The 130,611-nt window shown below is 51.2% G+C and overlaps 3 protein-coding genes and 2 long non-coding RNA genes across 7 annotated transcripts in view; 1 reads left to right on the top strand and 4 right to left on the bottom strand.

Annotated features, from left to right (window-relative positions):
• LOC136622054 (vitamin D3 hydroxylase-associated protein-like) overlaps window positions 1–4,824 on the bottom strand; it is a 102,811-nt gene extending 97,987 nt beyond the window's left edge. Inside the window, exon 1 of one of the 2 annotated variants that reach the window (XM_066598056.1) lies at window positions 4,614–4,824. Coding sequence is in view for 1 of the 2 variants with exons in the window: in XM_066598048.1 (XP_066454145.1) it covers window positions 2,336–2,542 (207 nt within the window). In the remaining variant the exon portion in view is untranslated. Of the gene's footprint in view, window positions 1–2,335; window positions 2,588–4,613 lie in introns of those variants that run through there. The other variant, XM_066598048.1, reaches the window with a different exon arrangement.
• Window positions 4,825–27,300: 22,476 nt separating this feature from the next.
• On the bottom strand, window positions 27,301–83,677 carry FAAH (fatty acid amide hydrolase). Of its 2 annotated transcripts, XM_066598046.1 has the most exons (15): window positions 83,430–83,677; window positions 78,072–78,185; window positions 77,801–77,944; window positions 77,435–77,568; window positions 40,367–40,573; window positions 39,896–39,936; window positions 33,615–33,739; window positions 33,266–33,391; window positions 33,101–33,198; window positions 32,927–33,026; window positions 32,814–32,857; window positions 32,447–32,486; window positions 30,535–30,643; window positions 28,416–28,561; window positions 27,301–28,339 (listed from the first exon to the last, which is right to left on the bottom strand). In XM_066598046.1, exons 1-15 carry the CDS (start codon window positions 83,625–83,627, stop codon window positions 28,172–28,174), a joined length of 1,794 nt encoding a protein of 597 aa, XP_066454143.1. In that variant the 5' UTR covers window positions 83,628–83,677; the 3' UTR covers window positions 27,301–28,171. The 2 variants fall into 2 exon arrangements, with proteins under 2 accessions (XP_066454143.1, XP_066454144.1); XM_066598047.1 differs by lacking the exons at window positions 32,927–33,026; window positions 33,101–33,198.
• Window positions 83,678–89,670: 5,993 nt separating this feature from the next.
• On the bottom strand, window positions 89,671–94,436 carry NSUN4 (NOP2/Sun RNA methyltransferase 4). The gene is made up of 6 exons (XM_066598045.1): window positions 94,232–94,436; window positions 91,876–92,174; window positions 91,654–91,805; window positions 91,426–91,580; window positions 91,228–91,352; window positions 89,671–90,024 (listed from the first exon to the last, which is right to left on the bottom strand). Exons 1-6 carry the CDS (start codon window positions 94,361–94,363, stop codon window positions 89,748–89,750), a joined length of 1,140 nt encoding a protein of 379 aa, XP_066454142.1. The 5' UTR covers window positions 94,364–94,436; the 3' UTR covers window positions 89,671–89,747.
• Window positions 94,437–94,440: 4 nt separating this feature from the next.
• LOC136622052 (uncharacterized) lies at window positions 94,441–99,200 on the top strand. The gene is made up of 4 exons (XR_010791288.1): window positions 94,441–94,732; window positions 97,435–97,578; window positions 98,765–98,863; window positions 98,964–99,200. It is a non-coding gene; the product is annotated as an uncharacterized lncRNA (long non-coding RNA).
• Window positions 99,201–102,860: 3,660 nt separating this feature from the next.
• On the bottom strand, window positions 102,861–105,233 carry LOC136620068 (uncharacterized). Its single transcript, XR_010791129.1, has 3 exons — window positions 104,938–105,233; window positions 103,375–103,518; window positions 102,861–103,142 (listed from the first exon to the last, which is right to left on the bottom strand). It is a non-coding gene; the product is annotated as an uncharacterized lncRNA (long non-coding RNA).
• Between the last annotated feature and the right edge of the window lie 25,378 nt (window positions 105,234–130,611).

Below are 130,611 nucleotides of genomic sequence, written 5' to 3'. Positions count from 1 at the left end.
ACACACACACACACCTCTCCTCTATCCGACTGTGCGCCCCTACACACACACACACACACCTCTCCTCTATCCAACTGTGCGCCCCTACACAAACCTCTCCTCTATCCACGTTTGCCCCCCTACACAAACCTCTCCTCTATCCACCTGTGTGCCCCTACACACAGCTCTCCTCTATCCACCAGAGTGCCCCTCCACACCTCTCCTCTAACCAACTGTGCGCCCCTACACACACCTCTCCTCTATCCACCTGTGTGCCCCTACACACAGCTCTCCTCTATCCACCTGTGCGCCCCTACACACACACACACAACCTCTCCTCTATCCACCTGTGCGCCCCTACACACACACACCTCTCCTCTATCCACCTGTGCGCCCCTACACACACACACCTCTCCTCTATCCACCTGTGTGCCCCTACACACACACACACACACACACCTCTCCTCTATCCACCTGTGCGCCCCTACACACACACACACACACACCTCTCCTCTATCCACCTGTGCGCCCCTACACACACACACCTCTCCTCTATCCACCTGTGCACCCCTACACACACACACACACACACACACACACACCTCTCCTCTATCCACCTGTGCGCCCCCACACACACACACACACACACACACACACACACACACCTCTCCTCTATCCACCTGTGTGCCCACACACGCCTCTCCTCTATCCAACTGTGCGCCCCTACACAAACCTCTCCTCTATCCAACTGTGCGCCCCTACACACACACACACACACACACCTCTCCTCTATCCAACTGTGCGCCCCTACACACACACACACACACACACACACACACACACACCTCTCCTCTATCCAACTGTGCGCCCCTACACAAACCTCTCCTCTATCCACCTGTGTGCCCCTACACACAGCTCTCCTCTATCCACCTGTGCACCCCCACACACACACACACACACACACACACACACACACACCTCTCCTCTATCCACCTGTGCGCCCCTACACACACACACACACACACACACACACACACACACACACACACACACACACCTCTCCTCTATCCACCTGTGTGCCCACACACGCCTCTCCTCTATCCAACTGTGCGCCCCTACACACACCTCTCCTCTATCCAACTGTGCGCCCCTACACACACACACACACACACCTCTCCTCTATCCGACTGTGCGCCCCTACACACACACACACACACACCTCTCCTCTATCCAACTGTGCGCCCCTACACAAACCTCTCCTCTATCCACGTTTGCCCCCCTACACAAACCTCTCCTCTATCCACCTGTGTGCCCCTACACACAGCTCTCCTCTATCCACCAGAGTGCCCCTCCACACCTCTCCTCTATCCAACTGTGCGCCCCTACACACACCTCTCCTCTATCCACCTGTGTGCCCCTACACACAGCTCTCCTCTATCCACCAGAGTGCCCCTACACACAGCTCTCCTCTATCCACCAGAGTGCCCCTTCACACCTCTCCTCTATCCACCAGAGTGCCCCTCCACACCTCTCCTCTATCCACCTGTGCGCCCCTACACACAGCTCTCCTCTATCCACCTGTGTGCCCCTACACACACACACACACACCTCTCCTCTATCCACCAGAGTGCCCCTCCACACCTCTCCTCTATCCACCAGAGTGCCCCTCCACACCTCTCCTCTATCCACCAGAGTGCCCCTCCACACCTCTCCTCTATCCACCTGTGCGCCCCTACACACAGCTCTCCTCTATCCACCTGTGTGCCCCTACACACAGCTCTCCTCTATCCACCAGAGTGCCCCTCCACACCTCTCCTCTATCCACCAGAGTGCCCCTACACACAGCTCTCCTCTATCCACCAGAGTGCCCCTCCACACCTCTCCTCTATCCACCAGAGTGCCCCTCCACACCTCTCCTCTATCCACCTGTGTGCCCCTACACACAGCTCTCCTCTATCCACCAGAGTGCCCCTACACACAGCTCTCCTCTATCCACCAGAGTGCCCCTCCACACCTCTCCTCTATCCACCAGAGTGCCCCTCCACACCTCTCCTCTATCCAACTGTGCGCCCCTACACACACCTCTCCTCTATCCACCTGTGCGCCCCTACACACACCTCTCCTTTATCCACCTGTGCGCCCCTACACACAGCGCTCCTTTATCCACCTGTGCGCCCCTACACACAGCTCTCCTTTATCCACCTGTGCGCCCCTACACACAGCTCTCCTTTATCCACCAGAGTGCCCCTCCACACCTCTCTTCTATCCTTTTGTCTACCTTGGCCAGAACAAGGAGCATTGAGAGATATCAGACAGATCTGCCACCCCCTAACTCTCGACGACTTCCTCCCCGTACCCGGGATTTATAGCGCAGCGTCCTTTTCTCCATCAGTTGCAGGGCGCAGTCCCTCTGTGTTTGCGCTTGTTCGATCTTCATCTTGGTGCTTTGCTCGCTTATCCATCGTACAACCAGAAAAAAGCCGACCAGACCGAGGAGCAGAAGTACGAAGGTCAGATCAACGAGGAACTCTGGCAGCAGCAAAGTGAGGAGCCGCAGGAGCATTTTGGAAGCAGCCGCTCTGGGTGCACGGCACTCCTCCAAGTGTCACCAAAAAGCAGACGAGACAAGTTTAGGACACACTTGGAGATAAGCCCAGAACACACAGGAGGTGCTGCCCCTCACACATGGTCAGGACTACAACCCCCAACATTCTGCAACCCCCATCCCCCAGGGAAAACTGGAGCATTACACCCAGCAGATATAAGGGAAGCAACACTGCCCAGTATGATGTTATATATATATATATATATATATATATATATATACACACTACCGTTCAAAAGTTTGGGGTCACCCAAACAATTTTGTGTTTTCCATGAAAAGTCCCACTTATTCACCACCATGCGTTGTGAAATGAATAGACAATAGAGCCAAGACATTGACAAGGTTAGAAATAATGATTTGTATCTGAAATAACATTGTTTTTACATCAAACTTTGCTTTCGTCAAAGAATCCTCCTTTTGCAGCAATTCCAGCATTGCACACCTTTGACATTCTAGCTGTTAATTTGTTGAGGTAAGCTTGTGAAATTGCACCCCCCGCTTCTAGAAGCATCTCCCACAAGTTGGATTGGTTGGATGGGCACTTCTGGCGTACCATACGGCCAAGCTGCTCCCACAACAGCTCAATGGGGTTCAGATCTGGTGACTGCGCTGGCCACTCCATTACCGATAGAATACCAGCTGCCTGCTTCTGCTGTAAATAGTTCTTGCACAATTTGGAGGTGTGTTTAGGGTCATTGTCCTGTTGTAGGATGAAATTGGTTCCAATCAAGCGCTGTCCACTGGGTATGGCATGGCGTTGCAAAATGGAGTGATAGCCTTCCTTATTCAGAATCCCTTTTACCCTGTACAAATCTCCCACCTTACCAGCACCAAAGCAACCCCAGACCATCACATTACCTCCACCATGCTTAACAGATGGCGTCAGGCATTCTTCCAGCATCTCTTCATTTGTTCTGCGTCTCACAAACGTTCTTCTTTGTGATCCAAACACCTCAAACTTGGATTCATCCGTCCACAACACTTTTTTCCAGTCTTCCTCTGTCCAATGTCTGTGTTCTTTTGCCCATCTTAATCTTTTTCTTTTATTGGCCAGTCTCAGATATGGCTTTTTCTTTGCCACTCTGCCCTGAAGCCCAAAATCCCGCAGCCGCCTCTTCACTGTAGATGTTGACACTGGTGTTTTGCGGGTACTATTTAATGAAGATGCCAGTTGGGTACCTGTGAGGCGTCTGTTTCTCAAACTAGAGACTCTAATGTGCCAACCGTGCTTAGTTGTGCAACGCGGCCTCCCACTTCTTTTTCTACTCTGGTTAGAGCCTGTTTGTGCTGTCCTCTGAAGGGAGTAGTACACACCGTTGTAGGAAATCTTCAATTTCTTAGCAATTTCTCGCATGGAATAGCCTTCATTTCTAAGAACAAGAATAGACTGTCGAGTTTCAGATGAAAGTTCTCTTTTTCTGGCCATTTTGAGTGTTTAATTGACCCCACAAATGTGATGCTCCAGAAACTCAATCTGCTCACAGGAAGGTCAGTTTTGTAGCTTCTGTAACGAGCTAGACTGTTTTCAGATGTGTGAACATGATTGCACAAGGGTTTTCTAATCATCAATTAGCCTTCTGAGCCAATGAGCAAACACATTGTACCATTAGAACACTGGAGTGATAGTTGCTGGAAATGGGCCTCTATTCACCTTTGTAGATATTGCACAAAAGCCAGGCATTTGCAGCTAGAATAGTCATTTACCACATTAGCAATGTATAGAGTGCATTTGTTTAAAGTTAGGACTAGTTTAAAGTTATCTTCATTGAAAAGTACAGTGCTTTTCCTTCAAAAATAAGGACATTTCAATGTGACCCCAAACTTTTGAACGGTAGTGTATATAGTGAGGGATTAGCGTTTAGGGGCAGTAGCAGCGTGGGCATCCGCGACCAGAGACAGTGACACCGGACAACAACGTTCTTTAGTCCAGGCTTTGTCTGGGTTTATTGCAGCAGAAACAACCAAAACGTAAATAAACCCCTGCTCGTCTGAGCGCTCACTATACATATGCTTGTTCCTGACTACTCACTGTCAGAATACTTCTTGCTTGCTGCACACAGCCAGTCCGGTCCTCAGACCTGTGGAGGTCTCACCATACCCTCCTGGGTGTTGAGGTTAGGGGCGTCACCCTGTCAACCTCGCCTTTGGCTCTCTCAGCCCACACACTGGGCTAGCCGGCTCCTTGCTCCACAGAGCCCTCTCTCTGGCTCTCAGCCAGATGCTTTCTCCCTGGCTCTCAGCCAGACACTCTCTCTCTGACCTGCAGGCCCAGGCTTTATAAGGCCTGGTACCAGCCTCACCTGGTACGTGGGAGTGGCCATCCCACCCTTCACTTTGACCACTCCCAGAAAGCCAGCCCAGACTATACGGCTTGGAGCCACTTACAAACTACAACGTGTCAGTAACATAGCGTTACTGACACAGAAATGCTGGCTTCCTGCACCGAGCCCAGGCCGCTCGGTGGCACGTATCCACCCTTCAGCACTTTGTCCGTCACTGTCTCACATACCCTCCCCCTCTGTTCGAGCCTGTAGGTTCGGACACTTAGCTGTCCTGAAATGCGTCCTCGACAAGGCCTGGGTGTTGGGCCTTGGTCCCACGCTCAAAGTCTTTTCTTCTTGGCCCTCCAGGGTCAAAGCTCCAGGCTCGGGGGTCTCTTTCTAGTGCAGGAACCTTGTCTCTGTGTTCTTCCAGTTCCTTTACCTCTGACTGACTTTTTCTTGGTAGTATTCAGTTCGCTGATGAGCTGGTCCTTGGAGCCCGCATCCCTGTGATAGGCTTCTACCACTTGGACAAACTGTTCCTTCACTTTTGGGGTTTGCTTTTGTACGTCACTATTCTTTTGCTGCAGTTCTTTCAGGACTTCTGCGTCCCCTTGTGAGACCTTCTGAGCCTCAGTAGTCTCCTTTTGTAAACATAAGTTGGCATTCTTTACTACTTGTAACTTTTTCAGATTCTTTAACAAAATCCCCTTTTTTCTTTTCTGTCTGAACTGGGTTTTAGACATCTCAGGTCTCTGAGCCCTTCTTTCAGCCGCTTGGCTGTCTGATTTACAGCATTTTATCTTCATGCACACCTTCTCTGAGAACTGCTGAAGCTCTGCTCTTTTTTCTGACACTACTTTTAGGGGGCGCTTCAGGGTTAGCGCTTCCACTTCTAGGATTTCACCGTCTTGCTCTTCAACCATGCCCCAGCATGCAGGGTCCTCATACAGTTTCTTTTCCTTCTCTGACATCATTTTCAGGGTGGGTGTCAAAGTTAACACTTCGGTCTCTTTCATACAGACCCTTTCTTCAGCACGCCCACATTCAGTGACATATCTTGCCGACCTGATTTTCTCCTCTGTCAGCTGCTGTTCACATAGTTGCTGTGTCTTTCTTAGTTTGGACACAAGGTCCCTTTGGAGACCAAGCTTCACAGAAGCACCTTCTATCTCTTGCTGAAGATGTACTTTAACCTTCTCGAGCTTGTCACAAGCAGCTGTCTTCTCTTCACACTGCTGCCTTGTAGTTTCTAATTCTCCTTGTATTTCTCTTTTCTGTTCTTCCACAGAATCCAGACACAAAGTACTCTTCTCCAGTCTAACTTCCAGATCCACCACCTCAGCCTGAAGTGTTGCAATCTGCTCTGATAGGTTTCTCTTAGCTTTTGCATCCTCCCCTACTTGCTTGAGGAGCACATTTTTCTCATCTTGTATAGCCTTCAGGTGTGCACTGAGACCAAGCTTCTGCTGCTTCTGTTCTTGCAGTAACTTCTGAGACTCTTCAGTCTGAGCTTCCAGCTTCTCCTGCAGCCTGCTCACCTGCTCAGACAATGCTGTCTGCACACTGTCACCTTTCGTTATCTTTATTTGTAGCTCTTGACACGCATGTGGCAGTGTACGCATGTGGTCCCTGTGCTGAAGTGTGCCCGTGATCAAGTGTGACTTCCATGCAGTTTAACATGGCAGTTCAACAGGGCGAGAGACAGGTACGCCGCAAACCCTGCTTCAATTCCTTTCGCTTCAAAGCTATCGCTAATTCTTTCACCTCTCTCTTAATCCTTGCTCTCAGTCTCAGAACTTCTTTCAAGTGCCCACCTCCAGGGCACACTATTCACATCAGCCCCTCTCTCCTGTCCTCCCCTATGCACAGCTCACATGCACTCTGTACTTTCTTACTAAGCCTCACACCCCCTAACACCACTAACAAACATTACTGCCACCCCCACAAATCTCCTAACCATCTGCTCACGCTTGCTATTTTGCTGCTACTAGCAGCTGGGGATATCTCTCCCAATCCTGGCCCACCCTCCACTGCTCCTAACTATTACCCCCTACCTGACTCACTAGGACACCCCTCAAGCCCAACTGCTATCCCACGCATACGCTCCCCCGACTCCTTTCATTGTGCCCTCTGGAACTGCCAGTCAGCGTGTAACAAACTCCCCACCATCCACGACTTTTTTACTGCCCATTCTTTAAGTCTGCTCGCTCTCACAGAAACGTGGATCCAGCAGTCTGACACGGCCTCCCCTGCTGCACTGTCTTACAATGGCCTGCAATTCTCCCATACCCCGAGACCAGATGACAGGCGTGGCGGAGGAGTAGGTGCTCTTCTTTCCCCGAAATGCACCTACCAGGTCATCCCCCCTGTACCCTCACTCACTTTTCCATCATTTGAAGTACACATGCTACGGCTTTTCCGTCCGCTGTCCATGCGAGTAGCAGTTATCTACCGCCCCCCAGGTGCTCCTCCCCTGTTTTTGGATCACTTTGCTGCCTGGCTCCCCCACTTCCTATCCTGCGAAATCCCGACCCTCATCTTAGGCGACTTTAACATCCCCACTAACGACCCCAACTCCCCATCTGCCTCTCAGCTACTTTCGCTCACCTCCTCCATCTGGTCTCTCTCAACTCACAGCCTCTCCCACTCACAGGGATGGCAATACTCTGGATCTGGTCTTCCTCCGTCTCTGCTCTGCTTCCAACTTCACTAACTCCCCTCTCCCGCTCTCGGATCATAACCTCCTCTCTTTCTCTGTCACGCTCCCTAACATCTCTCCACACCCACCTACCTACCGTACCTACAGGAGCTTTGAGGCCATTCACACACAAGACTTTGCTGAATGCCTACAGTCCTCTCTGTCCCCCATCTCTCTCCTCGCCTGCCCCAACCTGGCTGCCGATCACTACAACACCGCTCTCAAACATGCCCTGGATGAAGCGGCTCCCCCCAGGATCCAAGCCATCCGATGTATAACGCGCCAACCCTGGCTCACGCCTCAAACGCGCTTTATCCGGCGGTGCTCTAGAAGTGCTGAACGGCTGTGGAGGAAATCGCAAACGTCCGCAGACTTCCTCCACTACAAATTCATGCTCCAAACTTCACCTCTCTCATCTCCTCATTATCGCACAACCCTAAACGACTCTTCGATACTTTTCACACTCTTCTCAGCCCTAAACCGCAGCCCCCGGTGACGGATCTCAGTGCTGTAGAGCTGGCTGCCTATTTCAAAAAGAAAATTGATGACATCCGTCAAGAAATAACTTCCAAATCCCAGACTAGCCCTGACCTTAGTCTTGTCAGCACTGCAGCTAGCTCCTGCTCACTGTCTGTACTCAGACCAGCAACAGAGGAAGAAGTCTCCAAACTGCTCTTCTCTGCTCGCCCCACCACCTGCGCTAGCGACCCTCTCCCCTCACATCTCCTCCGATCCCTCTCCCCAGTGGTCATCTCCCATCTCACCACTATATTCAACCTCTCTCTGGCCTCTGGCATCTTTCCCTCTTCTTTCAAACACGCCATCATATCCCCACTGACGTTGCCAATTACCGACCCATCTCAAACCTCCCCTTCATCTCCAAACTACTAGAACGGCTGGTTTACTCCCGCCTTGTAAGCTATCTATCAGAGAACTTTCTCCTCGACCCCCTACAGTCTGGCTTCCGACCCCAACACTCTACAGAAACTGCCCTTACAAGGGTATCAAACGACCTACTATCAGCCAAATCGAGGGGTGACTACTCCCTACTGATCCTCCTCGACCTCTCCGCAGCATTTGACACTGTTGACCACAAACTCCTCATCAGTATGCTTCACTCCATCGGCCTAAAGGACACAGCTCTCTCCTGGTTCTCCTCCTACCTATCTGACCGCTCTTTCAGTGTCTCCTTTGCTGGCTCTACCTCTCCTTCTCTTCCCCTTGCTGTTGGGGTCCCCCAAGGCTCGGTCCTTGGCCCCCTCCTTTTCTCTATCTACACAGCCCCTGTTGGACAAACCATCAGGAGCTTTGGCCTCCATTACCACCTCTATGCTGATGACACCCAGCTATACACCTCTTCCCGTGACATCTCTGCACCTTTCCTCCAAAACATCACCAACTGTCTGTCTGCTGTCTCTAACACGATGTCCTCTCTCTACCTAAAACTAAATCTCTCTAAAACTGACTTACTGGTGTTTCCTCCTTCCACCAACCGACCTCATCCTGACATCTCCATCTCAGTGTGTGGCGCCACCATAACTCCCAAACAACATGCCCGCTGCCTTGGGGTCATATTCGACTCAGATCTCTCATTTACCCCCTACATCCAATCAGTGGCCCGAACCTGTCAGCTGCACCTCAAGAACATCTCTAGAATCCGCTCTTTTCTCACCATAAACACGCTGAAAACGCTTATTGTTGCCCTCATCCACTCCCGGCTCGACTATTGCAACTCGTTGCTGATCGGCCTCCCCTGCTCCAGACTCTACCCTCTACAATCCATCCTGAATGCGGCAGCCAGGCTCATCTTCCTGTCCAGCCGCTACTCGGACGCCTCTGCCCTGTGCCGGTCACTGCACTGGCTGCCCGTTACATACAGAATACAATTCAAACTTATTACCTTAATCCACAAAGCCCTCCACAGTGCAGCGCCCCCCTATATTGCTTCCCTCATCTCCATCCATCACCCAGCCCGGGCTTTCCGCTCGGCAAACGAAACTAGACTGCACACCCCTCTAATTCGAACTTCTCACTCCCGCCTCCAAGACTTCTCCAGAGCAGCACTGGTCCTCTGGAACGCACTACCAAAGAACATCCGGGCAATCCAGGACTCGAAAAACTTCAGGCGTGCTCTAAAAATGCACCTCTTCAGGGAGGCATACCGCATTCCCTAAACAAACCCCTCTGTACTACCCGGATAACATGCTCCCTGACCTACTGACTGCAATCCCTGCTAGCCATCATAAACCGCTCCTGTAGTCATATTGATCCTGCCGTCGCATAGCTAAATGTCTGACTGTTGTCTGTATATAGCATCCCTCACTCTCCACCCCGCCATACCGTGCACATCTCCCCCCCCCCCCCGCCATACTGTGCACATCTCCAGCCATTTTACCTTCTGTATCCCCCCATTACTTGTAGTATGTAAGCTCGTTGGAGCAGGACCCTCACCCCTATTGTTTCCACCAACTGATTACTATATGTAACCGTGGTTCTATAATTTTTTGTACTTTTGTCTTTCTGTATTCCCCCCTATCTATGTAAGCGCTGCGGGATATGTTGGCGCTATACAAATAAAGATTATTATTATTATTATTATTGAAGCTGCATCTCTACTGTGTCTTTCTTGCATTCATATGCACACTTGTCTTCCAACAACCCCTTCACCTTTTGGGACAGCTCAAGACACTCACTTTCCAATGTTTCTTTCACTTTTTCAAGTTGCTTCAACAGCTTGGACAGTTTCCCCACAGCTACAGCATGACTCCGTTCCAGCTCCTGGATTTGGGTTCCATGTACTTCAGCTTCCTCATCCAAGCTCATCTGTAGCTGGGACACCAGTCTCTCAAGCAGCACTTCCTGGTTTTCCTTGTGACCCAGTAAGTCTTCCAAGAACTCTGCTTGCTTTTTGGTCTTACTGCACGCAGCTTTCTGTATTTCCAGCTCTTCCTTGGGCTGACTTACTTGGCGCTCCCAGTCACCATTTTTCTTTGCTAGCTGCATTTTCAACTCTTGGGTCTTCATTTGCAGTTTCTTACAGTCCTGTTCATACTGCGCAGCTTGTGCCTCCAGACATACTCTGCGGTCAGCCTCATCTCTGGCTACATCTCTGAGGTCTTGTATCTCTTCATGGGCTGATGAAAGATATCCCTTTAACTTTTCTTTCTTACTTCTCATCTCTTTTAAGCGCTGTTCATACTGAACATTCGTCTGTTGCAGCAACACTCGGTGATCAGCTTCCTCCTTAGCCAACCTCTCAAAATGCTCCTTCTCCTTTAAGCGAGCTGCACTTTTTGTTTTCAGCTGCTCCACCTCTTGAAGACTAGTTTCTTTCTCAAACTGTGTTTTCAACTTTTCACACTTAGGGGCTTGTTCTCCCAACACAGCCGTGTGATCCGTTTCAGTTTGTCGTATAAGGGGCTCATTCCCTGTAGTCTTGAGTGACTCTGTCAGTGCAGCCAGCTGCTTTATTAGGCTTTGCCTTTTCTCCTGCTGCAGCCGCATAGCCTCTCCATGGGCTTTCAGCTGCTGAGCCATGGCCTCCTCTTGTGCTTTCCGCTGCTGAGCCATGGTCTCCTGTTGCTGCACCACGTTCTCCTGTTGCAGCACTATCTCTTGCATCCATTGCTTCAGCCATTCCTCCATACTGGCTGTATCTGATTGCTGCGCCGTTGCAGCTTCCACCCGGGACATGGGGTTACGGCACGCTCAGACAATCTCTCCTTGGGCGGTTGCCCTTAGCAACGGTTCTCCAGTTGCTGCAGCCGAATGTCCATTAACTGGTGTATGTCTCTTTAAGACCGCTGCCCGCATCCAAACACCATATGTGGGGGATTAGCATTTAGGGGCAGTAGCAGCGTGGGCATCCGCGGCCAGAGACAGTGACACCGGACAACAACGTTCTTTAGTCCAGGCTTTGTCTGGGTTTATTGCAGCAGAAACAAAACCAAAACGTAAATAAACCCCTGCTCGTCTGAGCGCTCACTATACATCTGCTTGTTCCTGACTACTCACTGTCAGAATACTTCTTGCTTGCTGTACACAGCCAGTCCGGTCCTCAGACCTGTGGAGGTCTCACCACACCCTCCTGGGTGTTGAGGTTAGGGGCGTCACCCTGTCAACCTCGCCTTTTGGCTCTCTCAGCCCACACGCTGGGCTAGCCGGCTCCTTGCTCCACAGAGCCCTCTCTCTGGCTCTCAGCCAGAGCTCTCTCTATCTCTGACCTGCAGGCCCAGGCTTTATAAGGCCTGGTACCAGCCTCACCTGGTACGTGGGAGTGGCCATCCCACCCTTCACTTTGACCACTCCCGGAAAGCCGGCCCGGACTATGCGGCTTGGAGCCACCTACCAACTACACCGTGTCAGTAACATAGCGTTACTGACACAGAAATGCTGGCTTCCTGCACCGAGCCCAGGCCGCTCGGTGGCACGTATCCACCCTCCAGCACTTTGTCCGTCACTGTCTCACAATATCTATCTATCTATCTATCTATATATATATGACAAAAGCCTTCACCGACTCACTCACCGACTCACTGACGTGCCACTAATCCACTAACTTCCAGATGTCGTACAAACATGTATTTTGGCAGGAGCATTTTTTGGTGCATAAAAGAAAAAGTTAGGCCGCTTGCAGACGGGCGGGTTGGATCCGGCGGCGAGGATTCTCGCCGCAGGAGCCGACCCCGAGCACCTACAGGGACCAGTGCATACTCACTCACCCACACCCGCCGGCTCCGGCTGTTTGATGTGCTGGCATGCCAGGCAGCCGGCGAATGCGCAGACCGGAGGCGGCGGCGGGTGAGTGACATTTCTGTGCGGAGCTCTGCGTACCCCGGACAGAAATGGAGCATGCCACGCTTTGTTTGCCACGCGATATTTCGCGCGGCCGTCTGCATAGATTTGTGTTTGTTAACACATTCCTATGCAGACTACTAGCGGCGGAAATTCCACAGGAAATCCTGCCGAGGAATATCCGCTCGTGTGCAGGGGGCCTAAAGGGGTCATAACTTCAATATTTAATTCCAAGCGTGTAAAGCTGCGACAATCTGTAATACATGACAGGGCTTTTTTGGAAACCATAACGCCTAGGGAAATGATACTCAGGAATATCCACCGCACCTCTATGTGTATATACTGAGGAGAATCTACCTCCCCTCTATGTGTATATACTGAGGGGATTCTACCTCCCCTCTATGTGTATACTGAGGAGAATCTACCTCACCCCTATGTGTATATATACTGAGGAGAATCTACCTGCACTCTAGGTGTATATACTGAGGAGAATCTACCTCCCCTCTATGTGTACACTGAGGAGAATCTACCTCCCCTCTATGTGTATATACTGAGGAGAATCTACCTCACCTCTGTGTGTATATACTGAGGAGAATCTACCGCACCTCTGTGTGTATATACTGAGGAGAATCTACCTCCCCTCTAGGTGTATATACTGAGGAGAATCTACCTCCCCTCTAGGTGTATATACTGAGGAGAATCTACCTGCACTCTAGGTGTATATACTGAGGAGAATCTACCTGCACTCTAGGTGTATATACTGAGGAGAATCTACCTGCACTCTAGGTGTAAATACTGAGGAGAATCTACCTGCACTCTAGGTGTATATACTGAGAAGAATCTACCTGCACTCTAGGTGTATATACTGAGGAGCATCTACCTCACCTCTATGTGTATATACTGAGGAGAATCTACCTCCCCTCTATGTGTATATACTGAGGAGAATCTACCTCCCCTCTATGTGTATATACTGAGGAGAATCTACCTGCACTCTAGGTGTATATACTGAGGAGCATCTACCTCACCTCTATGTGTATATACTGAGGAGCATCTACCTCCCCTCTATGTGTATATACTGAGGAGAATCTACCTCACCTCTGTGTGTATATACTGAGGAGAATCTACCTCACCTCTGTGTGTATATACTGAGGAGAATCTACCTCCCCTCTATGTGTATATACTGAGGAGAATCTACCTCCCCTCTAGGTGTATATACTGAGGAGAATCTACCTGCACTCTATGTGTATATACTGAGGAGAATCTACCTCCCCTCTATGTGTATATACTGAGGAGAATCTACCTGCACTCTAGGTGTATATACTGAGGAGCATCTACCTCACCTCTATGTGTATATACTGAGGAGCATCTACCTCCCCTCTATGTGTATATACTGAGGAGAATCTACCTCCCCTCTATGTGTATATACTGAGGAGAATCTACCTCCCCTCTATGTGTATATACTGAGGAGAATCTACCTCCCCTCTATGTGTATATACTGAGGAGAATCTACCTCCCCTCTATGTGTATATACTGAGGAGAATCTACCTCCCCTCTATGTGTATATACTGAGGAGAATCTACCTCCCCTCTATGTGTATATACTGAGGAGAATCTACCTCCCCTCTATGTGTATATACTGAGGAGAATCTACCTCCCCTCTGTGTTTATACTGAGGAGAATCTACCTCCCCTCTATGTGTATATACTGAGGAGAATCTACCTCCCCTCTATGTGTATATACTGAGGAGAATCTACCTCCCCTCTATGTGTATATACTGAGGAGAATCTACCTCCCCTCTATGTGTATATACTGAGGAGAATCTACCTCCCCTCTATGTGTATATACTGAGGAGAATCTACCTCCCCTCTATGTGTATATACTGAGGAGAATCTACCTCCCCTCTATGTGTATATACTGAGGAGAATCTACCTCCCCTCTATGTGTATATACTGAGGAGAATCTACCTCCCCTCTGTGTCTATATACTGAGGAGAATCTACCTCCCCTCTGTGTGTATATACTGAGGAGAATCTACCTCACCTCTGTGTGTATATACTGAGGAGAATCTACCTCACCTCTGTGTGTATATACTGAGGAGACTCTACCTCCCCTCTGTGTGTATATACGGAGGAGAATCTACCTCCCCTCTGTGTGTATATACGGAGGAGAATCTACCTCCCCTCTGTGTGTATATACGGAGGAGAATCTACCTCCCCTCTGTGTGTATATACTGAGGAGAATCTACCTCCCCTCTATGTGTATATACTGAGGAGAATCTACCTCCCCTCTATGTGTATATACTGAGGAGAATCTACCTCCCCTCTATGTGTATATACTGAGGAGAATCTACCTCACCTCTATGTGTATATACTGAGGAGAATCTACCTCACCTCTATGTGTATATACTGAGGAGAATCTACCTCACCTCTAAGGGTATATACTGAGGAGAATCTACCTCACCTCTGTGTGTATATACTGAGGAGACTCTACCTCACCTCTGTGTGTATATACGGAGGAGAATCTACCTCCCCTCTATGTGTATATACTGAGGAGAATCTACCTCCCCTCTGTGTGTATATACTGAGGAGAATCTACCTCCCCTCTGTGTGTATATACTGAGGAGAATCTACCTCACCTCTGTGTGTATATACTGAGGAGAATCTACCTCACCTCTGTGTGTATATACTGAGGAGAATCTACCTCACCTCTGTGTGTATATACTGAGGAGAATCTACCTCACCTCTATGTGTATATACTGGGGAGAATGTATCTCACCTCTCTGTGTATACACTGAGGAGAATCTGCCTCCCCTCTCTGTGTATACACTGAGGAGAATCTGCCTCCCCTCTCTGTGTATACACTGAGGAGAATCTGCCTCCCCTCTCTGTGTATACACTGAGGAGAATCTGCCTCCCCTCTCTGTGTATACACTGAGGAGAATCTGCCTCCCCTCTCTGTGTATACACTGAGGAGAATCTGCCTCCCCTCTCTGTGTATACACTGAGGAGAATCTGCCTCCCCTCTCTGTGTATACACTGAGGAGAATCTACCTCACCTCTGTGTATACACTGAGGAGAATCTACCTCACCTCTGTGTGTATATACTGAAGAGAATCTACCTCACCTCTGTGTGTATATACTGAGGAGAATCTACCTCACCTCTGTGAGTATACACTGAGGAGAATCTACCTCACCTCTGTGAGTATACACTGAGGAGAATCTACCTCACCTCTCTGTGTTTATATACTGAGGAGAATCTACCTCAGCTCTGTGTGTATATACTGAGGGGAATCTACCTCCCCTCTATGTGTATATACTGAGGAGAATCTTCCTCACCTCTCTGTGTATATACTGAGGAGAATCTACCGCACCACTATGTGTATATACTGAGGAGAATCTACCTCATCTTTATGTGTATATACTGAGGAGAATCTACCTCAGCTCTGTGTGTATATACTGAGGAGAATCTACCTCACCTCTATGTGTATATACTGAGAGGAATCTACCTCACCACTATGTGTTTATACTGAGGAGAATCTACCTCACCACTATGTGTATATACTGAGGAGAATCTACCTCCCTTCTATGTGTATATGCTGAGGAGAATCTACCTCCCCTCTATGTGTATATACTGAGGAGAATCTACCTCCCCTCTATGTGTATATACTGAGGAGAATCTACCTCCCCTCTATGTGTATATACTGAGGAGAATCTACCTCCCCTCTATGGGTATATACTGAGGAGAATCTACCGCACCTCTATGGGTATATACTGAGGAGAATCTACCGCACCTCTATTTGTATATACTGAGGAGAATCTACCTCGCCTCTATGTGTATATACTGAGGGGTATCTACCTCGCCTCTATGTGTATATACTGAGGAGAATCTACCTCGCCTCTCCGTGTATATACTGAGGAGAATCTACCTCGCCTCTCCGTGTATATACTGAGGAGAATCTACCTCGCCTCTCCGTGTATATACTGAGGAGAATCTACCTCCCCTCTCCGTGTATATACTGAGGAGAATCTACCTCCCCTCTCCGTGTATATACTGAGGAGAATCTACCTCCCCTCTCCGTGTATATACTGAGGAGAATCTACCTCCCCTCTCCGTGTATATACTGAGGAGAATCTACCTCCCCTCTCCGTGTATATACTGAGGAGAATCTACCTCCCCTCTCCGTGTATATACTGAGGAGAATCTACCTCCCCTCTCCGTGTATATACTGAGGAGAATCTACCTCCCCTCTCCGTGTATATACTGAGGAGAATCTACCTCCCCTCTCCGTGTATATACTGAGGAGAATCTACCTCCCCTCTCCGTGTATATACTGAGGAGAATCTACCTCCCCTCTCCGTGTATATACTGAGGAGAATCTACCTCCCCTCTCCGTGTATATACTGAGGAGAATCTACCTCCCCTCTCCGTGTATATACTGAGGAGAATCTACCTCCCCTCTCCGTGTATATACTGAGGAGAATCTACCTCCCCTCTCCGTGTATATACTGAGGAGAATCTACCTCCCCTCTCCGTGTATATACTGAGGAGAATCTACCTCCCCTCTCCGTGTATATACTGAGGAGAATCTACCTCCCCTCTCCGTGTATATACTGAGGAGAATCTACCTCCCCTCTCCGTGTATATACTGAGGAGAATCTACCTCCCCTCTCCGTGTATATACTGAGGAGAATCTACATTGAATCCGCTTTCCGTTTGCTTCCGGTTCACCATGAATGCTTCCACCTGCTGGGATGCCTGGTGGACAACCAGTATTTCTTCGACATGTGTTTGCCGATGGGTTGCTCTAGCTCTTGCTATTACTTTGAAGTTTTCAGCTCCTTTCTCGAATGGATGGTAAGATTTGAGACGGGCATCCCATCGGTAATACACCACCTCGATGATTTTATTTTCGTGGGCGCGGAAACATCTGGAGATTGCGAATTTTTGTTATCCTCCTTTCGTAAGTTGATGCGGAGAGCGGGGGTCCCGTTGTCGGAGGAAAAGACCATGGGCCCGGTAACAAACTTAGTCTTCTTGGGCATCGAGATAGACACAGTGGAAATGGTTTTCCGCTTACCGGCGGAAAAGGTGTCTCGATTGCGCCAATCGGTGGTAACGATATCGGGCTCGAAAAAAGCGACGCTGCATCAACTACAGGTCTTGATCGGTTTGTTAAACTTCGCTTGCAGAGTCATCCCTATAGGACGCACTTTCGCAAGGAGGTTGTCGTTGGCCACGGTGGGGGTAAAAGAGCCCCACCATTTCATTCGGATAACGCGAGGTATAAGAGCGGACCTTCACATTTGGAGGAGATTTCTTTTGGAGTTTAACGGTCAAGTTATTTGTCAGGATTAGGAAAGGTCGAGCAAGGAGATCAGCCTTTTCTCAGATGCAGCCGGGTCAAGCGGTTTTGGCGTTATCTTTCGGAATCACTGGTTCAGGGAGTCCTGGCCAGTAGGTTGGTTGGAAAGGAACTGGACGAAAGACATAACTTTGTTGGAGTTTTTCCCGTTGGTGGTAGCGGTTGAGGTGTGGGGATCACTGTTAATGGATCAAACTATATGCTTTTGGTCGGATAACGCAGCAGTGGTCCAGATCATCAACAAGCAGTCCGCGTCATCAGCGACGGTTCTGGCCTTTTTGAGATATTTTATATTACGATGCTTGCAGCTGAACATCTGTTTTAAAGCGAGACACGTTCCGGGTTGCGAGAACGGGCGAGCTGACGCTCTCTCTCATTCGCAGATGAAGACGTTCAGGGAACGATACTCGTCGGCGGACAAGGAAGGGGTACGTTGCCCTCCGCACTTGTGGAAGTTGGCAGACGAGAACTGATGAAATTGGTTCGGGCGTCGGTAGCCGAAACGACTTGGAGGTCTTATGAGTCGGTTTGGGCCACAAGGTTGAGTTTCATTGATAGCGGAACGGTCGATGAGCAGCAGGCAAGGACAGCAACATTCGACATGTTAGCGTCTCTTCGGGCTAGAAGAGTTACAGTGGGCGTGGCTAAGAAACACCTGGCAGGTGGATCATCGGGCACTCCTACATGCACTGGGCTGAGAAGAGGGCCATGATGCGCCCATTTGGAAAGAATCAGGGATTACAAGGAACAATGGTGCATTGGCACAGGATTCGTGGACTGTTATGGCCAAGGCTCCTGAAAGAGGTGATGCAGATCGGCAGGTGGCCCCCCCGAAGAGTGATACTGGTAATACATGCCGGGGGGAATGACCTTGGAAAAATAAAAATGGGAGAGCTATTGGTCCTTATTAGAGATGAGCGAACGTGCTCGGCCCCGCCCCTTTTTCGCACGAATACCGCGATTTTCGAGTACTTCACTACTCGGGTGAAAAGTACTCGGGTGCGTCGGGGGGCGGGGAGAGGCGTGGCGGCGTGGGGGGTAGCAGCGGGGAACAGGGGGGAGCCCTCTCTCTCTCCCCCTCTCCCCCTCTCCCCCCCACTCCCCGCTGCAACCCCCCGTGCCGCCACGGCGACCCCCGAATTTTTTCGCCCGACTACGGAAGTACTCGAAAATCGCGGTTTTCGGGCGAAAAAGGGGCGGGGCCGAGCACGTTCGCTCATCTGTAGTCTTTATGAAGCAGGACATGCTCCGCTTTAGAGAATGTTTCAACGAGTCAATTCTTGTGTGGTTGGACATCGTAGCCAGGCGCTACTGGAGAGAGGCCAGGAACCCGGAGGCGATCGAACGTGTGAGGAAACTAATAAACCTAAAGATGTCGCAGTTTGTTCAGTCGCTGGGCGGGATTGCTGTTAGGCATTGGGAGTTCGAGCACAGGGAGAGGGGAGCCCTTAGGCGGGACGGGATTCACCTAAATGACGTCGGTTTAGATACGCTCCTATCAGGGATTCAGGATGGAGTGGAGGCAGTGCTAGCTAGGGTCTATAGGGTGGGGCGGCCTGTGGCATAGGTTTATGCCACATTCCTAATGGCGTAAAGCTTCCATGCCTGAGGTGTCTTCCGAGGTGGTTAGCAGGCACGTAAAGAATACGGGGCTTCCAAACACCTCAGGATGGACTTGTGACTATTAAAGGAATTTTGGTCAAGCATGGAAGAGTCAATAGTGACATTAAAGATAAAGTTTGGAGTTACAAAACGTTAATAGATTTAATAAAGCTGTGGCCTACCCCACAAATCATCAGCAACAAGGAGTAAGAGAGCGAGGTCTATGGTCGAGGATTAGTGGGTGCACACAGTCCTACCTCACCTCTATATCTATATACCGAGGAGAATCTACCTCACCTCTATGTGTATATACCAAGGAGAATCTACCTCCCTTCTATGTGTATATACCGAAGAGAATCTACCTCACCTCTATGTGTATATACCGAGGAGAATCTACCTCACCTCTATGTGTATATACCGAAGAGAATCTACCTCACCTCTATGTGTATATACCGAGGAGCATCTACCTCACCTCTTTGTGTATATACTGAGGAGAATCTACCTCACCTCTATGTGTATATACCGAGGAGAATCTACCTCACCTCTATGTGTATATACCGAGGAGAATCTACCTCACCTCTATGTGTATATACCGAGGAGAATCTACCTCCCCTCTCTGTGTATATACCGAAGAGACTCTACCTCACCTCTATGTGTATATACTGAGGAGAATCTACCTCACCTCTTTGTGTATATACTGAGGAGAATCTACCTCACCTCTTTGTGTATATACTGAGGAGAATCTACCTCACCTCTATGTGTATATACTGAGGAGAATCTACCTCCCCTCTCTGTGTATATATACTGAGGAGAATCTACCTCCCCTCTTTGTGTATACACTGAGGAGAATCTACCTCACCTCTCTGTGTATATACTGAGGAGAATCTACCTCCCCTCTACGTGTATATACTGAGGAGAATCTACCTCCCCTCTGTGTATATACTGAGGAGAATCTACCTCACCTCTATGTGTATATACTGAGGAGAATCTACCTCACCTCTGTGTGTGTATATACTGAGGAGAATCTACCTCCCCTCTACGTGTATATACTGAGGAGAATCTACCTCCCCTCTACGTGTATATACTGAGGAGAATCTACCTCACCTCTTTGTGTATATACTGAGGAGAATCTACCTCCCCTCTTTGTGCATATACTGAGGAGAATCTACCTCCCCTCTATGTATATACTGAGGGGAATCTACCTCCCCTCTATGTGTATATACAGAGGAGAATCTACCTCACCTCTATGTATATATACTGAGGAGAATCTACCTCACCTCTATGTGTATATACTGAGGAGAATCTACCTCCCCTCTTTGTGTATATACGGAGGAGAATCTACCTCCCCTCTCTGTGTATACACTGAGGAGAATCTACCTCACCTCTGTGTGTATATACTGAAGAGAATCTACCTCCCCTCTATGTGTATATACTGAAGAGAATCTACCTCCCCTCTATGTGTATATACTGAAGAGAATCTACCTCCCCTCTGTGAGTATATACTGAAGAGAATCTACCTCCCCTCTGTGTGTATATACTGAAGAGAATCTACCTCCCCTCTATGTGTATATACTGAAGAGAATCTACCTCCCCTCTATGTGTATATACTGAGGAGAATCTACCTCCCCTCTATGTGTATATACTGAGGAGAATCTACCTCCCCTCTATGTGTATATACTGAGGAGAATCTACCTCCCCTCTATGTGTATATACTGAGGAGAATCTACCTCACCTCTATGTGTATATACTGAAGAGAATCTACCTCCCCTCTATGTGTATATACTGAAGAGAATCTACCTCCCCTCTGTGAGTATATACTGAAGAGAATCTACCTCCCCTCTGTGTGTATATACTGAAGAGAATCTACCTCCCCTCTATGTGTATATACTGAAGAGAATCTACCTCCCCTCTATGTGTATATACTGAGGAGACTCTGCCTCACCTTTGTGTGTAAAAACTGAGGAGAATCTACCTCCCCTCTCTGTGTATATAAGGAGGAGAATCTACCTCCCCTCTCTGTGTATATACTGAGGAGAATCTACCTCCCCTCTCTGTGTATATACTGAAGAGAATCTACCTCCCCTCTATGTGTATATACTGAGGAGAATCTACCTCCCCTCTATGTGTATATACTGAAGAGAATCTACCTCCCCTCTATGTGTATATACTGAGGAGAATCTACCTCCCCTCTATGTGTATATACTGAGGAGAATCTACCTCCCCTCTATGTGTATATACTGAGGAGAATCTACCTCCCCTCTCCGTGTATATACTGAGGAGAATCTACCTCCCCTCTATGTGTATATACTGAGGAGAATCTACCTCCCCTCTATGGGTATATACTGAGGAGAATCTACCTCCCCTCTATGGGTATATACTGAGGAGAATCTACCTCCCCTCTGTGTGTATATACTGAGGAGAATCTACCTCCCCTCTGTGTGTATATACTGAGGAGAATCTACCTCCCCTCTGTGTGTATATACTGAGGAGAATCTACCTCCCCTCTGTGTGTATATACTGAGGAGAATCTACCTCCCCTCTGTGTGTATATACTGAGGAGAATCTACCTCCCCTCTGTGTGTATATACTGAGGAGAATCTACCTCCCCTCTGTGTGTATATACTGAGGAGAATCTACCTCCCCTCTGTGTGTATATACTGAGGAGAATCTACCTCCCCTCTGTGTGTATATACTGAGGAGAATCTACCTCCCCTCTGTGTGTATATACTGAGGAGAATCTACCTCACCTCTGTGTGCATATACTGAGAATCTACCTCCCCCTGTGTGTATATACTGAGGAGAATCTACCTCCCCTTTGTGTGTATATACTAAGGATAATCTACCTCCCCACTGTGTGTATATACTGAGGAGAATCTACCTCACCTCTGTGTGCATATACTGAGAATCTACCTCCCCCCTATGTGTATATACTGAGAAAAATCTACCTCCCCTCTCTCTGTATATACTGAGGAGAACCTACCTCACCTCTGTGTGTATATATTGAGGAGGATCTACCTCCCCTTTGTGTGTATATACTAAGGATAATCTACCTCCCCTCTGTGTGTATATACTGAGAAGAATCTACCTCCCCTCTCTCTGTATATACTGAGGAGGATCTACCTCCCCTCTGTGTGTATATACTGAGGAGAATCTACCTCCCCTCTCTCTGTATATACTGAGGAGAATCTACCTCCCCTCCCTCTGTATATACTGAGGAGAATCTACCTCCCCTCCCTCTGTATATACTGAGGAGAATCTACCTCACCTCTTTGTGTATATACTGAGGAAAATCTACCTCCCCTCTTTGTGTATACACTGAGGAGAATCTACCTCCCCTCTTTGTGTATATACTGAGGAGAATCTACCTCCCCTCTTTGTGTATATACTGAGGAGAATCTACCTCCCCTCTTTGTGTATATACTGAGGAGAATCTACCTCACCTCTATGTGTATATACTGAAGAGAATCTACCTCCCCTCTTTGTGTATATACTGAGGAGAATCTACCTCCCCTCTATATATACTGATGAGAATATACCTCCCCTCTATGTGTATATACTGAGGAGACTCTGCCTTACCTCTATGTGTATATACTTGTACATAGGGGTCAGTATTATAGTAGTTATATTCTTGTACATAGGGGGCAGTATTATAGTAGTTATATTCTTGTACATAGGGGGCAGTATTATAGTAGTTATATTCTTGTACATAGGGGCAGTATTATAGTAGTTATATTCTTGTACATAAGGGGCAGTATTATAGTAGTTATATTCTTGTACATAAGGGGCAGTATTATAGTAGTTATATTCTTGTACATAGGAGGCAGTATTATAGTAGTTATATTCTTGTACATAGGGGGCAGTATTATAGTAGTTATATTCTTGCACATAGGGGGCAGTATTATAGTAGTTATATTCTTGTACATAGGAGGCAGTATTATAGTAGTTATATTCTTGTACATAGAGGGCAGTATTATAGTAGTTATATTCTTGTACATAGGGGCAGTATTATAGTAGTTATATTCTTGTACATAGGAGGCAGTATTATAGTAGTTATATTCTTGTACATAGGGGGCAGTATTATAGTAGTTATATTCTTGCACATAGGGGGCAGTATTATAGTAGTTATATTCTTGTACATAGGAGGCAGTATTATAGTAGTTATATTCTTGTACATAGGGGGCAGTATTATAGTAGTTATATTCCTGTACATAGGGGGCAGTATTATAGTAGTTATATTCTTGTACACAGGAGACAGTATTATAGTAGTTATATTCTTGTACATAGGAGCAGTATTATAGTAGTTATATTCTTGTACATAGGGGGCAGTATTATAGTAGTTATATTCTTGTACATAAGGGGCAGTATTATAGTAGTTATATTCTTGTACATAGGGGGCAGTATTATAGTAGTTATATTCTTGTACATAGGAGCAGTATTATAGTAGTTATATTCTTGTACATAGGGGCAGTATTATAGTAGTTATATTCTTGTACATAGGAGGCAGTATTATAGTAGTTATATTCTTGTACATAGGGGTAGTATTATAGTAGTTATATTCTTGTACATAGGGGGCAGTATTATAGTAGTTATATTCTTGTACATAGGGGGCAGTATTATAGTAGTTATATTCTTGTACATAGGGGGCAGTATTATAGTAGTTATATTCTTGTACATAGGGGGCAGTATTATAGTAGTTATATTCTTGTACATAGGGGGACAGTATTATAGTAGTTATATTCTTGTACATAGGGGGCAGTATTATAGTAGTTATATTCTTGTACATAGGGGGCAGTATTATAGTAGTTATAGTCTTATACATAGGGGGCAGTATTATAGTAGTTATATTCTTGTACATAGGAGGCAGTATTATAGTAGTTATATTCTTGTACATAGGGGGCAGTATTATAGTAGTTATATTCTTGTACATAGGAGCAGTATTACAGTAGTTATATTCTTGTACATAGGGGGCAGTATTACAGTAGTTATATTCTTGTACATAGGGGGCAGTATTACAGTAGCTATATTCTTGTACATAGGAGCAGTATTATAGTAGTTATATTCTTGTACATAGGGGGCAGTATTACAGTAGTTATATTCTTGTACATAGGGGGCAGTATTATAGTAGTTATATTCTTGTACATAGGGGGCAGTATTATAGTAGTTATATTCTTGTACATAGGGAGCAGTATTATAGTAGTTATATTCTTGTACATAGGGGGCAGTATTATAGTAGTTATATTCTTGTACATAGGGGGCAGTATTATAGTAGTTATATTCTTGTACATAGGGGGCAGTATTATAGTAGTTATATTCTTGCACATAGGGGGCAGTATTATAGTAGTTATATTCTTGTACATAGGGGGCAGTATTATAGTAGTTATATTCTTGTACATAGGGGGCAGTATTATAGTAGTTATATTCTTGTACATTGGGGGCAGTATTATAGTAGTTATATTCTTGTACATAGGGGGCAGTATTACAGTAGCTATATTCTTGTACATAGGAGCAGTGTTATAGTAGTTATATTCTTGTACATAGGGGGCAGTATTATAGTAGTTATATTCTTGTACATAGGGAGCAGTATTATAGTAGTTATATTCTTGTACATAGGAGGCAGTATTATAGTAGTTATATTCTTGTACATAGGGGGCAGTATTATAGTAGTTATATTCTTGTACATAGGGGTCAGTATTATAGTAGTTATATTCTTGTACATAGGGGTCAGTATTATAGTAGTTATATTCTTGTACATAGAGTGCAGTATTATAGTAGTTATATTCTTGTACATAGGGGTCAGTATTATAGTAGTTATATTCTTGTACATAGGGGGCAGTATTATAGTAGTTATATTCTTGTACATAGAGTGCAGTATTATAGTAGTTATATTCTTGTACATAGAGTGCAGTATTATAGTAGTTATATTCCTGTACACAAGGGGCAGTATTATAGTAGTTATATTCTTGTACATAGGGGTCAGTATTATAGTAGTTATATTCTTGTACATAGGGGGCAGTATTATAGTAGTTATATGCTTGTACATAGGAGGCAGTATTATAGTAGTTATATTTCTGTACATAGGAGGAGTATTATAGTAGTTATATTCTTCTACATAGGAGGCAGTATTATAGTAGTTATATTCTTCTACATAGGGGGCAGTATTATAGTAGTTATATTCTTGTACATAGGGGGCAGTATTATAGTAGTTATATTCTTCTACATAGGGGGCAGTATTATAGTAGTTATATTCTTGTACATAGGGGGCAGTATTATAGTAGTTATATTCTTGTACATAGGGGGCAGTATTATAGTAGTTATATTCTTGTACATAGGGGTAGTATTATAGTAGTTATATTCTTGTACATAGGGAGGCAGTATTATAGTAGTTATATTCTTGTACATAGGGGGCAGTATTATAATAGTTATATTCTTGTACATAGGAGCAGTATTATAGTAGTTATATTCTTGTACATAGGGAGCAGTATTATAGTAGTTATATTCTTGTACATAGGGGGCAGTATTATAGTAGTTATATTCTTGTACATAGGGAGCAGTATTATAGTAGTTATATTCTTGTACATAGGGGGCAGTATTATAGTAGTTATATTCTTGTACACAGGAGGCAGTATTATAGTAGTTATATTCTTGTACATAGGGGGCAGTATTATAGTAGTTATATTCTTGTACATAGGGGGGCAGTATTATAGTAGTTATATTCTTGTACATAGGGGGCAGTATTATAGTAGTTATATTCTTGTACATAGGGGGCAGTATTATAGTAGTTATATTCTTGTACATAGGGGGCAGTATTGTAGTAGTTATATTCTTGTACATAGGAGCAGTATTATAGTAGTTATATTCTTGTACATAGGGGGCAGTATTATAGTAGTTATATTCTTGTACATAGGGGGCAGTATTATAGTAGTTATATTCTTGTACATAGGGGGCAGTATTATAGTAGTTATATTCTTGCACATAGGGGGCAGTATTATAGTAGTTATATTCTTGTACATAGGGGGCAGTATTATAGTAGTTATATTCTTGTACATAGGGGGCAGTATTATAGTAGTTATATTCTTGTACACAGGAGGCAGTATTATAGTAGTTATATTCTTGTACATAGGGGGCAGTATTATAGTAGTTATATTCTTGTACACAGGGAGCAGTATTATAGTAGTTATATTCTTGTACAAAGAGGGCAGTATTATAGTAGTTATATTTTTGTACATAGGGGGGCAGTATTATAGTAGTTATATTCTTGTACATAGGGGGCAGTATTATAGTAGTTATATTCTTCTACATAGGAGGCAGTATTATAGTAGTTATATTCTTGTACATAGGGGGCAGTATTATAGTAGTTATATTCTTGTACATAGGGGGCAGTATTATAGTAGTTATATTCTTGTACATACGGGGGCAGTATTATATTATGAAACCAATGATTTTCAATGTTATCTTGCATCGCAAAAGAGAATGGGTGTTATCGCCCCTTGTTTTCAATGGGGCCAGTGGCCGCAACACTAGCCTCATTGAAGACAAAGAGAGAACATTGCACTCCCCCGACACAGCTATGACAGCTATGGCAGGGGATTCGCTGTGTGTTATCAGCGATGATTTTCGTAGATTGGCTTGAAATATAAGCCCTTCCCTGAAAATCATAGCAAGCTGTAAAAAAAGATTTACTCACCTAGAAGAGCCGTCCAACTTTTCTCTCCGGCCCCGGCAGTCTTCTTCTCTTTTCTGGAGGACTGGGATTGAAAAATCCCCACCTTCCGAAGCCGCTGCCTCTGATTGGCTGAGTGCTGTGGCGAATCAGAGGCAGTACTCAGCTCTAATTGAATGACAGCTGAGTGCTGCCTCTGATTTGCTCTTTAACTGCTGCTCAGCTAATCACAGACATTGCGATTCAGAGCTCTAGAGAGCGGCGGGAGGGGTCTGGTCCAAACCTGCTAGGCAAGTACAATAAGACACCTGGCATCCCTCGAAAATAAGACCTAGTGCCTCTTTTAAAACAAAATTTAATATAAGACACATTCTTATTTTAGGGGAAAACATGGTGTAAGATTTGTTGAAAACATGAGCTGTTGGGGGCCCGGAGGACTGGAGTGGGTAAGCAGTCCTGCAGGCGGTTATTATTGGTCTTGACTTGATCTGCTCGTTGTAGAAGATACTTTCGGAAAACGTCAGCAAAATCTATGTTTTTTTCCTTTTTTTTAGCTTTTTTGCGGTGATTGCAGAAAACCATATTAAAAAGTGTCTGTGTGGCAGCCGGGAGTGACTGAGCTCGGTCAGCATCTCCCAATGACGTGGATGTGCAGCCGCTCGTGTCCTTCATTGCCCTTGTGGAGGCTGCCTCCATCTTGATTATTTGCTCCTCCCCCTTATCCAAAACAGTCTTTAACTAGTATGCAGTCAAGCTGGGAGCAGGCGGGTCACACAGGTTAGTCATAACCTTGCGTTAAGAGCTTCACATTTAGGGTGTCTTCACACTGGCGATCGCCATTTTGTTGCGGTTTTTTTTAACCCAAGTGTCACTAGGACTTTCTACTGTTAAAGACGCATCGCACAAAAATCGCAAGTGTGAAGAGGCCCTTATGCGTGCGGGGAGGCCCTTATGCGTGCGGGGAGGCCCTTATGCGTGCGGGGAGGCCCTTATGCGTGCGGGGAGGCCCTTATGCGTGCGGGGAGGCCCTTATGCGTGCGGGGAGGCCCTTATGCGTGCGGGGAGGCCCTTATGCGTGCGGGGAGGCCCTTATACGTGTAGTAAACCTGGCAGCATTGCAAGAAAATAGGACATGTTTAACGTGCCTGCAGCGAGCCCGGCGCCTGCCGGATGCCGCTGCGTTTCATGTCCGTTTGCTTCTGGAGCGTCTCATCGCGAGGTCGCACTGACATCATCGGCGCTCATATTTTCTATCGCTTGTCTCTCCATTCTGGTTACATTCTCCACTTCTTTCATCAGACGCAGACACAGCTCCTCCTGCCAGGGCAGCGCCACACACTGGACGGCCACGGGAAGCCCCACGCCGCCCGCCACCGCCTGCGGAGCACATGAAAATATGCGCGTTAGCTGCTGGGTTGGGTGAGAGCTGACGGCACGCTCACGAGGGACGCACCTTCTTCAGAAGCTTGTCCCAGGGGTCCTTGTGGTGTCCCTCGTACCTCTTCAGAGCGTCTTCATCCTCCCTGGTCACCACACTAACCGGTAGAACGCCGGCTGGGAAATCCACCAGATTGTAGAGCATCGTGTAGGACACGGCACCTGCGGGCAGCACATTACGGGGCTCAGATGTGACATCAGCGCATCACGCAAAGATGGCCACCGACACGTACAATACCACAGTTGTGGTCCCAGGGCAACTATCCAACCTGATACAAGACCACAGCCGGCCGGCACCCACCACAGCCGACTTACCTCCCTCTTCCAAAGTAAAAACATGGAAATGGCGAGAAACTCTATGGGACAAATTAAGCCATCACTAGTGCGACGCTGCTCCAATGCTGACCAAGAAACAACGTGATCAGCAAAACCTGACCGCGACCCTCCGCCACCGCAAAACCGAAAGACAATCCTGAGCCGCCACGACGCCCAACCGCGACCCTCCGCCACCGCAAAACCGAAAGACAATCCTGAGCCGCCACAACGCCCAACCGCAACCCTCAGCCGCCGCAAAACCGAAAGACAATCCTGAGCCGCCACAACGCCCAACCGCAACCCTCAGCCACCGCAAAACCGAAAGACAATCCTCAGCCGCCACGACGCCCAACCGCAACCCGCAGCCGCCACGACGCCCAACCCTCAGCCGCCATGACGCCCAACCCTCAGCCGCCACGACGCCCAACCCTCAGCCACCGCAAAACCGAAAGACAATCCTCAGCCGCCACGACGCCCAACCGCAACCCTCAGTCGCAACCCTCAGCCGCCGCAAAACCGAAAGACAATCCTGAGCCGCCACGACGCCCAACCGCAACCCTCAGCCGCCGCAAAACCGAAAGACAATCCTGAGCCGCCACAACGCCCAACCGCAACCCTCAGCCACCGCAAAACCGAAAGACAATCCTCAGCCGCCACGACGCCCAACCGCAACCCGCAGCCGCCACGACGCCCAACCCTCAGCCGCCACGACGCCCAACCCTCAGCCGCCACGACGCCCAACCCTCAGCCGCCACGACGCCCAACCCTCAGCCACCGCAAAACCGAAAGACAATCCTCAGCCGCCACGACGCCCAACCGCAACCCTCAGCCGCAACCCTCAGCCACCGCAAAACCGAAAGACAATCCTGAGCCACCACGACACCCAACCGCAACCCTCAGCCACCGCAAAACCGAAAGACAATCCTCAGCCGCCACGACGCCCAACTGCAACCCTCAGCCGCCACGACGCCCAACCGCAACCCTCAGCCGCGACCCTCAGCCACCGCAAAACCGAAAGACAATCCTGAGCCACCACGACGCCCAACCGCAACCCTCAGCCGCAACCCTCAGCCACCGCAAAACCGAAAGACAATCCTGAGCCACCACGACGCCCAACCGCAACCCTCAGCCACCGCAAAACCGAAAGACAATCCTCAGCCGCCACGACGCCCAACTGCAACCCTCAGCCGCCACGACGCCCAACCGCAACCCTCAGCCGCGACCCTCAGCCACCGCAAAACCGAAAGACAATCCTGAGCCACCACGACGCCCAACCGCAACCCTCAGCCACCGCAAAACCGAAAGACAACCCTCAGCCGCCACGACGCCCAACCGCAACCCTCAGCCGCCACGACGCCCAACCCTCAGCAGCAACCCTCAGCCACCGCAAAACCGAAAGACAATTCTCAGCCGCCACGACGCCCAACCGACCCGCAGCCGCCACGGCGCCCAACCCGCAGCCGCCACGACGCCCAACCCGCAGCCGCCACGACGCCCAGCCGCGACCCTCAGCCGCCGCGACCCTCAGCCACCGCGACGCCCAGCCACCGCGACGCCCAGCCGCGACGCCCAGCCGCCGCGACGCCCAGCCGCGACCCTCAGTCGCGATCTCCAACCGCAACCCTCAGCTGCCACGAGATACCAAGTGCTTCTGTAGCAGTTTGGCACTCCCAGCCGGATGCCTTATTTGCAGGACTGTTCCTTTCCATTCCACTATGAGGCCGGAGGTCACACAGGGCCACACGTGGCGCCTCCCAGGACACTGACCGCTAAAGCGCTGGACGCGGCTCATACTGTACCAGCAGCTGAAGGTCACATACTTGACAGCTTTCCAGGGTATCCGATGGTCAGGGCCGGACCCAAAATAGGGCAGATCAGGGTGTCCAAACCACGTGCCCTCCAGCGGGCGATGAGCTCATGCCGATACACCTGCCAACATACAGGAAGAGGGATCAATGCTGCGTCCTGCCATCAGGGGCCCCCAGTATATCGGCGCAGCGTCCTGCCATCAGGGGCCCCCAGTATATCGGCGCAGCGTCCTGCCATCAGGGGCCCCCAGGGCATCGGCGCAGCGTCCTGCCATCAGGGGCCCCCAGGGCATCGGCGCAGCGTCCTGCCATCAGGGGCCCCCAGGGCATCGGCGCAGCGTCCTGCCATCAGGGGCCCCCAGGGCATCGGCGCAGCGTCCTGCCATCAGGGGCCCCCAGGGCATCGGCGCAGCGTCCTGCCATCAGGGGCCCCCAGGGCATCGGCGCAGCGTCCTGCCATCAGGGGCCCCCAGGGCATCGGCGCAGCGTCCTGCCATCAGGGGCCCCCAGGGCATCGGCGCAGCGTCCTGCCATCAGGGGCCCCCAGGGCATCGGCGCAGCGTCCTGCCATCAGGGGCCCCCAGGGCATCGGCGCAGCGTCCTGCCATCAGGGGCCCCCAGGGCATCGGCGCAGCGTCCTGCCATCAGGGGCCCCCAGGGCATCGGCGCAGCGTCCTGCCATCAGGGGCCCCCAGGGCATCGGCGCAGCGTCCTGCCATCAGGGGCCCCCAGGGCATCGGCGCAGCGTCCTGCCATCAGGGGCCCCCAGGGCATCGGCGCAGCGTCCTGCCATCAGGGGCCCCCAGGGCATCGGCGCAGCGTCCTGCCATCAGGGGCCCCCAGGGCATCGGCGCAGCGTCCTGCCATCAGGGGCCCCCAGGGCATCGGCGCAGCGTCCTGCCATCAGGGGCCCCCAGGGCATCGGCGCAGCGTCCTGCCATCAGGGGCCCCCAGGGCATCGGCGCAGCGTCCTGCCATCAGGGGCCCCCAGGGCATCGGCGCAGCGTCCTGCCATCAGGGGCCCCCAGGGCATCGGCGCAGCGTCCTGCCATCAGGGGCCCCCAGGGCATCGGCGCAGCGTCCTGCCATCAGGGGCCCCCAGGGCATCGGCGCAGCGTCCTGCCATCAGGGGCCCCCAGGGCATCGGCGCAGCGTCCTGCCATCAGGGGCCCCCAGGGCATCGGCGCAGCGTCCTGCCATCAGGGGCCCCCAGGGCAGCGCAGTGTCCTGACATCAGGGGCCCCCTGTATATCGGCGCAGTGTCCTGACATCAGGGGCCCCCAGTATATCGGCGCAGTGTCCTGACATCAGGGGCCCCCAGTATATCGGCGCAGTGTCCTGACATCAGGGGCCCCCTGTATATCGGCGCAGTGTCCTGACATCAGGGGCCCCCTGTATATCGGCACAGTGTCCTGACATCAGGGGCCCCCTGTATATCGGCGCAGTGTCCTGACATCAGGGGCCCCCTGTATATCGGCGCAGTGTCCTGACATCAGGGGCCCCCTGTATATCGGCGCAGTGTCCTGACATCAGGGGCCCCCAGTGCGGCGCAGTGTCCTGACATCAGGGGCCCCCAGTGCGGCGCAGTGTCCTGACATCAGGGGCCCCCTGTATATCGGCGCAGTGTCCTGACATCAGGGGCCCCCTGTATATCGGCGCAGTGTCCTGACATCAGGGGCCCCCTGTATATCGGCGCAGTGTCCTGACATCAGGGGCCCCCAGTGCGGCGCAGTGTCCTGACATCAGGGGCCCCCAGTGCGGCGCAGTGTCCTGACATCAGGGGCCCCCTGTATATCGGCGCAGTGTCCTGACATCAGGGGCCCCCTGTATATCGGCGCAGCGTCCTGACATCAGGGGCCCCCTGTATATCGGCGCAGCGTCCTGACATCAGGGGCCCCCAGTTGCTCGTATTCGCGCTCATTACCTCCACCGCTGTATGATGTCTCCAGAGCTCCTTCACCGACCTGCAGGAGCAGAGATTACGGGGTTAAGGAGGATCTCACTCACTGCCATTGTCTTAGTTTCCTCCCCATCTGCAGGATCTCTGCTTGCTGTCAGTGATCAGCCTGGGTGCGGCGCGGCTCCGTATTCTCCAGCAGGTAACTATGACGCTGCTGGTCACTGACAGCAAGCAGAGATCTAGAAGTTCGGGGGGAGGGAATGTATTTCATGCCAGTACCAACCAATCGCAACAAAGAAACTGACTGTACGAGAAAGTGCGCAGAAAACGGAAGCGAATCGCAAATACATGCGCCAAAGTCTGTGACCCCCCCCCCCCGCGGACGTCTCACCTCATCGCCTGCGTGTTCTGAAGAACCAGCGAGAGTCGTGGAAACTGCGGAGACAAAGGATATATTATAGAGCTCCGCCCACCCGCCACCGCGGCCCCCGTACCGCCACTCACCAGCGGCCTGACCAGGACAGACAGTAAGCTCTTCAGCCCAGACGGAAGGCGGAAGGTGGTCACCAGGGTCTGCAGGTTGGCGTCCACGCCATCGCCTTCACTAAGAATAAAGCAGCCATGCTGGTGACTCCGCCCCCCGCGACACACCATCCCCTCCGCAGCCGAACTACCTACAAGTTATCCAGGAAGGTGGAGCCTCCGTCAGCCGACAGCCCCCTCATCGCCAGCTCAAACAGCGCCGATTCCACGGACGGCGGTGTGAACGGCACCAGCTGCAGGATGAAGAGGCGTCAGAGGAGGAGGGGCCAGCGAGAAGCCGATGGTCACATGACTACAAACCTCGTGTCCCGCTCTCTCCAGGAGGTCCTTCGTCTGCAGAACGGCGCGTCTCATGGAGGGAGTGGCCATGGTGGCGCCGTCCGTCTCGTAGTATCCGATGCGCAGAGGCCGAGTGCTGCAGTAAACCTGAGGAAGGAACATCCACTGGCGGTCACCGACTAGAAGCGAGAATCACTGTGGGGTCACATGATCGCCATCAGCCAGTCCGCAAAGGGACTAGTGCAGGAGAGGAGTCATGTGACCCACCAGATGAGCCTTTCTAGTATTCAGAGGGCGGAGCTCCGATGGCAGATAATACTGGCCACTGTAGTTCTGGCGGCAGCCAATCCCTGAAGCCAAGGGGCGGTACCTTGTCATTGAAGGGGATCGGTGGGACGGTGGGGTCCAGGTGAAACATGTCGTCACACAGCAGGGCTCTCATGGCCGTCACAAGAGTGTCAACATCCCGCGCTATTGGTCCAGTCATTGCTGTAACTGAAAGTGCAAGAGACACAACGGCAAACTACATCCCCTGCACTAGAAGGCCTGCAGATATATACAGCCACCACTAGGGGGAGCTCACTATATACAGATATATACTGCCACCACTAGGGGGAGCTCACCACATACAGATATATACAGCCACCACTAGGGGGAGCTCACTACACACAGATATATACAGCCATCACTAGGGGGAGCTCACTATATACAGATATATACTGCCACCACTAGGGGAGCTCACTACATACAGATATATACAGCCATTACTAGGGGGAGCTCACTGCATACAGATATATACAGCCACCACTAGGGGGAGCTCACTACATGCAGATATATACTGCCACCACTAGGGGAGCTCACTACATACAGATATATACAGCCATTACTAGGGGGAGCTCACTACATACAGATATATACAGCCATTACTAGGGGGAGCTCACTACATACAGATATATACAGCCACCACTAGGGGGAGCTCACTATATACAGATATATACAGCCACCACTAGGGGAAGCTCACTATATACAGATATATACAGCCACCACTAGGGGGAGCTCACTATATACAGATATATACTGCCACCACTAGGGGGAGCTCACTATATACAGATATATACAGCCACCACTAAGGGGAGCTCACTACATACAGATATATACAGCCACCACTAGGGGGAGCTCACTACATACAGATATATACAGCCACCACTAGGGGGAGCTTACTATATACAGATATATACAGCCACCACTAGGGGAAGCTCACTATATACAGATATATACTGCCACCACTAGGGGGAGCTCACTATATACAGATATATACAGCCACCACTAGGGGGAGCTCACTATATACAGATATATACAGCCACCACTAGGGGGAGCTCACTATATACAGATATATACAGCCACCACTACGGGGAGCTCACTACATACAGATATATACCGCCACCACTAGGGGGAGCTCACTGCACACAGATATATACCGCCACCACTAGGGGGAGCTCACTGCACACAGATATATACAGCCACTACTAGGAGGAGCTCACTACATGCAGATATATACAGCCAGCACCAGGGGGAGCTCACTACATACAGATATATACAGCCACCACTAGGGGGAGCTCCCTACATACAGATATATACAGCCACCACTAGGGGGAGTTCACTATATACAGATATATACTGCCACCACTAGGGGGAGCTCACTACATACAGATATATACAGCCACCACTAGGGGGAGCTCACTGCATACAGATATATACAGCCACCACTAGGGGGAGCTCACTATATACAGATATATACTGCCACCACTAGGGGAGCTCACTACATACAGATATATACAGCCATTACTAGGGGGAGCTCACTGCATACAGATATATACAGCCACCACTAGGGGGAGCTCACTACATGCAGATATATACAGCCACCACTAGGGGGAGCTCACTATATACAGATATATACAGCCACCACTAGGGGGAGCTCACTATATACAGATATATACTGCCACCACTAGGAGGAGCTCACTACATACAGATATATACAGCCACCACTAGGGGGAGCTCACTACATACAGATATATACAGCCAGCACTAGGGGGAGCTCACTATATACAGATATATACTGCCACCACTAGGGGGAGCTCACTACATACAGATATATACAGCTATTACTAGGGGGAGCTCACTGCATACAGATATATACAGCCACCACTAGGGGGAGCTCACTACATACAGATATATACAGCCACCACTAGGGGGAGCTCACTACATACAGATATATACAGCCAGCACTAGGGGGAGCTCACTATATACAGATATATACTGCCACCACTAGGGGGAGCTCACTACATACAGATATATACAGCCATTACTAGGGGGAGCTCACTGCATACAGATATATACAGCCACCACTAGGGGAGCTCACTACATACAGATATATACAGCCATTACTAGGGGGAGCTCACTGCATACAGATATATACAGCCACCACTAGTGGGAGGTCACTACATACAGATATATACAGCCACCACTAGGGGGAGCTCACTACATACAGATATATACAGCCACCACTAGGGGGAGCTCACTATATACAGATATATACAGTCACCACTAGGGGGAGCTCACTGCACACAGATATATACAGTCACCACTAGGGGGAGCTCACTGCATACAGATATATACAGCCACCACTACGGGGAGCACACTATATACATATATATACAGCCACCACTACGGGGAGCTCACTACAAACAGATATATACAGCCACTACTAGGAGGAGCTCACTACATACAGATATATACAGCCAGCACTAGGGGGAGCTCACTACATACAGATATATACAGCCACCACTAGGGGGAGCTCACTACATACAGATATATACAGCCACCACTACGGGGAGCACACTATATACATATATATACAGCCACCACTACGGGGAGCTCACTACAAACAGATATATACAGCCACTACTAGGAGGAGCTCACTACATACAGATATATACTGCCAGCACTAGGGGGAGCTCACTATATACATATATATACAGCCACCACTACGGGGAGCTCACTACATACAGATATATACAGCCAGCACTAGGGGGAGCTCACTACATACAGATATATACAGCCACTACTAGAGGGAGCTCACTACATACAGATATATAGAGCCACCACTAGGGGGAGCTCACTATATACAGATTTATAGAGCCACCACTAGGGGGAGCTCACTACATACAGTTCTATACAGCCACCACTAGGGGGAGCTCACTATATACAGATATATACAGCCACCACTAGGGGGAGCACACTACATACAGATATATACAGCCACCACTACGGGGAGCTCACTGCATACAGATCTATACAGCCACCACTAGGAGCTCACTACAAACAGATATATACAGCCACCACTAGGGGGAGCTCACTACATACAGATATATACAGCCACCACTAGGAGGAGCTCACTACATACAGATATATAGAGCCACCACTAGGGGGAGCTCACTATATACAGATTTATAGAGCCACCACTAGGGGGAGCTCACTACATACAGTTCTATACAGCCACCACTAGGGGGAGCTCACTATATACAGATATATACAGCCACCACTAGGGGGAGCTCACTATATACAGATATATACAGTCACCACTAGGGAGAGCTCACTATATACATATATATACAGCCACCACTACGGGGAGCTCACTACATACAGTTCTATACAGCCACCACTACAGGGAGCTCACTACATACAGATCTATACAGCCACCACTAGGAGGAGCTCACTACATACAGATATATACAGCCACCACTAGGGGGAGCACACTACATACAGATATATACAGCCACCACTACGGGGAGCTCACTGCATACAGATCTATACAGCCACCACTAGGAGCTCACTACAAACAGATATATACAGCCACCACTAGGGGGAGCTCACTACATACAGATATATACAGCCACCACTAGGAGGAGCTCACTACATACAGATATATATAGCCACCACTAGGAGGAGCTCAGTACATACAGATATATACAGCCACCAGTAGGGGGAGCTCACTACATACAGATATATACAGCCACCACTAGGGGGAGCTCACTACATACAGATAAATACAGCCACCACTAGGGGGAGCACACTATATACAGATATATACAGCCAGCACTAGGGGGAGCTCACTACATACAGATATATACAGCCACCACTACGGGGAGCACACTATATACAGATATATACAGCCACCACTAGGGAGAGCTCACTACATACAGATGTATACAGCCACCACTAGGGGGAGCTCACTACATACATTAATATACAGCCGCCACTAGGGGGAGCTCACTACATACAGATATATACAGCCACCACTAGGGAGAGCTCACTACAAACACATATATACAGCCACCACTAGGGAGAGCTCACTACATACATGTATATACAGCCACCACTAGGCAGAGCTCACTACATACAGATATATACAGCCACCAGTAGGGGGAACTCACTACATACAAATATATACAGCTACCACTAGAGGGAGCTCACTACATACAGATATATACAGCCAGCACTAGGGGGAGCTCACTACATACAGATATATACAGCCACCACTAGGGGGAGCTCACTACATACAGATATATACAGCCAGCACTAAAGGGAGCTCACTACATACAGATATATACAGCCACCACTAAAGGGAGCTCACTACATACAGATATATACAGCCACCACTAGAGGGAGCTCACTACATATAAATGTATACATCCACCAATAGGGGGAGCTCACTACATACAAATATATATATCCACCACTAGGGGGAGCTCACTACATACAGATATATATACCCACCACTAAGGGAAGCTCAGTACATACAGATATATACAGCCACCACTAGGGGGAGCTCAGTAATATAGATATATACAGCCACCACTAGGGGGAGCTCACTACATACAGATATATACAGCCAGCACTAGGAGGAGCTCACTGCATATAGATATATACAGCCACCACGAGGGGGAGCTCACTACATACAGATATATACAGCCACCACTAGGTGGAGCTCATTACATACAGATATATACAGCCACCACTAGGTGGAGCTCATTACATACAGATATATACAGCCACCACTAGGTGGAGCTCATTACATACAGATATATACAGCCACCACTATGGGGAGCTCACTACACACAGCTATATACAGCCACCACTAGGTGGAGCTCACTACATACAAATATATACAGCCACCACTAGGGGGAGCTCACTACATACAGATATATACATCCACTACTAGGGGGAGCTCACTACATACAGATATATACAGTCACCACTAGGGGGGGGGGGGAGCTCACTATATACAGATATATACAGCCATCACTACATGGAGCTCACTATATACACCACCACTAGGGGAGCTCTCTACTTAGAAATATATATAGCCACAACTGGGGAAGCTCACTACATACAGAGATATATAGCCACCACTAGGGGGAGCTCAGTACATACAGATATATACAGCCACCACTAGGGGGAGCTCTCTACATACAGATATATACATCCACCACTAGGGGGAGCACACTACATACAGATATATACAGCCACCACTAGGGGGAGCACACTACATACAGATATATACAGCCACCACTAGGGGAAGCTCACTACAAACAGATATATACAGCCACCACTAGGGGGAGTTCACTACATACAGATATATACAGCCACCACTAGGGGGAGCTCACTACATACAGATATATACACTCACCACTAGGGGGAGCTCACTACATACAGATATATACAGCCACCACTAGGGGGAGCTCACTACATAGATATATACAGCCACCACTAGGGGGAGCTCACTACATACAGATATATACAGCCACCACTAGGGGGAGCTCACTACATACAGATATATATATCCACCACTAGGGGGAGCTCACTACATACAGATATATACAGCCGCCACTAGGGGGAGCTCACTACAAACAGATATATACAGCCACCACTAGGGGGAGCTCACTACATACAGATATATACAGCCACCACTAGGTGGAGCTCATTACATACAGATATATACAGCCACCACTATGGGGAGCTCACTACACACAGCTATATACAGCCACCACTAGGTGGAGCTCATTACATACAGATATATACAGCCACCACTAGGGGGAGCTCACTACATACAGATATATATACAGCCACCACTAGGAGGAGCTCACTACATACAGATATATACAGCCACCACTAGGGGGAGCTCACTACATACAGATATATACAGCCGCCACTAGGGGGAGCTCACTACAAACAGATATATACAGCCACCACTAGGGGGAGCTCACTACATACAGATATATACAGCCACTACTAGGGGGAGCTCACTACATACAGATATATATATCCACCACTAGGGGGAGCTCACTACATACAGATCTATACAGCCACCACTAGAAGTTCACGGATTATGTACACAATCTTTTAAATCTGTGCACAGGTAGCTCCCCCTAGTGGTGGCGGCAGGCAGGCCAAACTAGGTGATCTAATTAGATGTATTATACTCTAGTCACATCCAAGACAGTTGTTGTATACATGAAGGTGTAGCGGGTGATGGTGCTGCGCCCCCTGCAGGTGCGGGCGGTCCGCCATACTGTCGCTCGCACGCCTCACCTGATTTCTGTCCCGGGCAGCTTGGTTTGATACCGATTTTACTACAACATAAAGAAATCAGAAGTTACCGTCCCGAGATGTCTGGTCATGTGACGGCGAATGAGCTGGAAGCACGCGGGCTCAGAACAGACTGTCAGCTCTTGGGTCTATTGCTCCCAATGACAGAACGAACAGCCCAAAAAGCTCTCCTCCCCCTCCCAACCGAGTAATGAGCCCTGTCAGGAGATCAGGAGTTGTTCCCAGCATGCACTGCAGTATATAACGGAGTCCCGTGAAGAACGCTCCTTATAAACAGCAGAGGAACAGATTTAGGGCCCAGGGACAACTAGAAGGTCAGCTCTGCAGCACCACCTGCTGATAAAATAGCGGTATTGCATGACACTCAGCAGTTGCGGGACTACAAACACCAGCAATCACCTCCTGTCTGCACTAAGTGCCCCCCACCTGGGAGCGGCTCCGCACAGGACGCACCTGAGTCGGTTTCCGGTCGGTTTGAAGCCGCAGAGGCCACAGAAGGAGCTCGGGAAGCGGATACTTCCACCAATGTCTGAGCCAAAACCCAGAATGGAGCCTCCGGCTGAGATGAGGGCGCCCTCCCCCCCAGAGGAGCCTCCTGGGGTCTTCGTGTGGTTGAGAGGGTTCAGGGTCTGTCCATAGATGGGGTTACTGCAGTCATAGCTGTAGGGGAGAGAACAGGAAATCAGGTCAACCTTACAGAGAGCGCCGACTAGTCGACGACCGATTATATGAACCTCGTCCCGGTCACACAGTAGATGCTCCATTATAATGTGGAAGCAGAAGGGACATGACAGCCTAACATCCCCCTCCTCTGGTGTGTATAGAGGGGTCCCAGCACAAGTAATATTAGGGGGTGAGGGTCCTACGGAATCTACGCGGTCACCACTATGAGCCAATCTATGTAGGGATGGCAGCAAGTCAGAAGAATCAGTCATCGTACAGTAACCGCGCAAGCCAATCAGATGACAGCAGAGAGATGGAAGCAGAGTGTTCAATATATACCGTCCTGCCTGCAGACACTCCTACATACAGCACTTCTATACTGACCCCCCTGCAGGCACTCCTACATACAGCACTTCTATACTGACCCCCCTGCAGGCACTACTACATACAGCCCTTCTATACTGACCCTCCTGCAGACACTACTACATACAGCACTTCTATACTGACCCCCCTGCAGACGTTACTACATACAGCACTTCTATACTGACCCCCCTGCAGGCACTCCTACATACAGCACTTCTATACTGACCCCCCTGCAGGCACTACTACATACAGCCCTTCTATACTGACCCTCCTGCAGACACTACTACATACAGCACTTCTATACTGACCCCCTGCAGACACTACTACATACAGCACTTCTATACTGACCCCCTGCAGACACTACTACATACAGCACTTCTATACTGACCCTCCTGCAGACACTACTACATACAGCACTTCTATACTGACCCTCCTGCAGACACTACTACATACAGCACTTCTATACTGACCCCCTGCAGACACTACTACATACAGCACTTCTATACTGACCCCCCTGCAGACACTCCTACATACAGCACTTCTATACTGACCCCCCTGCAGACGTTACTACATACAGCACTTCTATACTGACCCCCCTGCAGACACTACTACATACAGCACTTCTATATTAACCCCCCTGCAGACACTACTACATACAGCACTTCTATACTGACCCCCCTGCAGACACTACTACATACAGCACTTCTATACTGACCCCCTGCAGACACTACTACATACAGCACTTCTATACTGACACCCCTGCAGACACTACTACATACAGCACTTCTATACTGACCCCACCCTGCAGACACCACTACATACAGCACTTCTATACTGACCCCCCTGCAGACAATACTACATACAGCACTTCTATATGGACCCCCCTGCAGACACTACTACATACAGCACTTCTATACTGACCCCCCTGCAGACACTACTACATACAGCACTTCTATATGGACCCCCCTGCAGACACTACTACATACAGCACTTCTATATGGACCCCCCTGCAGACACTACTACATACAGCACTTCTATACTGACCCCCCTGCAGGCGCTACTACATACAGCACTTCTATACTGACCCCCCTGCAGACGCTACTACATACAGCACTTCTATACTGACCCCCCTGCAGACACTACTACATACAGCACTTCTATATGGACCCCCCTGCAGACGTTACTACATACAGCACTTCTATACTGACCCCCCTGCAGACACTACTACATACAGCACTTCTATATAGACCCCCCTGCAGACACTACTACATACAGCACTTCTATACAGACCCCCCTGCAGACACTACTACATACAGCACTTCTATACTGACCCCCCTGCAGACACTACTACATACAGCACTTCTATACTGACCCCCCTGCAGACACTACTACATACAGCACTTCTATACTGACCCCCCTGCAGACACTACTACATACAGCACTTCTATACTGACCCCCCTGCAGACACTACTACATTAAGCACTTCTATACTGATCCCCCTGCAGGCACTACTACATACAGCACTTCTATACTGACCCCCCTGCAGACACTACTACATACAGCACTTCTATATGGACCCCCCTGCAGACACTACTACATACAGCACTTCTATATGGACCCCCCTGCAGACACTACTACATACAGCACTTCTATATGGACCCCCCTGCAGACGCTACTACATACAGCACTTCTATACTGACCCCCCTGCAGACACTACTACATACAGCACTTCTATACTGACACCCCTGCAGACGCTACTACATACAGCACTTCTATACTGATCCCCCTGCAGACACTACTACATACAGCACTTCTATACTGACCCCCCTGCAGACACTACTACATACAGCACTTCTATATGGACCCCCCTGCAGACACTACTACATACAGCACTTCTATATGGACCCCCCTGCAGACGCTACTACATACAGCACTTCTATACTGACCCCCCTGCAGGCACTACTACATACAGCACTTCTATACTGATCCCCCTGCAGGCACTACTACATACAGCACTTCTATACTAACCCCTCTTCAGACACTACTACATACAGCACTTCTATACTGACCCCCTGCAGGCACTACTACATACAGCACTTCTATACTGACCCCCCTGCAGACACTACTACATACAGCACTTCTATATGGACCTCCCTGCAGACACTACAACATACAGCACTTCTATATGGACCCCCCTGCAGACACTACTACATACAGCACTTCTATACGGACCCCCCTGCAGACACTACTACATACAGCACTTCTATACTGACCCCCCCTGCAGGCGCTACTACATACAGCACTTCTATACTGACCCCCCTGCAGACACTACTACATACAGCACTTCTATATGGACCCCCCTGCAGACGTTACTACATGCAGCACTTCTATACTGACCCCCCTGCAGACACTACTACATACAGCACTTCTATACTGACCCCCCTGCAGACACTACTACATACAGCACTTCTATACTGACCCCCCTGCAGACACTACTACATACAGCACTTCTATATGGACCCCCCTGCAGACACTACTACATACAGCACTTCTATATGGACCCCCCTGCAGACACTACTACATACAGCACTTCTATACGGACCCCCCTGCAGACGCTACTACATACAGCACTTCTATACTGACCCCCCTGCAGACACTACTACATACAGCACTTCTATACTGACCCCCCTGCAGACACTACTACATACAACACTTCTATACTGACCCCCTGCAGGCACTACTACATACAGCACTTCTATACTGACCCCCTGCAGACACTACTACATACAGCACTTCTATACTGACCCCCCTGCAGACGCTACTACATACAGCACTTCTATACTGACCCCCTCTGCAGGCGCTACTACATACAGCACTTCTATACAGACCCCCCTGCAGACACTACTACATACAGCACTTCTATACTGACCCCCCCTGCAGGCGCTACTACATACAGCACTTCTATACTGACCCCGCTGCAGACACTACTACATACAGCACTTCTATATGGACCCCCCTGCAGACACTACTACATACAGCACTTCTATACTGACCCCCCTGCAGGCGCTACTACATACAGCACTTCTATACTGACCCCCTGCAGACACTACTACATACAGCACTTCTATACTGACCCCCCTGCAGGCGCTACTACATACAGCACTTCTATACTGACCCCCCTGCAGACACTACTACATACAGCACTTCTATACTGACCCCCCCTGCAGGCGCTACTACATACAGCACTTCTATACTGACCCCCCCTGCAGGCGCTACTACATACAGCACTTCTATACTGACCCCCCTGCAGGCGCTACTACATACAGCACTTCTATACAGACCCCCCTGCAGACACTACTACATACAGCACTTCTATACTGACCCCCCCTGCAGGCGCTACTACATACAGCACTTCTATACTGACCCCCCTGCAGACACTACTACATACAGCACTTCTATACTGACCCCCCCTGCAGGCGCTACTACATACAGCACTTCTATACTGACCCCCCTGCAGACGCTACTACATACAGCACTTCTATACTGACCCCCTGCAGACACTACTACATACAGCACTTCTATACTGATCCCCCTGCAGGCGCTACTACATACAGCACTTCTATATAGACCCCCCCCCTGCAGACACTACTACACACAGCACTTCTATACTGACCCCCTCTGCAGGCGCTACTACATACAGCACTTCCATACAGACCCCCCTGCAGACACTACTACATACAGCACTTCTATACTGATCCCCCTGCAGGCGCTACTACATACAGCACTTCTATACTGACCCCCCCTGCAGGCGCTACTACATACAGCACTTCTATACTGACCCCCCTACAGGCGCTACTACATACAGCACTTCTATACTGACCCCCTCTGCAGGCGCTACTACATACAGCACTTCTATACTGACCTGCCTGCAGACACTACTACATACAGCACTTCTATACTGACCCCCTCTGCAGGCGCTACTACATACAGCACTTCTATACTGACCTGCCTGCAGACACTACTACATACATCACTTCTATACTGACCCCCCTGCAGACACTACAACATACAGCACTTCAATATAGACCCCCCTGCAGACACTACTACATACAGCACTTCTATACTGACCCCCCTGCAGACACTACTACATACAGCACTTCTTTACTCACCCCCCTGCAGACACTACTACATACATCACTTCTATACTGACCCCCCTGCAGACACTACAACATACAGCACTTCTATACTGACCCCCCTGCAGACGTTACTACATACAGCACTTCTATACTGACCCCCCTGCAGACACTACTACATACAGCACTTCTATACTAACCCCCCTGCAGACACTACTACATACAGCACTTCTATACTGACCCCCCTGCAGGCACTACTACATACAGCACTTCTATACTGACCCCCCTGCAGGCACTACTACATACAGCACTTCTATACTGACCCCCTCTGCAGGCGCTACTACATACAGCACTTCTATACTGACCCCCTCTGCAGGCGCTACTACATACAGCACTTCTATACTGACCTGCCTGCAGACACTACTACATACATCACTTCTATACTGACCCCCCTGCAGACACTACAACATACAGCACTTCTATACAGACCCCCCTGCAGGCGCTACTACATACAGCAATTCTATACTGACCCCCCTGCAGACACTACTACATACAGCACTTCTATATAGACCCCCCCTGCAGACACTACTACATACAGCACTTCTATACAGACCCCCCTGCAGACACTACTACATACAGCACTTCTATACTGACCCCCTGCAGACACTACTACATACAGCACTTCTATACTGACACCCCTGCAGACACTACTACATACAGCACTTCTATACTGACCCCTCTTCAGACACTACTACATACAGCACTTCTATACAGACCCCCCTGCAGACACTACTACATACAGCACTTCTATACTGACCCCCCTGCAGACACTACTACATACAGCACTTCTATACTGACCCCCCTGCAGACACTCCTTCATACAGCACTTCTATACTGACCCCCCTGCAGACACTACTACATACAGCACTTCTATACTGACCCCCCTGCAGACACTCCTTCATACAGCACTTCTATACTGAACCCCCTGCAGACACTACTACATACAGCACTTCTATACTGACCCCGCCTGCAGACACTACTACATACAGCACTTCTATACTGAACCCCCTGCAGACACTCCTTCATACAGCACTTCTATACTGACCCCCCTGCAGACACTACTACATACAGCACTTCTATACTGACCCCCCTGCAGACACTACTACATACAGCACTTCTATATTGACCCCCCTGCAGACACTACTACATACAGCACTTCTATACTGACCCCCCTGCAGGCACTACTACATACAGCACTTCTATACTGACCCCCCTGCAGGCACTACTACATACAGCACTTCTATACTGACCCCCCTGCAGACACTACTACATACAGCACTTCTATACTGACCCCCCTGCAGACACTACAACATACAGCACTTCTATACGGACCCCCCTGCAGACACTACTACATACAGCACTTCTATACTGACCCCCTGCAGACACTACTACATACAGCACTTCTATACTGACCCCCCTGCAGACACTACTACATACAGCACTTCTATACTGACCCCGCCTGCAGACACTACTACATACAGCACTTCTATACTGAACCCCCTGCAGACACTCCTTCATACAGCACTTCTATACTGACCCCCCTGCAGACACTACTACATACAGCACTTCTATACTGACCCCCCTGCAGACACTACTACATACAGCACTTCTATATTGACCCCCCTGCAGACACTACTACATACAGCACTTCTATACTGACCCCCCTGCAGGCACTACTACATACAGCACTTCTATACTGACCCCCCCGCAGACACTACTACATACAGCACTTCTATATGGACCCCCCTGCAGACACTACTACATACATCACTTCTACACTAACCCGCCTGCAGACACTACTACATACAGCACTTCTATACTGACCCCCCTGCAGACACTACTACATACAGCACTTCTATACTGACCTGCCTGCAGACACTACTACATACAGCACTTCTATACTGACGCCCCCTGCAGACACTACTACATACAGCACTTCTATACTGACCCCCCCTGCAGGCGCTACTACATACAGCACTTCTATACTGACCCCCCTGCAGACACTACTACATACAGCACTTCTATACTGACCCCCCTGCAGACACTACTACATACAGCACTTCTATACTGACCCCCCTGCAGGCACTCCTACATACAGCACTTCTATATTGACCCCACTGCAGACGCCACTACATACAGCACTTCTATACTGACCCCCCTGCAGACACCACTACATACAGCACTTCTATACTGACCCCCCTGCAGACACAACTACATACAGCACTTCTATACTGACCCCCCTGCAGACACAACTACATACAGCACTTCTATACTGACCCCCCTGCAGACACTACTACATACAGCACTTCTATACTGACCCCCCTGCAGACACTACTACATACAGCACTTCTATACTGACCCCCCTGCAGGCGCTACTACATACAGCACTTCTATACTGACCCCCCTGCAGACGCTACTACATACAGCACTTCTATACTGACCCCCTCTGCAGGCGCTACTACATACAGCACTTCTATACTGACCTGCCTGCAGACACTACTACATACAGCACTTCTATACTGACCCCCCTGCAGGCGCTACTACATACAGCACTTCTATACTGACCCCCCCTGCAGACACTGCTACATACAGCACTTCTATACAGACCCCCCTGCAGACACTACATACAGCACTTCTATACTGACCCCCCTGCAGGCGATACTACATACAGCACTTCCATACTGACCCCCTGCAGACACTCCTACATACAGCACTTCTATACTGACCCCCCTGCAGACACTACTACATACAGCACTTCTATACTGACCCCCCTGCAGACACTACTACATACAGCACTTCTATACTGACCCCCCTGCAGACACTACTACATATAGCACTTCTATACTGACCCCCCTGCAGACACTACTACATATAGCACTTCTGTACTGACCCCCCTGCAGACACTACTACATACAGCACTTCTATACTAACTCCTCTTCAGACACTGCTACATACAGCACTTCTATACTGACCCCCCTGCAGACACTACTACATACAGCACTTCTATACTGACCCCCCTGCAGACACTCCTACATACAGCACTTCTATACTGACCCCCCTGCAGACACTCCTACATACAGCACTTCTATACTGACCCCCTGCAGACACTACTACATACAGCACTTCTATACTGACCCCCCTGCAGACACTACTACATACAGCACTTCTATACTGACCCCCCTACAGACACTACTACATACAGCACTTCTATACTGACCTGCCTGCAGACACTACTACATACAGCACTTCTATACTGACCTGCCTGCAGACACTACTACATACAGCACTTCTATACTAACCCCCCTGCAGACACTACTACATACAGCACTTCTATACTGACCCCCCTGCAGACACTACTACATACAGCACTTCTATACTGACCCGCCTGCAGACACTACTACATACAGCACTTCTATACTGACCCCCCTGCAGACACTACTACATACAGCACTTCTATATAGACCCCCCCCCCCTGCAGACACTACTACACACAGCACTTCTATACTGACCCCCCCTGCAGGCACTACTACATACAGCACTTCTATACTGACCTGCCTGCAGACACTACTACATACATCACTTCTATACTGACCCCCCTACAGACACTACTACATACAGCACTTCTATACTGACCCCCCTGCAGACACTCCTTCATACAGCACTTCTATACTGACCCCCCTGCAGACACTACTACATACAGCACTTCTATACTGACCCCCCTGCAGACACTCCTTCATACAGCACTTCTATACTGACCTCCCTGCAGACACTCCTTCATACAGCACTTCTATACTGACCCCCCTGCAGACACTACTACATACAGCACTTCTATACTAACCCCCCTGCAGACACTACTACATACAGCACTTCTATACTGACCCCCCTGCAGACACTACTACATACAGCACTTCTATACTGACCCCCCTGCAGACACTACTACATACAGCACTTCTATACTGACCCCCCTGCAGACACTACTACATACAGCACTTCTATACTGACCCCCTGCAGACACTTCTACATACAGCACTTCTATACTGACCCCCCTGCAGACACTACTACATACAGCACTTCTATACTGACCCCCCTGCAGACACTACTACATACAGCACTTCTATACTGACCCCCCTGCAGACACTACTACATACAGCACTTCTATACTGACCCCCCTGCAGACACTACTACATACAGCACTTCTATACTGACCCCCCTGCAGACACTACTACATACAGCACTTCTATACTGACCCCCCTGCAGACACTACTACATACAGCACTTCTATACTGACCCCCCTGCAGACACTACTACATACAGCACTTCTATACTGACCCCCCTGCAGACACTACTACATACAGCACTTCTATACTAACCCCCCTGCAGACACTACTACATACAGCACTTCTATACTAACCCCCCTGCAGACACTACTACATACAGCACTTCTATACTGACCCCCCTGCAGACACTACTACATACAGCACTTCTATATGGACCCCCCTGCAGACACTACTACATACAGCACTTCTATATGGACCCCCCTGCAGACGCTACTACATACAGCACTTCTATACTGACCCCCCTGCAGACACTACTACATACAGCACTTCTATACGGACCCCCCTGCAGAAACTACTACATACAGCACTTCTATACTGACCCCCCTGCAGACACTACTACATACAGCACTTCTATACTGACCCCCCTGCAGACACTACTACATACAGCACTTCTATATGGACCCCCCTGCAGACACTACTACATACAGCACTTCTATACTGACCCCCTGCAGACACTACTACATACAGCACTTCTATACTAACCCCCCTGCAGACACTACTACATACAGCACTTCTATACTGACCCCCCTGCAGACACTACTACATACAGCACTTCTATACTGACCCCCCTGCAGACACTACTACATACAGCACTTCTATACTGACCCCCCTGCAGACACTACTACATACAGCACTTCTATACTGACCCCCTGCAGACACTTCTACATACAGCACTTCTATACTGACCCCCCTGCAGACACTACTACATACAGCACTTCTATACTGACCCCCCTGCAGACACTACTACATACAGCACTTCTATACTGACCCCCCTGCAGACACTACTACATACAGCACTTCTATACTGACCCCCCTGCAGACACTACTACATACAGCACTTCTATACAAACCCCCCTGCAGACACTACTACATACAGCACTTCTATACTGACCCCCCTGCAGACACTACTACATACAGCACTTCTATACTGACCCCCCTGCAGACACTACTACATACAGCACTTCTATACTGACCCCCCTGCAGACACTACTACATACAGCACTTCTATACTAACCCCCCTGCAGACACTACTACATACAGCACTTCTATACTAACCCCCCTGCAGACACTACTACATACAGCACTTCTATACTGACCCCCCTGCAGACACTACTACATACAGCACTTCTATATGGACCCCCCTGCAGACACTACTACATACAGCACTTCTATATGGACCCCCCTGCAGACGCTACTACATACAGCACTTCTATACTGACCCCCCTGCAGACACTACTACATACAGCACTTCTATACGGACCCCCCTGCAGAAACTACTACATACAGCACTTCTATACTGACCCCCCTGCAGACACTACTACATACAGCACTTCTATACTGACCCCCCTGCAGACACTACTACATACAGCACTTCTATACTGACCCCCCTGCAGACACTACTACATACAGCACTTCTATACTGACCCGCCTGCAGACACTACTACATACAGCACTTCTATACTGACCCCCCTGCAGACGCTACTACATACAGCACTTCTATACTGACCCCCCTGCAGACACTACTACATACAGCACTTCTATACTGACCTGCCTGCAGACACTACTACATACAGCACTTCTATACAGACCCCCTGCAGACACTACTACATACAGCACTTCTATACTGACCCCCTGCAGACACTACTACATACAGCACTTCTATACTGACCCCCTGCAGACACTACTACATACAGCACTTCTATACAGACCCCCCTGCAGACACTACTACATACAGCACTTCTATACTGACCCTCCTGCAGACACTACTACATACAGCACTTCTATACTGACCCCCCTGCAGACACAACTACATACAGCACTTCTATATTGACCCCCCTGCAGACGCTACTACATACAGCACTTCTATACTGACCCCCTGCAGACACTCCTACATACAGCACTTCTATACTGACCCCCCTGCAGACACTACTACATACAGCACTTCTATATGGACCCCCCTGCAGACACTACTACATACAGCACTTCTATACTGACCCCCCTGCAGACACTACTACATACAGCACTTCTATACAGACCCCCCTGCAGACACTACTACATACAGCACTTCTATATGGACCCCCCTGCAGACACTACTGCATACAGCACTTCTATACTGACCCCCCTGCAGACACTACTACATACAGCACTTCTATACAGACCCTCCTGCAGACACTACTACATACAGCACTTCTATACTGACCTGCCTGCAGACACTGCTACATACAGCACTTCTATACAGACCCCCCTGCAGACACTACTACATACAGCACTTCTATACGGACCCCCCTGCAGACACTACATACAGCACTTCTATACTGACCCCCCTGCAGGCGATACTACATACAGCACTTCTATACTGACCCCCCTGCAGACACTCCTACATACAGCACTTCTATACTGACCCCCTGCAGACACTACTACATACAGCACTTCTATACAGACCCTCCTGCAGACACTCCTACATACAGCACTTCTATACTGACCCCCTGCAGACACTACTACATACAGCACTTCTATACTGACCCCCCTGCAGACACTACTACATACAGCACTTCTATACTGACCTGCCTGCAGACACTACTACATACAGCACTTCTATACTGACCCCCCTGCAGACACTACTACATACAGCACTTCTATACTGACCCCCCTGCAGACGCTACTACATACAGCACTTCTATACAGACCCTACTGCAGACACTACTACATACAGCACTTCTATACAGACCCCCCTGTAGACACTACTACATACAGCACTTCTATACTGACCCCCCTGCAGACACTACTACATACAGCACTTCTATATGGACCCCCCTGCAGACACTACTACATACAGCACTTCTATATGGACCCCCCTGCAGACACTACTACATACAGCACTTCTATACTGACCCCCCTGCAGACACTACTACATACAGCACTTCTATACTGACCCCCCTGCAGACACTACTACATACAGCACTTCTATACTGTCCCCCTGCAGACACTACTACATACAGCACTTCTATACTGACCCCCCTGCAGACACTACTACATACAGCACTTCTATATGGACCCCCCTGCAGACACTACTACATACAGCACTTCTATACTGACCCCCCTGCAGACACTACTACATACAGCACTTCTATACTGACCCCCTGCAGACACTTCTACATACAGCACTACTATACTGACCCCCCTGCAGGCACTACTACATTCAGCACTTCTATACTGACCCCCCTGCAGACACTACTACATACAGCACTTCTATACTGACCCCCCTGCAGACACTACTACATACAGCACTTCTATACAGACCCTCCTGCAGACACTACTACATACAGCACTTCTATACAGACCCCCCTGCAGACACTACTACATACAGCACTTCTATACTGACCCCCCTGCAGACACTACTACATACAGCACTTCTATACTGACCCCCCTGCAGACACTACTACATACAGCACTTCTATACTGACCCCCCTGCAGACACTACTACATACAGCACTTCTATACTGACCCCCCTGCAGACATTCCTACATAGAGCACTTCTATACTGACCCCCCTGCAGACATTCCTACATAGAGCACTTCTATACTGACCCCCCTGCAGGCACTAGAACATACAGCACTTCTATACTCACCCCCCTGCAGGCACTGCTACATACAGCACTTCTATACTGACCCCCCTGCAGACGTTACTACATACAGCACTTCTATATTGACCCCCCTGCAGACACTACTACATACAGCACTTCTATACTGACCTGCCTGCAGACACTACTACATACAGCACTTCTATACTGACCCCCCTGCAGACACTACTACATACAGCACTTCTATACAGACCCCCCTGCAGACACTACTACATACAGCACTTCTATACTGACCTGCCTGCAGACACTACTACATACAGCACTTCTATATGGACCCCCCTGCAGACACTACTACATACAGCACTTCTATACTGACCCCCCCTGCAGGCACTACTACATACAGCACTTCTATACTAACCCCCCTGCAGACACTACTACATACAGCACTTCTATACTGACCCCCCTGCAGACACTACTACATACAGCACTTCTATACTGACCCCCCTGCAGACACTCCTTCATACAGCACTTCTATACTGACCCCCCTGCAGACACTACTACATACAGCACTTCTATATTGACCCCCCTGCAGACACTACTACATACAGCACTTCTATACTGACCCCCCTGCAGACACTCCTTCATACAGCACTTCTATACTGACCCCCTGCAGACACTACTACATACAGCACTTCTATATTGACCCCCCTGCAGACACTACTACATACAGCACTTCTATACAGACCCCCCTGCAGACACTACTACTTACAGCACTTCTATACAGACCCCCCCTGCAGACACTACTACATACAGCACTTCTATACAGACCCCCCTGCAGACACTACTACATACAGCACTTCTATACTGACCCCCCTGCAGGCACTACTACATACAGCACTTCTATACTGACCCCCCTGCAGGCACTACTACATACAGCACTTCTATACTGACCTGCCTGCAGACACTACTACATACAGCACTTCTATACTGATCCCCCTGCAGACACTACTACATACAGCACTTCTATACTGACCCCCCTGCAGACACTACTACATACAGCACTTCTATATGGACCCCCCTGCAGACACTACTACATACAGCACTTCTATATGGACCCCCCTGCAGACGCTTCTACATACAGCACTTCTATACTGACCCCCCTGCAGGCACTACTACATACAGCACTTCTATACTGATCCCCCTGCAGGCACTACTACATACAGCACTTCTATACTAACCCCCCTGCAGACACTACTACATACAGCACTTCTATACTAACCCCCCTGCAGACACTACTACATACAGCACTTCTATACTGACCCCCCTGCAGACACTACTACATACAGCACTTCTATATGGACCCCCCTGCAGACACTACTACATACAGCACTTCTATATGGACCCCCCTGCAGACGCTACTACATACAGCACTTCTATACTGACCCCCCTGCAGACACTACTACATACAGCACTTCTATACGGACCCCCCTGCAGAAACTACTACATACAGCACTTCTATACTGACCCCCCTGCAGACACTACTACATACAGCACTTCTATACTGACCCCCCTGCAGACACTACTACATACAGCACTTCTATACTGACCCCCCTGCAGACACTACTACATACAGCACTTCTATACTGACCCGCCTGCAGACACTACTACATACAGCACTTCTATACTGACCCCCCTGCAGACGCTACTACATACAGCACTTCTATACTGACCCCCCTGCAGACACTACTACATACAGCACTTCTATACTGACCTGCCTGCAGACACTACTACATACAGCACTTCTATACAGACCCCCTGCAGACACTACTACATACAGCACTTCTATACTGACCCCCTGCAGACACTACTACATACAGCACTTCTATACTGACCCCCTGCAGACACTACTACATACAGCACTTCTATACAGACCCCCCTGCAGACACTACTACATACAGCACTTCTATACTGACCCTCCTGCAGACACTACTACATACAGCACTTCTATACTGACCCCCCTGCAGACACAACTACATACAGCACTTCTATATTGACCCCCCTGCAGACGCTACTACATACAGCACTTCTATACTGACCCCCTGCAGACACTCCTACATACAGCACTTCTATACTGACCCCCCTGCAGACACTACTACATACAGCACTTCTATATGGACCCCCCTGCAGACACTACTACATACAGCACTTCAATATAGACCCCCCTGCAGACACTACTACATACAGCACTTCTATACAGACCCCCCTGCAGACACTACTACATACAGCACTTCTATATGGACCCCCCTGCAGACACTACTGCATACAGCACTTCTATACTGACCCCCCTGCAGACACTACTACATACAGCACTTCTATACAGACCCTCCTGCAGACACTACTACATACAGCACTTCTATACTGACCTGCCTGCAGACACTGCTACATACAGCACTTCTATACAGACCCCCCTGCAGACACTACTACATACAGCACTTCTATACGGACCCCCCTGCAGACACTACATACAGCACTTCTATACTGACCCCCCTGCAGGCGATACTACATACAGCACTTCTATACTGACCCCCCTGCAGACACTCCTACATACAGCACTTCTATACTGACCCCCTGCAGACACTACTACATACAGCACTTCTATACAGACCCTCCTGCAGACACTCCTACATACAGCACTTCTATACTGACCCCCTGCAGACACTACTACATACAGCACTTCTATACTGACCCCCCTGCAGACACTACTACATACAGCACTTCTATACTGACCTGCCTGCAGACACTACTACATACAGCACTTCTATACTGACCCCCCTGCAGACACTACTACATACAGCACTTCTATACTGACCCCCCTGCAGACGCTACTACATACAGCACTTCTATACAGACCCTACTGCAGACACTACTACATACAGCACTTCTATACAGACCCCCCTGTAGACACTACTACATACAGCACTTCTATACTGACCCCCCTGCAGACACTACTACATACAGCACTTCTATATGGACCCCCCTGCAGACACTACTACATACAGCACTTCTATATGGACCCCCCTGCAGACACTACTACATACAGCACTTCTATACTGACCCCCCTGCAGACACTACTACATACAGCACTTCTATACTGACCCCCCTGCAGACACTACTACATACAGCACTTCTATACTGTCCCCCTGCAGACACTACTACATACAGCACTTCTATACTGACCCCCCTGCAGACACTACTACATACAGCACTTCTATATGGACCCCCCTGCAGACACTACTACATACAGCACTTCTATACTGACCCCCCTGCAGACACTACTACATACAGCACTTCTATACTGACCCCCTGCAGACACTTCTACATACAGCACTACTATACTGACCCCCCTGCAGGCACTACTACATTCAGCACTTCTATACTGACCCCCCTGCAGACACTACTACATACAGCACTTCTATACTGACCCCCCTGCAGACACTACTACATACAGCACTTCTATACAGACCCTCCTGCAGACACTACTACATACAGCACTTCTATACAGACCCCCCTGCAGACACTACTACATACAGCACTTCTATACTGACCCCCCTGCAGACACTACTACATACAGCACTTCTATACTGACCCCCCTGCAGACACTACTACATACAGCACTTCTATACTGACCCCCCTGCAGACACTACTACATACAGCACTTCTATACTGACCCCCCTGCAGACATTCCTACATAGAGCACTTCTATACTGACCCCCCTGCAGACATTCCTACATAGAGCACTTCTATACTGACCCCCCTGCAGGCACTAGAACATACAGCACTTCTATACTCACCCCCCTGCAGGCACTGCTACATACAGCACTTCTATACTGACCCCCCTGCAGACGTTACTACATACAGCACTTCTATATTGACCCCCCTGCAGACACTACTACATACAGCACTTCTATACTGACCTGCCTGCAGACACTACTACATACAGCACTTCTATACTGACCCCCCTGCAGACACTACTACATACAGCACTTCTATACAGACCCCCCTGCAGACACTACTACATACAGCACTTCTATACTGACCTGCCTGCAGACACTACTACATACAGCACTTCTATATGGACCCCCCTGCAGACACTACTACATACAGCACTTCTATACTGACCCCCCCCTGCAGGCACTACTACATACAGCACTTCTATACTAACCCCCCTGCAGACACTACTACATACAGCACTTCTATACTGACCCCCCTGCAGACACTACTACATACAGCACTTCTATACTGACCCCCCTGCAGACACTCCTTCATACAGCACTTCTATACTGACCCCCCTGCAGACACTACTACATACAGCACTTCTATATTGACCCCCCTGCAGACACTACTACATACAGCACTTCTATACTGACCCCCCTGCAGACACTCCTTCATACAGCACTTCTATACTGACCCCCTGCAGACACTACTACATACAGCACTTCTATATTGACCCCCCTGCAGACACTACTACATACAGCACTTCTATACAGACCCCCCTGCAGACACTACTACTTACAGCACTTCTATACAGACCCCCCCTGCAGACACTACTACATACAGCACTTCTATACAGACCCCCCTGCAGACACTACTACATACAGCACTTCTATACTGACCCCCCTGCAGGCACTACTACATACAGCACTTCTATACTGACCCCCCTGCAGGCACTACTACATACAGCACTTCTATACTGACCTGCCTGCAGACACTACTACATACAGCACTTCTATACTGATCCCCCTGCAGACACTACTACATACAGCACTTCTATACTGACCCCCCTGCAGACACTACTACATACAGCACTTCTATATGGACCCCCCTGCAGACACTACTACATACAGCACTTCTATATGGACCCCCCTGCAGACGCTTCTACATACAGCACTTCTATACTGACCCCCCTGCAGGCACTACTACATACAGCACTTCTATACTGATCCCCCTGCAGGCACTACTACATACAGCACTTCTATACTAACCCCTCTTCAGACACTACTACATACAGCACTTCTATACTGACCCCCTGCAGGCACTACTACATACAGCACTTCTATACTGACCCCCCTGCAGACACTACTACATACAGCACTTCTATATGGACCTCCCTGCAGACACTACAACATACAGCACTTCTATACTGACCCCCCTGCAGACACTACTACATACAGCACTTCTATACTGACCTGCCTGCAGACACTACTACATACAGCACTTCTATACAGACCCCCCTGCAGACACTACTACATACAGCACTTCTATACTGACCTGCCTGCAGACACTACTACATACAGCACTTCTATACTGACCTGCCTGCAGACACTACTACATACAGCACTTCTATACTGACCCGCCTGCAGACACTACTACATACAGCACTTCTATACTGACCCCCCTGCAGACACTACTACATACAGCACTTCTATATAGACCCCCCCCCTGCAGACACTACTACACACAGCACTTCTATACTGACCCCCCCTGCAGGCACTACTACATACAGCACTTCTATACTGACCTGCCTGCAGACACTACTACATACATCACTTCTATACTGACCCCCCCTGCAGACACTACTACATACAGCACTTCTATACTGACCCCCCTGCAGACACTCCTTCATACAGCACTTCTATACTGACCCCCCTGCAGACACTACTACATACAGCACTTCTATACTGACCCCCCTGCAGACACTCCTTCATACAGCACTTCTATACTGACCTCCCTGCAGACACTCCTTCATACAGCACTTCTATACTGACCCCCCTGCAGACACTACTACATACAGCACTTCTATATGGACCCCCCTGCAGACACTACTGCATACAGCACTTCTATATGGACCCCCCTGCAGACACTACTACATACAGCACTTCTATACTGACCGCCCTGCAGACACTACTACATACAGCACTTCTATACTAACCCCCCTGCAGACACTACTACATACAGCACTTCTATACTAACCCCCCTGCAGACACTACTACATACAGCACTTCTATACTGACCCCCCTGCAGACACTACTACATACAGCACTTCTATACTGACCCCCCTGCAGACACTACTACATACAGCACTTCTATACTGACCCCCCTGCAGACACTACTACATACAGCACTTCTATACTGACCCCCTTGCAGACACTACTACATACAGCATTTCTATACTGACCCCCCTGCAGACACTACTACATACAGCACTTCTATACTGACCCCCTGCAGACACTTCTACATACAGCACTTCTATACTGACCCCCCTGCAGACACTACTACATACAGCACTTCTATACTGACCCCCCTGCAGACACTACTACATACAGCACTTCTATACTGACCCCCCTGCAGACACTACTACATACAGCACTTCTATACTGACCCCCCTGCAGACACTACTACATACAGCACTTCTATACAGACCCCCCTGCAGACACTACTACATACAGCACTTCTATACAGACCCCCCTGCAGACACTACTACATACAGCACTTCTATACTGACCCCCCTGCAGACACTACTACATACAGCACTTCTATACTGACCCCCCTGCAGACACTACTACATACAGCACTTCTATACTGACCCCCCTGCAGACACTACTACATACAGCACTTCTATGCTAACCCCCCTGCAGACACTACTACATACAGCACTTCTATACTAACCCCCCTGCAGACACTACTACATACAGCACTTCTATATGGACCCCCCTGCAGACACTACTACATACAGCACTTCTATATGGACCCCCCTGCAGACGCTACTACATACAGCACTTCTATACTGACCCCCCTGCAGACACTACTACATACAGCACTTCTATACGGACCCCCCTGCAGAAACTACTACATACAGCACTTCTATATGGACCCCCCTGCAGACACTACTACATACAGCACTTCTATACTGACCCGCCTGCAGACACTACTACTTACAGCACTTCTATACTGACCCCCCTGCAGACGCTACTACATACAGCACTTCTATACTGACCCCCCTGCAGACACTACTACATACAGCACTTCTATACTGACCTGCCTGCAGACACTACTACATACAGCACTTCTATACAGACCCCCTGCAGACACTACTACATACAGCACTTCTATACTGACCCCCTGCAGACACTACTACATACAGCACTTCTATACTGACCCCCTGCAGACACTACTACATACAGCACTTCTATACAGACCCCCCTGCAGACACTACTACATACAGCACTTCTATACTGACCCTCCTGCAGACACTACTACATACAGCACTTCTATACTAACCCCCCTGCAGACACAACTACATACAGCACTTCTATATTGACCCCCCTGCAGACGCTACTACATACAGCACTTCTATACTGACCCCCTGCAGACACTCCTACATACAGCACTTCTATACTGACCCCCCTGCAGACACTACTACATACAGCACTTCTATATGGACCCCCCTGCAGACACTACTACATACAGCACTTCAATATAGACCCCCCTGCAGACACTACTACATACAGCACTTCTATACTGACCCCCCTGCAGTCACTACTACATACAGCACTTCTATATGGACCCCCCTGCAGACACTACTGCATACAGCACTTCTATACTGACCTGCCTGCAGACACTGCTACATACAGCACTTCTATACAGACCCCCCTGCAGACACTACTACATACAGCACTTCTATACGGACCCCCCTGCAGACACTACATACAGCACTTCTATACTGACCCCCCTGCAGGCGATACTACATACAGCACTTCTATACTGACCCCCCTGCAGACACTCCTACATACAGCACTTCTATACTGACCCCCTGCAGACACTACTACATACAGCACTTCTATACAGACCCTCCTGCAGACACTCCTACATACAGCACTTCTATACTGACCCCCTGCAGACACTACTACATACAGCACTTCTATACTGACCCCCCTGCAGACACTACTACATACAGCACTTCTATACTGACCTGCCTGCAGACACTACTACATACAGCACTTCTATACTGACCCCCCTGCAGACACTACTACATACAGCACTTCTATACTGACCCCCCTGCAGACGCTACTACATACAGCACTTCTATACAGACCCTACTGCAGACACTACTACATACAGCACTTCTATACAGACCCCCCTGTAGACACTACTACATACAGCACTTCTATACTGACCCCCCTGCAGACACTACTACATACAGCACTTCTATATGGACCCCCCTGCAGACACTACTACATACAGCACTTCTATATGGACCCCCCTGCAGACACTACTACATACAGCACTTCTATACTGACCCCCCTGCAGACACTACTACATACAGCACTTCTATACTGTCCCCCTGCAGACACTACTACATACAGCACTTCTATACAGACCCCCCTGCAGACACTACTACATACAGCACTTCTATACTGACCCCCCTGCAGACACTACTACATACAGCACTTCTATACTGACCCCCCTGCAGACACTACTACATACAGCACTTCTATACTGACCCCCCTGCAGACATTCCTACATAGAGCACTTCTATACTGACCCCCCTGCAGACATTCCTACATAGAGCACTTCTATACTGACCCCCCTGCAGGCACTGCTACATACAGCACTTCTATACTGACCCCCCCTGCAGACGTTACTACATACAGCACTTCTATATTGACCCCCCTGCAGACACTACTACATACAGCACTTCTATACTGACCTGCCTGCAGACACTACTACATACAGCACTTCTATACTGACCCCCCTGCAGACACTACTACATACAGCACTTCTATACAGACCCCCCTGCAGACACAACTACATACAGCACTTCTATACTGACCTGCCTGCAGACACTACTACATACAGCACTTCTATATGGACCCCCCTGCAGACACTACTACATACAGCACTTCTATACTGACCCCCCCCTGCAGGCACTACTACATACAGCACTTCTATACTAACCCCCCTGCAGACACTACTACATACAGCACTTCTATACTGACCCCCCTGCAGACACTACTACATACAGCACTTCTATACTGACCCCCCTGCAGACACTCCTTCATACAGCACTTCTATACTGACCCCCCTGCAGACACTACTACATACAGCACTTCTATATTGACCCCCCTGCAGACACTACTACATACAGCACTTCTATACTGACCCCCCTGCAGACACTCCTTCATACAGCACTTCTATACTGACCCCCTGCAGACACTACTACATACAGCACTTCTATACTGACCCCCCTGCAGACACTACTACATACAGCACTTCTATATTGACCCCCCTGCAGACACTACTACATACAGCACTTCTATACAGACCCCCCTGCAGACACTACTACTTACAGCACTTCTATACAGACCCCCCTGCAGACACTACTACATACAGCACTTCTATACAGACCCCCCTGCAGACACTACTACATACAGCACTTCTATACTGACCCCCCTGCAGGCACTACTACATACAGCACTTCTATACTGACCCCCCTGCAGGCACTACTACATACAGCACTTCTATACTGACCTGCCTGCAGACACTACTACATACAGCACTTCTATACTGATCCCCCTGCAGACACTACTACATACAGCACTTCTATACTGACCCCCCTGCAGACACTACTACATACAGCACTTCTATATGGACCCCCCTGCAGACACTACTACATACAGCACTTCTATATGGACCCCCCTGCAGACACTTCTACATACAGCACTTCTATACTGACCCCCCTGCAGGCACTACTACATACAGCACTTCTATACTAACCCCTCTTCAGACACTACTACATACAGCACTTCTATACTGACCCCCTGCAGGCACTACTACATACAGCACTTCTATACTGACCCCCCTGCAGACACTACTACATACAGCACTTCTATATGGACCTCCCTGCAGACACTACAACATACAGCACTTCTATACGGACCCCCCTGCAGACACTACTACATACAGCGCTTCTATACTGACCCCCCCTGCAGGCGCTACTACATACAGCACTTCTATACTGACCCCCCTGCAGACACTACTACATACAGCACTTCTATACTGACCCCCCTGCAGACACTACTACATACAGCACTTCTATACTGACCCCCCTGCAGACACTACTACATACAGCACTTCTATACTGACCCCCCTGCAGACACTACTACATACAGCACTTCTATATGGACCCCCCTGCAGACACTACTACATACAGCACTTCTATACGGACCCCCCTGCAGACACTACTACATACAGCACTTCTATACTGACCCCCCCTGCAGGCGCTACTACATACAGCACTTCTATACTGACCCCCCTGCAGACACTACTACATACAGCACTTCTATACTGACCCCCCTGCAGACACTACTACATACAGCACTTCTATACTGACCCCCCTGCAGACACTACTACATACAGCACTTCTATATGGACCCCCCTGCAGACGTTACTACATGCAACACTTCTATACTGACCCCCCTGCAGACACTACTACATACAGCACTTCTATACTGACCCCCCTGCAGACACTACTACATACAGCACTTCTATACTGACCCCCCTGCAGACACTACTACATACAGCACTTCTATATGGACCCCCCTGCAGACACTACTACATACAGCACTTCTATATGGACCCCCCTGCAGACACTACTACATACAGCACTTCTATACGGACCCCCCTGCAGACGCTACTACATACAGCACTTCTATACTGACCCCCCTGCAGACACTACTACATACAGCACTTCTATACTGACCCCCCTGCAGACACTACTACATACAACACTTCTATACTGACCCCCTGCAGGCACTACTACATACAGCACTTCTATACGGACCCCCCTGCAGACGCTACTACATACAGCACTTCTATACTGACCCCCCTGCAGACACTACTACATACAGCACTTCTATACTGACCCCCCTGCAGACACTACTACATACAACACTTCTATACTGACCCCCTGCAGGCACTACTACATACAGCACTTCTATACTGACCCCCCTGCAGACGCTACTACATACAGCACTTCTATACTGACCCCCTCTGCAGGCGCTACTACATACAGCACTTCTATACAGACCCCCCTGCAGACACTACTACATACAGCACTTCTATACTGACCCCCCCTGCAGGCGCTACTACATACAGCACTTCTATACTGACCCCCCTGCAGACACTACTACATACAGCACTTCTATATGGACCCCCCTGCAGACACTACTACATACAGCACTTCTATACTGACCCCCCTGCAGGCGCTACTACATACAGCACTTCTATACTGACCCCCTGCAGACACTACTACATACAGCACTTCTATACTGACCCCCCTGCAGACACTACTACATACAGCACTTCTATACTGACCCCCCTGCAGACACTACTACATACAGCACTTCTATACTGACCCCCCTGCAGGCACTACTACATACAGCACTTCTATACAGACCCCCCTGCAGACACTACTACATACAGCACTTCTATACTGACCCCCCTGCAGACACTACTACATACAGCACTTCTATACTGATCCCCCTGCAGACACTCCTACATACAGCACTTCTATACTGACCCCCCTGCAGACAATACTACATACAGCACTTCTATACTGACCCCCCTGCAGACACTACTACATACAGCACTTCTATATTGACCCCCCTGCAGACACTACTACATACAGCACTTCTATACTGACCCCCCTGCAGACACTACTACATACAGCACTTCTATACTGACCCCCCTGCAGGCACTAGAACATACAGCACTTCTATACTCACCCCCCAGCAGGCGCTACTACATACAGCACTTCTATACTGACCCCCCTGCAGACACTACTACATACAGCACTTCTATACAGACCCCCCTGCAGACACTACTACATACAGCACTTCTATACTGACCCCCCTGCAGACACTACTACATACAGCACTTCTATACTGACCCCCCTGCAGGCACTAGAACATACAGCACTTCTATACTCACCCCCCTGCAGGCGCTACTACATACAGCACTTCTATACTGACCCCCCTGCAGACACTACTACATACAGCACTTCTATACTGACCCCCCCTGCAGGCGCTACTACATACAGCACTTCTATACTGACCCCCCCTGCAGGCGCTACTACATACAGCACTTCTATACTGACCCCCCTGCAGGCGCTACTACATACAGCACTTCTATACAGACCCCCCTGCAGACACTACTACATACAGCACTTCTATACTGACCCCCCCTGCAGGCGCTACTACATACAGCACTTCTATACTGACCCCCCTGCAGACACTACTACATACAGCACTTCTATACTGACCCCCCCTGCAGGCGCTACTACATACAGCACTTCTATACTGACCCCCCTGCAGACGCTACTACATACAGCACTTCTATACTGACCCCCTGCAGGCGCTACTACATACAGCACTTCTATACTGATCCCCCTGCAGGCGCTACTACATACAGCACTTCTATACTGACCCCCTCTGCAGGCGCTACTACATACAGCACTTCCATACAGACCCCCCTGCAGACACTACTACATACAGCACTTCTATACTGACCCCCCCTGCAGGCGCTACTACATACAGCACTTCTATACTGACCCCCCTACAGGCGCTACTACATACAGCACTTCTATACTGACCCCCTCTGCAGGCGCTACTACATACAGCACTTCTATACTGACCTGCCTGCAGACACTACTACATACAGCACTTCTATACTGACCCCCTCTGCAGGCGCTACTACATACAGCACTTCTATACTGACCTGCCTGCAGACACTACTACATACATCACTTCTATACTGACCCCCCTGCAGACACTACAACATACAGCACTTCTATACTGACCCCCCTGCAGACGTTACTACATACAGCACTTCTATACTGACCCCCCTGCAGACACTACTACATACATCACTTCTACACTAACCCGCCTGCAGACACTACTACATACAGCACTTCTATACTGACCCCCCTGCAGACACTACTACATACAGCACTTCTATACTGACCCCCCTGCAGACACTACTACATACAGCACTTCTATACTGACCCCCCTGCAGACACTACTACATACAGCACTTCTATACTGACCCCCCTGCAGACACTCCTTCATACAGCACTTCTATACTGACCCCCCTGCAGACACTACTACATACAGCACTTCTATACTGACCCCGCCTGCAGACACTACTACATACAGCACTTCTATACTGAACCCCCTGCAGACACTCCTTCATACAGCACTTCTATACTGACCCCCCTGCAGACACTACTACATACAGCACTTCTATACTGACCCCCCTGCAGACACTACTACATACAGCACTTCTATATTGACCCCCCTGCAGACACTACTACATACAGCACTTCTATACTGACCCCCCTGCAGGCACTACTACATACAGCACTTCTATACTGACCCCGCCTGCAGACGCTACTACATACAGCACTTCTATATGGACCCCCCTGCAGACACTACTACATACAGCACTTCTATATGGACCCCCCTGCAGACACTACTACATACATCACTTCTACACTAACCCGCCTGCAGACACTACTACATACAGCACTTCTATACTGACCCCCCTGCAGACACTACTACATACAGCACTTCTATACTGACCTGCCTGCAGACACTACTACATACAGCACTTCTATACTGACCCCCCCTGCAGACACTACTACATACAGCACTTCTATACTGACCCCCCCTGCAGGCGCTACTACATACAGCACTTCTATACTGACCCCCCTGCAGACACTACTACATACAGCACTTCTATACTGACCCCCCTGCAGACACTACTACATACAGCACTTCTATACTGACCCCCCTGCAGGCACTCCTACATACAGCACTTCTATACTGACCCCCCTGCAGACACTACTACATACAGCACTTCTATACTGACCCCACTGCAGACGCCACTACATACAGCACTTCTATACTGACCCCCCTGCAGACACCACTACATACAGCACTTCTATACTGACCCCCCTGCAGACACAACTACATACAGCACTTCTATACTGACCCCCCTGCAGACACAACTACATACAGCACTTCTATACTGACCCCCCTGCAGACACTACTACATACAGCACTTCTATACTGACCCCCCTGCAGACACTACTACATACAGCACTTCTATACTGACCCCCCTGCAGGCGCTACTACATACAGCACTTCTATACTGACCCCCCTGCAGACGCTACTACATACAGCACTTCTATACTGACCCCCCTGCAGACACTACTACGTACAGCACTTCTATACTGACCCCCCTGCAGGCGCTACTACATACAGCACTTCTATACTGACCCCCCTGCAGGCGCTACTACATACAGCACTTCTATACTGACCTGCCTGCAGACACTACTACATACAGCACTTCTATACTGACCCCCCCTGCAGGCGCTACTACATACAGCACTTCTATACTGACCCCCCTGCAGACACTGCTACATACAGAACTTCTATACAGACCCCCCTGCAGACACTACTACATACAGCACTTCTATACAGACCCCCCTGCAGACACTACTACATACAGCACTTCTATACTGACCCCCCTGCAGACGTTACTACATACAGCACTTCTATACTGACCCCCCTGCAGACACTACTACATACAGCACTTCTATACTGACCCCCCTGCAGGCGATACTACATCCAGCACTTCTATACTGACCCCCCTGCAGACACTCCTACATACAGCACTTCTATACTGACCCCCCTGCAGACACTACTACATACAGCACTTCTATACTGACCCCCCTGCAGACACTACATACAGCACTTCTATACTGACCCCCCTGCAGGCGATACTACATACAGCACTTCTCTACTGACCCCCCTGCAGACACTACTACATACAGCACTTCTATACTGACCCCCCTGCAGACACTACTACATATAGCACTTCTATACTGACCCCCCTGCAGACACTACTACATACAGCACTTCTATACTGACCCCCCTGCAGTCACTACTACATACAGCACTTCTATACTGACCTGCCTGCAGACACTACTACATACAGCACTTCTATACTGACCTGCCTGCAGACACTACTACATACAGCACTTCTATACTGACCCGCCTGCAGACACTACTACATACAGCACTTCTATACTGACCCCCCTGCAGACACTACTACATACAGCACTTCTATACTGACCCCCCTGCAGACACTACTACACACAGCACTTCTATACTGACCCCCCCCTGCAGGCACTACTACATACAGCACTTCTATACTGACCTGCCTGCAGACACTACTACATACATCACTTCTATACTGACCCCCCTGCAGACACTACTACATACAGCACTTCTATACTGACCCCCCTGCAGACACTCCTTCATACAGCACTTCTATACTGACCTCCCTGCAGACAGCACTTCTATACTGACCCCCCTGCAGACATTACTACATACAGCACTTCTATACTGACCCCCTTGCAGACACTACTACATACAGCATTTCTATACTGACCCCCCTGCAGACACTACTACATACAGCACTTCTATACTGACCCCCTGCAGACACTTCTACATACAGCACTTCTATACTGACCCCCCTGCAGACACTACTACATACAGCACTTCTATACTGACCCCCCTGCAGACACTACTACATACAGCACTTCTATACTGACCCCCCTGCAGACACTACTACATACAGCACTTCTATACTGACCCCCCTGCAGACACTACTACATACAGCACTTCTATACTGACCCCCCTGCAGACACTACTACATACAGCACTTCTATACTGACCCCCCTGCAGACACTACTACATACAGCACTTCTATACTGACCCCCCTGCAGACACTACTACATACAGCACTTCTATACTGACCCCCCTGCAGACACTACTACATACAGCACTTCTATACTGACCCCCCTGCAGACACTACTACATACAGCACTTCTATACTGACCCCCCTGCAGACACTACTACATACAGCACTTCTATACTGACCCCCCTGCAGACACTACTACATACAGCACTTCTATATGGACCCCCCTGCAGACACTACTACATACAGCACTTCTATATGGACCCCCCTGCAGACGCTACTACATACAGCACTTCTATACTGACCCCCCTGCAGACACTACTACATACAGCACTTCTATACTAACCCCCCTGCAGACACTACTACATACAGCACTTCTATACTGACCCCCCTGCAGACACTACTACATACAGCACTTCTATATGGACCCCTCTGCAGACACTACTACATACAGCACTTCTATACTGACCCCCCTGCAGACACTACTACATACAGCACTTCTATACGGACCCCCCTGCAGACACTACTACATACAGCACTTCTATACTGACCCCCCTGCAGACACTACTACATACAGCACTTCTATACTAACCCCCCTGCAGACACTACTACATACAGCACTTCTATACTGACCCCCCTGCAGACACTACTACATACAGCACTTCTATATGGACCCCTCTGCAGACACTACTACATACAGCACTTCTATACTGACCCCCCTGCAGACACTACTACATACAGCACTTCTATACGGACCCCCCTGCAGACACTACTACATACAGCACTTCTATACTGACCCCCCTGCAGACACTACTACATACAGCACTTCTATACAGACCCCCCTGCAGACACTACTACATACAGCACTTCTATACTGACCCTCCTGCAGACACTACTACATACAGCACTTCTATACTAACCCCCCTGCAGACACTGCTACATACAGCACTTCTATATTGACCCCCCTGCAGACGCTACTACATACAGCACTTCTATATGGACCCCCTGCAGACACTCCTACATACAGCACTTCTATACTGTCCCCCTGCAGACACTACTACATACAGCACTTCTATACTGACCCCCCTGCAGACACTACTACATACAGCACTTCTATACTGACCCCCCTGCAGACACTACTACATACAGCACTTCTATACTGACCCCCCTGCAGACACTACTACATACAGCACTTCTATACTGTCCCCCTGCAGACACTACTACATACAGCACTTCTATACTGACCCCCCTGCAGACACTACTACATACAGCACTTCTATACTGACCCCCCTGCAGGCACTACTACATTCAGCACTTCTATACTGACCCCCCTGCAGACACTACTACATACAGCACTTCTATACTGACCCCCCTGCAGACGTTACTACATACAGCACTTCTATACTGACCCCCCTGCAGACACTACTACATACAGCACTTCTATACTGACCCCCCTGCAGACACTACTACATACAGCACTTCTATACTGACCCCCCTGCAGACATTCCTACATAGAGCACTTCTATACTGACCCCCCTGCAGACATTCCTACATAGAGCACTTCTATACTGACCCCCCTGCAGGCACTAGAACATACAGCACTTCTATACTCACCCCCCTGCAGGCACTAGAACATACAGCACTTCTATACTCACCCCCCTGCAGGCACTGCTACATACAGCACTTCTATACTGACCCCCCCTGCAGACGTTACTACATACAGCACTTCTATATTGACCCCCCTGCAGACACTACTACATACAGCACTTCTATACTGACCCCCCTGCAGACACTACTACATACAGCACTTCTATACTGACCCCCCCTGCAGACACTACTACATACAGCACTTCTATACTGACCCCCCTGCAGACACTACTACATACAGCACTTCTATACTGACCCCCCTGCAGACACTACTACATACAGCACTTCTATACTGACCCCCCTGCAGACACTACTACATACAGCACTTCTATACTGACCCCCCTGCAGACACTACTACATACAGCACTTCTATACTGACCCCCCTGCAGACACTACTACATACAGCACTTCTATACTGACCTGCCTGCAGACTCTACTACATACAGCACTTCTATACTGACCCCCCTGCAGACACTACTACATACAGCACTTCTATACAGACCCCCCTGCAGACACTACTACATACAGCACTTCTATACTGACCTGCCTGCAGACACTACTACATACAGCACTTCTATATGGACCCCCCTGCAGACACTACTACATACAGCACTTCTATACTGACCCCCCCTGCAGGCACTACTACATACAGCACTTCTATACTAACCCCCCTGCAGACACTACTACATACAGCACTTCTATACTGACCCCCCTGCAGACACTACTACATACAGCACTTCTATACTGACCCCCCTGCAGACACTACTACATACAGCACTTCTATACTGACCCCCCTGCAGACACTACTACATACAGCACTTCTATACTGACCTGCCTGCAGACTCTACTACATACAGCACTTCTATACTGACCCCCCTGCAGACACTACTACATACAGCACTTCTATACAGACCCCCCTGCAGACACTACTACATACAGCACTTCTATACTGACCTGCCTGCAGACACTACTACATACAGCACTTCTATATGGACCCCCCTGCAGACACTACTACATACAGCACTTCTATACTGACCCCCCCTGCAGGCACTACTACATACAGCACTTCTATACTAACCCCCCTGCAGACGCTACTACATACAGCACTTCTATACTGACCCCCCTGCAGACACTACTACATACAGCACTTCTATACTGACCCCCCTGCAGACACTACTACATACAGCACTTCTATACTGACCCCCCTGCAGACACTACTACATACAGCACTTCTATACTGACCTGCCTGCAGACTCTACTACATACAGCACTTCTATACTGACCCCCCTGCAGACACTACTACATACAGCACTTCTATACAGACCCCCCTGCAGACACTACTACATACAGCACTTCTATACTGACCTGCCTGCAGACACTACTACATACAGCACTTCTATATGGACCCCCCTGCAGACACTACTACATACAGCACTTCTATACTGACCCCCCCTGCAGGCACTACTACATACAGCACTTCTATACTAACCCCCCTGCAGACACTACTACATACAGCACTTCTATACTGACCCCCCTGCAGACACTACTACATACAGCACTTCTATACTGACCCCCCTGCAGACACTACTACATAAAGCACTTCTATACTGACCCCCCTGCAGACACTCCTTCATACAGCACTTCTATACTGACCCCCCTGCAGACACTACTACATACAGCACTTCTATACTGACCCCCCTGCAGACACTCCTTCATACAGCACTTCTATACTGACCCCCCTGCAGACACTACTACATACAGCACTTCTATATTGACCCCCCTGCAGACACTACTACATACAGCACTTCTATACAGACCCTCCTGCAGACACTACTACATACAGCACTTCTATACTGTCCCCCTGCAGACACTACTACATACAGCACTTCTATACTGACCCCCCTGCAGACACTACTACATACAGCACTTCTATACTGACCCCCCTGCAGACACTACTACATACAGCACTTCTATACAGACCCCCCTGCAGACACTACTACATACAGCACTTCTATACAGACCCCCCTGCAGACACTACTACATACAGCACTTCTATACAGACCCCCCTGCAGACACTACTACATACAGCACTTCTATGCTGACCCCCTGCAGACACTCCTACATACAGCACTTCTATACTGACCCCCTGCAGACACTCCTACATACAGCACTTCTATACTGACCCCCCTGCAGACACTGCTACATACAGCACTTCTATATTGATCCCCCTGCAGACACTACTACATACAGCACTTCTATATGGACCCCCCTGCAGACACTACTACATACAGCACTTCTATACTGACCCCCCTGCAGACGTTACTACATACAGCACTTCTATACTGACCCCCCTGCAGACACTACTACATACAGCACTTCTATATTGACCCCCCTGCAGACACTACTACATACAGCACTTCTATACTGACCCCCCTGCAGACACTACTACATACAGCACTTCTATATTGACCCCCCTGCAGACACTACTACATACAGCACTTCTATACTGACCCCCTTGCAGACACTACTACATACAGCACTTCTATACTGACCCCCCTGCAGACACTACTACATACAGCACTTCTATACAGACCCCCCTGCAGACACTACTACATACAGCACTTCTATACTGACCCCCCTGCAGACACTACCACATACAGCACTTCTATACAGACCCCCCTGCAGACACTACTACATACAGCACTTCTATATGGACCCCCCTGCAGACACTACTACATACAGCACTTCTATATGGACCCCCCTGCAGACACTACTACATACAGCACTTCTATACTGACCCCCCCCCCTGCAGGCACTACTACATACAGCACTTCTATACTAACGCCCCTGCAGACACTACTACATACAGCACTTCTATACTGACCCCCCTGCAGACACTCCTTCATACAGCACTTCTATACTGACCCCCCTGCAGACACTACTACATACAGCACTTCTATATTTACCCCCCTGCAGACACTACTACATACAGTACTTCTATACAGACCCTCCTGCAGACACTACTACATACAGCACTTCTATACAGACCCCCCTGCAGACACTACTACTTACAGCACTTCTATACAGACCCCCCTGCAGACACTACTACATACAGCACTTCTATACAGACCCCCTGCAGACACTACTACATACAGCACTTCTATACTGACCCCCCTGCAGGCACTACTACATACAGCACTTCTATACTGACCCCCCTGCAGGCACTACTACATACAGCACTTCTATATGGACCCCCCTGCAGACACTGCTACATACAGCACTTCTATATTGACCCCCCTGCAGACACTACTACATACAGCACTTCTATATGGACCCCCCTGCAGACACTACTACATACAGCACTTCTATACTGACCCCCCTGCAGACACTACTACATACAGCACTTCTATACTGACCCCCTTGCAGACACTACTACATACAGCACTTCTATACTGACCCCCTTGCAGACACTACTACATACAGCACTTCTATACAGACCCCCCTGCAGACACTACTACATACAGCACTTCTATACTGACCCCCCTGCAGACACTACTACATACAGCACTTCTATACTGACCCCCCTGCAGACACTACTACATACAGCACTTCTATACTGACCCCCCTGCAGACACTACTACATACAGCACTTCTATACTGACCCCCTTGCAGACACTACTACATACAGCACTTCTATACAGACCCCCCTGCAGACACTACTACATACAGCACTTCTATACTGACCCCCCTGCAGACACTACTACATACAGCACTTCTATACTGACCCCCTTGCAGACACTACTACATACAGCACTTCTATACAGACCCCCCTGCAGACACTACTACATACAGCACTTCTATACTGACCCCCCTGCAGACACTACTACATACAGCACTTCTATACTGACCCCCTGCAGACACTCCTACATACAGCACTTCTATACTGACCCCCCTGCAGACGCTACTACATACAGCACTTCTATACTGACCCCCTGCAGACGCTACTACATACAGCACTTCTATACTGACCCCCCCTGCAGGCGCTACTACATACAGCACTTCTATACTGACCCCCCTGCAGACACTACTACATACAGCACTTCTACATTGACCCCCTGCAGACACTACTACATACAGCACTTCTATACTGACCCCCCTGCAGGCACTACTACATACAGCACTTCTATACTGACCCCCCTGCAGACACTACTACATACAGCACTTCTATACTGACCCCCTTGCAGACACTACTACATACAGCACTTCTATACTGATCCCCCTGCAGGCACTCCTACATACAGCACTTCTATACAGACCCCCCTGCAGACACTACTACATACAGCACTTCTATACTGACCCCCCTGCAGACACTCCTACATACAGCACTTCTATACTGACCCCCCTGCAGACACTACTACATACAGCACTTCTATACTGACCTGCCTGCAGACACTACTACATACAGCACTTCTATACTGACCCGCCTGCAGACACTACTACATACAGCACTTCTATACTGACCCCCCTGCAGACACTCCTACATACAGCACTTCTATACTGACCCCCCTGCAGACACTACTACATACAGCACTTCTATACTGACCCCCCTGCAGACACTACTACATACAGCACTTCTATACTGACCCCCCTGCAGACACTACTACATACAGCACTTCTATCCTGACCTGCCTGCATATATTATAACATAGTTGGAGGGTCACCAGCGGGCGCGTCTCTGTTTACGGCGTCAGCGAGGATCTGCAGCGGTGGAGCAGTATGGAGTCCTTGCCTTCCTGCAGTTACTTTATGGTTGGTGCTGACAGATCACAGGAGCGCCGGCGGATCTCCTCCTACAGCGACCCACTTGCTTCCCTCGTTTGGTCGTTATGTCATAGGACGGGCTGATGTGACACTCGTACCCAACAACATGGAAGACAGTCCCTGCAAACGGCAGACGTCACCCGGATATTCCCAGATCCCCCTTGTCACATGACCAGTGATGAACGGCACAACACGCAACATTCACGGTCAGCGGATCGGGGCGCTCAAATGACGGCCGCTCCGCAATATCGCACAGGAAGGTCTCCAGACACAAAATATGTTGATGAAGTAGGCGGAGCAAAGCACAACGCAGCCCGGAGGACGCGAACAGTCATGGAGGCGCAAAAGTAATAAGGATGGAGACATAAGAGCAAAGACGGATTATACATCCTGTGCGCCGCCGCAGGCACCGCCGGACACGCAGGCCACAATTCGCTGCGGGATTGCAACAGGATTGAAAAAATTAAATTGTCCGGATGGCCGACCCTCCTGAGCAATCAGTGACGCAACATTGTAACACGCAAGAAAGACATCCAGAACTTACATCGTATCACCGGCACCGCGTCATAGAATTATAGAAACCTAGACTGGTAGAGTTCAAAGGGACCCCCCAGGGTCATCGGGTCCCCCCAGGGTCATCGGGTCCCCCCAGGGTCATCGGGTCCAACCCCCTGCTCAGTGCAGGATCACTAAATCATCCCAGACAGATGTCTGTCTGGCCCCTGAACACTTCCATTGAAGGAGAACTCCCCACCTCCCGTGGCAACCTGTTCCACTCATTGATCCCCTCACTGTCTAATATCTCATCTGTGTCTCCTCCCATAGAGACTCCACATGCTCATCTTCCTCCCATAATGTGGGATTAAACAGGATTTTACCTAAAGACAAGCCCCTCCCCTTTTTTGTTTTTCACGTTTGCACTGGCCCCTCCTGAATGGTGTGTATGCTCAGTATTGTGTTGTGAGCGTCTTTCATGTTGCAAGAATGATGTGTATTGCACAGCTGCAGCACTGGAAGGGTTAAGTGTCTGCTATGTGGATGACTGTCTGGTTTTGTATCTTTTTGTCTGTGACTTGATGATGCTACGTAGATACACGTTTTTGCAGGCGGTGAGAGAGGAGAGTCTGTTCTGTCCGGCCAGAGGGAGGAGGACAAGGCAGCTGTGGGTACCTTCAGCCCATAGAGATAGAATGGAGGAGGCCGAGGGGATGGCCTAGTGAATGTGGGGGGACTACTACTCCCAGAAGTTCTGCAGCGTGCTCCCGTCTGTGGATGTGAACCGGTAGAGGAAGCAGTGGTGCGGCCGGACCTACAGATAACCGATGCTGTGGTTTCTCCCGACGTCCCGAGTCCTCCCAGTCACATCATTTTCCAAGAAGATGCTGCATTGTACTGTTCAAGTTAAGTAAAGCATGCGGTCGGCCGCCCGTGTCTTAACCAGTGCCCGTGTGTGCGTGGATTTACTCCGTCACCCAGGAATCCCCCGCTGTGCAAGAAACGGTGGCGTCACGAGAAAAAACAGGACTAAAGGTAATCCAGCATTGGGGCCCCATTTATTAACCTGCCCTCGGCCCTTGGACGTGTCACCTGTTACCCTCCGGGTGGGAGACGGTAGAGCCCCTGTGACAGGACCCAGACTCTACCCCGCTGTCTGTAGGCTCCTCCCTTACTGCACGATCCCTTCGGAACAGACTGTAACCCTGTAAGTTCACCGCCCAGGCACAGCTTTCAGCCAACCAGGTCTCCGTTACTCCCACTATGTCAGAGTTTTCCTCAGGCATCGTTACTTCTAGTTCGTCTACTATATTGGTCAGACGTCCAGCATTAGTATACAGTTTAGAAGGCTTTGGGTATTAGATGTATCTCTACTAACTGTTCTATCAGTTTGCACCACTCCAACCCCACTCTCATTACTTAGTCCCAGGTCACTATCTACCCCTCCGTCCGTCTAGTTGCCCTCCTCTCTCTCTCACCCAGGGCCCCTCATGCCACCCAGTAGCCCACCCCTCATCGCTGTGGCAGTCAGCAACTTTACTTCAGCATGCACTGTGGGATGTTGGTTTTCACGAACGGCAGCGCTCCCTGCTTCTTCAGCACCTGGACAATGACACAGTCTTCTACAGCCGGACACTCCAGATTCTTCATTAACCCCAACGTGGTGTCGTGGCCCTAAAGAACATGGAAAATTATACCGACACCTGCGGTGTCCGGACCCTCAGCTAGCTATGACCATGAAGCTTCTACATGTATCCTCGGGGGCGGGACAAGTATTCACAAACCTGCAGCGCCATCTGCCGGAGTGAAGCCACTATTACACCACCGGTTTTGTGTGTCTACACCTCCCCCCCCTCCCCTCCTGATCAGTAAGCCACAAAGGTGTGACATCACTGCGCAGGGCTACCTTGTAATTATAGTTATCCTTCACACTGATGGGGACCCCGTAGAGTGGCCCCCTGCTCGTCTGCTCTTGAAGTCTCTGCAGCTGCAGCTCACACTCCGGCAGGAAGTCGGTGACACAGTTCACCTCTTGGGTCACTTGCAGCGCCTGCGGAGAAACAAAGGAGTCATGTGATCAGTGATCGGAAACCCAAACTCCAGCCAAGACATAAAAAATCCATTGGCCCTTCCAAGCGCCGAGTCATGAGGGGCCCACAGCTCCTGATGTCACTCACCTTGGTCAGGTAGGTGTGCAGCACCATCTCAGGGGTCAGTGTCCCGTCCCTCAGCTTCTCCGTGAGCTCCAACAGGGACAGCAACAGGACGGACGACGGATCAGTCACAGGATGCTGGAACCCAAGAGAGCGTCAGGTTAGATAAGCAATGACCCCCAGGACAATGCTACCTGAAGGCCTGCAGAGCATCACACCTGGACAGGAGGGGACCATCTGACAACTGCAGGGACTGCAGGGGTGACAACTAATCTCCCCCCCCTTCCCTCCATGGGCGTCTCCTCATAGCTCCCCCCCCCTCCCCTCCATGGGCGACTCCTCCCTGTCTGTGAATGTCTGAGATATGCCTGGATAATGTAGCAATTTGTGTTGCCACATGGGTATGCAAGATATTTGTGGGAGCAAGGTGGAAAAGACTGCAGAGAGTGAGGGAGTAGATTCAGAGTGGGAGAGTGTGTCGGCCACATGGGTATACCTTCAACCCTCATGTGGTGAAAAATAAAGAGGAAGAGCGGTATCCTGATGGTCTAATTCCAGGACCCCTATCCTAGGAGAGAGAAAGATTGTCTGTCCAGGAGCGAGTCATACAGATAACTAGGACTGTAGGCCCAGTGTCATCCTGTGTCCAGGAGTGTTTGTGTCCAGGAGCAGAGTCATACAGATAACTAGGACTGTAGACCCGGTGTCATCCTGTGTCCTAGAGTGTGTGTGTGTCCAGGAGTGGAGTCATACAGATATCTAGGACTGTAGGCCCAGTGTCACCCTGTGTTCGGAGTCTGTGTGTCTAGGAGAGGTACCTTACAGATAACAAGGACTGTAGGCTCGCTGTCATCCTGTGTCCAGGAGCGGAGTCATACAGATAACTAGGACTGTAGACCCGGTGTCATCCTGTGTCCCGTACTGTATGTGTCCAGGAGTGGAGTCATACAGATAACTAGGACTGTAGGCCCGGTGTCATCCTGTGTCGGCTCCCCTGACCTCTGTCCTTGTTCTTCCTGCACTGGTGTGTGAACTGTACCCACAGAACATTGTGATATTGATCTGGAGATATTCTCTCTACAAGTAACGTGCCAGTTGTTGACCGTTCCCAGCAGCTGAGTTTGGCACATCAACCGTATGTGGACTCTCTTATTTTACTGTCGGATATCCTATGGCGCAAGGAGCGGTGGCATCACCCGTGACAAAAGTCTTTTAGTCCACTACATCAGGGGTCCCCAACCACCGGGCCGCGGACCGGGGCCGGGCCGTTGGATGTTCAGCGCCGGTCCGCAGCACCGCCAGGAAATTTTGCTCTAAACACAAGGCCCGCGGCCCGAATCCGGACCGCTGCCTTGTGTTTTGGGGCCGCGGACGCCGCTGACCACTGAAGCGATTACCAGCGGGGGCGCCGCAGCTCCCCGCTGGTAATTGTGCTGATCCCGGCGCACACTGACGTCTGTGCAGCCAGGATTCTCCTCCCAGAGTCCCCTGCTCATTAGTTCCGCAGGAGAGGACTCGGGGAGGAAGCGTTCCGGGCTGCACACTGACGTCAGGGCAAGCAGACAGAGAGCGACAGCAGGGAGGAGGTAAGTATATGGGTTGGGGGGGCTACCTATTACTGGGGGGTCTGCTTATTACTGGGGGGGGGGACCTGCTTATTACTGGGGGGGCTACTTTTTACAGGGTAAGGGGCTGCTTATTACTGGGGGGGCTGGTTATTACAGCGGGAAGGGACTGCCTATTACTGGGGGGGGGGTTATTACTGGGGAAGGGGCTGCCTATTACCGGGGTGGTGGTAATTACTGGGGAAGGGGCTGCCTATTACTGGGGAAGGGGCTGCCTATTACTGGGGAAGGGGCTGCCTATTACTGGGGAAGGGGCTGCCTATTACTGGGGAAGGGGCTGCCTATTACTGGGGAAGGGGCTGCCTATTACTGGGGAAGGGGCTGCCTATTACTGGGGAAGGGGCTGCCTATTACTGGGGAAGGGGCTGCCTATTACTGGGGAAGGGGCTGCCTATTACTGGGGAAGGGGCTGCCTATTACTGGGGTGGTGGTAATTACTGGGGGGGGGGGGTTATTACTGGGGAAGGGGCTGCCTATTACCGGGGGGGTGGGGGCTGCCTATTACCGGGGGTGGGGTGGGGTGGTGGCTGCCTATTACCGGGGGTGGGGTGGTGGCTGCCTATTACCGGGGGTGGGGTGGTGGCTGCCTATTACCGGGGGTGGGGTGGGGGCTGCTCATTACCAGGGGGGGGGGGGGGCTGCTTATTACCGGGGGGGGGCTGCTTTTTACCGGGGGGGGGGGGCTGCTTTTTACCGGGGGGGGGGGGCTGCTTACTGTGGGGGCTACTTATTACAGGGGAAGGGGCTGCTTATTATTGGGGGGGGCTGCCTATTATTCGGGGGGGGGGGGGACCTGCCTATTACGTGGGGGGGGACCTGCCTATTACTGTGGGGGGCTACGTATTACTAGGGGGGAGCTACTTATTACAGGGGGAGGGGCTGCTAATTACTGAGAGGTGGGGGCTGTCTATTACTGAGGGGGGGGGGGGATAAATTATATGCTGCCCTATGTGTGTGCTGGGGAGGGGGGTGGATAGACTATATACAGCCCTATGTGTGTGCTGCCAGGACATTCTAAATGTCATAATTACATAAGAATGCACTAAACTCCAACCCCCTTCATAGCCCCGCCCCATATAACCAAAGCCCCGCCCATGTCCCACCCAACCCTGCAAGGCCTTGTAAAAATGGTCTTGCTGGAAGCCGCTCCCTGGTGCCAAAAAGGTTGGGGACCCCTGCACTACATCATGTATTCAGATAATCGCTACCTCAGCATTGCCTGGAGAGTGTCACACGCGTCCCTCCGGGGAAGAGTTGGTAGTGCCACCGTGACATCCTCGATGGCTACGCCACCATCTCCTCAGTGGTGTGCCTCGGTCGCAGTAACACAACATCAGTTCGGTGGGCTGCCCTACACCTCAAAAAGTGAGCCACATAGGTCCTGCCACCCTGGGCTCCGCCGGCTTTTAAAGCCGCACTATGTGAATAATACATATTAGTTGGATTTTGGCCAAAAGGCACCGTGTATCTACTGCGCTGTGCAGGAGTATACACCAAGCAGCCACCGCTATTATTGTATCTTGTCACCACCGGAAGCTAGGGGTGTGACAGGAGTTGCATGGAGCACACGCCCCCGTCACGCCGCTAGCTCCTGATTGGGTGATTTCTCTAAGGTCCTCGCAGTAGCGTCTGCATACATTTTTCCCTGGGCTGCACGGTTAGAGTTAGGGGTTTGTCTTCAGGTGAGGCCTCCATTATTAGCGGTAAATACTTCCATGTTGCAGGGGTAAGAAGGAAGCATTACCAGTGAATAAACTAAGCCTCACCTCAAGACAAACCCCTAACCGTGCAGCCCAAGGAAAAATGTATGCAGACTCTGCTGCAAGGAGGTTCCCCGCAGCAGCTGTCCCCCTAGCATCTCCCCATGGCAACCATTACGGCAAACATCCGGCCAGCAGGGGTTCTGCTGTCTCAGTGCTCCGATTTGTCCCCCTGTTGCATCCGCTCCGACCCTTGCAGCTGCTGTAGAGAGATTATCAATGCCTCAACGTCTCCTCCCGTGGCTGGGTATGCATATGGTGCCGATGCTGCCGCGCCACCGCTCCCAGGTTTACTGAGGTCCTTCCCTGGCTCAGAATCCTCTGCAGGTGATGCTGGGGAAAAACCCTTAGGGGGCTGCCAGGACCTGCAGGCCAGCTTGCTCTGCAGCCAATCAGCTACAGGGGGCGTCACCCAGCTGTCACTGACTTCCTGGTGGTGACAAGATACAATAGAACCATAGCCCCGCCCCCCTCCCTCCCTCTCTCTATATAGGAGGCTGTGTGAGTGGCCGTCTTGTCGGTGTCCTGCACAGGTGTAACTGGCTCCCTCCTGTGAATGCCGGCACGCTGAGGTTGGTGCACATATCTGCCCTCCTGTGTCAGTAAGTATCTGTTTTTATATCTCTCTTTCTGTGATAGAAATCACCAACCACAGTGAGAGCGCCAACTACTGGAGAGCTGCAGACATTCTCATATGGGAGAGGCTTCTCCCCGTAGAATACACCTTCAGAGGTCACATGACCACCAATCAAGAGACAACGTTTAATCATCAAAGATAACCAGAGGGACCCCCGATCATGGAGATGAAGGGGTTAACAGATGACACTGAGGATTATCAAAAGAGCGGTGATGTCACTGCTGTATAATATAACTGATAGCGGGAGAGCGGTGATGTCACTGCTGTATAATATAACTGATAGCTGGAGAGCGGTGATGTCACTGCTGTATAATATAACTGATAGCGGGAGAGCAGTGATGTCACTGCTGTATAACTGATAGCAGGAGAGCGGTGATGTCACTGCTGTATAATATAACTGATAGCTGGAGAGCGGTGATGTCACTGCTGTATAATATAACTGATAGCGGGAGAGCGGTGATGTCACTGCTGTATAATATAACTGATAGCTGGAGAGCGGTGATGTCACTGCTGTATAATATAACTGATAGCTGGAGAGCGATGATGTCACTGCTGTATAATATAACTGATAGCTGGAGAGCGGTGATGTCACTGCTGTATAATATAACTGATAGCTGGAGAGCGGTGATGTCACTGCCGTATAATATAACTGATAGCGGGAGAGCGGTGATGTCACTGCTGTATAATATAGCTGATAGCTGGAGAGCGGTGATGTCACTGCTGTATAATATAACTGATAGCGGGAGAGCGGTGATGTCACTGCTGTATAATATAACTGATAGCGGGAGAGCGGTGATGTCACTGCTGTATAATATAACTGATAGCGGGAGAGCGGTGATGTCACTGCTGTATAATATAACTGATAGCGGGAGAGCGGTGATGTCACTGCTGTATAATATAACTGATAGCGGGAGAGCGGTGATGTCACTGCTGTATAATATAACTGATAGCGGGAGAGCGGTGACGTCACTGCTGTATAATATAACTGATAGCGGGAGAGCGGTGATGTCACTGCTGTATAATATAACTGATAGCGGGAGAGCGGTGATGTCACTGCTGTATAATATAACTGATAGCGGGAGAGCGGTGATGTCACTGCTGTATAATATAACTGATAGCAGTAGAGCGGTGACGTCACTGCCGTATAATATAACTGATAGCTGGAGAGCGCTGATGTCACTGCTGTATAATATAACTGATAGCTGGAGAGCGGTGACGTCACTGCCGTATAATCTTAGAGCAGGAGCCCGTTGGCGTCGCCCCAGCCGTTGCAGCGCTGTATACGGCACCTGTATCTTCCGTCGCGGTCAGGTGACTGCAGTAAGATACGGTATGACGTAGCTGCAGTGTCTCTTCTCACCTCCGCGCTCAGTCTCGCCGCCGTCCGCTCCATTCGCTCCAACGCCTTCTCCCTCCGTAGCCGGGCAGCGTGGATCTTACCGCGGGTTCTCCTCCCGGTCAGCCAGCGGGGCAGCAGCCACACAGTCCCGGCCAAGCAGCCGAGAAGCAGGCAGATAACGCGGGGCTCTCGGAGATCCACAGCGGACAGCGCAGACATGATGAGCGGCAGTGAACTCTGGACCGCTGCGGACTGACAGCAGGGAACCCCGCCAACACGTCACCGCATGGGAACTCTGCCCCACCAATCACATGGCTGCCCTGGCCTGAAACCCAGCCCCCGACACACAGCACAGCATGACCCCGCCCTCTCCAGTAACATTGTGACAAGATTACCCCGCCCACAGTCACTTTAACTCCGCCCCCGCCAGTCATCCTGCTACATTGTTCAGTTCAGGGTGAGGCATTATACTCTCTGTTATCAGCCATGTCAGGCTCGGGGGTGACTGTGGGACAGATGAGTGCAGTCTATTACTCCCTGTTATCAGCCATGTCAGGCTGGGGGAGATGACTGTAGGACAGGTAAGTACAGACTATTACTCTCTGTTATCAGCCATGTCAGGCTGGGGGGTGACTGTAGGACAGGTAAGTACAGACTATTACTCTCTGTTATCAGCCATGTCAGGCTGGGGGAGGAGACTGTAGGACAGGTGAATACAGTCTATTACTCCCTGTTATCAGCCATGTCAGGCTGAGAGAGGTGACTGTAGGAGAGGCGAGTACAGTCTATTACTCTCTGTTATCAGCCATGTCAGGCTGGGGGGTGACTGTAGGACAGGTGAGTACAGTCTATTACTCCCTGTTATCAGCCATGTAAGGCTTGGGAGCTATAGGACAGGTGAGTACAGTTTATGACTCCCTGTTATCAGCCATGTCAGGCTGGGGGGTGACTGTAGGACAGGTGAGTACAGTCTATTACTCCCTGTTATCAGCCATGTCAGGCTGGGGGGTGACTGTAGGACAGGTGAGTACAGTTTATGACTCCCTGTTATCAGCCATGTCAGGCTGGGGGAGGTGACTGTAGGACAGGCGAGTACAGTCTATTACTCCCTGTTATCAGCCATGTCAGGCTGGGGGAGATGACTGTAGGACAGGTGAGTACAGTCTATGACTCCCTGTTATCAGCCATGTCAGGCTGGGGGAGATGACTGTAGGACAGGTGAGTACAGTCTATTACTCCCTGTTATCAGCCATGTCAGGCTGGGGGAGATGACTGTAGGACAGGTGAGTACAGTCTATAACTCCCTGTTATCAGCCATGTCAGGCTGGGGGAGGTGACTGTAGGACAGGCGAGTACAGTCTATTACTCCCTGTTATCAGCCATGTCAGGCTGGGGGAGATGACTGTAGGACAGGTGAGTACAGTCTATTACTCCCTGTTATCAGCCATGTCAGGCTGGGGGAGATGACTGTAGGACAGGTGAGTACAGTCTATAACTCCCTGTTATCAGCCATGTCAGGCTGGGGGAGGTGACTGTAGGACAGGCGAGTACAGTCTATTACTCCCTGTTATCAGCCATGTCAGGCTGGGGGAGATGACTGTAGGACAGGTGAGTACAGTCTATGACTCCCTGTTATCAGCCATGTCAGGCTGGGGGAGATGACTGTAGGACAGGTGAGTACAGTCTATTACTCCCTGTTATCAGCCATGTCAGGCTGGGGGAGATGACTGTAGGAAGGTAAGTACAGTTTATTACTCCCTGGTATCAGCCATGTCAGGCTGGGGGAGATGACTGTAGGACAGGTAAGTACAGGTTATTACTCACTGTTATCAGCCATGTCAGGCTGGGGGAGATGACTGTAGGACAGGTGAGTACAGCCTATTACTCCCTGTTATCAGCCATGTCAGGCTGGGGGGTGACTGTGGGACAGGTGAGTACAGTCTTTTACTCCCTGTTATCAGCCATGTCAGGCTGGGGGAGATGACTGTAGGACAGGTAAGTACAGCCTATTACTCCCTGTTATCAGCCATGTCAGGCTGGGGGGTGACTGTGGGACAGGTGAGTACAGTCTATGACTCCCTGTTATCAGCCATGTCAGGCTGGGGGAGGTGACTGTAGGACAGGTGAGTACAGACTATTACTCTCTGTTATCAGCCATGTCAGGCTGGGGGGTGACTGTAGGACAGGTAAGTACAGCCTCTTACTCCCTGTTATCAACCATGTCAGGCTGGGGGAGATGACTGTAGGACAGGTGAGTACAGTCTATTACTCCCTGTTATCAGCCATGTCAGGCTGGGGGAGATGACTGTAGGACAGGTGAGTACAGTCTATTACTCCCTGTTATCAGCCATGTCAGGCTGGGGGAGGTGACTGTGGGACAGGTGAGTACAGTCTATTACTCCCTGTTATCAGCCATGTCAGGCTGGGGGGTGACTGTAGGACAGGTAAGTACAGCCTCTTACTCCCTGTTATCAGCCATGTCAGGCTGGGGGAGATGACTGTAGGACAGGTGAGTACAGTCTATTACTCCCTGTTATCAGCCATATCAGGCTGGGGGAGATGACTGTAGGACAGGTGAGTACAGTCTATTACTCCCTGTTATCAGCCATGTCAGGCTGGGGGAGGTGACTGTGGGACAGGTGAGTACAGTCTATTACTCCCTGTTATCAGCCATGTCAGGCTGGGGGGTGACTGTAGGACAGGTAAGTACAGCCTCTTACTCCCTGTTATCAGCCATGTCAGGCTGGGGGAGATGACTGTAGGATAGGTGAGTACAGACTATTACTCTCTGTTATCAGCCATGTAAGGCTTGGGGGCTATAGGACAGGTGAGTACAGTCTATGACTCCCTGTTATCAGCCATGTCAGGCTGGGAGAAGTGACTGTAGGAGAGGTAAGTACAGTCTATTACTCCCTGTTATCAGCCATGTCAGGCTGGGGGAGGTGACTGTAGGACAGGTGAGTGCAGACTATTACTCCCTGTTATCAGCCATGTCAGGCTGGGGGGTGACTGTAGGACAGGTGAGTGCAGTCTATTACTCCCTGTTATCAGCCATGTCAGGCTGGGGGAGATTACTGTAGGACAGGTGAGTACAGTCTATGACTCCCTGTTATCAGCCATGTCAGGCTGGGGGAGATGACTGTAGGACAGGTGAGTACAGTCTATTACTCCCTGTTATCAGCCATGTCAGGCTGGGGGAGATGACTGTAGGACAGGCGAGTACAGTATATTACTCCCTGTTATCAGCCATGTCAGGCTGGGGGGTGACTGTAGGACAGGTGAGTACAGCCTCTTACTCCCTGTTATCAGCCATGTCAGGCTGGGGGAGATGACTGTAGGACAGGTGAATACAGTCTATTACTCCCTGTTATCAGCCATGTCAGGCTGGGGGAGATGACTGTAGGACAGGTGAGTACAGTCTATTACTCCCTGTTATCAGCCATGTCAGGCTGGGGGAGATGACTGTAGGACAGGTGAGTACAGTCTATTACTCCCTGTTATCAGCCATGTCAGGCTGGGGGGTGATTGTAGGACAGGTGAGTACAGTCTATTACTCCCTGTTATCAGCCATGTCAGGCTGGGGGGATGACTGTAGGACAGGTGAGTACAGTCTATTACTCCCTGTTATCAGCCATGTCAGGCTGGGGGAGATGACTGTAGGACAGGTGAGTACAGTCTCTTACTCCCTGTTATCAGCCATGTCAGGCTGGGGGAGGTGACTGTAGGACAGGTGAGTACAGTCTATTACTCCCTGTTATCAGCCATGTCAGGCTGGGGGAGATGACTGTAGGACAGGAGAGTACAGTCTATTACTCCCTGTTATCAGCCATTTCAGGCTGGGGGGTGACTGTAGGACAGGTGAGTACAGTCTATTACTCCGTTATCAGCCATGTCAGGCTGGGGGAGATGACTGTAGGACAGGTGACTACAGTCTATTACTCTCTGTTATCAGCCATGTCAGGCTGGGGGGTGACGGTAGGACAGGTGAGTACAGACTATTACTCCCTGTTATCAGCCATGTCAGGCTGGGGGAGATGACTGTAGGACAGGTGAGTACAGTCTTTTACTCCCTGTTATCAGCCATGTCAGGCTGGGGGAGCTGACTGTAGGACAGGTGAGTACAGTTTATTACTCCCTGTTATCAGCCATGTCAGGCTGGGGGAGATGACTGTAGGATAGGTGAGTACAGACTATTACTCTCTGTTATCAGCCATGTCAGGCAGGGGGAGATGACTGTAGGAAGATAAGTACAGTTTATTACTCCCTGGTATCAGCCATGTCAGGCTGGGGGAGATGACTGTAGGACAGGTGAGCACAGTCTATTACTCCCTGTTATCAGCCATGTCAGGCTGGGGGAGATGACTGTAGGACAGGCGAGTACAGTATATTACTCCCTGTTATCAGCCATGTCAGGCTGGGGGGTGACTGTAGGACAGGTGAGTGCAGTCTATTACTCCCTGTTATCAGCCATGTCAGGCTGGGGGAGATGACTGTAGGACAGGTGAGTACAGTCTATTACTCTCTGTTATCAGCCATGTCAGGCTGGGGGAGATGACTGTAGGACAGGTAGGTACAGCCTCTTACTCCCTGTTATCAGCCATGTAAGGCTTGGGGGCTATAGGACAGGTGAGTACAGTCTATTACTCCCTGTTATCAGCCATGTCAGGCTAGGGGAGATGACTGTAGGACAGGTGAGTACAGTCTATTACTCCCTGTTATCAGCCATGTCAGGCTGGGGGAGATGACTGTAGGACAGGTGAATACAGTCTATTACTCCCTGTTATCAGCCATGTCAGGCTGGGGGAGATGACTGTAGGACAGGTGAGTATAGTCTATTACTCCCTGTTATCAGCCATGTCAGGCTGGGGGAGATGACTGTAGGACAGGTGACTACAGTCTTTTACTCCCTGTTATCAGCCATGTCAGGCTGGGGGAGCTGACTGTAGGACAGGTGAGTACAGTCTATTACTCCCTGTTATCAGCTATGTCAGGGTGGGGGGTGACTGTAGGACAGGTGAGTACAGTCTATTACTCCCTGTTATCAGCCATGTCAGGCTGGGGGGTGACTGTAGGACAGGTGAGTACAGTCTATTACTCCCTGTTATCAGCCATGTCAGGCTGGGGGAGATGACTGTAGGACAGGTGAGTACAGTCTTTTACTCCCTGTTATCAGCCATGTCAGGCTGGGGGAGCTGACTGTAGGACAGGTGAATACAGTCTATTACTCCCTGTTATCAGCCATGTCAGGCTCGGGGGAGGTGACTGTAGGACAGGCGAGTACAGTCTATTACTCCCTGTTATCAGCCATGTCAGGCAGGGGGAGATGACTGTAGGAAGGTACAGTTTATTACTCCCTGGTATCAGCCATGTCAGGCTGGGGGAGATGACTGTAGTGCAAGTAAGTACAGTCTATTACTCCCTGTTATCAGCCATGTCAGGCTGGGGGAGATGACTGTAGGACAGGCGAGTACAGTATATTACTCCCTGTTATCAGCCATGTCAGGCTGGGGGAGGTGACTGTAGGACAGGTGAGTACAGTCTATTACTCCCTGTTATTAGCCATGTCAGGCTGGGGGGTGACTGTAGGACAGGTGAGTACAGTCTATTACTCCCTGTTATCAGCCATGTCAGGCTGGGGGAGATGACTGTAGGACAGGTGAGTGCAGTCTATTACTCTCTGTTATCAGCCATGTCAGGCTGGGGGGTGACTGTAGGACAGGTGACTACAGTCTATTACTCTCTGTTATCAGCCATGTCAGGCTGGGGGAGCTGACTGTAGGACAGGTGAGTACAGTTTATTACTCCCTGTTATCAGCCATGTCAGGCTGGGGGAGGTGACTGTAGGACAGGTGAGTACAGTCTATTACTCCCTGTTATCAGCCATGTCAGGCTGGGGGGTGACTGTAGGATAGGTGAGTACAGACTATTACTCTCTGTTATGAGCCATGTCAGGCTGGGGGAGGTGACTGTAGGACAGGTGAGTACAGACTATTACTCTCTGTTATCAGCCATGTCAGGCTGGGGGGGAGGGGACTGTAGGACAGGTAGGTACAGCCTCTTACTCCCTGTTATCGGCCATGTAAGGCTTGGGGGTTATAGGACAGGTGAGTACAGTCTATTACTCCCCGTTATCAGCCATGTCAGGCTGGGGGGGAGGGGACTGTAGGACAAGTGAGTACAGTCTATTACTCCCTGTTATCAGCCCTGTGCAGCGGGGGAGGGGACGCTATCCGCACAGTTCAGTCAGTAATACGAGTCGCACTTGGTTGTCGCATGATCTTTATTACAAGGTAAGGATGAGGGTCCGGCAGCAGTTTTGGGGTCCGGGCCGCCCCCCTCTCAGTGCAGTCGCCGCAGTTTACAGAGGTAGAGAGGGCCGTAGTTGGCGGTGAGGTGCGGCATCACTAGCGCCCCCAGGCGGCAGTCCTGCTGGAAATTGAACGTCTTCTTGAAGATCTCCTGGAAGCAGCGCAGATCCTGGACCTCCGCACCGATGCCGAATTCCTCCGCCGCCCGCCGCAGCGCTCCCTCCACTACACACTCGTTCTGCAGCGCCGATAGCGTGCAGGTGGCATAGACGACATCCCCGCCTGGCACCGCCGCCCGCAGGCCTGAGCTGCAGGAGAGCAGAAAGAACCTCTGAACAGCTGGCCAATGATGTCATGGGTGATGCTCTGCAGACAGGTGGCCAATGATGTCATGGGTGATGCTCTGCAGACAGGTGGCCAATGATGTCATGGGTGATGCTCTACAGACAGGTGGCCAACGAGGTCACGGGCGATGCGATGCTCTGCAGACAGGCGGCTAATGATATCATGTCTGATGCTCTGCAGACAGATGGCTAATGATGTAATGAGCAAAGCTCTGCAGACAGGTGGCCAATGTTGTCATGGGTGATGCTCTGCAGACAGGTGGCCAATGTTGTCATGGGTGATGCTCTGCAGACAGGTGGCTGATGATGTCATGGGTGATGCTCTGCAGACAGGTGACCGATGATGTCATGGGTGATGCTCTGCAGACAGGTGGCCAATGATGTCATGGGTGATGCTCTGCAGACAGGTGGCCAATGATGTCATGGGTGATGCTCTGCAGACAGGTGGTTAATGATGTCATGGGTGATGCTCTGCAGACAGGTGGCCAATGATGTCATGGGTGATGTTCTGCAGACAGCTGGCCAATGATGTCATGGGTGATGCTCTGCAGACAGGTGACTGATGTCATGGGTGATGCTCTGCAGACAGGTGGCTAATCATGTCATGGGTGATGCTCTGCAGACAGGTGGCCAATTATGTCATGGGTGATGCTCTACAGACAGGTGGCCAACGAGGTCACGGGCGATGCGATGCTCTGCAGACAGGCGGCTAATGATATCATGTCTGATGCTCTGCAGACAGATGGCTAATGATGTAATGAGCAAAGCTCTGCAGACAGGTGGCCAATGTTGTCATGGGTGATGCTCTGCAGACAGGTGGCTAATGATATCATGGGTGATGCTCTGCAGACAGGTGGCCAATGATGTCATGGGTGATGCTCTGCAGACAGGTGGCCAATGATGTCATGGGTGATGCTCTGCAGACAGGTGGCTAATGATGTCATGGGTGATGCTCTGCAGACAGGTGGCCAATGATGTCATGGGTGATGCTCTGCAGACAGGTGGCTAATGATGTCATGGGCGATGCTCTGCAGACAGGTGGCCAATGATGTCATGGGCGATGCTCTGCAGACAGGTGGCTAATGATGTCATGGGTGATGCTCTGCAGACAGGTGGCCAATGATGTCATGGGTGATGCTCTGTAATGACTGGGGGTCACATACTTACAGCAAGAGCTGGGTCTGCAGCAGCGGTAACCGCTGGCGCTCCTTCCTCCTGATGCGATGGAAGATGTTGTTCTCCTCCTGCAGCAGGGAGTGACGGTCTGCAGTGCACGGCGCGTCCACCAGAACCTACGGCCAAGGATGACATGTTGGAGCGGCTGCAGAGTGACCCCACCGTGCGCCCGCACCCCCAACTACTGACCCGGTCATAGGCGGCCTCCTCCGGCCACTCGGCGCCGTCCCATGAGGTGAGCCGCACCCGCTCCTCTGTGCGCAGCTCCCGCGGCACATAGGACTGCAGAACGCGGCGCAGGCGGTTGGTGCGGGAGACGGACGCGTCGTTGGCGACCAAGTATCCTGCAGCAGAGAGCAGAAGTGTTGGCAGCCTGGATGGCAGACCCCCCCCCCCCCCAGCCCAGCAGCCTCTTACTGCAGCCCTCCAGCAGCAGTGCCAGCGTCTTCCCCCCCGGCGCGGCGCACAGGTCCAGGACGCGGTGATCCGGGCGGGCGTTGAGAGCGAGGACAGGGAGGAGGGAGGCGGCATCCAGCAGGTAGTATCCCAGCAGCCCCGACGTGCCGCACCTGTGGGGAGAGCAGAGCATGAGCGGCCCCAGGCCAGCAGGTGTGTGTGGCCCTCGGGGCCCTTCGGTACCTGGCCGGAGAGAAGCGGCTGATGTCGGTGCGCGGGAAGGTGTAACAGGCGAGGCTGGAGGTGGGGGACATCTCCGGCGCGGCGCGGGCCTCCTGCAGGAAGTCGGTGGCATTGATGGCGCGCAGGCCACGGGTCACGAGCTCCGCGCTGGAGAAGCTATTGATGAGGGCGCCATACTTCTGCTCCGACAGGAGGCTGATCCGGACCGACGGCCAAACTGCTCCAAACTGCACGCTGTAATTCATATCGAAGTACTGCAGGGCCAGCTGGGGGCCCGTGGAGCCCGCCACAGTGCTGGCCTGGAAGAGAACACAGTCACATGACCAGATCTGCAACCTTCACCTCCTCCTCACATGTTATACAAGGGGTCCCCTTATTCCCCGGGTCATGTGATGTGGCGGGGGTCCCCTTATTCCCCGGGTCATGTGATGTGGCGGGGGTCCCCTTATCCCCCATGTCATGTGATGTGCCGGGGGTCCCCTTATCCCCCGGTTCATGCGATGTGGCGGGGGTCCCCTTATCCCCCGGGTCATGTGATGTGGCGGGGGTCCCCTTATTCCCCGGGTCATGTGACGTCCCGGGGGTCGTCTTATCCCCCGGGTCATGTGACGTTCCAGGGGTCGTCTTATCCCCCGGGTCATGTGATGTGGCGGGGGTCGTCTTATCCCCCGGGTCATGTAATGTGCCGGGGGTCCTCTTATCCCCCGGGTCATGTGACGTACCGGGGGTCTTCTTATTCTCCGGGTCATGTGATGTGGCGGGGGTCCCCTTATCCCCTGGGTCATGTGATGTACCGGGGGTCTTCTTATTCCCCGGGTCATGTGATGTGGCGGGGGTCCCCTTATCCCCCGGGTCATGTGATGTGGCGGGGGTCCCCTTATTCCCCGGGTCATGTGATGTGCCGGGGGTCCTCTTATCCCCCGGGTCATGTGATGTGGCGGGGGTCCCCTTATCCCCCGAGTCATGTGATGTGCCGGGGGTCCTCTTATCCCCCGGGTCATGTGATGTGGCCGGGGTCCCCTTATCCCCCGGGTCATGTGATGTGGCGGGGGTCCCCTTATCCCCCGGGTCATGTGATGTGCCGGGGGTCCCCTTATTCCCCGGGTCATGTGATGTGGCGGGGGTCCCCTTATTCCCCGGGTCATGTGATGTGGCGCGGGTCCCCTTATCCCCCGGGTCATGTGATGTGGCGGGGGTCCCCTTATCCCCCGGGTCATGTGACGTGGCGGGGGTCCCCTTATCCCCCGGGTCATGTGACGTGGCGGGGGTCCCCTTATCCCCCGGGTCATGTGATGTGGCGGGGGTCCCCTTATCCCCCGGGTCATGTGATGTGGCGGGGGTCCCCTTATCCCCCGGGTCATGTGATGTGCCGGGGGTCTTCTTATTTCCTGGGTCATGTGATGTTTTGTGGGGGTCGTCTTATTTCCCGGGTCATGTGATGTGGCGGGGGTCCCCTTATCCCCCGGGTCATGTGATGTGGCGGGGGTCCCCTTATCCCCCGGGTCATGTGATGTGGCGGGGGTCCCCTTATCCCCCGGGTCATGTGATGTGTCGGGGGTCCCCTTATTCCCCGGGTCATGTGATGTGGCGGGGGTCCCCTTATTCCCCGGGTCATGTGACGTGGCGGGGGGCCCCTTATCCCCCGGGTCATGTGATGTGGCGGGGGTCCCCTTATTCCCCGGGTCATGTGACGTGGCGGGGGGCCCCTTATCCCCCGGGTCATGTGATGTGCCGGGGGTCCCCTTATCCCCCGGGTCATGTGATGTACCGGGGGGCCCCTTATCCCCCGGGTCATGTAATGTGGCGCGGGTCCCCTTATCCCCCGGGTCATGTGATGTCGCGGGGGGCCCCTTATCCCCCGGGTCATGTGATGTGCCGGGGGTCCCCTTATCCCCCGGGTCATGTGATGTGCCGGGGGTCCCCTTATCCCCCGGGTCATGTGATGTGGAGGGGGTCCCCTTATCCCCCAGGTCATGTGACGTGGCGGGGGTCCCCTTATCCCCCGGGTCATGTGATGTGGCGGGGGGCCCCTTATCCCCCGGGTCATGTGACGTGGCGGGGGTCCCCTTATCCCCCGGGTCATGTGACGTGGCGGGGGTCCCCTTATCCCCCGGGTCATGTGATGTGGCGGGGGGCCCCTTATCCCCCGGGTCATGTGATGTGGCGGGGGTCCCCTTATCCCCCGGGTCATGTGATGTGGCGGGGGTCCCCTTATCCCCCGGGTCATGTGATGTGGCGGGGGGCCCCTTATCCCCCGGGTCATGTGACGTGGCGGGGGTCCCCTTATCCCCCGGGTCATGTGATGTGGCGGGGGTCCTCTTATCCCCCGGGTCATGTGACGTGGCGGGGGGCTCACCCATTTCTGCTTGTGGCGGTATCTGCAGAACACCCGCACCGGCGCCCCCACTCTCCGCACTATCACTGGCGCTCGTGTGGAGGCCGCCATCTTGCTGTGCAGCGACGAAATCCTCCCGTCTAGAAACTTCATCCGCACGAAAGATTCCGCCTCCTGCTCTGCCGGGGGAGGAGGAGATGCGGCCGCCGGTCTGTGGCTGTGCTGGACGCCCTGCCCTGCCACCAGCATATTAGTAGTTTACGCTTCAGTTATTCCTGCTGCCGATTCCAGCCAATGAGGTGGCTGGAATCGGCACCATGTGACTTCCCATTGTGCACGAGCAGTACAGTTCAGCTGCCGTGCACGATGAGAGCTGTGCCCGCGCCTCACGTGACCGGTGACGTCACCGATACTTGAATTTGCCCGCGAATTCCGAGTCCTGGCATCTACAGAGGAAGCTGATGGTTGGAGCCTTTTATACTGCTTACAACGTGGGAGAGGAAGAGTTCTGCGCTGTGTGTGGTGAGTACCTACCTGAGATTAATGCGCTGTGCTGCTATGTGTGGTGAGTACCTACCTGAGATTAATGCGCTGTGCTGCTATGTGTGGTGAGTACCTACCTGAGATTAATGCGCTGTGCTGCTATGTGTGGTGAGTACCTACCTGAGATTAATGTGCTGTGCGCTGCGTGTGGTGAGTACCTACCTGAGATTAATGCACTGTGCGCTGCGTGTGGTGAGTACCTACCTGAGATTAATGCGCTGTGCGCTACGTGTGGTGAGTACCTACCTGAGATTAATGCGCTGTGTGCTGAGTACCTACCTGAGATTAATGCGCTGTGCTGCTATGTGTGGTGAGTACCTACCTGAGATTAATGCGCTGTGCTGCTATGTGTGGTGAGTACCTACCTGAGATTAATGCGCTGTCTGCTACGTGTGGTGAGTACCTACCTGAGATTAATGCGCTGTGCGCTGCGTGTGGTGAGTACCTACCTGAGATTAATGCGCTGTGCTGCTATGTGTGGTGAGTACCTACCTGAGATTAATGCGCTGTGCTGCTATGTGTGGTGAGTACCTACCTGAGATTAATGTGCTTTGCGCTGCGTGTGGTGAGTACCTACCTGAGATTAATGCGCTGTGTGCTGAGTACCTACCTGAGATTAATGCGCTGTGTGCTGAGTACCTACCTGAGATTAATGCGCTGTGTGCTGAGTACCTACCTGAGATTAATGCGCTGTGTGCTGAGTACCTACCTGAGATTAATGCGCTGTGTGCTGAGTACCTACCTGAGATTAATGCGCTGTGTGCTGAGTACCTACCTGAGATTAATGCGCTGTGTGCTGAGTACCTACCTGAGATTAATGCGCTGTGTGGTGAGTACCTACCTGAGATTAATGCGCTGTGCTGCTATGTGTGGTGAGTACCTACCTGAGATTAATGCGCTGTGCTGCTATGTGTGGTGAGTACCTACCTGAGATTAATGCGCTGTCTGCTACGTGTGGTGAGTACCTACCTGAGATTAATGCGCTGTGCGCTGCGTGTGGTGAGTACCTACCTGAGATTAATGCGCTGTGCTGCTATGTGTGGTGAGTACCTACCTGAGATTAATGCGCTGTGCTGCTATGTGTGGTGAGTACCTACCTGAGATTAATGTGCTTTGCGCTGCGTGTGGTGAGTACCTACCTGAGATTAATGCGCTGTGTGGTGAGTACCTACCTGAGATTAATGCGCTGTGTGCTGAGTACCTACCTGAGATTAATGCGCTGTGTGCTGAGTACCTACCTGAGATTAATGCGCTGTGTGCTGAGTACCTACCTGAGATTAATGCGCTGTGTGCTGAGTACCTACCTGAGATTAATGCGCTGTGTGCTGAGTACCTACCTGAGATTAATGCGCTGTGTGCTGAGTACCTACCTGAGATTAATGCGCTGTGTGCTGAGTACCTACCTGAGATTAATGCGCTGTGTGCTGAGTACCTACCTGAGATTAATGCGCTGTGTGCTGAGTACCTACCTGAGATTAATGCGCTGTGTGCTGAGTACCTACCTGAGATTAATGCGCTGTGTGCTGAGTACCTACCTGAGATTAATGCGCTGTGTGCTGAGTACCTACCTGAGATTAATGCGCTGTGTGCTGAGTACCTACCTGAGATTAATGCGCTGTGTGCTGAGTACCTACCTGAGATTAATGCGCTGTGTGCTGAGTACCTACCTGAGATTAATGCGCTGTGTGCTGAGTACCTACCTGAGATTAATGCGCTGTGTGCTGAGTACCTACCTGAGATTAATGCGCTGTGTGCTGAGTACCTACCTGAGATTAATGCGCTGTGTGCTGAGTACCTACCTGAGATTAATGCGCTGTGTGCTGAGTACCTACCTGAGATTAATGCGCTGTGTGCTGAGTACCTACCTGAGATTAATGCGCTGTGTGCTGAGTACCTACCTGAGATTAATGCGCTGTGTGCTGAGTACCTACCTGAGATTAATGCGCTGTGTGCTGAGTACCTACCTGAGATTAATGCGCTGTGTGCTGAGTACCTACCTGAGATTAATGCGCTGTGTGCTGAGTACCTACCTGAGATTAATGCGCTGTGTGCTGAGTACCTACCTGAGATTAATGCGCTGTGTGCTGAGTACCTACCTGAGATTAATGCGCTGTGTGCTGAGTACCTACCTGAGATTAATGCGCTGTGTGCTGAGTACCTACCTGAGATTAATGCGCTGTGTGCTGAGTACCTACCTGAGATTAATGCGCTGTGTGCTGAGTACCTACCTGAGATTAATGCGCTGTGTGCTGAGTACCTACCTGAGATTAATGCGCTGTGTGCTGAGTACCTACCTGAGATTAATGCGCTGTGTGCTGAGTACCTACCTGAGATTAATGCGCTGTGTGCTGAGTACCTATCTGAGATTAATGCGCTGTGTGGTGAGTACCTATCTGAGATTAATGCGCTGTGTGGTGAGTACCTATCTGAGATTAATGCGCTGTGTGGTGAGTACCTACCTGGGATTGATGCGCTGTGTGCTGAGTACCTACCTGAGATTGATGCGCTGTGTGCTGAGTACCTACCTGAGATTGATGCGCTGTGTGCTGAGTACCTACCTGAGATTGATGCGCTGTGTGCTGAGTACCTACCTGAGATTGATGCGCTGTGTGCTACGTGTGGTGAGTACGTCACCTGAGATTTGCGCGACGCCACCTGACGAAACCTGTCTTTTTTGGCAGATTTGTGCGCTACGTGTGGAGACGCGGCCACCAGAGATTTGTGAGCTTTTTTGCAAACTTGCGTGTGGAGATGATCCTGACGTTTGGACGCGTTTTGAGAAGAATTTCGCTTCGCTTGCACACAAGCTGACATAACTCGTCGAGGTAAGATGCTGCATCTGCTAAAATTTTCATTGCGTGCATCTGCTCATACGTGCTTATTTTGCGCATATTTGCAGGTGTGTGTGTGGTTGTGTGTGTGTGTGTGTGGTTGTGTGTGTGTGTGTGGTTGTGTGTGTGTGTGTGTGTGGTTGTGTGTGTGGTTGTGTGTGTGTGGGGTTGTGTGTGTGTGTGTGTGTGTGTGTGTGTGGTTCTGTGTGTGTGTGTGTGTGTGTGGTTCTGTGTGTGTGTGTGTGTGTGTGGTTCTGTGTGTGTGTGTGTGTGGTTCTGTGTGTGTGTGTGTGTGTGTGTGTGTGTGGTTCTGTGTGTGTGTGTGTGTGGTTCTGTGTGTGTGTGTGTGTGGTTGTGTGTGTGTGGTTCTGTGTGTGTGTGTGTGTGTGTGTGGTTGTGTGTGTGTGGTTCTGTGTGTGTGTGTGTGTGTGTGTGTGGTTCTGTGTGTGTGTGTGTGGTTCTGTGTGTGTGTGTGTGGTTCTGTGTGTGTGTGGTTCTGTGTGTGTGTGGTTCTGTGTGTGTGTGGTTCTGTGTGTGTGTGGTTCTGTGTGTGTGTGGTTCTGTGTGTGTGTGGTTCTGTGTGTGTGTGGTTCTGTGTGTGTGTGGTTCTGTGTGTGTGGTTCTGTGTGTGTGTGGTTCTGTGTGTGTGGTTCTGTGTGTGTGGTTCTGTGTGTGTGGTTCTGTGTGTGGTTCTGTGTGTGTGTGGTTCTGTGTGTGTGTGGTTCTGTGTGTGTGTGTGTGGTTCTGTGTGTGTGTGTGTGGTTCTGTGTGTGTGTGTGTGGTTCTGTGTGTGTGTGTGTGGTTCTGTGTGTGTGTGTGGTTCTGTGTGTGTGTGTGGTTCTGTGTGTGGTTCTGTGTGTGTGTGTGTGGTTCTGTGTGTGTGTGTGGTTCTGTGTGTGTGTGTGGTTCTGTGTGTGTGTGTGGTTCTGTGTGTGTGTGTGGTTCTGTGTGTGTGTGTGGTTCTGTGTGTGTGTGTGGTTCTGTGTGTGTGTGTGGTTCTGTGTGTGTGTGTGGTTCTGTGTGTGTGTGTGGTTCTGTGTGTGTGTGTGTGTGTCTGTTCCTTCCTTCTGACCAGGTTGGGGGAGTAGTGGTCAATGTAAGTGGGTGGAACGGATCTAGGGATCAGTAATACTGGTGTGATGTGACTGTTAACCTGCTGATTTTTCGTCATTTCCTGCAGATCTGACGTCCTTGAGAATGGGAAGGCTGTCCGACAGTGAAGAGACCCTCGACGTTCAGCAATCTTGAACCCCTTCGTTTTATGGACTGCTTTTTGCCGGTGACTCACCTTTTTTTTTTTGGGGGGGGGGGGGGGGTATTTTTGGATAGACTAAGCTTTTATTTATTTTCTTGCAAACTTTTTTCTTTCTTCTTTACAGGTTATCTAAGTTATTTCAGGATTACCACACTGCGTTTGCTCACAATCATTGTTGAAGCAGCAGAGACTGACGGTCCTAGATGTTGGCTCAGTAGGACGCTTTCAAGATGGGCATGTTTGCAAATCGACGTGATTCTTACATTGTTTTTTCTGTGCCTTGTTGTACTTCGTTTAAGTGGTAAAAATGGGCAGTTAGAAGTTGGGTATATTTATTAAAATTAATATTGACAGTTTTGAAGACATTGTAATTTTTTAACATTTGCAAATGTTATATCTCATATGTGCAAGCATACTCTACAAATCTTTGCCAACATATATTTCCATCTGTTCACTTTATTCTGGACGCACATTTGCAAAAACATCTTTTGTTTGGAACCATTTTGGAGACATTCAAGTTGAACCTCATTTTTCCTCATTTTGCTAAATCCTTTTTCCTCCACCAAGCCAAGATTGCAAAGGCTCGTGGGTGTCAGAATACATACCCCCTAAAATGACCCTATTTTACAAAGTACACCCCTTTGTGTTCACTGAGTGGTGTCAGGAGTATTTAGATCCCACATTTTCAGGAATTAATGGAATTATGATAAAAAAAAAAATTATAATAAGGCTTTATTTCGGCTAATGTGCTATTCTAAGTTTTTTTCCACCAAAAATCATCATTTTCATGTGCACTGACACCCCAAAATGGATACCCCTGTTTGTATTGTTTTCAGAAATGTACCCATTGTGGCCCTAATGATATGTTAGTATGTACAAATGGGGCCCAAAATGTAATCAGTACTATGTGGCTTTCTGAACAGACTGTTATGATCGTGTGGGCAGATTGAGCAGACTGCCAACACCATCGTGACCAAAGGACTAGTAGTCTAGTAGTATACATGCACACAGGAAATTCACATGGAATCCATGCAACTAACCCTGTGCTAAAGGGGGGGGGGGGGGGGGGGGGTCGACAGTGGCCCAACCTAAGCGTAGACATCGCCCAAATAAGAGGGCGGCCCAGCGGTCTTCGGAACTGGGCCATAGCTGATCCTAGGAGCCACAGAACAGGACACACGCATGGCATATAACAGAGACAGAACAGAATACACAGAGATAGAAAACACTGCATACAGAAGCCAAAAATGCAACCACTACTAACAGATAGGCTGATTATAAAGAACAGGTATTACTTGACATTGTAGACAAAACGTGAAGCTAGCGGGCGAACTTCTAAGCTCCTGGTTATACCGCTATTCCCCACACTAACCATGAGTCCAGGAGACCCGGACAATACTGCCCACTTGGCCTGTAGCAGCAGCCACAATGCATACTCGAGTATAGCCGATCCCAGTGTTAGCCGAGGTACCTAATATTACCCCTTGGCTTATACTCAAGTCAATAATTGACCCCAGGTTTTTGGGGTAAAAGTTGGTACCTTGGCTTATACTCAGGTCGGCTTAGACTGAAGTATATCTGATTACATACAAAAACCTAATGAAATAAGAGCAATCGTTGCATGCAAAGCATTAAAGGGGTTGTCCCGCTCCGAAACGGGTTTTTTTTTTTTTCAACCCCCCCCCCCCCCCCCCCCTCCGTTCGGCGCGAGACAACCCCGATGCAGGGAAGTAAAGGAAGCTTACCGGAGCGCTTACCTTAATCCCCGCGCTCCGGTGACTTCAATACTAACCGCTGAAGATGGCCGCCGGGATCCTCTGTCTTCGTGGACCGCAGCTCTTCTGTGCGGTCCACTGCCGATTCCAGCCTCCTGATTGGCTGGAATCGGCACGTGACGGGGCGGAGCTACACGGAGCCGCTCTCTGGCACGAGCGGCTCCATAGAAGACTGCTGAAGACCCGGACTGCGCAAGCGCGGCTAATTTGGCCATCGGAGGCCAAAAATTAGTCGGCACCATGGAGACGAGGACGCTAGCAACGGAGCAGGTAAGTAAAAAACGTTTTATAACTTCTGTATGGCTCATAATTAATGCACAATGTATATTACAAAGTGCATTATTATGGCCATACAGAAGTGTATAACCCCACTTGCTGCCGCGGGACAACCCCTTTAACCCTTTCCAATCCATTTATTTTTTCTCACCCATTCTCCCCAGCTCCAAATAAATTGGTTCTGGGGAGAATGGGTGAGAAAAAATACATTTTCCCTGCACCCTCCTGATCTGACAGAGTTCAGGAGGGTGCAGGGAGGGACCTGCTTACCTGTCCGGCATCTTCCGTACTCCTTCTGCCTCCCGGCTCGGCGATCATGTGACTGCTGGGGTCAGGTAACACCGGCGGTCACATGATCGCCGGCCAGAATCTATGCATTACATAGCGCTAAGTAATGTGTAAAGGAGAAGGCAGAAAGGATTAAAATCCCTTTCTGCCTTCTCCTCGGGAGTCCTCGATGAGGACCAGTGCAGGAGTGCATCTGCACCCGATGTGCCTGACGATCGGGTGCAGATCCACTCCTGCACTGCAGTGTCGGGCCTGCCCTGACATTGGAGCTGTGGAGGGAAATTATGATGTCGGGGCAGGGCCGACATTGGACTGGAAAGGGTTAACAGCGGGAATCTGTTGTCTCACCCATCCCCTCTGGCTGTGGGAGGCCAACTGTCATTAGCAACAGTCTTCAGCAGTAGATGGTGTGGGCTCAGATCTGTAGGATGCAAATGCAAGTCCATTCCAGAAAGCTGCTTCCTAACATATACATACATTCACGTGCTGCGGTGGCAAGGGGTTAAAAGGGTTCCCTGGGACTCCAGTACTGATCTATGCGCAGTGAAGTGGTGACCTGCCTCCCAGAATCCCTGCCAATCAGCTGATGACGAATGCGCATTGCTGCCACTTCAGTCTATGCCAGACGCAGCACCGTACATTTCCGGCTGTACACGCCTGCATTTCAATACGCAATCCTATGCAGAAGGCCGTGGTTTATCTACGCGAAATCACGCGCAGAAAACAAACCGCGTCATGCTCTAATTCTGTGCGGGGTTCGCAGAGCCCCGGACATAAACGTCACTCGCTGGCTGCCGGCTCTGCGCATGTGCCGTCTGCTGGCACATGAGTCAGAGCTGCGGGAGCGGGCGAGTTCCGCACTGCTCTCTGCAGGCGCTCAGGTCGGGTCCCGTTGCGAGCAGCTGGATGCGACACGGCCGTCTGCAGGCGGCCTTAGGCCTCATGTCCACTAGAAAAATACAATCCGCGTAGAATCAGCTTTCTATTGTATCATTTTTGCATGCAGATATCCGCACACATTGCTATCAATGTGATAGCAATGTGGCCGATCCGCGGTAAAATGGAGCATGCCGCGGTTTTTTCTCCCACGCATGAAAAACGCAATTCTATTAAAATTCCATCCGCGGGTGCAAAAATCAGTTTAATGGACGGGATGGCCAATGATTCCCTAGGGGCAAATCCGCTGCAGAAACAGCTATTCCATTTTGCTAGTGGCCATGAGGCCCTAGGGCTCCTTCCCACAGACGGATCTATTCAACCTAATAGCTCAAGGCTCACGGTGCGGAATTTCACAGCGGAATTCCGCACCGTAAAATCACCCCTCCTCACCCACGGCATGCTCTATTTGCCGCGGGTGTACGCGCGGACGGCTTCCATTGCAGTCTGTGGAAGCCGTCCATTCACGCTATTTTCCGCTGTAGCACAGCGGAAAATTGCGTGAAACCGTCTCTACGCCTACCGCGTCACATGCCGCTGCGGTGCGTCACGCGCTCGATTGCCCATGCGCACTGAGGCGTCATGCGGGACTCCGGAACCGGAGGTAAGTATTGGGGTCTCTTGGGGCTGCCGTGATCGGCTCCGCCCCGGAATTCCATGGCGGAGCCCGTCACAGCCGTGTGCAGCCGGCTTTACAGCGTGGGTAATCAGGAGCCTGAAAACATAAATAAGGTAAAACAAAGAAACAAATTCAAATCACGTTTTATTATTTATTAAAAATGTGGATTTTACACCAAGTGTCATTCCCTGATAAACCAAAGGCCGCTGTGTTTGGGGATCTTTTCTGTTTACTCAATCGGTGTAAAATATTGCGCAGTTTTTCAGGATACTCCAAAAAGCTTATAAAAAAAAAAAAAAAAGGGAATCACCGGCAAAAAGCAGTCCAAAAAACGAAGGGTTTCAAGATTGCTGAACGTCGAGGGTCTCTTCACTGTCGGACAGCCTTCCCATTCTCAAGGACGTCAGATCTGCAGGAAATAACGAAAAATCAGCAGGTTAACAGTCACATCCCACCAGTATTACTGATCCCTAGATCCGCTCCACCCACTTACATTGACCACTACTCCCCCAACCTGGTCAGAAGAAATACACACACACACACACGCACGCACACGCAAGCGAAAACCTGCAAATATGCGCAAAATAAGCACGTATGAGCAGATGCACGCAATGAAAATTTTAGCAGATGCAGCATCTTACCTCAACGAGTTATGTCAGCTTGTGTGCAAGCGAAGCGAAATTCTTCTCAAAACGCGTCCAAACGTCAGGATCATCTCCACACGCAAGTTTGCAAAAAAGCTCACAAATCTCTGGTGGCCGCGTCTCCACACGTAGCGCACAAATCTGCCAAAAAAGACAGGTTTCGTCAGGTGGCGTCGCGCAAATCTCAGGTGACGTACTCACCACACGTAGCACACAGCGCATCAATCTCAGGTAGGTACTCAGCACACAGCGCATCAATCTCAGGTAGGTACTCAGCACACAGCGCATCAATCTCAGGTAGGTACTCAGCACACAGCGCATCAATCTCAGGTAGGTACTCAGCACACAGCGCATCAATCTCAGGTAGGTACTCAGCACACAGCGCATCAATCTCAGGTAGGTACTCAGCACACAGCGCATCAATCTCAGGTAGGTACTCAGCACACAGCGCATCAATCTCAGGTAGGTACTCACCACACAGCGCATTAATCTCAGGTAGGTACTCACCACACAGCGCATTAATCTCAGGTAGGTACTCACCACACATAGCAGCACAGCGCATTAATCTCAGGTAGGTACTCACCACACAGCGCATTAATCTCAGGTAGGTACTCACCACACATAGCAGCACAGCGCATTAATCTCAGGTAGGTACTCACCACACATAGCAGCACAGCGCATTAATCTCAGGTAGGTACTCACCACACAGCGCAGAAATCTCAGGTAGGTACTCACCACACAGCGCATTAATCTCAGGTAGGTACTCACCACACAGCGCAGAAATCTCAGGTAGGTACTCACCACACAGCGCAGAAATCTCAGGTAGGTACTCACCACACAGCGCAGAAATCTCAGGTAGGTACTCACCACACAGCGCATTAATCTCAGGTAGGTACTCACCACACAGCGCAGAAATCTCAGTAGGTACTCACCACACAGCGCAGAAATCTCAGGTAGGTACTCACCACACAGCGCAGAAATCTCAGGTAGGTACTCACCACACAGCGCATTAATCTCAGGTAGGTACTCACCACACAGCGCAGAAATCTCAGGTAGGTACTCACCACACAGCGCAGAAATCTCAGGTAGGTACTCACCACACAGCGCAGAAATCTCAGGTAGGTACTCAGCACACAGCGCATTAATCTCAGGTAGGTACTCACCACACAGCGCATTAATCTCAGGTAGGTACTCACCACACAGCGCATTAATCTCAGGTAGGTACTCACCACACATAGCAGCACAGCGCATTAATCTCAGGTAGGTACTCAGCACACAGCGCATTAATCTCAGGTAGGTACTCACCACACGTAGCGCACAGCGCATTAATCTCAGGTAGGTACTCACCACACGCAGCGCACAGTGCATTAATCTCAGGTAGGTACTCACCACACGCAGCGCACAGCACATTAATCTCAGGTAGGTACTCACCACACATAGCAGCACAGCGCATTAATCTCAGGTAGGTACTCACCACACATAGCAGCACAGCGCATTAATCTCAGGTAGGTACTCACCACACATAGCAGCACAGCGCATTAATCTCAGGTAGGTACTCACCACACACAGCGCAGAACTCTTCCTCTCCCACGTTGTAAGCAGTATAAAAGGCTCCAACCATCAGCTTCCTCTGTAGATGCCAGGACTCGGAATTCGCGGGCAAATTCAAGTATCGGTGACGTCACCGGTCACGTGAGGCGCGGGCACAGCTCTCATCGTGCACGGCAGCTGAACTGTACTGCTCGTGCACAATGGGAAGTCACATGGTGCCGATTCCAGCCACCTCATTGGCTGGAATCGGCAGCAGGAATAACTGAAGCGTAAACTACTAATATGCCTGCCACCAGGGGGCACAGTGGGGGAGGGGATGCAGAGGGGCCTGGGGGAACACGGGGGGGGGGGGAGGGAATGGAGGGTATGAGAGTATTCCCCTTCATAGGTTATTGTGGATTAGTGGGAGGCTGGTGCAGGGACGGGCAGTGGCCTGCAGGGTCGTCCTGGGGGGCCGAGGTGTTTCTTGGAGACCATATTTGATCGTTGTATCCGCTCTCCAGTCCACGACGCAGGGCGCTCCTTCAGCCTCATGTCCACGAGCGGATCCGATCCCACAGCCGGAGATCGCGGATGTAATGGCCTTTCTGCGCAGACGCACCGCGGCTCGTCCGCACCCCCGCCTCCCTGCCTTTTCTGCGCAGACGCACCGCGGCTCGTCCGCACCCCCGCCTTTTCTGCACAGACGCACCGCGGCTCGTCCGCACCCCCGCCTCCCTGCCTTTTCTGCGCAGACGCACCGCGGCTCGTCCGCACCCCCGCCTCCCTGCCTTTTCTGCGCAGACGCACTGCGGCTCGTCCGCACCCCCGCCTCCCTGCCTTTTCTGCGCAGACGCACCGCGGCTCGTCCGCACCCCCGCCTCCCTGCCTTTTCTGCGCAGACGCACTGCGGATCGTCCGCACCCCCGCCTCCCTGCCTTTTCTGCGCAGACGCACCGCGGCTCGTCCGCACCCCCGCCTCCCTGCCTTTTCTGCGCAGACGCACCGCGGCTCGTCCGCACCCCCGCCTTCCTGCCTTTTCTGCGCAGACGCACCGCGGCTCGTCCGCACCCCCGCCTCCCTGCCTTTTCTGCGCAGACGCACCGCGGCTCGTCCGCACCCCCGCCTCCCTGCCTTTTCTGCGCAGACGCACTGCGGCTCGTCCGCACCCCCGCCTCCCTGCCTTTTCTGCGCAGACGCACTGCGGCTCGTCCGCACCCCCGCCTCCCTGCCTTTTCTGCGCAGACGCACAGCGGCTCGTCCGCACCCCCGCCTCCCCGCCTTTTCTGCGCAGACGCACCACGGCTCGTCCGCACCCCCGCCTCCCTGCCTTTTCTGCGCAGACGCACCGCGGCTCGTCCGCACCCCCGCCTTCCTGCCTTTTCTGCGCAGACGCACTGCGGCTCATCCGCCCCCCGCCTTTTCTGCGCAGACGCACTGCGGCTCGTCCGCACCCCCGCCTCCCTGCCTTTTCTGCGCAGACGCACTGCGGCTCGTCCGCACCCCCGCCTCCCCGCCTTTTCTGCGCAGACGCACCGCGGCTCGTCCGCACCCCCGCCTCCCTGCCTTTTCTGCGCAGACGCACCGCGGCTCGTCCGCACCCCCGCCTCCCTGCCTTTTCTGCGCAGACGCACCGCGGCTCGTCCGCACCCCCGCCTCCCTGCCTTTTCTGCGCAGACGCACCGCGGCTCGTCCGCACCCCCGCCTCCCTGCCTTTTCTGCGCAGACGCACCGCGGCTCGTCCGCCCCCCGCCTTTTCTGCGCAGACGCACCGCGGCTCGTCCGCCCCCCGCCTTTTCTGCGCAGACGCACCGCGGCTCGTCCGCACCCCCGCCTCCCTGCCTTTTCTGCACAGACGCACCGCGGCTCGTCCACACCCCCGCCTCCCTGCCTTTTCTGCGCAGACGCACCGCGGCTCGTCCGCACCCCCGCCTCCCTGCCTTTTCTGCGCAGACGCACTGCGGCTCGTCCGCACCCCCGCCTCCCTGCCTTTTCTGCGCAGACGCACTGCGGCTCATCCGCCCCCGCCTTTTCTGCGCAGACGCACCGCGGCTCGTCCGCACCCCCGCCTCCCTGCCTTTTCTGCGCAGACGCACCGCGGCTCGTCCGCACCCCCGCCTCCCTGCCTTTTCTGCGCAGACGCACCGTGGCTCGTCCGCACCCCCGCCTCCCTGCCTTTTCTGCACAGACGCACTGTGGCTCGTCCGCACCCCCGCCTCCCTGCCTTTTCTGCGCAGACGCACCGCGGCTCGTCCGCACCCCCGCCTCCCTGCCTTTTCTGCGCAGACGCACCGCGGCCCGTCCGCACCCCCGCCTCCCTGCCTTTTCTGCGCAGACGCACTGCAGCTCATCCGCCCCCCGCCTTTTCTGCGCAGACGCACCGCGGCTCGTCCGCACCCCCGCCTCCCTGCCTTTTCTGCGCAGACGCACCGCGGCTCGTCCGCACCCCCGCCTCCCTGCCTTTTCTGCGCAGACGCACTGCGGCTCGTCCGCACCCCCGCCTCCCTGCCTTTTCTGCGCAGACGCACTGCGGCTCATCCGCCCCCCACCTTTTCTGCGCAGACGCACCGCGGCTCGTCCGCACCCCCGCCTCCCTGCCTTTTCTGCGTAGACGCACCGCGGCTCGTCCGCACCCCCGCCTCCCTGCCTTTTCTGCGCAGACGCACCGCGGCTCGTCCGCACCCCCGCCTTCCTGCCTTTTCTGCGCAGACGCACTGCGGCTCGTCCGCACCCCCGCCTCCCTGCCTTTTCTGCGCAGACGCACTGCGGCTCGTCCGCACCCCCGCCTCCCTGCCTTTTCTGCGCAGACGCACCGCGGCTCATCCGCACCCCCGCCTCCCTGCCTTTTCTGCGCAGACGCACTGCGGCTCGTCCGCACCCCCGCCTCCCTGCCTTTTCTGCGCAGACGCACTGCGGCTCATCCGCCCCCCACCTTTTCTGCGCAGACGCACCGCGGCTCGTCCGCACCCCCGCCTCCCTGCCTTTTCTGCGTAGACGCACCGCGGCTCGTCCGCACCCCCGCCTCCCTGCCTTTTCTGCGCAGACGCACCGCGGCTCGTCCGCACCCCCGCCTCCCTGCCTTTTCTGCGCAGACGCACTGCGGCTCGTCCGCACTCCCGCCTCCCTGCCTTTTCTGCGCAGACGCACTGCGGCTCATCAGCCCCCCGCCTTTTCTGCGCAGACGCACCGCGGCTCGTCCGCACCCCCGCCTCCCTGCCTTTTCTGCGCAGACGCACTGCGGCTCGTCCGCACCCCCGCCTCCCTGCCTTTTCTGCGCAGACGCACCGCGGGTCGTCCGCACCCCCGCCTCCCTGCCTTTTCTGCGCAGACGCACTGCGGCTCATCCGCCCCCCGCCTTTTCTGCGCAGACGCACCGCGGCTCGTCCGCACCCCCGCCTCCCTGCCTTTTCTGCGCAGACGCACCGCGGCTCGTCCACACCCCCGCCTCCCTGCCTTTTCTGCGCAGACGCACCGCGACTCGTCCGCACCCCCGCCTCCCTGCCTTTTCTGCGCAGACGCACCGCGGCTCGTCCGCACCCCCGCCTCCCTGCCTTTTCTGCGCAGACGCACCGCGGCTCGTCCACCCCCCCGCCTCCCTGCCTTTTCTGCGCAGACGCACCGCGGCTCGTCCGCACCCCTGCCTCCCTGCCTTTTCTGCACAGACGAACTGCGGCTCGTCCGCACCCCCGCCTCCCTGCCTTTTCTGTGCAGACGCACCGCGGCTCATCCGCCCCCCGCCTTTTCTGCGCAGACGCACCGCGGCTCGTCCGCACCCCCGCCTCCCTGCCTTTTCTGCGCAGACGCAGCGCGGCTTGTCCGCACCCCCGCCTCCCTGCCTTTTCTGCACAGACGCACTGCGGCTCGTCCGCACCCCCACCTCCCTGCCTTTTCTGCGCAGACGCACCGCGGCTCATCCGCCCCCCGCCTTTTCTGCGCAGACGCACCGCGGCTCGTCCGCACCCCCGCCTCCCTGCCTTTTCTGCGCAGACGCACCGCGGCTCATCCGCCCCCCGCCTTTTCTGCGCAGACGCACCGCGGCTCGTCCGCACCCCCGCCCCCCTGCCTTTTCTGCACAGACGCACTGCGGCTCGTCCGCACCCCCGCCTCCCTGCCTTTTCTGCGCAGACGCACCGCGGCTCATCCGCCCCCCGCCTTTTCTGCGCAGACGCACCGCGGCTCGTCCGCACCCCCGCCTCCCTGCCTTTTCTGCGCAGACGCACTGCGGCTCGTCCGCCTCCCCGCCTTTTCTGCGCAGACGCACCGCAGCTCGTCCGCACCCCCGCCTCCCTGCCTTTACTGCACAGACGCACTGCGGCTCGTCTGCACCCACGCCTCCCTGCCTTTTCTGCGCAGATGCACCGCGGCTCGTCCGCACCCCCGCTTCCCTGCCTTTTCTGCGCAGACGCACCGCGGCTCATCCGCCCCCCGCCTTTTCTGCGCCGACGCGCCGCGCCTCGTCCGCACCCCCGCCTCCTGGCCTTTTCTGCGCAGACGCACTGCGGCTCATCCGCCCCCCGCCTTTTCTGCGCAGACGCACCGCGGCTCGTCCGCACCCCCGCCTCCCTGCCTTTTCTGCGCAGACGCACCGCGGCTCGTCCGCACCCCCGCCTCCCTGCCTTTTCTGCGCAGACGCACCGCGGCTCGTCCGCACCCCCGCCTCCCTGCCTTTTCTGCGCAGACGCACCGCGGCTCGTCCGCACCCCCGCCTCCCTGCCTTTTCTGCACAGACGCACTGCGGCTCGTCCGCACCCCCGCCTCCCTGCCTTTTCTGCGCAGATGCACCGCGGCTCGTCCGCACCCCCGCTTCCCTGCCTTTTCTGCGCAGACGCACCGCGGCTCATCCGCCCCCCGCCTTTTCTGCGCCGACGCACCGCGGCTCGTCCGCACCCCCGCCTCCCTGCCTTTTCTGCGCAGACGCACCGCAGCTCGTCCGCACCCCCGCCTCCCTGCCTTTTCTGCGCAGACGCACCGCGGCTCGTCCGCACCCCCGCCTCCCTGCCTTTTCTGCGCAGACGCACCGCGGCTCGTCCGCACCCCCGCCTCCCTGCCTTTTCTGCGCAGACGCACCGCGGCTCGTCCGCACCCCCGCCTCCCTGCCTTTTCTGCGCAGACGCACCGCGGCTCGTCCGCACCCCCGCCTCCCTGCCTTTTCTGCGCAGACGCACCGCGGCTCGTCCGCACCCCCGCCTCCCTGCCTTTTCTGCGCAGACGCACCGCGGCTCGTCCGCACCCCCGCCTCCCTGCCTTTTCTGCGCAGACGCACCGCGGCTCGTCCGCACCCCCGCCTCCCTGCCTTTTCTGCGCAGACGCACCGCGGCTCGTCCGCACCCCCGCCTCTTCTGTGCAGACGCACTGCGGCTCATCCGCCCCCCCGCCTTTTCTGCGGAGACGCACTGCGGCTCGTCCACACCCCCGCCTCCCTGCCTTTTCTGCGCAGACGCACCGCGGCTCATCCGCCCACCCCCACACCCCCCAGCCTCCATGCCTAATTATCCTTCTGATCCGCAGTGCGTCGGCCATTGTACTTGTGGCTGTATGGCGGCTCGGCCGCACCCATTGACTTCTATTGAATGCGTCCGCTCGGACACGGAGCGTGCTGCGTTTGTTGCGGAGGCCAACGCTCCCCTACGGGCACTTTGAATTGCAGATTTTCCACACCGTCGACCTGTATGGATTCCTCGAATCAAGTCTGCCCGTGGACATGGATCCTTCCACTTTGTGAGGATTCCCCGCTCTCTGCTGATGCTCTACCTGTCTCTGTTCTGCTCGCACTATTAATAAGCCCCGCTGGGCTGGGTCGGTCAGGCGGAGCACAGTGGGGGCTTCCTCCCGTGGACGCCTCTTGTTCTTTCTCCGAATTAATTTCGACACGAGAACTTGGATTGCGGAAGCCTCAGTGCTGATGCTAAACTCAGAGAAGACCCCAGAGGGTGATGGAAGCGGCGTCCCCCCCTCCCTGATGGAGGTGCACATGCAGCCGCGCGGTTGGCTTCTGTCTGGGGCCATGCCCTCAGAGCGCTGATATGGCGGACAGTTGGAGCACTGCTCAGCGCCGTCCTGGGCTTCATTACCTGCTGTGGGCAGCTCAGGCCCTAACTGTCCATTTATTTTTCCAGGAGGGGTAACAGAGGAACGGCTAATCTGACCCCCGTCATAGCATATGCTTACATGGCCCTGGGTTTGGCGCACAAGTACAGAAACCTCCCAAAAGGAGATCTGTTGCTTTATAGTAATGGCGGAGAGCGCTTCTGTCCAACGATTGGATACTCTGACGGGCCCCTGGTCAGATCAAATAGGAAGGGCAGCGGGCGCCATGATGGAAGGCCATGACTGAGGCTTCAGGACAGGCGCTCATACTTCTTCCAGCGGTTCCCTCGCCGTAGTCCGCTGTGTTGATCCTCATTACTTCTTTTACAGCCAGTGTAAAATAATCTCCAGTTGACAGCGAGGGACCAACTCAAGGCTCATGTGGGGGTCCGGGGGCCAGTGGGAGGGGCCGACTCCAGGCTCATGTGGGGGGCCAGTGGGAGGGGCCGACCCCAGGCTCATGTGGGGGGCCAGTGGGAGGGGCCGACCCCAGGCTCATGTGGGGGGCCAGTGGGAGGGGCCGACTCCAGGCTCATGTGGGGGGCCAGTGGGAGGGGCCGACTCCAGGCTCATGTGGGGGGCCAGTGGGAGGGGCCGACTCCAGGCTCATGTGGGGGGCCAGTGGGAGGGGCCGACTCCAGGCTCATGTGGGGGGCCAGTGGGAGGGGCCGACTCCAGGCTCATGTGGGGGGCCAGTGGGAGGGGCCGACTCCAGGCTCATGTGGGGACCGCGGGCCAGTGGGAGGGGCCGAGACTGAAAATGGCCAAACTCAGTTTCCCCTAAAATACCGCTACATTGTGCCTGCAGCCATGAGCCCTAGACTTCACTTGGTGGGTTGCAGACCACGCCCGTGTACTTTGCGTGGTCTGACGCGGTTGTCGTCATTTTTGCTGGTCAGTGTTACATCTTCAATTGCGCTATTCTGTGAGCAAAAACAACCAAATTCGCGTTGGAGCGGGCGAAGCCCGCGGGTTGGGCAACATCTCACCAAGTCAAGTCTACGGCTGCTGGAATGAGGCGGCATGCTAGGGCCAATGACAGATGGGGGGCCCGGGACCCAGCAGAGGACCGTACCATTATCAGTGTTCGGGTCCGGCCGGGGTCTGCCTCACGGACACAGATGGCAGCCAAAATCCAGCAGTACCCGGTCAGCCCCGTAATCTCTTGCCCTGCAGACAATGTGCTGCCATCTGGACTGCATCAACCACGGGGCACCTGCCATCCTGTGGGTGCCAGGAACCGGCTGCACACCACCCAAGCTGCCCCACTTACAGGAAGAGAAGGCAAGTCATCTTGTAGATAGAAGACTTTCTAATGGCCCACAAAAGACATGATCTTATAGATTGCATTCGGGTCTTCTATAGCAGGGTTCCCCAACTCCAGTCCTCAGGGACCGGCCACAGGTCATGTTTTCTGGATTTCCTCAGTGTTGCACAGGTCATGTAATTATTGTCAGTGCCTCAGACATTGCCACAGGTGTTCTTACTATCGGATATCCTGAAAACATGACCTGTTGGTGGTCCCTGAGGACTGGAGTTGGGGACCCCTGTTCTATAGAGCCTTCTGCAGGCCAAGATGGAACTGTTTCGATGGGGGATGGGGAGGGGGGCGCAAGCGTACACAGGGTGGGGGGGCAGGCGCACAGGCATACACTGGGGGGGCGCGCAGGCGTACACGGAGGGGGAAGGCATACACTGGGAGGGGCGCAGGCGTACATGGGGGGGGCACAGATGTACACGGGGGAGGGGGGCGTACACAGAGGACCCCCTCCCCATTGAGATACAAATGCTAACACAGATATCTGAGACCGTTTTGCACACAAAACAACAAACTGAGCTGAGAGATAAATACTTCATCAGTCCACTGAGCCCAGCAATGGGACAGTCTTATGATGTGTCTTATCCATCCTTTAAGCTGCACCTGGAAGGAGGTGCAGCACCACCTAGTGGAGGGCAGCGTTCTTACAAGGTCAGAATTTTTATGACGTTTAATTAAAAAAAAAAGGGTGGGATTGGGAAGAGGACGCCCCCTTTTCATCTCCCTCAGACCTTTCCTATTCCCCACTTATACCACAATCCCAGGCCAGGGTTCAGTCCATTTGTGAGGGCGTCATAAACGTGTACTCCCAAATTCTTCTGTGACGCTGCGACTTGAACTTGCCCTTCAGTATGATACCTCATCTGCCACCGCCGTGTCCACGACCACAAAAAGGGTTTGCCAGGTAATTCCCTCTAATCGGGTGGTGATGACCTCATCTCGCTCTCAGTCCTTGTCCCTGATATAAAGCCCCCAACAGGCTATTTACAACATCAGACGTGGGACATGTGACCGGACCCCGCGGGCGTGTAGTCCTGCTGTGTGTATATATATATCCTGTCCGCGGTCCGTACCTGGCAGCAGGTCGTACAGCGCATGTGTGTGTGGTTACTGGGGGGGGGGGTTAGCATTGCTATGGGGGTATTACTACTGAGGGGGTCACTGTGGGGGTCATTATTTTTCCTGGGGCCATCAGGGTCAGTATTAGGGCTCATTCACACGGGTGTCATTCTATTCGGTCGCGTATTTGCGCTATCGAAAATCACTTAGGCCTGTATATTTGCGTTTGCAAAAATGAACACAGATGGCCCTGAGATGGTGCGCAAATATGCCGTGACTACATCGGTTCCTGCGCCCTCACCACGTATTTGCGCGGCCCATTCATACGGGCAGAAATTCTGCGGGGGGATTTTCGCCCGTGGAAGCTGCCATAGGATCGGGTTAGAAAACACAATCCTATGCAGACGGCCGCGGTTTGTCCGCGCAAAATCTCGCGCAGAAAACAAATGGCGGCACGCTCTATTACTGTGCAGGAGTCGCAGTCACTCCCCGGCCGCCGGCTCCGCTCTGCGCATCGCCGTCACATCACAGAGCCGCGGGAGCAGGTGAGTGCCGCGTTGGTTCCTGCAGGGGTCGGGAATTCTCACAGCGGGATCCGACCCGGCCGTCTGCAGGCGGCCTTACAATTGGCCCTTTGATGGTCACCATAAGCCTGATGTGGCCCTCGGTGAAAAGGAGCTTGTAGAAAGGAAGAACCAGGCAGCATTCATTAAAATCCTCTTTATTGAGAAAACATGAGGAAGCAAGCAGCCACGTATCGACCCCGTGAAGCAAGCAGCCACGTATCGACCCCGTGAAGCACGCAGCCACGTATCGACCCCGTGAAGCACGCAGCCACGTATCGACCCCGTGAAGCACGCAGCCACGTATCGACCCCGTGAAGCACGCAGCCACGTATCGACCCCGTGAAGCACGCAGCCACGTATCGACCCCGTGAAGCACGCAGCCACGTATCGACCCCGTGAAGCACGCAGCCACGTATCGACCCCGTGAAGCACGCAGCCACGTATCGACCCCGTGAAGCACGCAGCCACGTATCGACCCCGTGAAGCACGCAGCCACGTATCGACCCCGTGAAGCACGCAGCCACGTATCGACCCCGTGAAGCACGCAGCCACGTATCGACCCCGTGAAGCACGCAGCCACGTATCGACCCCGTGAAGCACGCAGCCACGTATCGACCCCGTGAAGCACGCAGCCACGTATCGACCCCGTGAAGCACGCAGCCACGTATCGACCCCGTGAAGCACGCAGCCACGTATCGACCCCGTGAAGCACGCAGCCACGTATCGACCCTGTGAAGCAAGCAGCCACGTATCGACCCTGTGCTCGGGTCTTTATCAAGCTTGATAAACTACAGGGTCGATACGTGGCTGCTTGCTTACTCATGTTTCTTCCTGGTTCTTCCTTTCTACATTGATGACCAACGGTGGCCCCGGGGCGTTGGGACCCTAGCTGGCCTATTGCACAGTGCCTTGCACCAGCGGTGTGGCTGAATCCTTGGACTGCTGCTGTGATTCTTTTTTCTTCTGGTGAAAAGGAGTTTGACGCCCCTGATCTACAGCCATCAGATCCAACCGGGTCTGCTCCAACCCAACAGAGAAGGACATAAATCAGGGGACCATCCCACCTCAACTGATGACAGGGGGACCCAGGGAGCGTCCGAGCCGCCGAGGGATATGGCGCAGGGAGCGTCCGAGCCGCCGAGGGAGGGGGGGGCGCAGGGAGCGTCCGAGCCGCCGGGGGAGGGGGGGGGGGGGCGCAGGGAGCGTCCGAGCCGCCGGGGGAGAGGGGGGCGCAGGGAGCGTCCGAGCCGCCGGGGGAGAGGGGGGCGCAGGGAGCGTCCGAGCCGCCGGGGGAGAGGGGGGGGGCGCAAGGAGCGTCCGAGCCGCCGGGGGAGAGGGGGGGGGGGCGCAGGGAGCGTCCGAGCCGCCGGGGGAGAGGGGGGGGGGCGCAGGGAGCGTCCGAGCCGCCAGGGGGGGGGGGGCGCAGGGAGCGTCCGAGCCGCCAGGGGGGGGGGGGCGCAGGGAGCTTACAGATGGTAAGCAGCTGTAAGACCTGCTGACATGTACGGACCGCAGACAGGATACATAACCCCAACACACAGCAGGACTATAAGATCCCTGTAATGTAAGGAGCTGTAAGACCTGCTGACATGTACGGACCGCGGACAGGATACATAACCCCAACACACAGCAGGACTATAAGATCCCTGTAATGTAAGGAGCTGTAAGACCTGCTGACATGTACGGACCGCAGACAGGATACATAACCCCAACACACAGCAAGACTATAAGATCCCTGTAATGTAAGGAGCTGTAAGACCTGCTGACATATACGGACCGCAGACAGGATACATAACCCCAACACACAGCAGGACTATAAGATCCCTGTAAGGTAAGGAGCTGTAAGACCTGCTGACATGTACGGACCGCAGACAGGATACAGATCCCCAACACACAGCAGGACTATAAGATCCCTGTAATGTAAGGAGCTGTAAGACCTGCTGACATGTACGGACCGCAGACAGGATACAGATCCCCAACACACAGCAGGACTATAAGATCCCTGTAATATAAGGAGCTGTAAGACCTGCTGACAGGTACGGACCGCAGACAGGATACATAACCCCAACACACAGCAGAACTATAAGATCCCTGTAATGTAAGGAGCTGTAGGACCTGCTGACATGTACGGACCGCAGACAGGATACATAACCCCAACACACAGCAGGACTATAAGATCCCTGTAATGTAAGGAGCTGTAAGACCTGCTGACATGTACGGACCGCAGACAGGATACATAACCCCAACACACAGCAGGACTATAAGATCCCTGTAATGTAAGGAGCTGTAAGACCTGCTGACATGTACGGACCGCAGACAGGATACAGATCCCTAACACACAGCAGTACTATAAGATCCTGTAATGTAAGGAGCTGCAGGACCTGCTGACATTACAAGGCCTCCAGAGATATGTGGAACAGAAGATAGTACCCAGAGGACTGCGAAATCCAATATTGCCCCCACCCCACTTGAGAACACCAGAGTTTATGAAAAAGTGGGAAGAAACGTCAACCGAATCATCTATAAAATTAATTCAACTCCTATTAGAAGAAGAGAACAAAACCCTCATTAAAAATCAAAAAACAGTAGAGGAAAGTATAGAGCAAGCAAAAAGGTTCTCTTCTGACCCCGAATTCCCACAAAAAGAGAAAATATTAGAGTCAAATCGAAAAATATACTCAGCACATCAAGGAACGTAAGCATTCTCTTTTTACAAGGGACCTTCAGGACTTCAGGGATCCAAAAGCCTATTCTAACGTTCGACCACTATCAGAAACTGAAGCGAGCTCTTCAGATATAGAACCATCAGATAACGAAATTGCTAGTAATAAGAGAACGTACCTCCCCCCTCGCCACAGTAGAGGCCGTCGCCCCTATCGAGGCAGAGGTAGATCAAGAGGAACCTCAAGCAACTTCCTCGATCAGCCAATATTGAGATATTTTTACGGGGGAGCAGGGACACATACACTCAGCGGTAAATACAGAGTCACGCAGTTCAGGCCCGCCATCCACTGATCGACCACAAAGCAACACTATGCAAATAATTAACGTGTCCAAACACAAACTTACCAGCATGGACTGCTCTGTGTTGGAGAGGGGGCTGTCCTTCGTCCCGACGACTAGCTAGGATTCATTCGTCTGGACGAAGGACATCTCCCTCTTCACCAGAAAGTTGAGGTGGAGAAAATACTTCATTCAAAAAGATAAAACAAGAGCTCAAGAATTAGGTCTTGAACCTGGTGATATGCATGCCATAGATACCTTAGAGTCTCTAGAGAATGAGATCATAGGCATTGGTCCAGTCACAGACCTTAAATTGCCAAACAAGACTACACCTCCAGCGGTCCATTGTCCGGAATTGGACATGTTCGAAAGACTGGTCATAAAAGATCTAAAAACTCTGCGGCCCAGGGCCCAAAAATTCCCAAATATGTCTAAACAGGAATTTGAAGCACTTAATGCCTTGAAGGAGAACAACAGCATAATTATAAAGCCCTCTGATAAGGGTGGCAATGTTGTTGTGATGGACACTGAACAATATACTCAGATGTGTGGCCGACTGCTGGATGACAGGGATACATATACTAAACTAAGGTCTGATCCCACCCAGTCATACTGGATTGAGCTAAAGAGAATACTATCGGAAGGAAAGGAAAGTCAACTGATTAACGAGTCGGAATATCGGTATATGCTTAATGACACCCCACGGACATCAACCTTTTACTCCCTTCCCAAGGTGCACAAAGGGCTGGACCCCTTAAAAGGGAGACCAATCATATCTGGTGTCAATAATTTGACCCAGAATCCAAGCCAATATGTAGACAGGATCCTGAGGCCATTTGTCTCCTCTCTTCCATCATATGCAAGAGACACGATGGACCTCCTTAGACAGCTACAACATCTTCATGTCGATCCTGGCACCTTGATTGCCACCCTGGATGTGGAAGCGCTGTATAGTTCGATTCCACACCAGGGAGGCCTTAAGGCTGTACAGCACTTCCTTTCACAAAGGGGAGTATATATGTCCTCGCATACCGACTTTGTTCTCTCTCTACTTAACTTTATACTAACCCACAACTTTTTCATCTTTGATTCGAAGTACTTCCACCAGCTCAGGGGCACCGCGATGGGGACGCCTTGTGCCCCATTGTATGCCAACCTGTACCTGGGCTGGTGGGAGGAAAAGATCGTCTTCGCCGAGAGCAATAACCAGTGGTCCAAAAATGTCCTCTTTTGGACGAGATATATCGATGACATCCTTATCCTTTGGTCCGGCGAAGAGATGGAATTTAAAAACTTTGTTGACTTCCTAAACTGCAATGATCTCAATCAACATTTCACATCAACAATAAGCAAGAGTAAAATCGAATTCCTAGATGTAACGATTGAGATTAAAGGAGATGTCCCGCGCCGAAACGGGTTTTTTTTTTTTTAAACCCCCCCCCCCGTTCGGCGCGAGACAACCCCGATGCAGGGGTTAAAAAACCCACCCGCACAGCGCTTACCTGAATCCCGGCGGTCCGGCGTCTTCATACTCACCTGCTGAAGATGGCCGCCGGGATCCTCTGTCTTCGTGGACCGCAGCTCTTCTGTGCGGTCCACTGCCGATTCCAGCCTCCTGATTGGCTGGAATCGGCACGTGACGGGGCGGAGCTACACGGAGCCGCTCTCTGGCACGAGCGGCTCCATAGAAGACTACAGAAGACCCGGACTGCGCAAGCGCGGCTAATTTGGCCATCGGAGGCCGAAAATTAGTCGGCACCATGGAGACGAGGACGCCAGCAACGGAGCAGGTAAGTATAAAACTTTTTATAACTTCTGTATGGCTCATAATTAATGCACAATGTACATTACAAAGTGCATTATTATGGCCATGCAGAAGTGTATAGACCCACTTGCTGCCTCGGGACATCTCCTTTAAACAAGACGGGTCACTTTCTTCAAGTCTTTATCGTAAGCCTACTGCTACGAATAACCTTTTGAGCTGGGATAGTTTCCATCCCCATTCCCTGAAAAAGGGAATACCAAAAGGTCAATTTCTCCGAGTAAGGAGAAACTGCTCAGAGACAGTGACCTTCGAAGCTGAGAGCAAAAAACTGCATGAGAGATTCCCACAAAGAAGGTACCCCCCCGCACTGCTAGTAGATTCATATAAACATGCCCTTGAAAAAAATAGGGATGAACTACTAAATCCACGTGAGAGGAAAGAAATCCCCACTGTGAGAGTGCTGGGCACCTATGACACAGGACATCGACAAGTCAAGGAGGTACTAGAGAGATACTGGGAAATACTGTCGCATGATAAGGACATCAAGGACATAATCCCAGATCATCCTGAGATTACATACCGCAGGGGCAGGAATATCAGGGGTCATCTTATCCGTAGCCACTATGACCAACCAAAAACACAATGAAAACTGGTTAACCAGGAATGTGCCAAACGGAACATCCCCTGCTCGAGATGGGTTTCATGCAGCTACATAGAGAGAAGCAACGCCTTCACCTCAACTGCTACTGGAAGACTTTAGAAGACCCGAAACTTCTTTAACTGCACCACTCGAAATATGATTTACCCTGTAACTTGTATTTGTAAAAAACAATATATTGGAAAGACAAGACAAGAATTTCGAAGAAGAATTCAAGGACACATCGGGAATATAAGAAGAAAAGAAAAGACCCCCCATCTCGAATCACATCCGGGACGAACATGAGGGAAACTCCGAATGTGTAACATTTCAAGGAATCGAACTCATAAGGAGAGATGCAAGGGGGGGGGGGGGGGGGGGGGGGGGGGGAGGTATTGACAACTTTCTCCTCCAGAAAGAAGCAAGATGGATCTTTTGGATGGATACTGTACACCCGAAAGGGTTAAATGAGCAATTAATCTTTAATTGCTTTATATGAGTCACACAAGCATATGATCAATCCAGACGTCTGGTCGGTCAGAGATCGCATTAACAATCATTAAATATTGACCTAGTAGCTAATACACTGATATATATCCATTAACCATCCAAAGAGATAATAGATCTGGTTACCGTCTCCATCACTGAGTATGTATAATACAGGCCCTCGATATCGCGGTCCAGTCACCAGGCACTATGTTACTTATCTGATAGGGGTTGTGACTGCTTACTAACCCACCCCATCTCATAATATATGTATCGATCAGACACCTCAACAATCTGAACAATGCCCACCACGTCCTGCCCCGAGACCGGTCTTCATTCACACCTTATAATTTACTCCAACAGGTCAGCTAGGGGAGCTGCAAATGAGTCTGTTCCATTAGATCCCTTATTGCATTAATGCAAACTATCTATATTTATGTGTCCTTATACGCCAGTATCATTTATACACCATCTTTATCAGGTGACATCTATGTACGGCCCCTCCCACATAAAATACTGCGACTACAGCATCATTGCTAGTAAACAGAATGGCGGAGGCTGTCATAGCGCCATTAGCGTCATGACGCACTAACGCATGCAGCGCCCGCCTTCATCTCTTTTCCAACTACACTCTACCACAATAGACACATAGACGTCGCGGCGTAATGACGTTACTATGTGGGGAGGCGGCCACCGCCCCCCGTTTATCCTATCAGCGGCACAGAGCTCCATGTGGGCGTTTCCACAATACGGAGCTATACAGCCAGCGCCCCCGTCTTCAACCTATCAGCGGCTTAGACCCAATGTGGGAGGTTTTACATTACACAGTCCGGTCTCCCTCTTATAACAGTTCTGAGAGATGGGTTCACTATGTGGGCGATCATCAACCATAAGAAGCATCTCTGACACGGTATATAGGCGCCTATGTAAAGTATTGATAGCTAATGTTACCAAAATAAGAGTGACAATAAAGACTAAACGATCTCCAATCCGCCCAGAAACCAGCTGATTGGTGGACTGAAGCAGACACCGACACCTTGGGAGGAGCTCCGCTTGCTTTATAAGGGTAGACACTTGACTACTGCTCAGATTGCCCTGACCTACCATCAAGGCCACAGGTGCTGCTCTCTACTCATGCTATACTTTATATCATTATACCTCGGATAGAGGCTTATTTAGGGAAATGGAGACTCTGTTATAGTGACCCCATAGTGCAGATCTCATCATCAGATCAGACTCAGGTGTTGCTTATACTTTTTTACCGGCAAACCTGGGCCCTGCACTATTCGACAGGGGTCATTCTTATCTATTTGCTGGCATAAAGGGCTTACTCTCAATTTCAAAAAATCTTTGTCTTTGAGAGGCATCCTCTAGAAACACTGCGGCTATAGGCGATGTATGTTGCATCCTGCCCGATCTCAGGCGCAGCACAGTAACTGTTGCTGTGCACACTGAGATAGCGAATCAGACCTGGCTGCTATATATATTATCTTGGACAAAAGTCCTGGTCTGACTAAGGGGCATTTTCTGAAAAAGGGTCCGTTAAGACCCATTAATAGCCCACAAATAAAACCGAATGCCATTTGCGCATCAATGTCCTAAAAGAGTCGTCCTCTATCTGAACACGGGACACCACCGGTACTTGGCGGTGAATGATTGATATTGATGCCGGCTACGCTTTAGCTGCCATCATATAGGATACCGCCAATATCTGGTTGGCTCCTTCCTTATTTTATGTACACTAATCTATCACTGTGCATGAGTAGATACAATCACCTAAAATGATCGGTCTATTATCATACCCTAAGGGTTCTGAGTGAACTCGGAAAAAGTGGATTATACCCACCTGATAATCAGGTTTCCAGTAGTCTCCACGACAGCACCAATGAGATTGCCTCCTCCTGGTAGGACAGGAACATACTGAGAGGTTAAAAGCTCCCCCCCTTCCCCACTTTCCTCAGTGGATTCTAACGAATTGCCGGGGCAGGAGCTAAACTTAAATTTTTTCCCCTAACCGGGGTTTTTTAATTTTTAAATTTATTATTTTACTTTTATAGGGGGGGGGGGGGGGAAGGTACGGGTGCAGTCGTGGAGACTACTGGAAACCTGATTATCAGGTGGGTATAATCCACTTTTTCCCCCAGTCGTCTCCACGACAGCACCAATGAGACGTACCAACTAAAGTTTATTAGGGTGGGATCGCTGCCGAGAGGACTTTGCGGCCGAAGGCCATGTCCTCGTCCTGCTGCACTTTTACCCTATAGTGTTTAATGAACGTGTGGGGTTTTTTCCAGACTGCGGCCTTGCAAATTTGCTCGACCGAGGCTGAACTGTGTTCGGCCCATGAGGACGCCACTGCCCTTGTGGAATGGGCTTTAAGAGCTAACGGGATCTCCTTCCCGAGGACTTTATAGGATTCTATGATGGCCAGGCGGATCCACCTGGCTATGGACCTTTTCGCTGCTTTGCTACCCTTATTTGGGCCACTGAACTGGACGAACAGGTTGTCGTCTCGCCTCCAGTGGCTCGTTGTATCTATGTAGGCTAGGACTGCTCTCCTAACGTCCAGGCAGCTTAGGATTCTTTCCTCCTCGTTTTTTGGGTTGCTGAAGAATGAGGGGATTATTATATCCTGGGACCTATGAAAATCTGACACTACTTTTGGCATAAAGGCCGGGTCTGTTTTAAATATTAGTTTGGTGTCTGCGATTTTCATGAACGGGTGGCGGATGGACAAGGCCTGTAGTTCGCTAACCCGTCTTGCGGAGGTGATGGCTACTAGGAAGATGGTCTTGATTGTAAGCATTCTTATAGGTAGCGCCTCGATCGGTTCGAATGGTACCGCTGCCATGGCCCCTAGAACCCAATTAAGGTTCCAGTCTGGGAACAGGTTTATGGGCCTAGGGCGTAATCTAGCTGCTGCTGTTAGGAACCTGTGGACCCATCTATCGTCTGCGAATTTTGTGTCGCAGATAGCGCTAAGGGCTGAAACTTGGACTTTTAGGGTGCTCGGGGAGAGGCCCATCTCTAAGCCCTCCTGCAGGAATTCTAAGATTAGCGGAGTGTCGGGGATAGAATCCCCGCGATCCCTTCCCTGTCTCCATGAGGAAAACTTTCTCCAGACCTTCTGGTAGATCAGGTGGGTCGTCTTTTTCCTACTGGACATTAGGGTTTCTACTACTTTCTCTGAGAATCCTTTCTTTCTTAGCGAGGATTCCTCAAGAGCCATGCCGTTAAATGGAGTTTGTCTAGGCCGGGGTGGTTCAGTGGCCCCTGCGATAGAAGATCCGTCCAGGTAGGGAAGGTGACTGGGTCCTGGACGCTCAGTGTTGTCAGAAGACCGAACCAGCTTCTTTTCGGCCAGAACGGGGTCACTAGGATTAGCGTGCATCCCTGGGTTCTGAAGTGCTGTAAAACCCTGGGGATTAGTGGTATGGGAGGAAAGGCGTAGGCCAGTCCTTGTCCCCAGTCCTGGCCTAGGGCGTCTACCGCTATCGGATGATCTCCTGGCCGGAGGGAGAAAAAGTTGCCTACTTTTGTGTTCTCCCTGGTTGCGAAGAGGTCCAACTGTGGGGTCCCCCACCGGTTGGTTAAGATTCTGAATGCCTCTGGGGAGAGGGACCACTCTCCTGGGTCTATCTGCTTCCTGCTGAGGAAGTCTGCTTTTTCGTTTAGTGTACCCTTCAAGTGGGTTGCCGTGATCGAGAGGATCCGGCCCTCCGCCCAGTGAAAGATTTTCTGTGCGATGCTTTGCAGTGGGGGAGATCTTGTGCCCCCTTGGTGTCGTATGTGAGCGACCGCGGTGACATTGTCTGACAGTATTTTTATGTGTTGGTTCTGTAGCGAGTTGCCCAACTGCTGTAGAACCTGCCAAACTGCCTGTAGTTCTCTGAAATTTGAGGACTGTTCTTTTATCCTCTGAGGCCAGGGACCCTGAAAGAATTGGTTCCCCACATGCGCTCCCCATCCACAGGCGCTTGCGTCTGTTGTGATGTGGATGGCTGGGTTTTGTAGCCAGTGAACCCCTCTCCGCAGGTTCTCTGGGGATGTCCACCAACGCAGGGATGTTTTTGCCCTGTTTAGGATGTACATCCTTGCCCCTAACGAGGACTGCCTTTTGTCCCACGAGGATAGGACTACGGCCTGCAGGGCTCTGGTGTGGGCCTGGGCCCATGCTACTCCTGGGATGCATGATGTCAAGCTCCCCAGGAGAGACATTGCCTCCCGAATTGTGCAGAATCGTCTTCGTAGGAAGGTTTTGACTATTCTGCGGATTTTTTGTATTCTCTCCTCGGGTAGGTAGGAGCATTGCGATTCTGAGTCGAGAGTTATTCCCAGAAACGTCTTCTGCTTGTCGGGATCTAGGCTGGATTTTTCCCAGTTTATAATCCATCCCAGTGATTGGAGAAGTTGTAGCACTGTCTCCAGGTGTTTGGTTAGGAGTTTTTTGGACTCTGCTATTAATAGAATATCGTCCAGGTACGGTACTACTAGGATCGATTTTTCTCTCAAGTGGGCGGCTACCTCTGCCATAATCTTGGTAAAGATTCTGGGAGCTGAGGATATCCCGAAGGGCAAGCATCTGAATTGGTGGTGCTCTATTCTTCTGCCCATGTCCACTGCGAACCGCAGGTATTTCTGGGAATCTTTGTGGATCGGGATGTGAAAATAAGCGTCCTTTAGATCGATGGACGCCATGTAGGCTCCTCTGGGGATCAACTTTATTGTGGAGGAGATGGTTTCCATTTTGAATCTCCTGTATCGGACGCAGGTGTTCAGGCCTTTCAGATTTATTATCGTCCGGTGTTTCCCGCCGGGTTTTTTTACTAGAAAGAGCCTGGAGTAAGAGCCCTGGGTTTCCTCGTTTCGCGGTACGGGAGATATTGCGTTTAACCGTTGCAAGTCGCGCACGCTTCGCCCTAGTAAATGTAGCTGTTTTTTTGGGGCTCGCGTGGTAATAAATTTCCTTCTGGGGATGGACACCAGCTCTATCTGGTATCCGTACTGTAGGATCTTTGGGATCCATGGGCCCCCGCAGATTGCGGCCCATTGATCCACAAAGCTCCCCAGCCTTGCCCCTACGGGGATGGCGTCAGGGTCTTTGCTTCGGCTCCCCCTGGTGGGGGTTGAAGAGGATATTCCTTCCTCTGCCCCCCTTGGGGTAACTCCAGCGGCCTGTCTTGCCCTTGCCTCGGTAGGCCTCGGGCTGCTGCATTGGGGCCCGGGGAAAGGTCTTCACTCTCTGTGGTTTTTCCTCAGGGAACCCTTTTTTCCTGTCGGCCGCCTTCTCTAGAATTTTATCTAGGTCCGGTCCGAATAGAAATTGGCCGTAGAATGGGAGGGCACACAATTTGTTTTTCGAGGCCAGGTCGCCTGACCATGATCTCAGCCATAACACCCTTCTGGCTGAGTTAGAGCGGGCTGTGGCCTTTGCTGAGAGCTTGACGGTCTCGGCCGCGGCGTCCGCTAGGAAGTTAGTTGCCATGCGCAAGATGGGAAGGGAGCTAAGGATCTGATCTCTTGGTGTTTTGTTGGTCAGATGTAGTTCCAGCTGCTCTAACCATACCCCCAGGGTCCGCGCCACGCAAGTGGCTGCGATCCCTGGCCTAAGGATGTTTGCTGCTGCCTCCCATGATTTCTTTAGGAGTCCCTCTGCCTTGCGATCCATGGGGTCTTTTAGCTGTGCGGCATCCTCAAAGGGAAGAGTCGTCCTCTTGGCTACCTTGGCCACCGGGACGTCTACCTTAGGTATTTCGTCCCAGCTTGCGCAAGCTTCCTCCTCCAGGGGGTATCTCCTTTTTACGCCTCGAGCGGAGTAGGAACCTGCGTCTGGTCTAATCCACTCTCTCTGAATTATTTTAGAGATGTTTTTGTGGACCGGGAAGGTATGTCTACGCCTCTCCCCAAGTCCACTGAATATCTCATCCTGTCGGGTCCGCGGCTCTCTGGGCTGTTCCATTTTTAACGTAGCCCTGACTGATTTAATTAGTTCCGTCAACTCGTCTTGATGGAACAAATATTTCCTGTAGTCGTCCTCCTCTGAGGACTCCTCGGCCGCCTGTTCCTCTTGCTCTGATCCGATGGAATTCTCGGAATCAGAAGGCTCCTCGGGAACATACGCCTTTTTCTGGCGTTTTGCTGGCGGTGCCGGCAGTGACGTTAGAGCTGATCGAACCTCCTCCTTCACCAGCTTCTTAACGTCATCCAGGAATCCCCCCGATTCCTCTCTGACTAGCCTAGCCACGCATGCCTTGCATAGAGGCCTCTGATACGTGGCTGGCAGTCTCGTCCCGCATTCCACGCATTTTCGCAGTTTTGTTCTGGGGGGGATGTCTTTTTTATCCCCCTGACAAACAAAGCATTTTTGCGGGTAAACATGCAATTTTTCCATATACAACATACTGGATATTTGCATTGTATTTTTGCCGCACTGGCTACTTACGGCCGCTGAGGCTGAGGTTTCAGCTGTCTCTGGGGCTGGAGCACTCATCTTTATACCAGTGCTGCAGACACCCTGCGACCTGTAGTGCTGGTGTTCTGGCTTCTCTCAGGTTCCTATTTGAATTTTCGCGCTCCTGCGCTAAGCCGCGCCCCCTCCGCTCCTAATGCAGACGCGATGACGTCATCGCGCTGGACGTGAGATGCGGCGCCCCGCCCCCTGCCGTCAAAGGGCTTCCTGGAGCGCCGCGCTGTAATTTCTGCCAGAGGACGAGGGGGACTGAGGCTCCCGCTTTGAACCCCCCATGGGCCGCCGCGGGAGGAACCTGGCCTGGGGGTTACCACCCCATGTGGCGTCCCGGGAGTCGTCTGGCTGCGAAGGGATGACAGGGTGAGCCACTGCCTTCCGATCCGCCTGTATACTTTCGCTGGTTTCTCCACCAGCTCCTCTCAGAGATCCTGCCTCCTGGCAGGACAGGAAGACACTGAGGAAAGTGGGGAAGGGGGGGAGCTTTTAACCTCTCAGTATGTTCCTGTCCTACCAGGAGGAGGCAATCTCATTGGTGCTGTCGTGGAGACGACTGGGGGAAATAGACTATAAACAAGCACTTATGGTTCGCGCTCTGTGTACTAATAAACATATAAAGCTGATCCTTTAGTACTAAACTCAATGATCTCCTGATGACCCGCCACGATTAGCGGAGAATAAATGACAAGAGATTATACAGCACTGAGAGAGTAAATACAAGTGCATCAATGCCGATACCAGAAATCTGAATGAACTGAACAATCAAGGACTGTTATACAGGTCCTGGAAGGAGAAGAACTGCGTCCACTGCTGACCCCACCGCTGACCCCACCGCTGACCCCACCGCTGACCCCACCGCTGACCCCACCGGGCCCACAACTTCCTACAATACCCTGTTCCCCTCCGCTATAATCATTGTGTAGAGGGAAGCAGCACAGGATGCGACGCCTCAGTCTCTGAGGAGACTTCCACATCTCTACTAACCCAGTGGCTTCTGTGTGTGCCCTGTGTTCGTCCAAATAGGTTTTAAACATAACCAATAAAAGTTATCAATTTTAGATCTGTCTAAACTGTGAAAGGGCTTAACTTTTGTTGATTTAGACTTTATTCTGCTTCTGTGACGACAAAGACCTACTGACATGTACTACCACAGACAGGATACATAACCCCAACACACAGCAGGACTATAAGATCCCTGTAATGTAAGGAACTGTACGACCTGCTGACATGTACGGACCGCAGACAGGATACATAACCCCAACACACAGCAGGACTATAAGATCCCTGTAATGTAAGGAGCTGTAAGACCTGCTGACATGTACGGACCGCGGACAGGATACATAACCCCAACACACAGCAGGACTATAAGATCCCTGTAAGGGAAGGAGGTGTAAGACCTGCTGACATGTATGGACCGCGGACAGGATACATAACCCCAACACACAGCAGAACTATAAGATCCCTGTAATGTAAGGAGCTGTAAGACCTGCTGACATGTACTACCACAGACAGGATATATAACCCCAACACACAGCAGGACTATAAGACCTGCTGACATGTACGGACCGCAGACAGGATACATAACCCCAACACACAGCAGGACTATAAGATCCCTGTAATGTAAGGAGCTGTAAGACCTGCTGACATGTACGGACCGCAGACAGGATACATAACCCCAACACACAGCAGGACTATGAGATCCCTGTAAGGGAAGGAGCTGTAAGACCTGCTGACATGTATGGACCGCGGACAGGATACATAACCCCAACACACAGCAGGACTATAAGATCCCTGTAATGTAAGGAGCTGTAAGACCTGCTGACATGTACGGACCGCGGACAGGATACATAACCCCAACACACAGCAGGACTATAAGATCCCTGTAATGTAAGACCGGCTGACATGTACGGACCGCGGACAGGATACATAACCCCAACACACAGCAGGACTATAAGATCCCTGTAAGGTAAGGAGCTGTAAGACCTACTGACATGTACGGACCGCAGACAGGATACAGATCCCCAAAACACAGCAGGACTATAAGATCCCTGTAATGTAAGGAGCTGTAAGACCTGCTGACATGTACGGACCGCGGACAGGATACAGATCCCCAACACAGCAGGACTATAAGATCCCTGTAATGTAAGGAGCTATAAGACCTGCTGACATGTACGGACCGCAGACAGGATACATAACCCCAACACACAGCAGGACTATAAGATCCCTGTAAGGTAAGGAGCTGTAAGACCTGCTGACATGTACGGACCGCGGACAGGATACATAACCCCAACACACAGCAGGACTATAAGATCCCTGTAATGTAAGGAGCTGTAAGACCTGCTGACATGTACGGACCGCAGACAGGATACAGAACCCCAACACACAGCAGGAGTATAAGATGCCTGTAATGTAAGGAGCTGTAAGACCTGCTGACATGTACGGACCGCAGACAGGATATATAACCCCAACACACAGCAGGACTATAAGATCCCTGTAAGATAAGGAGCTGTAAGACCTGCTGACATGTACGGACCGCAGACAGGATACAGAACCCCAACACACAGCAGGATTATAAGATCCCTGTAATGTAAGGAGCTGTAAGATCTGCTGACATGTACGGACCGCGGACAGGATACATAACCCCAACACACAGCAGGACTATAAGATGCCTGTAATGTAAGGAGCTGTAAGACCTGCTGACATGTACGGACCGCAGACAGGATACAGATCCCCAACACACAGCAGGACTATAAGATCCCTGTAATGTAAGGAGCTGTAAGACCTGCTGACATGTACGGACCGCCGACAGGATACATAACCCCAACACACAGCAGGACTATAAGATCCCTGTAAGGGAAGGAGCTGTAAGACCTGCTGACATGTATGGACCGCGGACAGGATACATAACCCCAACACACAGCAGGACTATAAGATCCCTGTAATGTAAGGAGCTGTAAGACCTGCTGACATGTACGGACCGCGGACAGGATACATAACCCCAACACACAGCAGGACTATAAGATCCCTGTAAGGTAAGGAGCTGTAAGACCTACTGACATGTACGGACCGCAGACAGAATACATAACCCCAACACACAGCAGAACTATAAGATCCCTGTAATGTAAGGAGCTGTAAGACCTGCTGACATATACGGACCGCGGACAGGATACATAACCCCAACACACAGCAGGACTATAAGATCCCTGTAATGTAAGGAGCTGTAAGACCTGCTGACATGTACGGACCGCAGACAGGATACAGATCCCCAACACACAGCAGGACTATAAGATCCCTGTAATGTAAGGACCGGCTGACATGTATGGACCGCAGACAGGATACATAACCCCAACACACAGCAGGACTATAAGATCCCTGTAAGATAAGGAGCTGTAAGACCTGCTGATATGTACGGACCGCAGACAGGATACATAACCCCAACACACAGTAGGACTATAAGATCCCTGTACGGTAAGGAGCTGTAAGACCTGCTGACATGTACGGACCGCAGACAGGATACGGATCCCCAACACACAGCAGGACTATAAGATCCCTGTAATGTAAGGAGCTGTAAGACCTGCTGACATGTACGGACCGCAGACAGGATACATAACCCCAACACACAGCAGGACTATAAGATCCCTGTAATGTAAGGAGCTGTAAGACCGGCTGACATGTACGGACCGCAGACAGGATACATAACCCCAACACACAGCAGGACTATAAGATCCCTGTAATGTAAGGAGCTGTAAGACCTGCTGACATGTACGGACCGCGGACAGGATACAGATCCCCAACACACAGCAGGACTATAAGATCCCTGTAATGTAAGGAGCTGTAAGACCTGCTGACATGTACGGACCGCGGACAGGATACAGATCCCCAACACACAGCAGGACTATAAGATCCCTGTAATGTAAGGAGCTGTAAGACCTGCTGACATGTACGGACCGCGGACAGGATACATAACCCCAACACACAGCAGGACTATAAGATCCCAGTAATGTAAGGAGCTGTAAGACCTGCTGACATGTACGGACCGCAGACAGGATACAGATCCCCAACACACAGCAGGACTATAAGATCCCTGTAATGTAAGGAGCTGTAAGACCTGCTGACATGTACGGACCGCAGACAGGATACATAACCCCAACACACAGCAGGACTATAAGATCCCTGTAATGTAAGGAGCTGTAAGACCGGCTGACATGTACAGACCGCAGACAGGATACATATATACACACACAGCAGGACTATAAGATCCTGTAATGTAAGGAGCTGTAAGACCTGCTGACATGTACGGACAGGACAGAATACATA

The sequence above is a fragment of the Eleutherodactylus coqui genome, chromosome 3 (genome assembly GCF_035609145.1).
Source record: "Eleutherodactylus coqui strain aEleCoq1 chromosome 3, aEleCoq1.hap1, whole genome shotgun sequence".
Classification (NCBI taxonomy): Eukaryota; Metazoa; Chordata; class Amphibia; order Anura; family Eleutherodactylidae; genus Eleutherodactylus; species Eleutherodactylus coqui.
Note: the sequence above shows the minus strand (reverse complement) of the source record. Positions and strands in the feature narration are given on the sequence as shown.

Excerpts from the sequence above, each read along its gene's own strand:
- FAAH (XM_066598046.1), bottom strand. The coding sequence starts at position 83,627 with ATGTCTGCGCTGTCCGCTGTGGATCTCCGAGAGCCCCGCGTTATCTGC. Across the intron at positions 33,027-33,100 it reads TCCACCTTCCTGGATAACTT|TGAAGGCGATGGCGTGGACG; the intron begins GTAGGTAGTTCG and ends CTTTATTCTTAG. Across the intron at positions 32,858-32,926 it reads CTGTCCTGGTCAGGCCGCTG|TTTCCACGACTCTCGCTGGT; the intron begins GTGAGTGGCGGT and ends TTGTCTCCGCAG.
- NSUN4 (XM_066598045.1), bottom strand. The coding sequence starts at position 94,363 with ATGAAGTTTCTAGACGGGAGGATTTCGTCGCTGCACAGCAAGATGGCG. Across the intron at positions 92,175-94,231 it reads ACCGCCACAAGCAGAAATGG|GCCAGCACTGTGGCGGGCTC; the intron begins GTGAGCCCCCCG and ends GTTCTCTTCCAG. Across the intron at positions 91,806-91,875 it reads AGCCGCTTCTCTCCGGCCAG|GTGCGGCACGTCGGGGCTGC; the intron begins GTACCGAAGGGC and ends CTCTCCCCACAG.